The sequence below is a fragment of the Benincasa hispida genome, chromosome 4 (assembly GCF_027475165.1).
Source record: "Benincasa hispida cultivar pf3 chromosome 4, pf3_genome.v1.1, whole genome shotgun sequence".
Taxonomy (NCBI): domain Eukaryota; kingdom Viridiplantae; phylum Streptophyta; class Magnoliopsida; order Cucurbitales; family Cucurbitaceae; genus Benincasa; species Benincasa hispida.
In genome coordinates, this window is record NC_143481.1 from 24083633 (window position 1) to 24227811 (window position 144179).

The 144179-nt window shown below is 33.0% G+C and overlaps 5 protein-coding genes, 2 non-coding genes and 2 pseudogenes across 30 annotated transcripts; 5 read left to right on the forward strand and 4 right to left on the reverse strand.

The window, feature by feature from the left end:
- Positions 1–31004: 31004 nt before the first annotated feature.
- Positions 31005–34861, reverse strand: LOC120075759 (uncharacterized). 15 transcript variants are annotated; one of them, XM_090312965.1, is made up of 7 exons: positions 34722–34861; positions 34370–34493; positions 34212–34299; positions 32589–32829; positions 31886–31973; positions 31520–31586; positions 31005–31428 (listed from the first exon to the last, which is right to left on the reverse strand). In XM_090312965.1, the coding sequence occupies exons 4-7, from the start codon at positions 32779–32781 to the stop codon at positions 31375–31377; spliced, it is 402 nt and encodes a 133-aa protein (XP_090169091.1). In that variant the 5' UTR covers positions 32782–32829; positions 34212–34299; positions 34370–34493; positions 34722–34861; the 3' UTR covers positions 31005–31374. The 15 variants fall into 15 exon arrangements, with proteins under 15 accessions (XP_090169091.1, XP_090169086.1, XP_090169092.1 ...); XM_090312960.1 differs by having other exon boundaries at positions 33775–34299; XM_090312966.1 differs by having other exon boundaries at positions 34717–34857.
- On the reverse strand, positions 34823–39591 carry LOC120075758 (phospholipase D alpha 1-like). 2 transcript variants are annotated; one of them, XM_039029413.2, is made up of 4 exons: positions 39421–39591; positions 37667–37720; positions 35702–37562; positions 34823–35517 (listed from the first exon to the last, which is right to left on the reverse strand). In XM_039029413.2, exons 1-4 carry the CDS (start codon positions 39505–39507, stop codon positions 35084–35086), a joined length of 2436 nt encoding a protein of 811 aa, XP_038885341.1. In that variant the 5' UTR covers positions 39508–39591; the 3' UTR covers positions 34823–35083. The 2 variants fall into 2 exon arrangements, with proteins under 2 accessions (XP_038885341.1, XP_090169083.1); XM_090312957.1 differs by lacking the exon at positions 39421–39591 and adding an exon at positions 38118–38212.
- Positions 39592–40287: 696 nt separating this feature from the next.
- RDR6 (RNA-dependent RNA polymerase 6) lies at positions 40288–46941 on the reverse strand. Of its 4 annotated transcripts, XM_090312956.1 has the most exons (5): positions 46804–46874; positions 46480–46703; positions 45448–45547; positions 41798–44520; positions 40288–41465 (listed from the first exon to the last, which is right to left on the reverse strand). In XM_090312956.1, the coding sequence occupies exons 4-5, from the start codon at positions 44510–44512 to the stop codon at positions 40590–40592; spliced, it is 3591 nt and encodes a 1196-aa protein (XP_090169082.1). In that variant the 5' UTR covers positions 44513–44520; positions 45448–45547; positions 46480–46703; positions 46804–46874; the 3' UTR covers positions 40288–40589. The 4 variants fall into 4 exon arrangements, with proteins under 4 accessions (XP_090169082.1, XP_038885334.1, XP_038885339.1 ...); XM_039029406.2 differs by lacking the exon at positions 46480–46703 and having other exon boundaries at positions 46804–46941; XM_039029411.2 differs by lacking the exons at positions 45448–45547; positions 46480–46703 and having other exon boundaries at positions 46804–46941.
- A 2893-nt stretch (positions 46942–49834) lies between these two features.
- Positions 49835–54987, forward strand: LOC120075711 (DEAD-box ATP-dependent RNA helicase 15). 4 transcript variants are annotated; one of them, XM_039029333.2, is made up of 12 exons: positions 49835–50042; positions 50174–50292; positions 50575–50675; positions 51499–51671; positions 51788–52019; positions 52211–52329; positions 52889–52945; positions 53026–53210; positions 53591–53735; positions 53819–53902; positions 53978–54041; positions 54591–54987. In XM_039029333.2, the coding sequence occupies exons 2-12, from the start codon at positions 50180–50182 to the stop codon at positions 54599–54601; spliced, it is 1284 nt and encodes a 427-aa protein (XP_038885261.1). In that variant the 5' UTR covers positions 49835–50042; positions 50174–50179; the 3' UTR covers positions 54602–54987. The 4 variants fall into 4 exon arrangements, with proteins under 4 accessions (XP_038885261.1, XP_038885262.1, XP_090169223.1 ...); XM_039029334.2 differs by having other exon boundaries at positions 49870–50042; positions 50178–50292; XM_090313097.1 differs by having other exon boundaries at positions 49882–50042; positions 51359–51671.
- Positions 54988–58053: 3066 nt separating this feature from the next.
- LOC120076596 (uncharacterized) lies at positions 58054–59293 on the forward strand. The gene has a single exon (XM_039030471.2). The coding sequence runs from the start codon at positions 58265–58267 to the stop codon at positions 59111–59113; it is 849 nt and encodes a 282-aa protein (XP_038886399.1). The 5' UTR covers positions 58054–58264; the 3' UTR covers positions 59114–59293.
- Positions 59294–63071: 3778 nt separating this feature from the next.
- On the forward strand, positions 63072–63143 carry TRNAG-UCC (transfer RNA glycine (anticodon UCC)). Its single transcript has one exon. It is a non-coding gene; the product is annotated as a tRNA-Gly (tRNA).
- A 14228-nt stretch (positions 63144–77371) lies between these two features.
- Positions 77372–77443, forward strand: TRNAG-UCC (transfer RNA glycine (anticodon UCC)). The gene has a single exon. It is a non-coding gene; the product is annotated as a tRNA-Gly (tRNA).
- Positions 77444–85195: 7752 nt separating this feature from the next.
- LOC120074949 (putative sugar phosphate/phosphate translocator At5g25400 pseudogene) lies at positions 85196–86704 on the forward strand (annotated as a pseudogene). Its single transcript, XR_016529230.1, has one exon. The product of XR_016529230.1 is annotated as a putative sugar phosphate/phosphate translocator At5g25400 pseudogene (transcript).
- A 9386-nt stretch (positions 86705–96090) lies between these two features.
- On the reverse strand, positions 96091–98774 carry LOC120075101 (pentatricopeptide repeat-containing protein At4g21065 pseudogene; annotated as a pseudogene). Its single transcript, XR_016528996.1, has one exon. The product of XR_016528996.1 is annotated as a pentatricopeptide repeat-containing protein At4g21065 pseudogene (transcript).
- Between the last annotated feature and the right edge of the window lie 45405 nt (positions 98775–144179).

A 144179-nucleotide genomic window follows, 5' to 3' on the forward strand; every position in this document is an offset into this window, starting at 1 on the left:
CGATCCTTCACAGGTCGTTCGTATTTACAGCTGGTTAAAATTACCATTTTAACCCTGTAAATATATCTTCCTCCTTAAGTCACCACTGATCCTTTATTGAATAATTGGTCTATAGTCCAACTAATAAACTATGTCCCTCTCTATCATGAGAGGGCGGGGCTCTCTTTGTTCAAGTCTAGGAATTAGTACTTAAGAGAACAACCTATCTGCTAACCCTAAATTGGGTATGAGTGAATTCCATCTTGCAAAGTTATTGAAGGAACTCGATTTACAAGATCCATGAGCGGAAGCGGATCGTCCAAATCCCATTTCGATTGAAAATAAATATTTACAGTAAAACATATAGATTATGCATCTTAATAAAAATACAGCATGCTTATGAACAAGAAACAAAGTTAAAGTGATTATACCTTTGAAGAACTCTTCTTCACGTGAATCCCTCAAACTATCACGAACTACTCGAACAGTCACGAACTCTTCGAATAACAACAAGAATGAGCCAAAAGAGGCAGATGCGACCATTTGGTTACCTCGGTATTCACAGGGTGAGAACCTAGGAGTGGTGGGCTCTGATTATTTTTTTTTATTAGGAGGGAGTTTATGAGTTTGGAGGAGGAAGACGATTGAGGAAGAAGAAGACTATCATATAGCAAGATCACTCAATCGTGTATATCTCAAAGTCTATCGTGTAGGCTCTCAATTTATCGTATAGATTCTCCACAATTCGTGTAGCTTAGATATGGAATTATAAAATCACATTTTATTAATTCCATTTTGCCACAAAAACCAACTAACCTCCCACTAAGGTGGTTAGAGAGAAAAGGGGATTTCAATTAATCCCATATAGCGAATAGGTGGGTTTGCAACCCTCCCACTACGTCGAGGTTCTCTCAACACTTGAGGAGGATTTGACCTACTAGATGAACCTACTTCAACAACTCTTGTTGAGGTAATAGGCTCTTCAATAACTCTTGTTGAAGATTTAGTAGTTTCTTTAGAAAGCTCATTCAACACGATTTTGCTTCTAGGTCTTTGCTCCCTTATATGATCCTCCTCAAGAAAAGTAGTGTTCGTCGATACAAACACTTTGTTTTCTTCAGGATCATAAAAATAACCCCCTCGTGTCCCTTTGGGTTGCCTAAAAATAGGCATAACCTTGAACGTGGTTCCAATTTCTTAGAATTAGCCTCGAGCACATGTGCTGGGCAACTCTAGATACGAAAATGACGTAAACTAGCTTTACGACCATTCCATAACTCCAAAGGTGTTCTGGAAAAACTCTTAGGGGGAACACAGTTCAGGATATAAGCTACAGTCTCTACTGCAAAACCCTAAAATGAGTTAGGTAAGGAAGTGTAACTCAGTATCGATCGAACCATGTCCAACAGGGTTTGATTTCTCCTCTCTGATACACCATTCTACTGAGGTGTACCAGGTGCTGAGAGTTGGAAAATTATTCCATGTTTTATCATATACTTTTGGAAATCAGAATACAAAAGCTCTCCACCATGATCAAATCGATGCGTTTTAATCGTTTTACTTAATCCGTTTTCAACTTTAGCCTTGAACTCTTTGAACTTTTCAAAGGACTCAGACTTATGTTGCATTAAATAAATGTACACATACCTTGAATAATCATTAGTAAAAGTTCGAGTATTCATAGCCTCCCCTGGCTCGTACATTCATCGGACCACAGAGGTCTGAATGCACTAGCTCTAGAGGCTCTTTGACCCTATAACCTTTTACAGTAAAAGGCTTTTTAGTCATTTTGCCTTCAAGGCATGACTTGCACATAGGTAAAGAATTTTCTTCTAACTCGTTTGGAAGTCCATTCTTCACCAACCTCTCGATCCTATTGAGATTAATGTGTCCTAAACGTAGGTGCCAAAGTTGGGCATTTTCTTTAGGAGACATTTTAAGTCGTTTATTTTGAGTTACGGTAATTTTAAACATCTCTATATTGTGGAGGGAATTTTTTGCTAACAGCCTTAACACATACAAATTATTTTCCGGTTGAGTCAAACATACATTAAAACCATTTTCGAAATAAACACTTTATTTACAGAAAAATTAAGTTGATAATTACATTCAAGTAAAGACTTTACAAAATTAAGTTCCTCTTTAACTCGGGAACTACATATACATCATTCAAAATGATAAACCTATTATGTAAAGTCAACCGGAGACCTTCCACTGCCACAGCTGAGACGACGTGCCTGGTTCCAACTCGCATCGTCATCTCACCAGCACCAAGTTGTTGTTAGGAACTAATTCCCTAAAATGAAGAACAAACATGGTTAGTGGCCCTAGAGTCAATAATCCAGGTAGAATCATCATTCTCCACTAAACAAGTTTCCAAGACTAGTAAATTGCATTTACCTTGTTTGGCCTTCTTCTTTTCAGCCAAATAACATAGGCAGACCCGCTTCTAGTGCTCGTCCTAGTTGCAATGGAAATATTTTCCTTTGTCAACCCTCACTGGTTGTCTACCCCTTGGAGCAACAGGTTGTGGGTTAGCAGACGCCTTCCCTTTACCACTCATCTTCTTCTTCCACTTTCTAATGTCGAAAGTAGAAGGTGCAGACTTAGTTCCTGAGGTCGAACCTTTATGGAACTTTTTAGAAGATGAGGCAACATTTGCCTCATCAACCTTCTTCTCCTTTCTTTTCAGCAAAGATTGGAAAGTCTGCAATTCATTGAGTAGAGTTGTAAGGGTTTAATCAACCCTATTCAGAACAGCGTTGCTTACGAAGTGAAGAAAGCTCTCCGATAACGACTCCAGAATAATGCTAACTTGACTGGCTTCATCGATGCTCGACCCGTTCATCTCCACCACGTTGAAGTTATTGGGTTTTATGTCCTAAAACTCGTGGTTTGTAAACAATGGAACTTATTCTGAAAATTAAATAAGTTGTTATTGAATATATTGTTTTTTAGAAATCCAATAAACCTAAAGTCGCTTGACTAGTACATGAGTACTTGAACTTTATGTGGAGACATACAAGTGGATCAAGTTCGAGATAATAGTCAAAATGATCTATAGTATATGAATAAGGTTGGGTGCCTTATTCTGGTAACACTATTGGATGCGGCCTACTCTGTAGTTGTTACAAAGAGTTGTAAAGTGCTACAAACGAAGTGATCCTAATTCGTACATGTTATGACATGAGGAGTGGGAGCGTTCTGTGCAAATGAGTTTTGTACAAGATCGAACCACAAAACCAGTCACTCTTACTTTATAAGGCTGTTTACTGTTTAAGACTGACTATTTCAAAACGATGACCTAGGTAACTTGACCTTAATCCTGAGCTAACTATGAGCTTCTGTTTGTTCGGGATTATCCTTTGATCTGCAAAATGTGAGAGTAGACCAACGTCTTTGCTCAATAAGCATCCTATTTTAGGGATAAGACTAGATGAATAGCTGGAGACATAGGGTGCAAGACAGAATTCACTCCTACCCGATTAGGGTTAGTAGAGAGGTTGTTCCCTTTAAGTGCTGATTCTGGGTCTTGAACAAGAGGCCTTACCCTCTCATTGGCCTGAGAAGGATTCGATTTATTGATTGGATCACAAATCAATTGTTCATTAGGGAATCAGTGGAACTTAAGGAACAAGAGGTAATTTCAGGGGTAAAACAGATATTCGACCCAGCCATTATTACGAACAACCTGTGAAGGGTTAACTTACTAATCATGGTTATATCGAGTAGACATAATATATCTATAGTGAGGGGAGTTCGACTATGGGCTTTAGTGGAATCACCCATTAGTTAACGAATAGGGGTTAGTTCGGTCTAATGAGTTTAGCCGATTAATCTCGGATCGTTGGAGCCCATGTTCTATAGGTCCGCAAGGTCCCCCTATTAGCTCGTAAATGGATTAGCTCTAGAGTAGCGTGATAAGTTAATTTGAAATTTTCAAATTAGAATTAAACAGAATTAGAGAAATAATATTTAAATATGGTTTAAATATTTGAAGATGGAATTGTGTAAAAATTAATATAATATTTGATATTAAATTAATTAGAATTATTTAAATTATTTAAATAATTATTTATTAATTTTATTAAGAAAATTAATTTTATGAAATTAATAATATTTTCAATTTTATAAAATAAAATTGATTTATGAAATAAATTTTTGATAAATTGAAGAAGAGAGGAAATAACACAAAATGGAAAATTAGTTTTTTCCATTGTCTTCATCAAGTAGCTCACTAACAACCCACTTCTTAAGTCTTCATTAACTCCAAGCATGAGCTACATCTTATGCAGCTAATTTTTTTTGCATGATCGTCTGCAATATATTGAAGAGATTAGAGTGTTTTTTAAGTAATGCAACCGATCAATTTTTTCTGAAAAATTCGTGAGAAGAAAAGAGTTCTTCCGTTGGGTTGCTGTTGCGAGCTTATCTCCATATTCCCTTAATTCAAGCTTAAGTAAGGATGAACCTCAGGTCATCGATGATTACTATCGTGTTTATCGTGTTTTTCCAACTAGCGTAATTTTTGCCAGTCAGTTTGTCGGCGACAAGTAAAAACAAAGTAGCAGTAGCCATAATTTAAATTACTGAAAAAAGAACAAACTTAATAAGTCTACTTGCATTAAACCACTTTTAATGCAGTCCAATTTTTCACAAAATAGTTCTAATGTATACTAAGTGACATCTATTTTGCAATGATGCTCTAGTGAGGTAGGACAAAAGTCATCGCCCTAATGAGCGGTGACTTAATGAGCCAACCTTAGGGAAAAGCATATTAGGACAAGAGACTAAAGCAACCCTATCCATTTTTGGAGATCAAATAAAGAGTTGTGCAAACAAACATCCTTTAGGGGGAAACTTCTAGGGTGCCACGAGGTGATGCACTAAAACTTTATCCAACCTAATGAGAGAGACGGAGGGATATGTTGTCACACGTCCTGCTACCACTTACTATGAACATTCTTGCCATTCACTTTGTTATTGACCTACCCAAATGCCACTCGTAGGGGGATACTCCAGTGGTGCCTCGAGGCCGAGGATAGATTTCACGGTGTGAACTTTTTAGGGAGAAACGTGTCGAAGTAAAGTGAAGTATCATATACCTCAATTGCCTTCTACTGAATGTTCTACCTAGGGTTCATTAACTTAGAAAATCCAGCTACTGAATTTACTAAGTAATTTGTTTAATTTGCTAAAAAACACCACTTGCTTTTGATGATTAAACAAGTTTGATTCAATTCTTATTAAACACTTTAACAGACTTTCATCAAATTTGCATGCATGTAACAAATCTATCTAATCCACCTTTCTAGGTAGGTTCCCAGGTAGGGGTACGATGTTTCCATTGACTTAAGTACTCTAGCCTAGCCAGAACTAACCTTAGCCAAAAGGTCCCTTATAGATACATTTGTTACATATTTAATTTTTTATTAGTCAATTTAATCCTATTAAACTGAATTAAAAGATAAAATTTAGGTTTTTAATCTTATTAGAAATGTGATCTTAAGTCTATCTCAATCAAATTTTAAAACTCTTTTAAAACATGGTTAAAGCCTAAGGTGTGCATGCAACTGTTTATTATTGATTTTAATTCTAATTTAATTAATTATAACTCTTATAACAAATGAAACAATTAAAACCATTCACATTGCTAGCTAGACATTCACAAGATATTTATATCTTTTATAAATAAACCTAAGTGTCATGCTTCATGCAATGTTCATTCATTACTAATATATATAACTTTTATATAACCCAAATAATGAACTAAGCATACATTCCATATTAACATACAACCTCATATTATAACATTTATAATATAGATGATGCATGGATATGCTTTAATGCATGCATATATTATAACTCTTATATTATATGATGCATGTTTAAGTAATTTAATCATGCATACTAATATATTATAACACTTATAATATAAAGATGATGCATGAATAAAATGCATAACCTATGGTGGGTTTTAAAACTATATGACATACATTATGACATTTAAGATAAACATACATAACATGCACATTTAATAAAAGTTAATGTATCGGGATAATTTGTCTCAAATCCGGAAAGGAAATGCTAAACTATTACAAAAGTTGGAGTCAACCGGTTCGAACGGGTGAACCGAGTCTTGAACCGCCAGCCTTGAAGCCTCATCACTTAATCGTGTAGTAAATCCTTCTGATCGTCAAGCAACACACGTCGAGTATAAACGATCGTGTAGCAATGATCGAATGGCTTAGGACTATGTGATGAGCATGAAAGTCCACGCGATCGTACAATGCACTTCGAGTAACGCATGCCATGCGATCATGTAGCTAGTGACTATACGATGAGCATGATAGCCTAGACAATATTTTAGCGCACATGCCTTGCGTCGAGTATCAAATACCGCGATCGTTTACCCCCAAGCGTCTACGCGATCATGCAGCCAACGCAACATGATCGAGTAAACTCTTTACACGATCACGTAGCATTAGCTATGCGATCGTTTAGCAAATACTACACGATCGAGTAGAACAATTCTACACCAACACATAGCAAAATCTAAACGATCATCTAGCTTGAGCTACACCATGCGTCCAACGTTTCGTCTTCTCCAATGTAGCAAACTGCAACTCTTTGCGTCTGAAGCTTCTTCACGAATGACTAAAAAACACAAATGAATACAGACTCGATTGCAATTATGCCCAAAAATGCAGGGGCCTTACAATTAACTTATGTAAAAGTAAAACGAAATTATTAAACAGAGACAACTATCCCAAAATTATCCATCAACAACATCCACAAACATTTAACACTTAAACGCAATGCAGAAACTTAAAATCCACCAAACTGTAAATGAAATTCATTACAACAAATGAAAATTGGAAATTAGAACAGAACTTGGCTCTGATACCAATTGTAGAAACTCCGTTTACAGAGAACCTTTGAGCGGAAGCGGATCATCCAAATCCAATTGTGATTGAACACATACATTTACAGTCATACAAGAATAGATTATGCATAAATCTTAAATTACAACATGCTTTGAAAATAAAAACAAAGGATCAAGAGACTATACCTTTGAAGAACCATTCTTCAAGTAAATTCCTCGAACGAACTCGTTCACGAACACGTCGAACAACTCAAACACTCCTTGAACTAACAGCAAGTAGCAACTCGATCCTCGAACCAAACAGGACACTACCACTTGGTGACCTTGATATTCTCGGTGTGAGAATCCAAGAGTGGTGGGCTCTGGCTAATTTTGGTTAGAGGGGAAGTTTAGAGTTTTGAGGAGGAAGACGATTGAGTAGACGAACAACACTATCGCATAAACAAGTCTCTCGATCGTGTAGATATTGAGGCTATCGTATAGTCTCTCAAGCAATCGTGTAGATACTTGATTGTTAATCACGTCTGTATTCGGAATTATGAAATCAAATTTCATTTATCCATTTTTGTCACAAAACTAAATAACTATCCACTAAGGGTGATTATGGAGAAAAAGAAGTTAATTATCAAAAATTAATAAATATAATAACTAACTTATCATATTATATTTATAACCTATAGTTTTAATATTGCATCATATACAATATATAAACCATAGTTCTTTTTCTCTATTTTATGGCTTTTAATATAAATCATATTTATATTAAATTTAATAACTATGAATCTAATTCATAGAAAATATATTTGAATCATATTCAAATATTAGTTCCTCCAATCAAACAATAATGTATCAAATACATTATATCAATTATATCATATATACTTGAATTAATTTAATTATATCATATATAAACAAATTTCCTCTTATTAATTTGAACATTTCAAATTAACCCAAAAACTGATTCTCAACTTAAATCCATTTAGCTACCAAGGGGACCTTATGAACCTGTAGCTTGAAGTTCCAACGGTACATGAATAACTGATTAAACTTCTTAATCACATTATCCACCATTCATTAATTTCCGGACACTCTACTAATGACCAACAACTGCACTCTTCGCACTACAGATATATTTCTATGTCCATTGGATATAACCAATCAACAGTACGATGACCCTTCACAAATCACTTGTAAGTACAGTTGGGCCAAATTAACGTTTTGTCCCTATAGTTACATCTAACTCCTTAAGTACCACTGATCCCTCTAACGAACAATAAATCATAGTCCCACTATGAGTAAACCCTTCTCGGGCCAAGAAAGGGTGTGGCGTCACATTGTTCAAGACTCGAAATCAGCTCTTAAGGGAAGAATTTATCTACTTACCCCTACTTCGAGGAAGGAGTGAATTCCATCTTGTGTAGTTGAGTTCCCAGCTCCCCAATCAGACGAATCCTCAAAATGGTAAGCTTGTTGAGTCGGCGATCTAGCCACTCTCACCCATGCATATCAAAGGACCGCCCTCGTAGGTAAGAGTTCACAGCTCACTCAGGATTAAGGTCATGTTACCTATGGTCATCCTAGTGAAATGAAAGTCTCAATTATGAACGACGTTATATAACGAGACTAAACATTTCGTGGTCTGGTCTTATACAAACTCCTTTGTATAGAATATCCTCGCTTATATGTCTAATACATGAATGATCAAGATCAGATCATTTGTAGCACTTTACAACATTTGTAACACCTACAAAGCAGGCCATACTCGTAGTGTTACCTGGATAAGGTACCTAGCCTTATCCATATACTACAGACCATTTAGGTTATCACTTAAACACGATCCACTTGTATGTCTCCACATACATGTTTAAGTTACAATGATAACCATGGATGTTAGTTTATTGGTTTGTGGTTAATGCAACTAAAATATCATATATTTCATAGACAGAAGTGAATAAAATATTATATATTATAAATCACTGAAACGTTTGTTCATACAAATGTTTACAAACAATAAAATCCTACAAGATTTAGAGCATCAACCCCAACAGATTTGACCTACTAGATGAACCTACTTTAACAACTCTTGTTGAGGTAATAGGCTCTTCAACAACTTTTGTTGAAGATTCAGTAGTTTCTTTGGAAAGTTCATTCAACACGATTTTACTTCTAGGTCTGTGCTCCCTTATATGATCCTCCTCAAGAAAAGTAGCATTTGTCAATACAAACACTTTATTTTATTTAGGATCATAGAAATAGCCACCTCTCGTTCCCTTGAGGTAGCCTACAAATAGGATAACCTTGAACGTGGTTCCAGTTTCTTAGGATTAGCCTCAAACATATGTGCTGGACAACCTCAGATTATGAAATGACGTAAACTAGCTTTACGACCATTTCATAACTTGAAAGGTGTTCTGACAACACTCTTGGAGGGAACACAGTTCAGGATATAAGCTGCAGTCTCCACTGCATAATCCTAAAACGAGTCAGGTAAGGAAGCGTAACTCATCATAAACCGAACCATGTCCAATAGGGTTCAATTTCTCCTCTCTGGTACACCATTCTACTGAGGTGTACCAGATGTACCATTCTGTTGAGGTGTACCATCATCGTTCTATTTAATGCGTTTTCAAATCAACCTTGAATTCTTTGAACTTTTCAAAGGACTCAGACTTATGTTGCATTAAATAAACATACCCATATCTTGAATAATCATCAGTGAAAGTGATGAAATATTCATAACCTCCCCTAGCTCTTACATTCATCGGACCACAAAGGTCTGAATGCACTAGCTCTAGAGGTTCTTTGGCCCTATGGCTTTTTCCAGTAAAAGGTCTTTTAGTTATTTTGCCTTCAAGTCATGACTCACACACAGGTAAAGAATTTTCTTCTAACTCATTTAGAAGTCCATTATTCACCAACCTCTCAATCTTATTGAGATTTATGTGTCCTAATCATAGGTGCCAAAGTTGGGCATTTTCCTTAAGAGAAATTTTAAGTCGCTTATTTTGAGTTACGACAGTTTTAAACATCTCTATGTTATGGAGGAAATTTGTTTCTAACGGCCTTAGCACATACAAATTGTTTTCCAGTTGTGCAAAATAAATATCAACACCATTCTTTGTAATAAACACTTTATTATAAGAGAAAAAGAGTTGATATTTACATTCAAGCAGACACTTGACAGACATTAAGTTCCTCTTTAAATGAGAACTACAACTACATCATTCAGAATGACAAATTTGTTTTGCAAAGTTAACCGGAGACCTCCCACTGCTACAGCTGAGACAACGTGCTCGGTTCCAACTCATATTGTCATCTCACCAACACCAAGCTGCTGCCAGAAATTATTTCCTTAAAATGAAGAACAAACATGGTTAATAATCCAGGCATAATCATCATTCTCCACTAAAAAAGTTTCCAAAACAAGAAAATCATATTTACCTTTTTTCACCTTCTTCTTTTCTGCCAAACATATGGGGTAGTTCCTCTTTTAATAACCATCCTAGTTGCAATGGAAACATTTTTCCTTGTCAACCCTCAATGGTGGTCTACCCCTTGGAGCAGCAGGTTGTGGGTTAACAGAAGCCTTCCCTTTACTGAAGGAACTCTTATCAAAGAGACCCATGAGCGGAAGCGAGATCGTTCCAACCCCCATTATGAAAGAACATAAAATATTTACAATCAAACAGTAATAGTTATGCAAAAACTCTAAATTACAGCATGCCGCAAAAGGGAAATACTAAGGTTCAAGAGAACTTACCCTTGAAGAACTATTCTTCTCATTCCCTCGAATATACTGCACGATCGTTCACCAACATGAATGAATCTACACTTGAACAGTAATCTCCTCAGCAACCTCCTCGAACAAGAACAAATCTACACTCGTCCCTCGAATAGTAAGAAGACACCACCAAAAGGCTACCAGTATTCTCGGTGTGAGAATCCAGGAGTTGTGGGCTCTATAGGATTTGGTAGAGGGAATGAGGAATTTTACAGATCGTATAGACGATCAAGTAAGTGGGAGATAGTTTTAGTCTATCGTATAGACAGTGTACTCGATCGTTTAGAAAACAAGTGACTATCGTATAGAAAACTTGTTACACGATCGTTTATGCTCTCAAGCTATCATATGGCTAATGCTTTTGATCGCATGATATTTTATCGCTTAATGATTGCATTCTGTAAAAATGAAAACAATTTTTATTTTATCCATCAGTTACCATAACTGATGACAACTTCCCACTAAGTTGGTTATGGGAGAAAAAAAAACGTAACCAATTATCCTATAATTGATTTAATTACAAATATAATCAATATATTCATAACCTATAGTTTTAATATCACATCTCATGCAATATATAAACTATAGTCCTTATTCTTCCTGATAGCATTTAATAATAATTCCTCCATTTAATGTACCTAATACATTAAGTCAATTATATCTCATATAATTGATGCAATTTAATTATATCATATATAATCAAATTTTTTCTTGTTAATTTGAACAATTCAAACTAACCCAAAAACTAATTCTCAACATGAATCCATTGAGCAACCAAGGGGACCTTATGAACCTGTAGCTTGAAGCTCAAACGGTACGTGAATAACTGACTAAACTTTTTAATCACAATATTCACCATCCGTTAACTGTCGAGCATTCCACTAAAGACCGACAACTGCACTCTTCGTGCTATAGATTTATTTTGTGTCCATTGGATATAACCAATCAATATTACGATGACCCTTCACAAATCGTTTGTAAGTACAACCAGGCCAATTTACCGTTATACCCTTGTAATTACATCTAACTCGTTAAGTACCACTAATTCCTCTAATGAACAATACATCATAGTCCTACTATGAATAAATTCTTCTTGGGTCAAGAGAAGGTGTGGCTTCACATTGTTCAAGTCCCGAAATCAGCCCTTAAGGGAGCAATTTATCTACTTATCCCTGAATCGAGGAATGAGTGAATTCTTTCTTGTGTAGCTAAGTTTTCAGCTCCCCAATCAGATGAATCTCCAAAGTGGTAGGTTTGAGTCAGCGATCTGGCCACTCGCACCTATACAAATCAAAGGACCGCCCTCATAGACTCGTTTCCAACTCACTCAGAATTAAGGTCATGTTACCTATGGTCATCCTAGTGAAATGAAAGTCTCTGACATAAACGACGTTATATGGTCATCCTTTTGTATAGAGCATCCTCGCTCGCATGTCTAGTTCATGAATGGTTAGGATCAAACAATTTGTAGCACTTTACAACACTTGTAACATCTACAAAGCAGGTCACACTCGTAGTGTCAACAGGATAAGGTTTTCCTCCTTTATCCATCTATTACAGACCATTTAGGTTATCACTTAAAGCACGATCCACTTGTATGTCATCACATACATGCTTAAGTTACAACAATAACCAGGGATCTTAGTTACAATGAGACATCTCAACCATTAGACAGAAACAACTCCTTGTAACTGAATCTAATAGTCACCACTTTTCGATCCAAAATTTATTCACATCCTTAACAATTATTTGTAAGTGTAACCCCTCATTTTAGGTCCTAGAGCCCCACCCTAATAAGCCAACCTTAGAGAAAATCCTATTAGGACAAGAGACTAAAGTAACCCTATCCATTTCTGGAGATCAAATAAAGAGTTGTGCAAAACTGCCATCCTTTAGGGGTGTTGGGTTTTATGTCCTAAAAACTCGCAATTTGTAAAATAATAAACATTTCCTATTATCAATATACTTGTTATTAATCTCATAAATTGTATGAAAGTCTAAATCCAATAAACTAAGACCCATGACTATTGTATGAGTACTTGAACTTTATGTGGAGACATAAGAGTGGATCAGGTTTGAGTAAATAGTTAAAATAATCTATGGTACATGAATGAGGTTAGGTACCTTATTCTGGTAATACCATTGGATGCGGCCTACTCTGTAGTTGTTACAAAGAGTTGTAAAGTGCTACGTATGATGTGATCTTAATTCGTACATGTTATGACATGAGGAGTGGGGGCGTCCTATGCAATGAGTTTGCATAAGATCAGGACCAAGACATAAGTCACTCTTACTTTATAACGTTGTTTACTATTTAAGACTGACTATTTCTCCTAGATGACCTAGGTATCTCGATCTTAATTCTTGGTTAACTATGAACTCCTGTTTATTCAAGATTGCCCTTAGATTTGCATAGTTGAGGGTTGGCTCAACAACGCCGGCTCAATAAGACTCCCATTTCAAGGGTAAGACCGGATAGATAGCTGGGGACATAGGGTGCAAGACGGAGTTCACGCCTACCCGATTTAGGGATAGAAGAAAGGTTGTTCTCTCAAGTACTGAATCTAGATCTTGAACAAGGGGCCCCACCCTCTCACCGGGTTGAGAGAGTTTGGTTTAGTGATTAGATCACAAACCAGTTGTTCATTAGAGGATCAGTAGGGACTTGAGGAATAAGAAGTAATCTCGGGGATAAAACGGATATTTGACCCAGTCATTATTACGAACAACCTGTGAAGGGTCGACTTGCTGATTATGGTAAATCATGTGGACATAATATATTTACAGTGAGGGGAGTGCAATTATGGGCTTTAGTGGAGTGACCCATTAGTTAACGAATAGAGATTAATTTGGTCTAATGAGTTTAACCAATTAATCTCAGATCGTTGGAGCCCATGATCTGTAGGTCCGCGAGGTCCCCTTACTAGCTCGTAACGAACTAGCTCTAGAATAGTGTGATAAGTTAATTTGAAACGTTCAAATTAGAATTAAGGAAATTAGTAATTATATGAGATATAATTATATGTTTAATTTTGGAATTAAACGGAATAGGAGAATTTATATATTTAAATATGTAAAGATGGATATGTGTTAAAATTAATTTAATATCAATAAATTAATTAAGTTTTATTTTATAATTAATTTTTTCATTTTTTTTAAAATCAAAATAGATTTTATGAAATCAAATTTTTATTTTTAGATAAAATTGGAAAAGTAAAAACCAAAACACTTAAAATGGAAAATGAAGTTTTTCCATTATCCATCACCAAGTAGCTCACTCAAATGGCATTATATTTGTCTTGTCTTCTCCAAGCATGAGTTGCAACTCATGAAACTCTTTTCTTTGCATGTTTATTTGCAATATAATGAAGGGATTGGAATGAAAATCGGGCGTGCAATCTATAGAGATTTTGAGTTTGATGAAAGAGTTCTTCAGTTGATTTTCTGCAATGAGCATTTCTCCTTCTACCCTTGATTCAAGCTTGTTTTGAGTCCCCAACTCAATCTAGAGCACCAAAAGAATAGTGGGCAAGATCTTGAGGTGGTCTACAACAAGATTTGGAGAAGATAGCAGCTGGTGAAGGAGCTTTGAAGAAGTTCTACGAGAGGTATGTCTTGAAACTCACTTGTTTCTACAAAAGCATTCTTTATATTTATCCAAAATTAGTGAATTTGGGTGCTTAGATGATCCTTGTGCTTCCACTGCTGTTGATACATTCCTACAAGGGGGACAACCATGATGCCATAAGGCGATGCACAAAAACTTTATCCAGCCTAATGAGAGAGATTGAGGGATATGTTGTCACACATCCCACTCCTACTTATTATGAACATTCTCTCCATTCACCTTGGTATTGGCCTACCCAAATGCCACCCGTTGGGGAACATTCATGGTGCCTCGAGGTTAAGGATTGATATCATGGTGTGAACTTTTAGAGAGAAACGTATAGAGGTAAAAGTGAAGTATCATATACTCCATTTTCCTCCCACTAAATGTTCTACCTAGGGTTCATTAACTTAGAAAATCCATATCTAAGTGACTTGTTTAATTTTCTTAAAAACAACACTTGCTTTTGATGATTAAACAACTTTAATTCAAGTCTTATTAAACTCTTTAATAGACTTTCATCAAATTTGCATGCATGTAATAAATCTATCTAATTCACCTTTCCAGATAGGTTCCCAGGTAGGGGTGTGACGTTTCCATCTACTTAAGTACCCCAGCCTAGCCAGAATCAGCCTTAGACAAAAGGCCCCTTATAGATACATTTGTTACATATTTAATCTTTTATTAGGAATCAATTTAATCCTATTAAACCAATTAAAAGATTAAACATAGATTTCTAATCTTATTAGAAATGTGATCTTAGGTCTATCTCAATCAAATTTTAAAACACTTTTAAAAAATTATTAAAGTCCAAGGTTTGCATGCAACTTTTATTATTGATTTTAATTATAATTTCATTAATTATAATTCTTATAAGAAATGAAACAATTAAAGCAACATTGCAAGCTAGACATACATAGGTTATTTATAACAATTATAAATTAACCTAATGTAGTGTCATGCTTCGTGCAATGTTCATTCATTACTAATATATAACATTTATAATATAAATGTTGCATGGATATGCTATAATGCATGCATATATTATAACTCTTATATTATATGATGCAATATGCATGAGCATGTTTTATGTAATTTAAATCATGCATACTAATATATTATAACACTTATAATATAAAAATGATGCATGGAAAAAAATACATAACCTATGGAAGGTTTTAAAACTATATGACATACATTATGGCATATATAATAAATATACATCACATGCATATTTAAATAAAGTTGATGGACCAGGATAGTAAATCTCAAAACTGGAAAAAATAAAGGCTAAACTATTACAAAAGCTAAGTTCATCGGTTTGGAACAAGTGAACCGGGTCTTGAATCACTCGCCTTGAAGCCCTGCAGCTTGATCGTGTAGCAAACCTCCTAGTCGTCGAGCAACGAGCGTCAAGTATAAACGATCGTGTAACAACAATTGTGTAGCTTTGGACTATGCGATGAGCATGAAAATCCACGCGATCATGCATCATGCTTCGAGTAGCACATACTATATGATCGTGTAGCTAGAGACTCTGCGATGAGCATGATAGTCTACACGATCAAGTAGCATGTGTCGAGTATCGTATACTATAAAATCGTGTAGCTACTGACTATGAGATGAGCATGATGGTCTACATGATCGTTTAGCACGTATGCCATGCGTCGAGTATAAAATACCGTGCGATCATTCACCCTTTGAGTGCCTACGGGATCATGCAGCCAACGCAACATGATCAAGTAGATAACTCTACACGATCGCGTAGTATTAGCTATGCGATCATTTAGTAGATGCTACATGATCGTGCAAAAAACTCTACACAAATGTATAGTAAAATCTAAACGATCGTTTAGTTGTAGCTACACGATGCGACCATCGTTTCTTTTTCTCCATCGAAATGCACTGCAACCTTTGTGTTTGTAGCTTCACGAACAACTCAAAACTTAAACGAATACAGACTCGATTGCAAGAATTAATGCCCAAAAACATAGGGGCCCTTACAAATTAACTTTGTAAATCAAACAGAAAACCAAAACAGAGATTACTTCCCTGTAAACATCCATCAACAAACATCCACAATTTAACGATTAAACGCAATACAAAAAATAAAACCCACCAAACTGTAAAAGATTTCAATACAGAAATGAAATTTGGAATCAGAACACAACTTGACTCTGATACCAATTAAAGGATCTCAATTTACAAGATCTATGAGCGGAAGCGAATCGTCCAAATCCCATTTCGATTGAAAACAAATGTTTACAGTAAAACATACAGATTATGCATCTTAATGAAAATTACAGCATGCCTATGAACAAGAAACAGGGTTCAAGTTAAAACACCTTTGAAGAACTCTTCTTCACGTAAATCCCTCGAACTGTCACGAACTACTCGAATAGCAATAAGAACGAACCAAAAGAGGAAGACACAACCATTTGGTTACCTTGGTATTCTCAGGGTGAGAACCCAGGAGTGGTGGGCTCTGACTATTTTGGGTAGGAGGGAGTTTGTGAGTTTGAAGGAGGAAAACGATTGAGGAAGAAGAAAACTATTGTATAGCAAGATCACTCAATCGTGTAGATCTCAAAGTCTATCGTATAGGCTCTTAATCTATCGTATAAATTCTCAACAATTCGTGTAGCTTAGATATGGAATTATAAAATCATATTTTATTTATTCCATTTTCCTACAAAAACCAACTAACTTCCCACTAAGGTGGTTGGAGAGAAAATGGGGTTTAATTATCCAAACAATTAATAATATAACTAAATATGATAACCAACTTACCATATTATATTTATAACCTATAGTTTTAATATTGCATCATATACAATATAAACTATAGTTCTTTTTCTCTATTTTATGGAATTTAATATAAATGATATTTATATTAAATTTAGCAACTATGAATCTCATTCATAGAAAATTTATTTGGATCACATTCAAATATTTATTCCGCCAATTAAACTATAATGTATTAAATACATTATGTCAATTATATCATATATGATTGAATCAATTTAATTATATCATATATAGTTAAATTCACTCTTATTAATTTGAACAATTCAAATTAACCCAAAAACTGATTCTCAACTAAATCCTTTGAGCTACCAAGGGGACTTTATGGATCTGTAGCTTGAAGCTCCAATTGTACGTTAATAATTAATTAAACTCTTTAATTACATTATTCACCATTCGTTAACTGTCGAGCACTCTACTAAAGACCGACAGTTGCACTCCTCGTACTGCAGATATATTTTCGTGTCCATGAGATATAACCAATCAACAGTACGATGACCCTTAACAAATTGCTCGTAAGTACAACTGGGTCAAATTACCGTTTTTCCCCTATAATTACCTTTAACTCCTTAAGTTCTACTAATTCCTCTAATGAACAATAGATCATAGTCCTACTATGACCAAACCCTTTTTGGGCCAAGAGAAGGTGTGGCGCCACATTGTTCAAGACCCAGAATCAGCTCTTAAGGGAGCAATTTATCTACTTACCCCTGCTTCGGGGAAGGAGTGAATCACATCTTGTGTAGCTGAGTTCCTAGTTCCCCAATCAGAGGAATCCCCAAAATGGTAGGCTTGCTGAGTTAGCAATCTGGCCACTCTCACCCATATAAATCAAAAGACCGCCCTCATAGACAGGAGTTTACAACTCACTCAGGATTAAGGTCATGTTACCTATGGTCATCCTAGTGAAATGAAAGTCTCTATTATGAAAGGCGTTATATAATGAGACTAAACATTTCATGATATGGTTTTATACAAACTCCTTTGTATAGAATATCCCTACTCGCATGTCTAATACCTGAATGATCAGGATCAGATCATTTGTAGCACTTTACAATATTAACACCTACAAAGCAAGCCATACTCGTAGTGTTACCAGGATAAGGTACCCAGCCTTATCCATATACTACAAACTATTTAGGTTATCATTTAAACATGATGTCTCCATATACATGTTTAAGTTACAACGATAACCATGGATGTTAGTTTATTGGTTTGTGATTAATGCAACTAAAATGTCACATATTTCATAGACACAATGAATAAAATATCAAATATTATTAATCACATACAAGTTTGTTAGTACAGGGTTTACAAACTATAGAACTCTATGAGATTTAGGGCATCATCCCAATCAATCTCTCACTTGTTCTATAGCTAGTGGGGTGTACAAAATAATCAAATTATAAGTACATAAAACAATAAACTAGGTCATAACACGCCCAGTACAAGATCTTTCACTTGCCCTAGTCCAACCATGATCTATCCCATAGACCCATACTCTGCAGGTGACCCTCAAACGCTGTAGCCGTAAGAGCCTTCGTAAACGGATCTGCAACATTGTGCTCCAAAGCAATCTTTGTGACAATCACGTCCCCTCAATGCATAATCTCTCGAATGAGATGATACTTACACTCTATGGCTTGTCACGTTTATGACTCCTAGGCTCACGGGAATTAGCCACAGCACCACTATTATCACAATAAAGTGTGATGGGCTTTGACATGTCTGGAACAACTTCCAGATCAGTCAAGAATTTCCTAAGCCAAACGGCCTCCATAGAAGCTTCACGAGCCGCTACATACTTAGACTCTATAGTGGAGTCCGCGATGCACCCCTGCTTGGTGTTTCGCCATACTACAGCCCCTCCATTAAGAGTGAACACTGATCCTGAAATAGATTTCCGAGAATCCCTATCAGTCTAAAAATTAGAGTTCATGTACCCTGTAAGGATCAAATCCTTAGGATCATACACAAGCATGTAGTCCCTTGTTCTCCGTAGATACTTGAGAATATTCTTACCGATTATCCAGTGATCATATCCTAGATTAGACTGATATCTACTAACCATACCCACTGCATAGCAGATGTCAGGTCTAGTACATAACGTCACATACATCAAACTTCCCATGAAAAATGCATAGGGGACCCGTCTCATTTCCTCATCATCTGGAGGTGTCTTAGGACACCATTCTTTAAACAATGTAACTCCTTATCTGAAAGGAAAAAAGCCCCTCTTGGAGTTCTGTATCGAATATTATCAACATCTTGTCAATATACGGTGCTTGAGACAGTGCTAACATTTTGTTCTTTCAATCCCGAAAGATCTGAATACCAAGAACAAAGTGAGCCTCTCCCAAATCTTTTATTTGGAATTGGGCCGCTAGCCAGTTCTTAACTGTAGTCAGTAAACCTACATCATTCCCAATGAGTAGGATATCATCTACATACAACACTAGGAAAACTATTGAACTGTTGATGATCTTCTTGTAGACACAAGGCTCATCAACGTTCTGATTGAAGCCATAAGATTTGATCGCAGTATCAAACCTTATATTCCAAGATCGAGATGTCTGTTTCAGTCCATTAATGGACCGATGAAGCTTTCAAACCTTTTGCTCTTGACCTTGGACTATGAATCCCTCGGGCTACACCATATAAATGGTCTCCTCAAGATTGTCATTCAGAAAAGCAGTCTTGACATCCATTTGTGATGTCTCATAGTCATAATATGAGGCAATGGATGGGAGGATTCGGATAGACTTTAGCATGGCAACAGCCAAGAAAGTTTCCTCATAGTCGACTCCCTCTACCTGGGTATAACCCTTTGCCACCAGTCTAGCCTTGAAGGTTTGCACTTTCCCATCAACACCTCGTTTCCTCTTGTAGATCCATTTACAACCTATAAGTTTAACCCCATCAGGTTGATCTACAAGATCCCAAACTGAATTGAAGTACATAGACTCCATTTCAAGATCCATGACTTTGATCCATTCATCTCTGTCAACATCCTCCATTGTCTTCTTGTAAGATATTAGATTCTCAACCTCGTCATCAGCTACCATAGCTAGGATTTCAATTAATCCCATATAACGAATAGATGGGTTCGCAACCCTCCCACTATGTCGAGGTTCCCACAACAATTGAGGTGGATTTGACCTACTTGATGGACCTACTTCAACAACTCTTGTTGAGGTAATAGGTTCTTCAATAACTCTTGTTGAAGATTCGGTAGTTTCGTTAGAAAGCTCATTCAACACGATTTTACTTCTAGGTCTGTGCTACTTATATGATCCTCCTCAAGAAAAGTAGCATTTTTCTATACAAACACTTTGTTTTCTTTAGGATCATAGAAATAACCACCTCTCGTTCCCTTAGGGTAGCCTACAAATAGGCATAACCTTGAACATGGTTCCAGTTTCTTAGGATTAGCCTCAAGCACATGTATTGGGCAACCTCAGATTATGAAATGATGTAAACTAGCTTTACGATCATTCCATAACTCCAAAAGGTGTTTTGGCAATACTCTTGGAGGGAACACAGTTCAAGATATAAGTTGCAGTCTTCACTGCATAACCCCAAAACGAGTTAGGTAAGGAAGTGTAACTCATCATAGACCCATGTTCAACAAGGTTTGATTTCTCCTCTTTGATACATCATTCTGCTGAGGTGTACCAGGTGCTGAAAGTTGGGAAACTATTCCATGTTCTATCATATAGTTCTGAAATGATGAATCCAATAACTTTCCACCTCGATCAGATCGAAGTGTTTTAATCATTCTATAATGCGTTTTCAACTTCAGCCTTGAATTCTTTGAACTTTTCAAAAGACTCAAACTTATGTTGCATTAAATAAACGTACTCATACCTTAAAAAATCATCAGGGAAAGTGATAAAATATTCATAACTCCCCTGGCTCTTACATTCATCGGACCACAAAGGTCTAAATACACTAGCTCTAGAGGTTCTTTGTATTGGGTTTTATGTCCTAAAACTCGTGGTTTATAAACATTAGAACTTATTCTGAGAATTCAATAAAGTTGTTGTTGAATATATTGCTTCTTAAAAATCTAATAAACCTAAGTCCCTTGACTATTATATGAGTACTTGAACTTTATGTAGAGACATACAAGTGGATCAAGTTCGAGTAAATAGTCAAAATAATCTATAGTATATGAATAAGGTTGAGTACCTTATTCTGGTAACACTATTGGATGTGGCCTACTCTGTAGTTGTTACAAAGTGTTGTAAAGTGCTACATACGAAGTGATCCTAATTCGTGCATGTTGAGACATGAGGAGTGGGGTGTCCTGTGCAAATGAGTTTTGTGCAAGATCGGACCATGAAACCTGTCACTCTTACTTTATAACGTTGTTTACTGTTTAAGACTGACGATTTCAAAGTGATGACCTAGGTAACTTAACCTTAGTCCTGAGCTAACTATGAACTCCTGTTTGTTCGGGATTATCCTTTGATCTGCAAACGGTGAGAGTAGACCAATTGTCTCTGCTCAATAAGCTTACCATTTTGGGGATAAGACCGGATGAATAGTTGGGAACATAGAATGCAAAAGGGAATTCACTCCTAACCGATTAGGGTTAGTAGAGAGGTTGCTCCCTTCAAGTGTTGATTCTGGGTCTTGAACAAGAGGCCTCACCCTCTCATTGGCCTGAGAGGGATTCGATTTGTTGATTGGATCACAAATCAATTGTTCATTAGGGGATTAGTGGAACTTAAGGAACAAGAGGTAATTTCAGGGGTAAAACAGATATTCGACCCAGCCGTTATTACCAGCAACCTGTGAAGGGTTAACTTACTAATCATGGTTATATCGAGTGGACATAATATATCTACAGTGAGGGAAGTTCAGCTATGGACTTTAGTGGAATCACCCATTAGTTAACAAATAGGGGTTAGATTGGTCTAATGAGTTTAGCTGATTAATCTCGAATCATTGGAGCCCATGATCAGTAGGTCCGCGAGGTCCCCTTATTAGCTCGTAAATGGGTACGCTTTAGGGTAGCTTAAGAAATTAATTTGAGACGTTCAAATTAAATGGAACAAGAGAATAAATATTTAAATATGATTTAAATATATAAAGATGATTATTGTGTAAAAATTAATTTAATATTTGATATTAAATTAATTAATTTATGAAATTAATTTAAGAAAATCCATTTTTAAATTAAAATGATTTAAAAGTCATTTTTTTGTTTTAAAAAAGAAAATGGAAAAATCGTTTTGCATGGTACAAAATGAAAAAAGTTTTTTTTCATTATCATCATCTTTATGCTCGCACACAAACCATGATCTTCTCTACCTTGATTCTCCAAGCATAAGCTGCAAGCCATGCACTCCATCTCTTTACATGTTCATCTTGATATATAAAGAAGATTGGAGTTGTTGGAGAAGTAGAAAAATACAGAATTTTGAGAGAAAATTCGTGGTGAAGAAGAAGTTGTCTTCTTCAACTTGCTGGTATGAGCTTCCCTTGTTTCTCCACATCTACAAGCTGTTCTTGAGTTCCATAACTCTTCCTAAAGCTCCAAGAGCATAGTATGGAAGGCTTTGAGGTGGTTCACGTTGATATCAAGTGAAGACAGCAGCTGAACAGACGATTTTCTTGAAGAGTTCTTCAAATGTATGTTCTGAAAACCCATTTTTATGAACAACATGCTTTAGTTTTTGCCAAAATTAGTAAATTAGAATGCTTATGGATCCTTGATTCTTCCGCTGCATGTTTTTTAGCTCTAACAATTTGTATCAGAGTATCTTTTAAGCTATCAATTCAGTTTAATTTTAGCAAGGTGGGTGTTTTTTCATGAGATATATGAAATTGTTGTACTGCTATGGTTTTCTCTGTTTTGGCATTTTAATTCTCTTTAATTTCTCAATTAAATTTGTAATTGGCTCTTGTTTGATGAGCATTTATGTGTTAGCAAGAGTCTGTAATTTATTTAGAGTCATTAGAGTTGAAATTAAGATGTAATTGAAGAAACAAGCGAAAGAGGTCGAGCTGCTGTTCCAGAGTTTTCAGCTTTTGCTTCAATCTGTTGCTGAGGTCCAGATGCTAAACGATCGTTTAGCTCCAGATGCTACACGATGAAAAGAAAAGCTATACGATCGTTTAGTAATATGCGCTGGTCGTTGTGATGTTGAACGTTAAACGATCATGTACTTACGGGAGCTAAGCGATGCGTTCATTTGCTATACGATAGCATTATGCGATCGTTTAGTTTTATTCGTGGGAACTAGATGATATGTTGTTTTTGCTAAACGATGGCACTATACGATCGTTTAGCAACGATGCATGCTAAACGATGCGATGAAATGCTACACGATAGCACTGAGCGATCGTTTGGTCGCGGAGCTAAGCGATCGTGTAGATAAATGCTATGCGATGCGATGATGTTTTATACAATGGAGCTATGCGATCGTTTAGCGAAGGCGGATACTAAACGATGACTTGAATACACTGGGCGATGGTGTTATGCGATTGTTTAGTACTACACTGCGATGGAACAAAACGATCATCTAGTCCTATGCGATAGAGCTAAACGATCGTCTAGCTTCCAGCAAACACTATGCGATCATGTACTTCCTCTCAACCGAAGGTGACGACGCTAGACGATTACCTCCAGGTGCTACACGATCGGCCTTAGCAGCATATTGAGGTTGGACCGAGAGCAACCGATTCGACCAGTTTACTCAAGGTTCAATACGGTTCAGCCTCAAATGGTTGTGGTTGGTCCGGTTCAGATTCGTCCAGCCCGGTTCAAGTTGTTTTGGGTTCGGTTTGGAGCGATTCGAGTGGTTAAAAGACAGTTATGAAGCTGTTTGTAATAGTTAGCTATCTGTTTGCTTGTTTATGCCAAAACAAAAACCATAACAGTTAGTATTTAATTGTTTATGCATGAGATGTATGTGATAATTAAATTCATGTATATGCATACAGTATGCCATGTACATTTAAAACCCCACCGTAGGAAGTATGATACATGCATTGACAGTATGTTATAATTGTTATGATATATAGTATGCATGTTAGGGTTATGTTTAATATAATAGTTATATTAGATACCTTTGTTGTTTATCGTGGATGTTTAGGATGTCTAAATTTTGTAAGTTGTTATAAAATTGGTTAGATGTTTAAAATCCATAACAAAGAACAGTTGCATGCTCACTTAGGTTAACCGCTTGTTTTGATAGTTAAAATAGGTTGTTAAACTTGTAAAACTAGGGTTACAAACTCAATCGATATATAACCCTATCGAAGGCTGGGGGTATTTAAGTTGACGGTCTATGGAACACCTCCTACCTGGGGATTATAGTCGAATAATTGAGCGTTGGTAACCAGTTTTATGAGCATTCTTGAGCGATGTGAGGTAATAAAATGGTTTATCACCTAGACATTGTAGGTTAAATCCAATTATAAGAGTTATATTTGGATAAACTACTTAGACTTAGGTTGTATGAAATTAGCCGTCTAACCTAAGTATAAATATACCCAAACATTTAGAACACTTCAGTGGGAGAATAAAAGTTATTAGCTCTTACATCCTCAAAAGTTCACACTGTGAGATCCATGCTCGGCTTCTTGTCAATTTTACCTCGACTGCTCCATACGGAAAGTGTTTACATGGGTCAATAACAAGGTGAATGGGGAAGTCGTTTATAGTTAGTGTGTGAAGGAAATGTGTCAACATTGTCCTACGGTCTCCTCCATTAGTTTGAACCGTGAGATTCTTATGTTGCACCTGCTGTCGTTTTTCATGTGACACTAGCTAGTCGTTAACCGCGGCGATCCCTACAGAGGGTTATAACACAGGATTCGGAACAACCCAGACTTCAGTAAAATGAATAGGGTCTTATAGTTTCGTCTTGGGTATTGTCTTCTATTTCGGAGGCATACTTATACCATTCTGTAAGATCTAAAAATGGCGGGTCTACACTTACAAGACTTACTAAGTGTTAGTAATGATTTTGACTGAAAACGATAACTAAATGACTATCAGAATATGCGTTATTCTGGAGATAGTATTTGGTCAAGAATTGTCTTGCTTTTGTGAAGGAATTCTTGACTGCTCCACGGTAGCATTTGTTCTAAATCACTTAAGTATCGTTGCAAAAATAATGATTATGGGTACATTATCACTTTGTTAAAACTTGATTGGATTTAAAAACAATTCACTTATAAATTTTGTTTATAATTTCAGAATGACGAGTTCTATTATACAATTGCTGGTTTCAGACAAACTGATTGGGGACAATTATGTAAACTGGAAATCAAATTTGAATACACTACTCATGATAGACGCTTTGAGATTTGTCTTAACGGAGGAATTTCCTCCCATTCCTAGCTCAAATACCAACCGAACTGTTCAGTAAGTGTTTGATAAATGGATCAGGGCTAATGATAAAGCTCTTGCTTATATTCTCACCAGCCTATCTGATGTTTTGGCGAAAAAACACGAGGGTATGAACACTGCCAAAGAGATTATGGAATCTCTAAGAGGGATGTTTGGACAGTCGTCCTTCACCCTAAGGCATGATGCTATCAAATACGTTTACAACAGTCGAATGAAAGAGGGGACCAATGTTCGTGAACATGTCCTGGACATGATGGTCCACTTTAATGTGGCTGAAGTGAACGGTGCTATGATAGATGAGAGAAGTCAAATTGGCTTTATTCTAGAATCTCTTCCGAAGAGTTTTCTGCAATTTTGTATCGATGCCTTGATGAATAAAATCAAATACAACTTGACAACTCCGCTTAATGAGCTGCAGGCATTTCTGACCATGTTGAGAACTAAAGGTCTGGAACCAGTACAAAAAGTAAATGTTGCTTATACTGAAAAGAGAGGAATGTCCTCTAATCCTGAAGTAGCCTCGTCTTCGCAGACTAAGAGTATTCTAGCGAAGAAAGACAAAGGGAAAGGGGAAAAGCCTGCTGGTAAGAAGAGCAAGAAAACCGCTGCAGAGAAAGGAAAATGTTTCCGTTGCAACGAGCTGAGGTACTGGAAGAGAAATTTCCCTAAATATTTTGCAAAGAAGAGAGCAGAGAAAGGCAAACAGGCTGTTTAGATCCTAGAGACCATTTGCTCAGCTCATCCAGTAGGAGAAGTTGATGATGAAGATGTAAATTACCTGCTTTTGTTAAATCTTGTAATGAACCTTTTGTCCATATTTTTTTTTGTCATGAATGAAATGTTCATTTTAAAAAATTATGTTTGTTCTAGCAACTTCTATTAAGAATCAAATTGTTAATAGCCATCAGCAAATATTCAGATATTTAAATGGCTAAGATCGAAGTATAATGATTTCTAGCTCTGACTATTAACAAATAGTTGTTAAGGTAGGTCAGATCATCTTAATCAAAGAGTTGAGAGTACCTCAATATAGTGGGAGGAAAATATGTTTCCTAGCCATTATTGAGAAAAAGATGAATTTCCCATTAGAAATATATTTGTATACTAATATGTTTACAATAATTCTCTCAGCTAAAGTGTTTACTAATCATGGTTATATCGAGTGGACATAATATATCTACAGTGAGGGGAGTTCAGCTATGGGCTTTAGTAGAATCACCCATTAGTTAACGAATGGGGGTTAGATCGGTCTAATGAGTTTAGCCGATTAATCTCGGATCGTTAGAGCCCATGTTCTGTAGGTTCGCGAGATCCCCCTACTAGCTCGTAAATGGGTATGCTTTAGGGTAACTTGAGAAATTAATTTGAAACGTTCAAATTAAATGGAACAAGAGAATAAATATTTAAATATGATTTAAATATATAAAGATGATTATTGTGAAAAAATTAATTTAATATTTGATATTAAATTAATTTAAGAAAATCCATTTTTAAATTAAAATGATTTAAAAGCCATTTTTTTGTTTTAAAAAGGAAAATGGAAAAATCGTTTTGCATGGCACAAAGTGGAAAAAGTTTGTTTTTCATTATCATCATCTTTATGCTCACACACAAACCATGATCTTCTCTACCTTGATTCTCCAAGCATGAGCTGCAAGTCATGCACTCCATCTCTTTGCATGTTCATCTTGATATATAAAGAAGAATGGAGTTGTTGGAGAAGTAGAAAAGTACAGAATTTTGAGAGAAAAATCGTGGTGAAGAAGAAGTTATCTTCTTCAACTTGTTGGTGTGAGCTTCCCTTGTTTCTCCACATCTACAAGCTGTTCTTGAGTCCCACAACTCTACCAGAAGCTCCAAGAGCATAGTAGGGAAGGCTTTGAGGTGGTTCACGTTGATATCAAGTGAAGACAGTAGCTAAACAGACGATTTTCTTGAAGAGTTCTTCAAAGGTATGTTCTGAAAACCCATTTTTATGAACAACATGCTTTAGTTTTTGCCAAAATTAATAAATTATAATGCTTATGAATTCTTGATTCTTCCGTTGTGTGTTGTTTAACTCTAACACTTTGGCCCTATGACCTTTTCCAGTGAAAGGCCTTTTAGTCATTTTGCCTTCAAGGCATGACTCAAACACAGGTAAAGAACTTTCTTCTAACTCAAGTCCATTCTTCACCAACCTCTCAATTCTATTGAGATTAATATGTCTTGATCTTAGGTGCCAAAGTTGGGCAAGGAGAAATTTTAAGTCGCTTATTTTGAGTTACGAAAGTTTTAAACATCTCTACGTATGGAGGGCATTTGTTGCTAACGACCTTAGCACATACAAATTATTTTCTAGTTGTGCAAAACAAATATCAACACCATTCTTTGTAATAAACACTTTGTTATAAGAGATAAAGAGTTGATATTTACATTCAAGCAGACACTTTACAGACACGAAGTTCCTCTTTAAATCGGGAATTACAAATACATCATTTAGAATGACAAATTTGTTCTGTAAAGTTAACCAGAGACCTCCCACTACCACAGCTGAGATGACATGTGTGGTTCCAACTCGCATCGTCATCTCACCAGCACCAAGCTGCCACCAGGAACTAATTCCTTGCAATGACGAACATACATGGTTAGTGGCCCCAGAGTCAATAATCTAAGCAGAATCATCATTCTCCACTAAACAAGTTTCTAAAACAAACAAATCATATTTACCTTGTTTGGCCTTCTTCTTTTCTGTCAAATATCTGGGGCAGTTTCTTTTCCAGTGCCCGTTCTGGTTGCAATGGAAATATTTTCCCTTGCCAACCCTCACTGGTGGTCTACCCCTTAGATTAGCAGGTTGTGGGTTCGCAGACGCCTTCCCCTTATCGCTCTTCTTCTTCTTCCACTTTCTTGTGCCCGAGGAAGAAGGTGCAGACTTAGTTCCAGAGGTTTAACCTTTGTGGAACTTTTTAGATGATGAAGTAACATTTGCTTCACCCTTCTTCTCCTTACTTTTCAGCAAAGATTGGAAAGTCTGCAACTCGTTGAGTAGAGTTATAAGGTTGTAGTCAAGCCTGTTCAGAACAGTGTTACTAACAAAATGAAGGAAGCTTTCTGGTAAGGATTCCAAAATAATGTTAACCTGGATGGCCTCATCGATACTAGACCCGTTCATCTCAGCCACGTTGAAGTAGTCATCATATTGAGAACATGTTCCTGAATAGTTGACCCTTCTTTCATCCGTGAGTTGAAGATGTACTTAAGAGCGTTGTGCGTGAGTTGCGCGGACGGTTATTCAAACATCCCCTGCAGGGACTCCATGATCTCGCATGCAGTGACCATGGACTCATGCTTCTTGGCCAAAACTTCGTTAAGGCTGCCCAAGATGTACGCTCGGGTCTTCTTGTTCACCCATGTCCATCGCTCATATGTTTCTCGAACGTTTCGAGCAACAGTAGGAGGTGGAATAGGAGGACATTCCTTCGTGAGGACGAAACGAAGATCATCGATGATCAAAATCGTATTTATGGTATTTTTCCAACTAGCGTAATTTTTGCCAGTTAGTTTATCGACAACAAGCAAACTTAAGGTAGCCATAGCCATAATTAAATTGCTAGAAAAAATGAACAAACTTAATTAAGTTTACTTGAATTAAATCACTTTTAGAAAATTAATCAAGTTTTAGCAAAATAGTCTAGTGTACCCTAAGTGATATTTATTTTACAATGATGCTTCAGTAGGCAAGACAAAATTCACCATGGGGTGATTAAGTTCCCCTTCATTGAAATGAGACATTCTCAACCATTAGACAGAAACAACTCCTTGTAACTGAATCTAATAGTCGTCATTTTTCGGTCCATAATTTATTAGCATTTTTAACAATTCTGTGTATAAGTGTAACCTCTCATTTTAGGTCCTAGAGTCCCGTCCTAATGAGCCAACCTTAGGAAAAAGTCGATTAGGACAAGAGACTAAAGCAACCCTATCCATTTTTGGAGATTAAATAAAGAGTTGTGCAAAACTGCCATCATTTAAGGGGACACTCACGATGCCACAAGGTGATGCATAAAAACTTTATCCAACCTAATGAGAGATCGAGGGATATGTTGTCACACGTCCCGCTCCCACCTGCTATGAACATTCTCTTCATTCACCTTGCGATGGAGCAAGAGTGCGAAAGAGAGTGAGAGCGAGATAGTTTTCTACATACACGTGAATATATTTTTGTAATTTCACCTGAATGTGACATTAGCAAATGGTCATTTATTTTTTTTTTTAGGGAGGGAGGGAGAGAGTGAGAGAGAGAGTATCATCAAACATGCATGTTAAAGGATTTATTAAAGAAGAGGGTAGCAATGGAGATATAATGAGTGTTGAATTGAAAGGACAAGTGGGGGTGGGAGGTTGGGTTTGAAGGTGGTAAATGAAGGGTGCCCCCATCTCATCTAAATCTCACATCATCATATCCTAAAAATAAAAAGACCCACACACCCACTTTCTTTGTCTCACCAAAACCCCAACACATATTTGCTGTCAAACCCTAAAATCATTTTATTGCACTGTCTCTTCACACCCACCTTTCTCTACTTTTTCACTAAACCCCATCAAACTTCAACATTTCTCCACTCCAATCATCTTTTGCCATCTGGATTTATATATTATTTTTTGCTCTATTCTTTCTTTTCCCCAACATCACCTTTAAATATTCTTATTTTATGATTTCTTTCTCGATGCTTTTTTTTTTCCTTATAATTATTACTGTATTTAGATGGTTCCATGTTGAGTTTTTTAAGGTTATGTTTGACCATTTTTTGTACGGTCAAAACTATGTTTTTCATTTCCAAAATCTCATGTCTGAAAGTAACATTGAGAATTCTGAGAAAAAGTTCTTAAATACTTTCATTTTAGAGCATATTGAATTCAAATGAATGACTGAGAAATACCCAAAAATACTATGTTGAATCAATCATCAAAACAATTTGTAATTAACTTTTCTTCTACTAATTTTTCAAACTTTAGGGTGAAGTAAACTTTAAAACTAAAATTGACCCTACTAATTAAGTAACATGAAAAAAGAAAAAAAAAAACAAACAAACATACGTTTCTATAAATAATACGTTCAAAATGATTAATGTGGACAATTATAAAAAACCGTGTCATTGTTTTAGGTATTCATCACAGGTCTCCTCCCTTCGAGAATATTTGTAGGGAGGTCAGATAGAATTCTAATTATCCTAATTGGGTGTCCTCCACTCTTAATGAGAATCTTAGTTGTGGTTAGTGCTCCTTAACAATGTTATATTTTAATTATAGTAATATGAGCAAAATGATTAATGTGTCCAATTATCCACACCTATACATTATAATAAAAAAAAATCCATGTAAAAAAAATTCAAATCTAAGAAATATATTTTTGTTTTTAATTCAACCAAACTGATGAAAGTGAAAATTCAAAATTCTAATATTTGGATGGAGTATTAAATTGACACCCTTAATCACGAACTTGGGGTCATAATGGCACATCAATTAAATTATTAAGCAAAATATTTAAAATAATAATAATAACTAAACAAAAAATGCCCCACCAATTACGCAGTTGTAGCATTAAAATGGTATTTATTACACTTTATACCCTGGGAATCTTTAATACGATCGTGGCCACAACTTATCTTTATGGGCTTAAGAATTCTTAGAGCCCAAACTGTGTTCATTACGCCAAAGCCAGTAAAGATGCGAACCCCAAACTGCTCAAAGCTAGCAGAAGTTCAACATAAAAGCCTATATTTTCAAAATGATCCCATTCTTGAAAAATATCCAAAATGGGTAGCTTGAATTCAACATATAAACACTAGTATTTGTATACTATAAGCATTGAACGATTTCCCGTAATCGAAGATATAAATTCAGCAGCGAAAAAAATTCGAGCTGCATAAGTTTAAACAATATGAAGACTCCCTTGAACTGCAGGCTCAGTCATATAGACCATCCTGCTCCCAGACATCAACAAGAAAATCTATCATCTCCTGCAATTTCATATGCAAAATGAACAGCCATTGTCGGGTTGGACAAGAATAATACAGTAGATAAAAGTGAAAGCTGCTGACAACTACTTACAGTAAGAGGTACAGGCTCGGGGAACGGCTTGTTTGTTATTAATAAGCTGTCATAAGTAGCATCCCAGCTGCAGAAGGCATACAAATTAGTAGTGTTTCCGTGAAAGTAACAAAGACAGCTAGATGTATGAAAAAAAAGATCTAAAGTTTTGTTATTGTTGTTTCATGAGCAAGATCCAATAATAAGATTTTAAGTCCAACGGTTTGATTTCCAGGTCGTCGAATAGAGCTAAGGGATTTATCTGGTTGAAGAGAACCGTTCTTGCATTCCATTACAATATGAATCAGTTAAAAACGAACAAATGTTTGTTTGTTTGTATGTTCTTCAAAAGAGAAAATAATATTATCTTAAACGTTATTCATTCACCTTATTTTGGGTTCTTGAACTTGCTTTTGCCTCTCGGACATTTTATTTCCAACCCATTGCTTCCTGGTTTCATTCCAAAGAAGTAGTCCTGAACAACAGAGCAGTTGAGGCACAACAATCAGAATCATAATGCACGTGTGATGCAGAGGAGGATAAAATCATTAAATTTGGAATCAGAGAGTGGAAGCAAAAGATATTAATGAATTAGAATAATTAAGTGTAAGCGCTAATCAATCCAAAAGCTTAAGTTGATAGATTACAATAAATTTAAGTAAATCAAATACTTTAACACTCTCTCACTTGTAGGCTTAGAAACTTGTTAGAAGGCTCGACAAGTAGAAATCGATATTAACGGAGAACGAATGATATTAAAGGGTTTGAACACGAGAGCTCTTACTCTAATATCATGTTAAAATCATCACTAACTATACCAATATGATCATAGAACCAGGAAGAATGACAGACACACATCCTTATTTAATGACGACATAGAAACCCAACGAAAAAAGATACGTTAGAATTGCCACTGAAGGAGCCAAGATTAAATGATTGCCCATCAAACACTAACCCAACTAAAATTAACTCTATCAACAGTCACAAACCAAAAGAAAAGAATGAAAGAAAATCCAATGGAACAATTGAGCTTTCCAATAAACAGATCACAGGAAAACATCAGACAGATTGAAGACAGGCTTGCAGTTACCAGAATTTACAAAGTCTGTACTGCTCCCAATATTGCTGTGAGAATCATGTGAGTGAGCTGATGCCATGCTTCTCTGGGACCAAACTGTACTGTTGTCCATTTCACATGTGCTAGAGCTCGGGATATTTTCTGGTAAGCATTGTTTCTTTGCTTCTTGGTCTTTAACTCTCAGACCTTTAGACGGCCCATCCATTGCATTACTTAGTGCAGATGCAGTGCAGCATCCATGGCAGCTTCTTCTCTGTTACAAGCCATGTTTAAATCACAAAGTAAAAGATTCCAATCTCTCTAAGGATTTCTATAGCTATGCTTCTTTTTATATAAGCTAACTGGATAATTTAATAAAATACTTGAAAGAAATTCTGGAACCACTAAAACTGCAGCCTCAGTACACTAATTACTTTAGTTTGGATCGATACTAGAGTATTACATCGATCCACAAGTATAATTGTGGGCAGAAATCTGACTTTCAAATGCTAAGGCCCACTTAAAATTTTCTTTTTTCTGTAAAGTCAATCGTGTTTACTAAATTTTTTTGTATTTCTAGTTTACTCTAAAAAGCATTTTGTAAATCTTACCAATTTTTTATTAAGTTGACAAAGTAGTTTTTAGAAAGAAGAGAAAAAAAAAAAGAGTCAGAACAAAGAATGCATAGAATGAGTAGCTTCCATACGCTTAATCTTTAAAAACAGAAAACCAAAAACAATATCATTATCAAAAAAAATCCAAACAATCAGTTTCGTCGTTGTAGCTCCATCTAGGTGGCATGCTGGCACTGGCAGATTAAAAAAGACACAAGCAAGATGGTTCATGAGGAAAAAAGTGGAATTGCATTCATCTACTGGATTAGTTGGCTGGACTTTCCCTTTCCTCTAAAAAGAATTCCATAAGGTTTCTTTTTGTTGTTACCCAATTGGTGAGTCTTTTCTAATCTCCCTGGCCTTCTTTCAAGATGGTCACCTAATCCTCCAAAAAAGTGTAAAAGAAGAAGAAGAAGAAAAAGAAGCCAAGTCCCTAAGAAACTTACGAGTATATATATATATGTATATGGAAAGAGAGTAATCAGAATACAAAGACTTGGTACCAATATCAGAAGGAATGAATTCCCTTTAGGACCAACTTAACTATTCATAAATTTTCTCTATCTGATTCATATCTCATTCGAGCTTTAAACTAGGATCCTTACATGGAAAAGAAGCTTGATATTATCCACCATCAAAAGAATAAGTGCGCGCAGATATTCTCCAGAAAACTGTAAGAATGAACAACATGGTTTCTTGCTAGAGCAACCCTCTAAGCGGCCGAGGAGACAACACCTAGAATACATAGTTTCCCCTGCGTAAACAACTTCCTAGAACTTGAAGAAAGGAATGAAGGGTAAAAAGCCTGAACAAGTTCCTGTTCACTAACTCTCAAGCTTGCTTGATGAAGAAGCAAAAAGAAATATTAAAGATTCCAATCCAAAGTAAAATACTCTTAAACTACACATGAAAAGCTAATGCTTCTATTTCTATTGTTTACCCTGCAAGCTAAGGGAAGAACCATAAAATGACCAATAAATCCTCCTTTTAATGTGATCTACAAGACCCAGAACCAGAAAAGGAAGGGAAAAAACACCATCACCAGAAAGACAGAGAAGAGAAGATTGAAAATTAATGCTTGTCCATCGTTGCTACTCCGAGTGATCGCTTGTCGTCTCTTGAATTTGTCACTGACCAAAAACGATTTTTATAAATGATCATTAAGAAAGGAAGAGACAAGCAAACACACGAGAAACTCACCTCAGTCGTGTTGTAATCTGTTAGAGCACAAGCCAAATGTTCCCTGGATAATGCATTTACGCGTTTCCAAGCAAAATTATCCGAAGAAGAGCACTAAATCCTGGTGGGGAGAGGCCTGAAGTTCCTGCAAAGTGAATCATACGAAGAAAAACCAGTAAGCAATAAAGGAAAAGCAACGTTGAAAACCCAATAGCTAATTGCTATGGCTTACGACGTTGAAAAACATGTAAAACTCCCCCGACCGCGAAAGAGAGAAGCCTTCGAATAATGTCCAGACGGTCCAGAGTCGAATATCGGGCAGATTTTAGAAGGGTCGAAATAAATAAACCATTGAATAATGATGGTACCTTACCAAGTGGAAAACAGAGTCAATTCATCCTCCATTTTTTAATCTCGTATGTTCTGCTGCAATGGTAAGAGAGAAAAAGCAAAAGACAGGGTAAAGTAAAGGAGTAAAGCCCAGGTCAAATTTGAGAATATATTCCAATATTTTAAGTCTATAAAAACTATTCTTTTCTCTTCTAGTCTTCTGTATTGTTCCAATTTCTAACTTTCCCTTTTTGTTCTGAGAATAATGAAACAATTCAACATCAATCAAGTCATCTAAAGATCAAATCTTTACCGACACAACATATTTACATCTTTTGACCAACCAATCCTAGGTACGAGGAGATGATCAAATCACGCAAATAATCCTCCTCACACGACATGTCGTCAAGTGGTAAGGATTGGAGGTAGATACTCGGCTAGTTGCCCAAGAACACGAGCCTTCGTGTCAGGGAAAAATTCAAACTTTGGCAGCGCCGAAACCGATCCGTTTGAGCCTACTTGGATGGGATAGGAAAGCAGATGGCCAGGAAGATCGCCATCAAAGGTATCGTCTGAGTAAAATTGCCAGTTCTCTAGAGCGAGCTTGTTTACGAATTGGATGCATTCTTCACTCTCTGGGTTATGGAAGGCTTTGTCAAACAGACCAAGATGCTCGTACCATAGAGCCACTCTGAAGCCATAGATTTGACCTCTTGCAGGCTCACCAGATGCCAAATAATGAGGTTGAAAAGCCCCCATTGCAATCTCGGAGTCTCTTCCTCCGTCCATTGACCTCTGGTTGATGTTGGCAGACCCAATAATTATGTATTCATCGTCAACTAAAATTCAGAGAACACAATGAAACAGAGAAATAATCACATAACTTTATTGAAATATCAAAATCAGAATGCTTGGTAACTGGAAGGTGTAAATGCAACGCAACCCAGGTTTTTCTATCATATTTTATGTAGGAAGTCAATTCAATGACTTATGATGCAGAGAAGGCAATCTCTTAAGTCTTACCTATCATCATTTTTGAATGAACATAGATCATAAAACGTCGGTGCTCTTGAGCCCGAGCATAATCTGAATTGGGCTCTGGTTTCTCTGGTGGTACATATTCTCCACTTCTCGTCTTCTCTCGATTGCCAAGGCAGAAGAATGTCAAGTAATCTCTAGGATTTGCATCGAGACCCTTCTTCCGAAGGGCTTGAGCTATATCTGTGTACATCATGTCTAAGGTTCTCCTTTGCCAATCTAATATTGCTTGAACTGAAGCACTCTCAGGAATGCCTTCTGGCCACATTGGAATGACAATATATGCTGTAAATCTCTCTCCAGCTTCAATCTTGCTCACAATCTTCAACGAGATCTCCTTTGGAATAAGATGCAAAGCATTGATTTCTTCTACCCTTATACCATTTGATTTCCAACCATAAGAGCTTCCAAGGAAATATTGATTCTCAATATATATGAAATTTTTCGCTCTGCGAATAGCATTAATATAAGCATCTTGAATACTCCTATCTATAACATTATCCTTCCCACTTACAAGGCCTACTCTGGATGCATCTTCAGGTGTATCTGGAAAGCCATCTACAGCACCACCATCAATAGACCGAAATATTTGAACATTCCAGGAGTCGGGGTCGTCTGCTGGTAGAACCATTACTGGGCGGGTAATGGTTTCTTCAAGCTTTTGCATTGGAATTAACAAGTTGTTTCCAACTTGCTTTCGCCATCTTTGTTCAAAATTGTACAGAATATCCCAAGCAACAGGCCCTTCTAGGCGGCAATGGATGTCATGCCATGGTTCCCGAGGACCACCTTTCCTAATTGAAGAGCCTGAAATGCTAGGCTGGTGAAAATCGCTATAGTGGATTGAATCTAGAGTTGAAAACAAAGGGTGCTTTGGTGTATCATATCTCCCATCACACAGATCAATGCCACCAACAAAACTTATGATCCTTCTTTTCTCTGTTCCTCCACCAGCTATTTCACTATCAAGCACAACTGTCTTTTGGTGATGAGTAAACATGGTAGCCGTCTCAAAACCCTGAATTATACTTCTACCAACATCAGGATTCCGTGGACACAGAGCGCAATGTACCTTCGAGTTCCTGAAGTATTCTGCAGTTTCTTGATCATGGGTTGCCATCAAACCATCTCTTTTGAACTCTTCAACGGAAGTTCTGTCATCCCAAACAAGAAGCAAAACAGTCACACCTTCTTCGGCCTTCTTCTTTAGCAGTTGTCCCAGAGTAATATCCTCTCCTGTCTGTCTTCTTTCCCGGTCTCTTATCAAAGTTATTCCGGTATGCACAGACCAACCAGTTATGTAAATCAAGTGTCTTGCATTGCTAATTGCATCAAAAATGTCCTCCCAACACCTGTGTACTTCATGAAAATTCCCTCCTGACAAACCAACTCGAGGGAGGAAGTTGTTTAAAACATGAGCATCCTGGTAAAGAGAAACTTTGCAACCCCATCTTTGGTTGAAGAATGTGAAAGGTATCCCACTGAACTTTGGATCTGGGATTCCTCGGGACCAGTTCCTGTCTTCATTAACACTTGAAAATTGCAACTTTACATGGATTCTAGAACGACCATACAAAGGCTTACCGTCTTCATCTAATATTTCAACCCATTTCTCATATACAAATCCCTTAATGATATCCTCAACAGGCACATAAGCTCTTCCAATTAATGTTGCACCAATTACATCTCCATCTTTAACTGTGAATATAATGTGTGACACTGTATGAGCACAATATATACGAAAATGATCGTTCCACTGAGGACTGTATGGCTGATCCACTATTCTCGTCCTGCCAACTCTGGCCTTATCAAGATCGACTGTTGCATACATTTGAGATCCAACAATCTCCATATTGAGTGAATATACAAAAGAAATAACAAACAAAAAATTAGACCCCCGTTTAAGGATAGGACATTAGATAATGCTACATCCACCAAAAATTTACATACCTCGGGACGGCAAAGGATGCGTCTCTTCACTCCGGCAAGAAACTTTTTGGTCGACTTTTTACATGAGAAGAAGATGAACATGCGAGGGTAAGTAAAAGTTATCAAGAGAGGATATTAAGTTCCAATTATGAGGAGGTCCTAAAAGAATAACTAGCTTGCATAGGAAGTTTGCAGCAATGAAGGCCAGTAAAGATGCTTTGATTATTGGTTATTCGTCTCAAAATTCGCCAGTTTATTTCATACATGTGGTTTTTGAACATAAGAGTTTTAGTTCCAATTTCTGAACGCTCATCCAGAAAGGATAGTTTTTCTGGATTCAAAGTTTATCTAAATAAGAAACTCAAGGAACCCACAGGCTAAAGAAATCATATCATGGAAGTTACACCTGATGAATGCATTAACAAATTGTTACAATGAACAAATACAAAACTTCAAATATCATGAATGGAACCTGAGTACGTGATGAAACCTGACTCCTATGCCATATCGGGACAGCATTTTTTTTTCCCTTTTTGCACTCAAAACAATTCTAGTTTTGTGCCATAGCAGGGCCATGTGAGGCCCCTAGTTAGAGAAATAATAGGAATATTAGGAGAATATTAGTATGGTTATTAGAAGGGGCATATTAGTAATTAGATGGTAAGTTGATTAGGGCTTTTAGTTATAGGGAGTAGGTTGAGAGAAAGAGGATGTGCAAAATCTGGGATGAGCATAGGCTTTTCGAAGAGGATTTCTCAGCCCGCTAGAATTTACTGTTATCTTTCTTTATGATAACATATTTTCATATATTTAAAGAGAATGTTATCTTTCTTTAAATATATGGAAGGAAATATAGCATATTTACAAATATTTCTATATTTTTGTGTTCTTCAATTTGGTGTGTTCTTGAGTTTATTCCTTGTTAGGAGGTATCCTAATAGGGCATAACTGGGAAAGAGGTAATTTATGGATCTAGTTATTAACCTTTCATAGTATATCAAACCACTCATTTAGAGATAAAAACTACACAGACCAATGCTAAGTCGATCAATTAACCAATTGTCCGTCGTGCTCATAAGATAAAATTCAAGTGTTAGGAGAATGAGAACAAACAGAATTCTTGGATATCCATGAGGGAAAATATGGTAAATGAAACTAAAATTAACTTGAGCATTGATGGAAAAATATGAAAAACCGGACTTTTCCAAGTAATCGCACAATGAAAGACACTTACCCTTTTGTCCTGCAATGACAAATTCACCTCAGTTAGAATTAAGATTATTGATGGACTTTGATGCACAAAAATGCAGATAAAAGAAGTCTTATCAAATCCTTTAAACTAAATTTTACGACAAAATCACATCGTTAAGGGATGTCTTCGTAATAAGTTCTACAAACTCAATATGACAAACTTAGAGCACACTATGAAGCCATCACTCTTTTGATATATAGGTTCAAACTCTTCTATTTGCAGTAGAATTGAAAAGGAATTCAATTCATTTTGAAACCAGAAACTGAGAAATTAAATTGATTTTGTTTCTTACAATCCAAGTCTTTCTATTCACTCAAAACTCTCTTCTCTTCCAAAACATTACGAAGGTGTTTCTTACTAAACGAGAATACTCATATCATCTAAAACAATTTCATTATCAATTGAGTATCCTATTTCTTAAGTCTGATTCTATTCTACAAAATTGAATTTCATTACCAAACGAGAATACTCATATCATCTAAAACAATTGAACTTGTTGATAGATTAAGTTTGAAAACCACACCTTCCCACAGAAAATAGGAAATCCAGTTTGAAGTCTGTCGATTCTATATATATCAGCATGAAGCGTCCCATGAAGCAAGCGCGGCATTTGTATCTTGCAACAGAGTTGAAAGAGAAAAGGATCCTTGCTTTTCCCCGAAAATGCGTCGAACAAACAGGAAAACTCAGATATTCCTCCATCGGGAACAACGTAAATTCATATATATATATATATATATATATATATGAAAAGGGAAAATGAAATGGGAAGAAGAGTATCTTTATAAATTTTTGTTTGAAGAAAGAGATGAGTCTTGATGGAATAAATTTTTGTTCGCGGCAATGGTATTCTTAGAAGAATGTGAAGATGGGGGAAACCCAGATGAGAAGATTACCTGTTTTGGAGTTTTTCTTCTTCCTTGCATAGCTTTTGCCGCCATTGCTACTCCAAGTCTATTTCCCTCCATTTCTGCAAGTTTCAAATATCTCTTTTTTTTCCTTTTCTTAACAGAAAACTTTTGTTGTCAGATTCAAATTACAATTTTGTCTAAATTATATATATTAGAGGAAGAAAAAGAACACTTTGACGTTTGTTACAAACTTCAAAATTATAATGAAATTTGTTAGGATGTTAGATGAAAATTGTGACCTTTAATGGTGTGGAGATGGCAAGAAAGAAAATTGAAATATGAACATCTATTCTAGACCACTGCCTCACTTATTTCAAAATCTAATAAACATTTGCTTCTTGACACACATTCATGCGGTAGAATGGTTTGTCATACTCCTATATAAAATACTCTATTTGTAGCTTGTAGATAAAGAGTAATATTTCAGTGCATCATCATGGGAGCACCTATCTTTGTGTAACTCACTCCAGCCACTCATATAGTCGGAGAAGATTCAGAATATATATATATATATATATAGCTTACACCTTTTCTTTTTACACACATTTTGAGATTTCAGAAACATCAATGGCAATATTGTTTCAAGTAACAAAACTTCCAAATTTATAGTACAGATACAACTTATAAGATATTTTGAAGCGTCCATTCTCACTCAATGGTGCTACTGCGACATTATACGCTACAACAAGTTTACATAACAACTGTGTTCTATATTGGCAGAGTGGTCTTGCAGCCAAATTATCTGAATCAGCTACAAAAGCGCGAGAGCCCTTCACGATGTTCACATTCGATTGGAAAGATAACTCGCCAAAGAGTTAATCGGCTTTGTTGGGTCAAAACTTTTTGTCCGTTGGCATTTGATCTTGATCCGTGCAAGATAATCAGCAGCAATCCAAGGAAAGCTTAACATCGGGACAGTCTCAAGAACGTCTGGTTCTCGCAGCTCCATTGATTTCTTCAACCAAGTTGGATGGTATGCCACCTGATACCAGGCCGATGCCTTTCTTTCATACAATGCATTCCGTTCATCATCAGTGAGTTGCTCAATCTCTGGACCAATATTCTCAAAAACTTGCCTGAACTCTTTCTTAAGAGTGCTATAAGAATGCTTAAGCTTCTCCTTCAGCTCTCCTTGCTTCCTACTACTGTACTTTGGCATGGACCAAATATGTCCAGTGACGATCTCTTCTTCCCTGTTAACTTTATATTGTCCCAGTAAACCGCTCAGCTGACCGTCATACGAGCACTTTTGATTCCATGCTTCTGCAATGAAATCTTCTGCTCCTGCAACTTCGAGATCTACATCGTAATGGACATCCCCAGGAGTAAAATTTAGCTCGCATGATGTGATCATATCATCATCATATGCATCTCTAATTCGGCGGTACATTCTTCCCAGAATTTTGGTGGACTTGTATGATTGAGTATCTTCTTTCCCCATAAAATCTGGATATAGTTTTGGTTTCAAATGGGGAGGCATGGTCACAATCTTCCCTGTTTTGGGAAAATCAACTGCTGTGGCAGCTAATTCAGATAACTGAATGCAGTTCTCATCCAAAGCTCCATACTCGCTGCGGTCAGCATGAACAACATGCGCATTGCATATTGTCCCCAGACTCTCGTTGATCATATTCTTCGCGAAGAACTCCATTATATCCTATAGAATGACAAGATCAAAACCATAATAACAAAATATATTGGAAGAAATTTAGCCGTGCTGGCTTAATTGTCTAGATATGTCACTCACCGCAGCAAAATTACATTCTTTCCATACAGTCGAACTAAAAAAATAATTAATAAAATGAATACTAAATAAATAAATTTAAATATTAAAAAATATATTATTATTATTATTTTTAAAATAAAAAAAACCACCCAACAGCGTAGGCATTCAAGTTCATGTAAAGAGGTTATGTTTAGAGTCCAGGAAGAATTAAAGTATATGAAGAACAAACCATTGGTAAAAAAGATTGAGTTGGAGGACAATACCCATCGAGTAACTTGACGTGTAAGAGTCTTTACTTCCGCTGGAGCATACTCCATAGGTGGCCAACTTCTTTTACTAGGTGGAATGAGATTTTCATCCCAAGTAATAAAGTAGAGATCCCCATCCAAATCACTTCCAGAAGCTTCATTTGTATGGGGTCGTTCACCATTTTGAGGAAACACGAGGCAATCGTACATATGATGCAACTCGGGAGCATCAACTGCTTCAAGAATTCTCACATCACCCGGATGAAGGCACGGATTTTTGGCTATGACTACAGTCCCTCTTACCACAGTAAGATTGTTCTTTATCTCAGCAAAGAGAGACCCATGCTTGGAGAAACACTGCGCAAGCAATGGAGTGGATACTTGGATGAAGCATTGGCCTTCTTGTAACACACCACTCTCGTCGAAACACCCCATACACCACCTCCCCTCAGTAACAAAGATCCTAGCTTTTTCCCTAAGGCCCCAGAGCTGCGCTGCTCTTATACACATTAGCATGCCCCTTAGATGAGGTTCGGTTCGAGGTTCAAAACCAGCACTCAACATAATTGCTGCTGCATTTCCTTGTTCGGCACAGGATGCAGTGAGAACATCAAACGCGACATCTGTATCAGTGATCATTCTGTCCAGCTTCGAAACCATGGTCTCCTGCATACTCCAGAAAATTTCATCGGGAACACTTAGTGTAGAAAGTAGGGTTATAATCTGCCTATTAAGAAAACCTGGCTGAAATCTAGTCCATGAACAGATCTCCAAGATTCTATGATCCGATTGAAATTTATTCATGCTTGGCCTTAAAGCAAGTCTGATCCCATCACCCTTGGATGGCCAAGTGGCAACAACACCTTTGCAACCTGCATATCTAATTTGGTAAGCGCAGGGTGGGGTCCCATCCAGTTTTAATTTGTCTGCAACTTCCTGCGCAAGATCGGGAGTAATGGTACCTATCCCATCAGAGAAAACATATCCGTTCCTCTCGACATCAGGAAGATCGTGATTGACCATGTTTCTTGGAACTTCAATTGTTGCATAAGTAGATGAAAAGCACTGACCAATTCTAGCAGCACACTTTGCAACATTTTTATGGGTAAATCTCCCCATCCAACGTAAAATACTATCAACTGTTACATTTTTGCATTCAGAAAAAAACCAAGCTGATTGGTCCCTCAGTTGGTTGGATGAGTATGCCAAAAAGGAGTATTTTCTACCACACAAGTAAAACCCATGTTTCAGAATATGTTTCATCCTTCCAAATATTTTAGTCTTCTGGGGAAAGGAGCTTGAAGTAATTTCCTTTACTATAGGGGCAACATAATAGGTATAAACATGCGAATTGATTTTCTTCATGCCTTCATCCATGAAGGTCACCCTGAGGAACCTATCAGCAACATCCTTGAATCTTCTCAAAACCCTATTGGAGAGTTCGACTTCAGGTGGAAAGCAATACGCTTTTGATGGAGTTATTACTAATCTCCTGATTTCAATGATATCTACCTGCCCTTTAGATCTTTTCCAAAGTCTTGGGTTTTTCAACAACCATTCTTGTACAAGGTTTAGCCTCTTACAGGCATCCGGTACAGGACGTCTATAAGCATAAATATGAGTTAACGCAGCCAAATTAACTTCATTTGGCTGGTTTCTTAGCAAATCAAAGAATCTATCAGACATTTGGTGCTGGTTGATTATCCCTTTGTGCATTACGGCATTTATTAAAAATAATATCTCAAAGGACATGTCTTCTTTATAATGGATGCAAAAGAAGTGATCAGTCATTTGCACTCCATAATCTGGTTCATTCAGGATCTTGGGAGGGCGGTTGAGGGAGGCCTGGTGCACTCTTTGTTCTTTTAAATAATTCATGGCATTATTCAGCTTGATACCATAGCGGGGTGGGACTGAAACTCTGTAAGTATTACAACGACCAATAGCTCCACTAGTCGTGAAATCAGTTGTCCGGATCCATGGATCGTCATCATCCAACAAATCATACGGAACTGATTTGGCAATATCGTCATCTGCAGTTCTATACCAAATGCAGGGTGAAGAAGTAAGTTGCAAGAGAATAACATAACATGACATATCCGTATATCTTTTGATCTGATTAATGTCCCTCACCAAGAACTCCACTTTGTAATCACACTTCAACACTGTATGCTTGTTGTTATCTTTAAAAGAGAATGCAGTATCCTTCGTGAAACAAAATTTACAGGTTCCATCAAAGGGATCCACTAGAAAATTCATTCCACTGGAAGGCCCTCTCCAAGCAACCGAAAATCCATCATGACAAGTTAAGTTCCCTATATCAACTTGCACATCAGATAACTTAAAGGGAACCTTAGTCCTCCGCCTCTGATTTATATGGTAAGGACTCTCAGGCCCCAAACTCACCTTCAACAATTTATCGTTCAAAAATAGCTCACTACGACCTGCAGCATGTAGAGCCCCAGCAGCAGAGTCAGGTGAGGCAAAATGCACAAATGCATGAGGCACCACCTTCTTGTAATCATCAGATTTTAAAACATCAGCGACATTACTGATATCAAAATCTGGGTACGATTCTGGAGGAGTCCAAGAAGTTTTCAATCTACATCTGTCCACAAGCCCAATCTCGGATTCGAGATAACTCATAAGATCTCTTGCTTTAACATCACTGTCAAATCCACCAATGCTTACTTGAGTTACCACTATCTTTTCACTTTCTTCCGATCCCATTTATTTCTCTGATTGAGAAAAACAGAATGCAATTTCAATTTCTCGTTATACTTGACAATTAGTTGGGAGGTTTTCTTTTATAAACAAAATCTTAAGATGATGAGCACAGTATACATAAAACAATTCTAAAGTAAGCAAACCCACATAATAGATTATCAGTTCCAATGAATCGAAAAAATAAGACCATTCCATCAATCCAGGAAATCGAGGGTTGAAGAATTCACCCTCAAGTTGTTAGTAATAAATGCCCAATAACTGATTTCTCGTATTCTTTTGAACTTATCTGATTCTTGTAAAGTCATATATATATATGGGTCCAGTGGACATGTAGGCTAAAATAGGGTCAAACGTCAATTTTTATCTACCAACTCTTAAAAGCAAGAGAATAGCTTCCATGCAGAAAACATAAATAGTTTTTCTGGAAGTGGTTCTGAATTTTGACCACGACAATGCTTGATGAGTTTTCCAAAATAATTTTATATACACTGTTTTTTTATTTCATCTATAAATCTAGAAGTTTCCTGAGAAAAACTATTTCCCATAGAACATATGAACTGGTACGCTAGGGATCAATTCAGATGCACGACAGCAACATGTTCATGTATGAGGAAATTTATAAGTTTTCATAGTCTCATGCTCTATCAAAATAAACCTTCAATGGCCCTGAATGATCATAAAACATTTCAGGAATTCTCCCCCCACCACCACACACACAAAAAAAAGGGTTCCCTCTAGTCACATGATCTCATAGTCCACTCTTCCAGTTCCAAGGTACCAGAAATTCCACCAAAAATGAATGTGTCAGTATATATGTGTGACACTTATAATACTACAAGTGGGCAAGAATTAACCAACATTATAACAAAAAGAAACCAACTTCATATATAAGAAAAGTTGAACTGCACTAAAAGAATATTATGGTAAAGCATTGCTACCTGTGATCACCTCTCACAAGCTAATAGGGGCAGGAAGGACTGTGATCTTTGTTTGCACGGTAGGGAAACTCCTTAGTTTGTAAAAGCTTTGTCATGGATCCTTTTCAGAATGAGTGAAATTCAAATTGAATTGTTTATTGGGAACATGTTAGCACAAAAAATGATGGTCGAGTCCACTGCACTACATTTAACAAGATTGAATTTAACACTAAAAATACATTCCACTCCTATGACAGCCTGCTTAAACATATCATAATTTTAACACTAAAAATACATTCCACTCCTATGACAGCCTGCTTAAACATATCATAATTCTACAACATATGATAACTCTTTTTTTTTTTTTTTTTTTTTTTTGCATCTGTGAGTGTCTAAGCTAGCTTACATGCACTTCAACTAATCTCACGGGATAACCCGCCTAACTAATCTCACAGGACAACCAGCCTAATTATAACTCTCTCAGTATTCATCTCTAAGAGTTGGCTATAAGGAAGGAGAAAGAGGTTTGCTGAGACTAAAAGTACACCGTCAAAAAGGTATCTTAACAAGAATTAAACACGTATTTACAATTTTCAAGAAATTAACTGCCAAAAAGTACAACATTCTCCTATTGGAAGATAGTGACACTAACTATAAAGCATAGATACGAATATGGATACAATAGGATATGGAAATACGTCAACATCATTTTTTATATATTTTTTATATATATAAACTTAACATAAAGATACTAATGTAATCCACCAAAGCATAGAAGACCAAATTAATAACATAAAGGTGCTTGATTTAATCCACCAAATACATATTACATTCATCCAACAAAACATTCATAATTCAACAAATCAAAACAAAGTAACTAGAAAAAATTAAAATTAAAGGAGGAGCTTGAGTTTATGAAGGGATTTGATGATTGACCTTGGCTTGAGGATGAAAATGCCATATTATCTAACTACTTACTTGATAATTTAAGTTAAAATTGAAGGAGGTTTCAAAAGAGAGTGAAAAAAAGAATCGGAGAGCTTCGAAACTGACCAGCGGGGGGGAACGGTGTAGGGCGTCGCTTAGTCGAAGAATATGAAGAAGATGGGGGGGGGGGCGTGACTCGTGCGTTGAAGACGAAGACCGAAGAGGACTGGATCGAGAGGAAATCTGATGGGAGATTGTCAGAAACAAACTTATTTCTAAACATTCCTAGCCCACCAAACAACCCATCATAGGATAAACATCAAACGGTTTCACCCATCCTTTCCACCACACTTTATTGGCATTCAAACAAAGTTTCAGACAATATAAAAAAAACTCCAGTTTCTTAAAGAGAAAATGAAGAGGCATTGTGAATCAACTGAAAGAACTAACCTTAAAAGGCAATAACCTGCGAAATGGGTTCCTCTAGTTGGGATTGGCAAGAATCAAGAAGGCTTGCAGATTGCAGAAGAGTGGGAGCATTAAGATTGTAAATATATAAGCTGAGGAGTACAGTTGGGTAGCTTCTGGAGTAAGGTTTAGGAGTGAAGTAATTTGTGGTGGAATATTGACTGAGAGTGAAGCTGGAATCGAGTCTTTCATAATTCTTTTCTTCGTATTGGTCTTCGTATCTACGCTATTGTCTCTATTCTTCGTATTGGTTTTGTTTGTTTCTTCTTTGTGCTTTTTGGTTTGGTTATTGTCTCTGTACCTGTTTTTTTTTTTTTTTTTGAGTTGTTCTACTTTCGATTAAACGTAAAATTGTACAAGATACTTCTTTTTTCGAATCAGCTAACATATTTGAATATACCTATGTGAATTTGTTTTGTTTAATATATATATAGTATGTTTTTTAGGCAAAGATTATCCTAAAATTAGGATAATTAGTTCTTTAATATTTTACATTCATCGTTTTTTTATTCTATAGTAACTGACTCCTTGTTTTAAACGGCCTCACAATAGTTGTTTTAAATGGCAAAACGACTTAAAATATATTCAAATATAACGGAATGACACTTTCTATCACTATGAAGATAGACGGTAACATTTTGTTATATTTATAAATAAATTATCTAGTGTAATTAAATGTTTGTATAAACTCCAAATTTTATTAGAATGAATGAGTTTATTGGATATGTTTTGCACTTTTTTTCTTCGAACTAGTTGGTGAATTAGTCAAATTTAATAGATAAGATAGGGCTATGTTTCAAAATCAATTGACTTTAAAATATATTGTTCATCTTTCTTATAAACATAGTGAGTTTCTTTATTTTTCCAACTTGGGATCATCAACAAAAATGATGGTAAAAAATGCGATATTTGTTTTAGTTTGTAATCCAATTTGATGAAATTGGAAGTTTTGGTTCAAAAGGGATATAATCTTACTTTTCACGAGTCAAAGTTACTATGTTCTCCTTTGTTTTCTTAACCATCAAAAATTTAATGACGTAAACAATTTTCATGATATATTTTGAGAAAAAGTACATGGTAGTGACAAATTTTGTATTATATATTGTTCGACGAGATTTTCATAGAAATTTGATTTGTTGAATTTGAATTTGTATTAATTTCAATATGGCGAGTAAAATCTCTAATATTTGACCATTTGATACTCCACCTCGAAAGGCAATATTTGATCATTGAGATTGTTGATCTTATTGGATGATTGGCTTTTGGCTTGTTAATCGGGTTCGATTGACCCCTAGCTTGTTAATCGGGTTGGATAGGTCTTCGACTTTTTGGGTTTGAAAGTTTCCCAATCTTCAAAGATTCATGAGAGTTATATTATTAAGGGCTACTTCAATCTATTGGTTCTAAGATCTTCAAATTTTTAATGTTCAAATACTCGAGGCTTTATGAGAATCATATTACAAGCTTCAATTTTTGGAATTTTAAATGTCAACGTCTGGAGTTATATTTTTTGTAGATTATCAGAGCTTGACAGGAGTTATATTTTTTGTAGATCATCAGAGCTTGACAGGAGTTATATTTTGCAGGTCTTCAAATCTTGATATAAGTTATATTGATAAGATATTTGGAACTTTAAAGCTTTACGAACTCGATAGTTTTGGTTTTGAAAACTTTAGAGATCGAGAGCTTCGATTTTCACTTCAAAGCTTGAGAGCTTTAGTTCTTCAGTCTTCAATTCTTTCGAACTTCATCTTGGGTTTAGTGCCTCGGTGCTTTTGCATTGAGAACTTGATGCCTCTATGTATAGAGGTTTTCTATTGACCTTTTATGGGTTTGGGCCCAAACTTTTTATTTGGCCCAACTTTCACAACGACCTTTTTAATTATGTTGGATTTTGGATCCAATGGACTTCAATTATTCGACTCGATTCAATCTATAATTTCCACAATAGACTTGGCTGCGAGGACGTGACAACATGTGATTAGTTGAAATTTATAGTTCAACATATACAATTCGACACATAAACCAATGCGTCGAAATTTGTCATTCGTCGTAATACGATTTTTTTAACTTCATAGTTCAATAATATTTATCTGGAACAAATTTTAAAGTTCACCAGTAAGAACAATACTTTTCAAATAACATGAGTGTGTTTGAAGTCTGTCCAAGGTTCATCGATATCTTGTATAACTTAATTTTTCTAACCTATGTTTTAATTAGATAGATATATTTGTTTTTCTCAACCACTTTCAATGTCTTATGATACCTCATAGGATCAAATACATGGGCATAGTTCATGGTTATGAACAATCATGTCCCACAACATTTTGTTCATTCACACATGATAGTAGCGATTCAACATTTTTATAAAAAAATATTTAAACTATTTTCATCTTTAATAAAAAAAAAAATGTATACAAGTGGTATACAACTACGGACTCTAATTTTAATGACATGTCATATTTGTCAATCGCATCAACATCGTTGCTTACAAAATCATACAAAATGCCCATATTGCCTAGTTCGAAGCATTCTTTATTAATTATTTGAACCACACAAAAATATACAACACTTCAAATTTTTATATTTAAAAACAATAATACGTCAAAACAAGATTATTTCAATTAATATAAACTAAAAACTCTCACCAAAGATATTAGAGATTCAAATTTCATATATTGTGGAAAATCCAACCACCATCCTCTAATTAGTAATTAAAAAATATATATATCACCTAAAAAAACGGAAAACAAAGATAATATATATATATATATATAATGAAATGAAAATATGATAACCTCTAATTAGTAATTTAAAAAAATATCACCTAAAAAAACGAAAAACAAAGATAGTATATATAATGAAATGAAAATATGATAATAGTTCAGTGGGGACTATCACATTTATCTAATAAATAATTAATTTTTGCCCACTAGCTGTCATATTAAAAGGCGAAGTTATCGTTAAAGACATGGTAAATAGAGGTAGGCGGCAAGGGTACTTTGGGTAATTCATATAAGTATTCCGCCCTTATAATGGGGCTTTTTATTTTTCGGAACCCTAATAATCCCCTTCCGCTCTTCCGCTCTTCCGCTCTTCCGCTCTACGATCTTTCGAAAGCCAGGTCTTAACAATTTCTCTCCGGCTAACTTAGTTTTCCTTTGCAGACTTTTTGTAATCGCTTCCCTAACTCTGAAGTTCAGTTCTTAGCAGGCTAGCAGGTAATCTCAATCACTCTGTTAGAACCCATAATTTCTTTTTCCTTTCTGTTCTAAACCCTAGTTTTGATACTGGGTCGGATTTACTTTCTGTGAACTCGAAATTCAATTTGTTTTCTGGGTTTTATGTGTAGGAAGAAATGGGAGAAACAAGGGACAACGAATACGAGGAAGAGCTCCTCGACTACGAAGAAGAGGAAGAGAAGGCCCCCGATTCCGTTGGAGCTAAAGTCAACGGTGAAGCTGGAAAGAAGTGAGTGGTCTTCTTTTGCACCATCTTTTGCTTTGTTATTTATAGATTTGTTTATGGGTAACTCATGGTTCGATGTTTCACCAAGGTTTCTTGGACGCCTGTTATGAAATAATTTGAGATTTGGTAGTAATTTTATCCATTTGGTTTAGTTTGGAGTTAAGGAGGTTGGAACAAGTAGTTGTTTGAGCTTGGAGTGAACTTAAATGAGATGATTTCTTCTTCATACTACATGTTTCTTGCAAAATTTAGATTTTGACCTTCTTTCATTGGCTTCGCTCTCAGGGGTTATGTTGGAATTCATAGTTCGGGATTCAGAGACTTCCTATTGAAGCCAGAGCTTCTCCGTGCTATTGTTGACTCTGGATTTGAGCACCCATCTGAAGGCAAATTTCTAATATTTATTCGCAATTGTTGGATCTTAAACCAAAGTGACCATTTAAATTAAACTGGCACAATTACTCTTAAGTTTTTTATTAGTAGGATTTTAAAGAAACATCGTTAAGTTTGTACAGACAGATGCAGTAGCAAACTAACCTGCAGTAAACGTCTGTGGAGTCTGGTTTCATTTTGGAGTTCCGGGGTTTTGTATAGGAATTATCAACTTATCATGCCTTAAATTGGACAGAGTTAATTTAATTGAGTGTTGCTTTGGTATATTTTACGAAGGGTTTTTAGTTCATTAAGGGGTTTTTAATTTAATCGAGTGTTGCTTTCATATATTTTACGAAGGGGTTTTTAGTTCATCAAGGAAACCTACCATGTTTATCAGTTCTTACTATGCACAGTTTTTGATGTGTTCATAACATTAATTTAATGTTTCCTTGAGAACACATGATGCTATAAATCCATAACTGTGCTTCAAATAGAGAGAAAATCATAGGTTTCATGAGCAATATAATTTGCACAGATTGACGCACACTAATACTTCAACTTGGAATGCTGGTCTTTCTTGGTTATGATATTTCTATATGTTCTCATTGCTCATATGTCCTCAATGCTTTATTATTACTTGCTCTTCATAATGGCCCGTCTTAGATGTTTATATCAGTTGTTTAATGGTTTGCAGGTAATAAATTAATATCATAATCTTGATTTCGGAGCAATATATATGGTTTGATAAACCTTTCACATAAAAGGATCGGAGACGTTATAATTTACTTACCAACGGTTCATTTGGTTCGATCCTTTTCTTTGGTTCTTCATCAGTTCAACATGAATGTATTCCCCAAGCTATCCTCGGCATGGATGTTATTTGTCAAGCTAAATCTGGTATGGGTAAAACTGCTGTTTTTGTTCTGTCAACACTGCAGCAGATTGACCCTGTTGCTGGTCAAGTTTCTGCCCTAGTTCTGTGCCATACTAGGGAGCTTGCATACCAGGTGCGTAGATGTGATGCATGTCTTTTTAAATCTGGATGCTCTTGAAGCATATATAGTATTTAATTCCTTGCAATATATGTATATCTAGCCCTGACACTTTTCTTATACCCTTTTAGATCTGTCATGAGTTCGAAAGGTTCAGCACTTATCTTCCGGATCTGAAGGTTGCTGTCTTCTATGGTGGAGTGAATATTAAAATTCACAAAGATCTTCTGAAAAATGAATGTCCTCATATTGTTGTTGGAACACCCGGAAGGATACTGGCATTGTCAAGAGATAAAGACCTATCCCTGAAGAACGTCCGGCATTTTATCTTGGATGAGTGTGATAAGATGCTTGAGTCACTTGGTATATTTTCTTTTAACAATCGTTTGCTCTTCAAAGTTTTGTTGGATTCTCAACTTTATAATAAGTTATTTCAAGTTCCATACTTTCTTCCCTTCATCCTGGTCCTTTAATTTCTCATGGGCTACTTTTAAATACATGTATATTTTGGTATTAGCATATTTTCTTATTGTGCCCCTACATGTGGTCTGCAGATATGCGGAGGGATGTACAGGAGATTTTCAAGATGACTCCTCACGACAAACAAGTTATGATGTTTTCTGCAACACTCAGCAAAGAAATCCGCCCAGTTTGCAAGAAGTTTATGCAAGATGTAATGTCCCACAGCTAGTAAACCTTGAATTTAGAAGTTTTTTTCCCTTTAAATTGCACTTTCTCCTAGAGTTTTGCAAATTGTGGTTCATACGGTCGGGTTTCCTACTTTCTTGTCATTGAAGGGGGGTCTGTTTTAGTACTATCTTTATCCGCTGTCACGTACAGCTTGTTTAGGAATTAACTAGTGAAGTGGAGGGAGTCATAGTTGGTTATACTGTTTAGTGGTTCTGAAGTAGTTGGTGATTGAAACTCACTTCTTTCTTCTACTCTCCATTGTGTGTCACTTGTTATTTTTTATTGGGTTATGGTTGTTGGATTCTGGTTTCAACTTCCAACTGTGGGGTCAGGAGTGTCCAAGTTAGGGGACAAGAAAGAAAGTTTCCTTTCAGATTTTTGTGTATTAGTGTAATTGTCTGCATCTGCGGCATTTCTTGGTGTATCTGCAAGGGGAGGCAGAACAGTTGGACCACAATGTTGATTCATGGGATGAACGTGCTCTTTCATTTCCTTCATCTTGAGGAAGTATTATGATTTACCGTGACGTTTATTCCTTTCAGCCAATGGAAATATATGTAGACGACGAGGCAAAACTGACATTGCATGGTCTTGTCCAGGTACATGGTTGTTGACACTGTATTAGCTGTGAATATATTGTCTTTTTCCCTTACCTTAAAAGTTGTTTTTGGAATGTCAGCACTACATCAAATTGAGCGAGATGGAGAAGAATCGAAAGTTGAATGACCTCCTTGATGCATTGGACTTCAATCAAGTGGTTATTTTTGTTAAAAGTGTTAATAGGGCAGCTGAGCTGGATAAGTTGTTGGTGGAGTGTAATTTTCCCTCGATATGCATCCACTCTGGCATGTCTCAGGAAGAGAGGTAGGTCTGACATTGTTTCTTCAGTTTCAAAATTTTCATATTCGTTTCTGCCTTGGTATATTGATTTTCCCTTATTAATGTTCAACTAATGGGTATGTTTAGATGTTGATCTTCAATTTTTTGAGGATAGCTATGGACCAATGGTATAGTTACTGAAGTGGTGTTGTTTATGTTTGACATTTGATTGCTGCTTCATGTTCTTATCCTTGTTTATTTATCTTTAAATTTGAATTCTCTAGATGTGGAACTATAGTCCCTGCAAACTGTTATACTTTATTAACGTTCTTTGGTAGGAAGCTGTGAAATTGCCCATTTCATTTGTTATTTAGTGGTTGATCTTTCATGAGATCAATGACTAATATGGAAAGATGATGTGCCAGGTTGACTCGATACAAGGGTTTTAAGGAAGGACATAAGCGGATTCTTGTGGCTACAGATTTGGTTGGTCGTGGAATTGACATTGAACGTGTGAACATTGTTATCAATTATGATATGCCAGATTCTGCTGATACTTATCTGCACAGGGTAAAGTGGATCATGCCTACTTTGATTTTCATTATATATAAATTGTGCTTCCCGGCTGTATAATTAGTTTGAATATCTTACAGGTTGGCAGAGCTGGTAGATTTGGCACCAAAGGGCTTGCTATTACTTTCGTATCATCTGCAGCTGATTCTGATGTCCTCAATAATGTATGTAATTTCTGCTTGTTATTTAGTGTGGCCGTTATATGGGTGTTTTCTTAGTTTTTTTTTGGTTATTGCCAGGTTCAAGAAAGGTTTGAAGTCGATATTAAGGAGCTTCCAGAGCAGATTGATACATCCACATACAGTACGTTTCTTTTTTTTTCCCCCTTTTATGAGATTATTTTCCTTTATGAACCCCAGTTTCTCGAAGCTGTGAAATTTCCTTTGTTTAATACTATTTATCATCATTCATTTTACTTTTTCCCCTGTTCAAAATGAATTGGATTAACTTTTTGCTCATTTAGATGTGGTTTTTTAATGGGCAAACCTGGGTATCTTTTTATTATGTAGTTGTCATTTGTCAGTCAGTTGCAGTTGATTTTTAATGGTAAAATTCAAAGTAACGGCTGGTTTACAGAAACATGTTGATGATTATATTTTCTGTCAATGCATTCTTTTCTCTGTTGGTCCGGTCTGTTGTCCACTCAGTTGCATTAGTTCTATATCCAAGTTTTTAGGATTTTGGAGGACTATTTTATCATCTGGCGGCATCTTGTAATTCTGAAAGCTCCACGTGCTTTTAGATACAGAATGTGTCCAACTATTATTAGACCATGGGGGCAATAGGGTCTTCCATCTGTTTATACGTTATTCGTACTGGTTAAAGCCAATATCTTGCTCTTTTTGGTTGCAGTGCCATCATAGATGTAGAGATCTTCAGCATAGAATATCAGCTACCCAAGTTGGTGAGGGTGGTTCACATGTCATTGTGGTTTGATTTTGATTCGAACTAAAAATGGATGAAAGCCACTGCGCACTAGCTTTGATGTGAGTGAGGGCAAATGGTGTATGCTCTAAATGTGGTGGTGTACGCTGCCATTTGAGTTTATTGTATTCTAATTGCTGGGGCTGTCTTGCATGGGAAGTCTTTTTATTATGCACATTTTATTCTGAATCACGAATGATAGAAATGATGTAATACTTTAGATATCCCTTCTCTGCAAGACTAACAATTACGGTAGACTGTTGGGTAGTATTTGCAGTGATTTTTATTAGATTCGTTATGTGAACTCATTTCACTTAGTTCCATAGCCTACCTGTGTTCTCTTGTCTCACTGCCCTATTGCAGATGTTTTGATGTGGATTTTTCTGAAGCGTTATATTATGCGGAAATAAAAAAAAGATCAAGTTTTGGGAATGAGATGCTTATAAATCAGATAACTGAAATTGAGATGCGGTTTGTGTTAGGTTTACCCATGCATGCGATCCTAGAATCTCTCTTAGTATTTTTCAGTTTTCAATTGACTTTTATTAAGCTCCCATTTGATAATGTTTCCCATTTCCGTTTCTTGGTTTTTAATAACCAGAAACAAGAATATGTCGACTATTTCTGTTTTTGGCGCATGTATGTTATATAACATCCATTGATAAGTTGGTAGGTTAGTTTGAGCTGATAAAATGGATGAATGTTTGTTCCATCTTAAATATGGTGTGACATTGAGTGATTGAGGATCTCTGTCAAGATGAATGAATTGTTTTTCTTATTTGTCGGTTTTAAAATAGAATTTTATGTTCTCTAATATTTTATATCTTAGAGTGCATGGTTATTGAGATTTAATCTAAAAATGGTAAATTTAATACTGCATAAATAGGCTGTATAAAATAAATCCAGACAAGGTCATTAACTACCAAGGTTTGTAAAATAAAGTATCTTGTATTTAAAATGGTTTAAATTATCTCTAGATTAAGGTAGATGAGCAATCCTTTGCGAAGAAATTCTTGAACGAATAAAGTCCATGAATCATTCTTATAAAAAAACTTGTCTGGTCTACTACCAGGTTGAAGAAGCATCATCGGTATCTCGATGCTACACATAATAAATAATTTGACCAGCAATCTCCCTCCATGGATTTTTAGGGCGTCTATACAAGTCTTCTAGTTTCTCTTTCCAACAGACTAAGAGACCCCTCATCTCCGACCTCTTTTCATGTGCCTCCTCAAATGATGTCGTTTTACAAACATTTAATTTTGTTTTTCATTTAATATTCAAGATTTATAGTCAAAATCACATTTAGTTTTATTGTTTTCACATTTGACATCAAAAGTTGTGCCCAATATATCCCAAGACTTTTTATTTGGACTCTTATAAGTCTCTTAAATATGTTCCATATCTACTCTATCTCAGAAATTAAAAAAACAAGTTTAAAAATTTAGACCAAAAAAAAAAAAAAAAACTCTAATTGTACCTTATTATTATTATTGTTATTAATTAATTTGTTGTTAATAGATACATTAATCTTAAAAGTGTACTTATTAGATATGAAGTTAAATTTGATGTCTAATATAACATTTAATTTTTAACATTTTCAAATATGTTAAGAATCTATTACATACAAAAATTGAAAAATTCAAGAACATGCGAGACTTTTATTTAATTTTCTTTTTTGAGTTCAAAGATCATTTACAAACACAAACTTAAAAGCTCATATACTATATTTTTATTTTTATATAAATTTGTGTCCCATGATATGAAATCTTAGATCTACCACTATTTACGATGTCTCAACTCATTCCATTCACAACTTTCCAAACAAATAACTCCTAAAGTCTATAGGTTAACCTTGTAATTAATCAATTTTCAGAACGAAAGGTATCTAATTTTTCATAATGTTTATTATTGTTTTTATTAGTACACGAAAAGGGTTGAAAAAAATTCGAACCTCCGACGTCAAATGACGTTCATACCAATCTCGGTCGAGGGGTTCTTTTTTGAGCATAGATAAACATTATAGGGAAATTAAACACCGTTCATCGGTAAACTTTTTTGGCTTAATTTTTAACTTCAACATAGGAAGTTTTTCACTCATAAATGTGAAATGCTTAAACGGAAGCTAAACGTGGAGTTTCTATGTATGGTCTTGATCGACTAAATATCACACGTAAATATGAAAGAATAAAAGGAAGCTGAACTGTGCTTTTATTTTATTTCATTTTTTTATCAATTTTTTTAATACAAAACAAATGTTCAATTATACACCTTTATTCCCTCTAATATCTATTTGATTCTTCCACATTTTGAAAGTGTTTACTAAATTTTGAATTTTAAATCGAATGTTTAATTAGTATTTTAATTTTAAAATGACATTCAATTTTGTATTTAATAAATGTTTTATATATTAATTTTTCAAGAGATTAATTGATAATTTAATTATAAATTTAAATCTTATGATCACTAAGGTTCTTTTCGGTAACTATTTGGATTTTAGCTTTTAGTTTTTAAAAAATTAAACCTATAGATACATTTTTCGCCTCTAAATTTTTTGTTTTTTTTCCTTTTATCTACTTTTTACTATTATTTAGAAAAGAATCAAGTCAAGTTTTGAAAATTAAGAAAAGTAGTTTTTACTTGTTCGTTATTTGTAGAATTTAACTATGAATTCAACTTTTTTATTTAAGAAAGTTACAAACCATTATAAGAAATTGAGAAGAAATATGCTAAATCTAAAAATAAAAAATAAAAAAGTTCAAACGGTGCCTAACTTTTAATTTTTTTTTTTTAATAGTCCTGTAATTCTTATTTTTATTTTTTGAATATGTCAAAAACCTATTAGACAAAATTAAAAGTTTAGAGATATATAAATATTTTAAAAAATTTAATTAACACAAAATTGAAAATTCAAAAACAAAATAAATACAAACATAGAAAATTTAAACTACAAACAAATTTTAATAGTAAAACCCGTTTAAAGAAACATTTATCGTAAAACACAAAGTTAAAATATTTTTGTGAATTTATTTGGTGGAAACTCCAAACCCAAAATTGCATGTAGGTATATAATCCAAAACTCTCTTTTTTGTATTTTCCAAATAAACTATACATCAATATTGAAGAATCTAGTCAAAATTTGAAAAGAAATGAGTTCATAATTTTTTTTTTTGACAGACTTCATAATAAAACATTTATTTATTCATTTTTTTCCTTTCCTTTTTATATCAAATCAACTTCATAATCCACACAAAACCCAACAACGCAACACACTGATAATCAAACTTTTGAAAAGGCTTAAAAAATAAAGTTCATTAAATAGAAAAAAAAGCTCAAGTTAGTAATGTTGTGTTCTTTAAAAAAAACCCCCCAACAAAACCAAAGATGGAAAAGAAGCACCTTTCTGCTTCTTCATCAAAAATGGCAGTAAAAAAACCCAGTCTCTTTTTCATCTACATTTCCTCAGTTGGCTCATTGCTCTAATTGGTTAATTTACACTTCTCCCATTAAATCCTTTCAACTGCCAAATACCCCCCAAAAAAAAAACTCAAAAAATCCTCTGTTTTCTTCTCTGTTTCTTCTACTCAAAAACCGCCATTGAAATGACCTCCATAAGCTTACAAGAGCTCCATCTTTACCACTCCATTGACAGAGAAATCTTCTCCCGTTTGCTCATCAAGCTCTCTCGAGACCCCGCTCAGTCCCTCCTAATCATCTCTCTTTGGCTATGGCTCGAAGAACAGGGCTTCACCAATTTCATTTTCAGAATCATGCCTCTCTCCGACCCTTTATTGAATTTTCTAGCCAATGAAGCTGTTTTCTGTCTCAGCTGCTTAGATTCCAACAATCACGCCACCGGGCCCCACCCCACCGTACTTCCTGCCACCTCGACGGCGGCCGGAAGAGAAATTCCGGTTGAGATGTTCATCCAAAACCGTTTCAGGGCAATCAGTGGGGTGAAGTACTTTCTCACTCATGTTTGTGCTCGGATTTTCACAGACATTTTGGAGATTGTTTTGGGTAGAACTAATTCTCAATCGAATGAGGCTTTAGTGATTCATGGGTTCCCACATCCGATCTTTGGTTCGATCACAATTATCCCCAAATCCTTGGACCAAAATTTTCCGACCGGCGGGCTGTGGGGGTGGCCGTCCGCAGACGGCGGAATGTCGGAAGACGATCGGACTCTGTTTCTTACATTTTCACGAGGTTTTCCGGTGACGGCGGAGGAAGTGAAGGGGCTTTTTGCAGAGGCATTTGGAGACTGTGTTGAGAGTATTCAAATGGAGGAAGTTCCGGCCGGCGAGCAGCCGCTGTATGCTCGAATGATGATGAATTCGGTGGTCGCCGTCGATCAGATTCTCGACGGGAAACGAATTGCTAAGTTTCGTATTAATGGGAAACACATTTGGGCTCGAAAGTATGAGCGGAGATCGGAGTTATTGATATGAAACAGAACAACCCATTTCGGAAAAAATGAACATCTTTGTGGGTTTTGAACAAAAATGCCAACTTTGTAGTTTAACTTAAACAATTTTCACAAATTTCTTCTTGTGCGTGTGTGTGTTTTTGGTCTCCTTATGTTTCATGCTGGCTTTGATTTACTACAAAACTACACATGTTTTTCTATAGCTTGACTTTTACATTCTCTAATAATTTAACATTCTCAACTTTACCTACAGATCATTCGTTAATTTAGAGATGATAATTGGTGACTTATTTACTAAGTCACGTTCGTACATTACGAACTTTTTGTTTTATTTGTGATATTCTCTTGATTGTGTTGGGTATATAAAGCTTGAATTCAATGGAGGAAAGAAGGGATTTATAGTACCTATTTAATGACTAATATTTGGAATAAGAATCTCTCTGAACATTTTTTTTAGTACAAGAAGAAGAGAAAAAGGAGACATTTTTGCTTTCTTCGTAAAAAGAAAAAAGTTGTCAGATTTATAGTAGTGGTCGAAGATTTGAACGGTTTAGAAGGCAGGTAAGACATTACAAATCTTGCTACAATGTTTTTTTTTTCCCTTTCAACCATAATGTTCTTACAAAGGTCATTGAACAATACAACAATTTCCTTGCTGCTTCCAAAATGGTTTTGTATAATAACCTTTTGGGTTTACATTGCGCAAAAGCTTAGGAACCTTGTACATGCCACTTCCCTATAAAGTGATCAACTTTTTTTAAAGTTCTCGAAATAATGAATGGTCAATCTATTTTACCATTCGATCGCAAATCACTTTCATTTCTTCATCTCTTCACCGTATAGTATTTTGATTTGAGTTCTCACTATTGTTAACTTCCATCTCGAGATGGTTTTAATAAAAACCGAATCACGACTCACAATGTCACCTAACAATTTTGAACTATTACATATATGACATTTATAGACATCTGTATCCACTAATTATAATTAGGGACATGACACATTTTTAAATTTAAACTACTCATCTCTAAGCGTTAATTTATTTATTTTTAGTTTCAATTTACTTTTTCATATTTTAATTACTTTTTCTAATCATATATTTTTACATTGGTTAATTTTGGTTAAATGACCACTTCAGAGGATACTGGAGAGAGAACAAAGTTAGATCTAAACCAAATAAAAAAGAAAATGCACTAAATTCAGCATTTACTCTCCCTTTTTTTTTTTTCTTTTTTCTTTTTAAAAAAATTAAATATGGTGAAAGGGAGAAAGTTAAACTTGGAAGGCAATTGAATAAAAGGCTAAGTTATAGAAAACGCTCTTATTAAACTTTCAAAGCTTTCAATAAAATTCTTATACTTACAAAGAAAAAAAAAAAAAAAAAAACATTTACAGCAAGTTTTTGAATGGAAATCGTTTCAAAAATACCAATAAACTTTAAAAATTTCATAATACCTTAAATTTTGGGTGTAACTATTCTCTTGCGTGTACCACATGGCACTTTTATTTTATTTTATTTTTTGTTTTTTTTATAATGATTTTTTATTTTTTTTATTGGGTGTAAAGGGTAGGATGTTGCACTTAATCATTTTTCTTTTAAAAATGAAAAATTGGGGACAACTGAAAGCACCCTCATTTGTGCATCCCAAACTGTACCTAATAAAATATTGTTACGTGGTAATTTGATTTTTTCAATATTATTTTTATGATTTTTTTTTTTTGTGTGTAAAGAAGAGGGGAGCATAGTAATTGGGTGTATGCCTAATCATTGCTTCTAAAAATATTCTTAAAGTTTCAAATATTGCATTAATACTTTTAATCTTTAATAAAGTTTAAAAAAGTTGGTATTCTCATTTTATGAGGAAAATTTGTCAAAAACTTCAAATAAATATACTTTTCATTTACTTTTAAACGTTTCAAAACTTTCATTAAAGTTATCTTGAGTTAAAAAATAACAAATTAAAAAAAATTCATACAATTTTTCTCATTTAGAAATAACTAAATATGATGATTCACTACTTCAAGTTAAAATATAAAATTCCATAAATTTCTAAAATCAAGATCTCCTCTTAAAACTGTCAAATGATGAAAGAATATCATATCTTCAATCTATCATGGAGAACATTTAAAACTGAGCATAGTAAATAAACAAATTGAACATTAAAAAAATTTAAAAGTATTATTAAAATTTTTGAAAGTTAAAAATATATATTTTTTAAAATAAATTAACAAGTTAAAGGATATTTTCTATAATTTAACTTTTAAAAAAATCCGTTTTTCCATAGCAAAAGAGAAAGATAACTACATGTAGTAAAGAAAAATCTAAAATGAAGAACGAAACAAGTGAAGTAAACATACATACAATATAATACATTAATAAAGAAGAAAACAACATTCTAAATATGTTATTCACTATTTTTCAGATTCTAAATTCGAATGCTGAGAAATAATATTTGAATAATACAACCAAAATATGTTTAAGAATTAAATCGAGAGAGAGAGGGTACTGCGAAATTGAATCTTCCAATTTTGCTCTGTTAAACTTGAAGAAAAATTAGGAGAATGGGAGTGGAAAAAGAAGTTGGAAGAAACTCAAAATCATTTTCTAGATAAGTAGGGCAAGCTTCTAATCGTAGTGGTACAAATGATCCTAAATTTTATCCTTTTTTTTAAAAAAAAAAACCGTTTTCAAATATTTATAAATATATCAAAATTTCACAGTTTACCTGCGACAGGCCGCGAGATCGTGATAGATTGTCTATCCATGTCATGATAGACACATATAGTCTATCGTAGTCTATTGCAATCTATTAATTTGTAAATATTTTCAGCAGTTTTGTCATTTAAAATAATTTTCCTTAAAAAATATATATATCTTTTATTATTATTTTTTCAAAAATTGTAATATTAACTTTATCTTTTATAAATGTTTCAAAACTACTATAGTTGTAGAAAATTGTTCGAATGTTGATTTTTCAAAAAGTACAACTGCTAATAATTATTTTATAAGGTACATCAGTCTCAAACGGAGCCTAAGTCGGGTTGGTTGGAGGTCGTTTTTCTTTTTCTTTTTGAATAAGTATATAAATAATACATATATGCTAAAATCATGTTTATTATATAAAAATAAGTTATTCACAGCCACATCTTTTTCTCTCAACAAAAGCTTTTTAAATATTTCCAAATGTTTTCTCTTTTCCTTTTTTTTTTCTTTTTCTTTTGTTTTTCATTTTGTATACAATTTATTTAGAATATAATTAATTAATTGATTAATTAACTAATTATATTAATTTAACAAAATCAATATAATTACTTATTTTAATAAATTAATAACAATCTACAAAAGTGTTTCCTTAATTTATTTTTACAAATAAAAAACTAATTTTAATCTTAGTTATTTTAACTTAGTATAAGTATTATTTTTTAATACTACTTTTAAGTAATTGTACAATTAAAATTATTTTATTATTAATTAATCTATTAAAACTATATGGGACTATCAAGGCTAATTTCATAGGATAAATACAAACATAATTTGTTATTTGCAAATCCTAACAACATTCCATGCACAATCAAATATAACAATTTTTTCTAGCAATTTTATATGAAGACATGTTATTTTCATACTTTTTTATCAGACATCTATAGAAATTTAAACCAAACGTCCCTATGAATCAAGTTGTTAATTGGTAGTTATTTAACGTTTAACCATGGAAAAGATACAACCATTTTTATCGTGGTTAATTGGCAATAAAATATACTTTTTAAACTTTTGTATATGACTTACTATTTTATAAAATAGTTTATTAATTATTTTAGCAATAAACTTTATCCTTTTTAATTATACTGTTTTTTTTTTAATTTTATAAAAGATTTTAATTATGCCAAATTGTTAACGCTATTATTACAGATCACAAATGAGAAAAGAGTTATTGGGTATAGAGTTGCAGAAAATTAGTATTTGTTTGTAAACAACAGCAGCGTTTGTAGTCCAACGGTTAGGATAATTGCCTTCCAAGCAATAGACCCGGGTTCGACTCCCGGCAAACGCATTATTTTTTTCTATTTTTTTAAATTTAAATTTAGTATTTATATACCATTTTGAGTGTTTTTAAAATTTGGTTCATTTTAATACTTATATTTTCAAAGTATTCATTTTAATCCTTATACTTTTAAGAAGCAATCATATTGATTTCTATTTATAAAATTTCTCACCATAAATTTTAAGGAAAAAAATTTAATTTACATCCCTAAATTTTAGATTTTAGAGTTATATCAATTTAAATTCTGAATTTTTGTATGTATCAATTAACACTCTCGTTCAGATTTATATAATTTGAAAAGTATAGTGTGAAATATATAATTATTTCAGTTATACTACTAAATAGTTAAATTTAGAGTCTTTCTTAGAATTTCACTTGAAAATCGCTATGTATTCATTTCTTACACGTGTTAGACTTATTGAAATGTTGGATCAAGAAAATAAATTATTATAATTGATTTATGGGCGGTTTTGAAGAAAATCTTAATTGAGATTCTAAATTGATTCACTTTTGAAAGTTTTGGAGTTTAATTGATAAAATTATTAGTTTCTCACTACATTTATCCAATGGAAAGTAACGAAAAGAGTAAATTGATGCACTTTTGAAAGTTTAGAGTTTAAATTGATACAATTATTAGTTTATAGTTTAAATTAATGCAGCCTCCAAAGTTTAGGAGTGCAAAATTATATTTTTCATAAACTTTATAGGTGTTAAAGAAAATCATGGTTTATGGTTTTTCCTAGTTAGTATTTGCCTTTTCTATTATTCTCCTTTCAGGTAGCATCCTATTGTATTCTTGGAGTCTATTTATTCTTTATTTCATTTTATTCTGGTTTAGGACATACAACCCAACAAACTCCGACTTGGACTAAAACTCCAATGGATAAATGTTAAGTTTAATGAGAGAAAACAAAAAGAATAAATACAATAAACTAGGGCATCAGATACCCATTATTTCTCCCACTTGCCAAAGTTTAGGAGTGCAAAATTATATTTTTCATAAACTTTATAGGTGTTAAAGAAAATCATGGTTTATGGTTTTTCCTAGTTAGTATTTGCCTTTTCTATTATTCTCCTTTCAGGTAGCATCCTATTGTATTCTTGGAGTCTATTTATTCTTTATTTCATTTTATTCTGGTTTAGGACATACAACCCAACAAACTCCGACTTGGACTAAAACTCCAATGGATAAATGTTAAGTTTAATGAGAGAAAACAAAAAGAATAAATACAATAAACTAGGGCATCAGATACCCATTATTTCTCCCACTTGCCTTAGTTTTAAGTATCTCGTAGTCTTAGTCTCACTAGGTGACTCTCGAACACTTTAGCCGAGAGGGCCTTTGTAAATGTATCTGTGTGACAATCACGTCTCCTCGGTGTACGTACTTAGCTTCTATGGTGGATTCAGCAATACAACTTTGCTTGATACTCCTCCATATTATAGCTCCTCTGTTCAGAGTGAATACTGACCCTAAAGTAGATTTCCTAAAATCTAAATAGCTCTGAAAGTCAGAATCAGTGTATCTAGTAAGGATCAAATCCTTAGCACCATACACGAGCATATAGTCCCTCGTTCTCCAAAGATATTTTAGGATGTTTTTAACAGTAGTCCAATGATCATATCCAGGATTGGACTGATATCTGGTGACAATTCCAACTGCAAAACATTTGTCGGGACGAGTACATAGTATGACATACATTAAGCTCCCTATTGCTGATGTATGTGGAATTCGTTTGATATCCTCAACTTCTTTAGGTGTTTTAGAACTTTGTTCCTTTAGACAGATGAATTCCACGTTTGAAAGGCAATATTCCTTTCTTGGAACTTTGCATTTTATATCTAGACAATATCTTGTCTATTTAAGATGCCTAAAATAATGCTAAAGTTCTGTTCTTTCGATTCTGAACTATTTGGATCCCAAGAACATACTGCGCTTCACCCAAATCTTTCATTTGAAATTGCATAGCAAGCCATCTCTTGACATTAGCTAGAAATTCTACTTCAGTTCCTATGAGTAGAATATAAGTAGAATTTCATCAACACATAGAACTAGAAAAGCAACATTTTTGTTAATGATTTTCTTGTAAACACAAGGTTCATCAAAATTTTGTTCAAAGGCATAAGATTTGATCATAGTGTCAAATCTTATATTCCAGGATCGAGACGCTTGTTTCAATCCATAAATGGATTGATTAATCTTGCAAAACTTTTGGTCTTGACCTCGTTCAATAAACCCTTATGGTTGAGACATATAAATACTCTTCTCAAGATAGCCATTTAAGAAGGCTGTCTTGACATCTATTTTCCAGATTTCATAATCATAAAATATAGCTATGGACAAAAGTATTCTAATAGACTTCATTATGACAACCGGAGAGAAGGTTTCTTCATATTCCACTCCCTCTCTTTGGGTAAACCCTTTTGCTATAAGCCTAACTTTGTAGGTTTGTACCTTTCTAGCTTGGTCTCATTTTCTCTTCTAGATCCACTTGAAACCGATGGGTTTTACCCTTTCAGGTTGATCTACAAGGTCCCAGACGGAATTGAAGTACATCAACTCTATTTCAAAGTCCATAGCTTTAATCCTCTGGTCCTTATCCAGATCTTCCATTGCTTGTTTAAAAGTTAATGGATCCTCTTAGCCATCATCTGGTATGATGACTTGAGTTTCATTAAACCCCATATACCAGTCAGGTTATTGTATAATCCTCCCACCATGTTGAGGCACTCTCAACTCTTGAGAAGGATGTGAAGTACCAGTTTCATCAATAACTCTTGTTGATGGACCTACTCGATAAACAACTCTTGTCGATGCATCTGTGATTTCTCTGGTCATTTCATCTATTACTAGCCTACTGCAATGTTGGTGATTCTTGATGTGGTCTTCCTTTAGGAATGTTATATTTGTCGATATAAATACCTTATCTTCCTGAGGATTATAAAAGGAACCACCTTTTGTCTCTTTAGGGTAACCTATAAATAGGTATACCTTTGAACGACGTTCCAACTTCTTAGGATTTTGCACCAACACATGTGCTGGGTATCCCTAGATTCTGAAGTGACGTAAACTACCTTTTTTAGAGAACCATGTTCAATATATATACTGTAGTCTAAACTGCATAACTCCAGAAAGAATTTGATAGATGAGTATAATTCATCATCGAACGAACCATGTCTAACAAGATTCTATTTCTCCTTTCTGCCACACCATTTTGTTGAGGTGTGCCAAGTGCTGTGAGTTGCGACTGGATTTCGTGTTCTATAAATTAGTCATGGAATATCAAGTCCATATACTCACCACCTCGATCTGATCGAAATATTTTGAGTTTTTTACCTAATTGGTTCTCAACTTCTACCTTGTATTCCTTGAACTTTTCAAGTATATCAGACTTATGATGCATTAGATAAATATAGCCATACCTTGAATAATCATCGAGGAAGCTGATGAAATATTCATACCCTCCTCTAGCTTTAACATTCATTGGACCACAAAGGTCTGAATGTATCAACTCCAAGGGTTCTTTGGCTTTAAGACCTTTTCCAGAGAAAGATCTTTTAGTCATTTTACCCTCAAGACAAGATTCACATGGCGGTAATGAATTATCTTCAAACTGATTTAGGCGACCATTCTTAACCAATCTTTCAATCCTAGTGAGATTGATGTGACCAAGTCTCAAGTGCCAAAGATAATTTTCCTTTTCTTATTTTGAGTCTCAACTATTTTAAACATCTATATGTTCAAAATGACTTTTATCTCAGTGAATTTTAACATGTACAAGTTATTTTCTAATTTTGTGAAACAAATATTAATATCTTTCGAAGCAATGAACACTTCATTATTTTCAAAAGAAATTTTTTAATTTAGTTCCAGCAAACATGAGACGGATATTAAATTCCTTTAAGTAAAATGTAACTATTTCCTATAATAACTTCATATCTCCCATTGTTTTAGCTAAAATAACTTCCCCGGTCCCTACCTTAAAGGTCGCTTTGCCTTCTGTAAGTTGTCTCAAGGAACTTGTTTCCTGAGAGAAAATACAGATATGATCAGTGGCACCTGAATCTATTATCTAGGTCTTTTTATCGTTTTCCACTAAGCATGTTTCAATGACTAGTAAATCGCTTTTACTCCGTCGTTCGTATTTTTCATTCTTATTTTTATTGTTTAAAACTTTAGATGAGTTGGGAGATAGAAGACAATCCTCTGTTAAAACTTATTTTGAATCATCATTTGTTAGTAATTTGCATGTTTAATTGTTATTACCGTTAACTAAAGCAGAAGCGAGTTTTTTAGAAGAATTCGACATGCTGAAATTTTAAACATATTCTTATTAGTAAATTGCAACTAAATCCAAATCAAGTTTTATCAAAAAGTAATAATGTACTTGTAATCATTATTTATTTGCAATGATACTATAGTGAGCCAGAATAAGTGCTACTGAGGGACAATCAAATACTCCTTCACTAAAGCAAGACATTCTTGACTAAATACTATCTCCAGAATAATTCATATTTCGATAGTCATTTAGTTACCATTTTCAGTAAAAAACTTACTAACGATTAATAACTTTTGTAAGTGTGACCCGCCATTTTATGATCTTATAGAAAAATATGAACATGCCTCGAATTGGAAGACAATGTTCAAGATAGAACTATCAGACTCTATTCATCTGAAGCTTGGGTTGTTCCAAATCCTATGTTACAACCCTCCGTAGGGATCGTTGCAGTTAACAGCTAGCTAGTGTCGCCTAAAACTATAGCAAGCGCAACATAGGAATCTCACAATTCAAACTAATGGAGGAGACCGTAGTGAAGGAACTCGATTTATAGAGAACCTATGAGCGGAAGTGGATCGCCTAAATCCCATTTCGATTGAAACAAATTTTTACAGTAAATCGGTACATATTATGCATCATAACATAAATTATAGCATGCTTTTGAATAAGAAACAAGGTTCAAGAGATTATATATTTGAAGAACTCTTTTTCACATAAATTCCTCAAACTAACTCGAACTCCTCGAACAATCACGAACCCTTCGAATAGTAGCCAAACTCGAACCACAACGGAGAAGGACACTACCACTTGATGACCTTGGTATTCTCGGTGTGAGAACCCAAGAGTGGTGGGCTCTGGCTATTTTGGTTAGGAGGGAGTTTTTTATTTGGAGGAGGAAGACGAATGAGGAAGGACAAGCTATTGCATAGCAAAATGATTCAATCGTGTAGACTAAGAGTTTATCGCATAGGCTCTTTATTTCGTGTAGAAGACTTAGGAAGAAGAAGAAAACTGTTTTTCTTTTTATTACATTTTCCATAAAAAAAACCACTAACCTCCCACCAAGGTGGTTAGAGAGAAAAATGGATAATTATAAAATAATTAATAATTATAAATAAATATCTTAACCAACTTATCATATTATATTTATAACCTATAGTTTTAATATTTCATCATATACAATATAAACTATAGTTATTTTCTCTATTTTATGGCATTTAATATAGATCATATTTATATTAAATTTAAGAACTATGAATCTCATTCATAGAAAATATATTTGAATCACATTCAAATATTTATTCCTCCAATTAGAAAATAATGTATCAAATACATTATATCAATTATATCATATATAATTAAATTCTCTCTTATTAATTTGAACATTTCAAATTAGCCCAAAACCTGATTCTCAACTAAATCCTTTTGAGCTACCAAGGGGATCTTATAGACCTGTAGCTTGAAGCTTCAACTGTACGTGAATAATTAATTAAACTCTTTAATTACATTATCCACCATCCGTTAATTGTCGGACACTTCATTAAAGACTGGCAGCTACACTCTTCGTACTACAGATATATTTATGTGTCCATTGGATATAATCAATCAACAACACGATGACCCTTCAAAAATTTCTTGTAAGTACAGCTGGGCCAAATTACCGTTTTGCCTTTTTAGTTACATCTAACTCCTTAAGTACCACTGATCCCTCTAATGAACAATAGATCATAGTCCCACTATGACTAAACTCCTCTCAGGCCAAGAAAGGGTGTGGCGCCACATTGTTCAAAACCCAGAATCAGTCCTTAAAGGAGCAATTTATCTACTTACCCTTGCTTCGGGGAAGGAGTGAATTCCTTCTTGTGTAGCTGAGTTTCCAACTCCCCAATCGGACGAATCCTCAGAATGGTAGGCTTGCTGAGTCGGCGATCTGACCATTCTCACCCATATAAATCAAAGGACCGCCTTCATAGGCAGGATTTTACAATTCACTCAGGATTAAGGTCATGTTACCAATGGTCATCCTAGTGAAATGAAAGTCTCTATTATGAACGATGTTATATAATGAGACTAAACATTTTGTGGTCCGGTCTTATACAAACTCCTTTGTATAGAATATCCCCGCTCGCGTGTCTAATATATGAATGATCAGGATCAGAACATTTGTTGCACTTTACAACATTTGTAACATCTATAAAGCATGCCATACTCGTAGTGTCACCAGGATAAAGTGTCCAGCCTTATCCATATACTACAGACCATTTAGGTTATCACTTAAACATGATCCACCTGTATGTCTCCACATACATGTTTAAGTTATAATAATAATCGTGGATGTTAGTTTATTGGTTTGTAGTAAATGCAACTAAAATATCATATATTTCATAGACAAAGTGAATAAAATATCAAATATTATTAACCACAGAAATATTTGTTCATACAAGGTTTAATAACTATAAGACCCTACGAGATTTAGGGCATCAACCCCAACATGTAGGATATGTTGACACTTTTTTTTTCACCCACTTACTATGAAATACTTCCCTCATTCACCTTGTTATTGACCCATGCAAACACTTTTCAAATGAAGCAGTCACGCTAAAAGCGACCTGAAGCCAAGCATGCATCTCACGATGTGGACTCTTGACTACGTGAGAGCTAAAAACGATATATCGAATATATCGTTAATCTCCCACTTAAGTGTTCTAAATATTTGGGTATACTTTTACTAAAGTTTGTTCCAATTAATAAAACAACCTAAGTCTAGGTGTTTATCCAAGTATAATGTTTATATTTGGATTTAACCTACAATGTCTAGGTGATAAACCGATTTTAAAGCCTCATATCGCTCACGTATTGCTCATAAAACTAGTTAACAATGCTTAATTATTCGACCATAATCTCTAGATAAGAGGTGTTCCGTAGACCGTCAACTTAAATACCTCCAGCCTTAGACAGGATTATATACCGGTTGAGTTTGTTACCCAAGTTTTATAAGAAAACGACCTATTTTAACTATTAAAACAAGTGGTTAACCTATGTGAGCATGCAACTTATCTTTGTTATGAATTTTAATGTCTAAACTATAACTTATAAAACTCTAGACGTGCTTTTGCATCCATAACATACATAAAAAATCTCATGATTTAATATAATATTTATATTAAAATAATTGAAACCCTAAACATGCATACTATATATTATAACATCTTATAACATACTTTCAATACATGTAACATGCTTCCTATGGTGGGATTTTAAATATACATGACATACTATATGCATATACAAGATTCATTTAATTATAACATGCATCATATGTATAAAAATTAAACACAAATTGATATAGTTTAGTTTTGGCATTCTCAAGCAAACAAAGGTCTAATTATTACAATAATAAAAAAAACTGGCCCTAAAACACTTTTGGACCGCTCAAACCGTCCTGAACTGGACTCGAACCTCTCGAACCGGACCTCTAATTCTCAATATTGGGCTGAATCGGGAAAAAATCGTCGAGTACCATCAAGCATCGAGTATGGCATCGAGCATCGAGTACCATCGTGCATCAAGTATTTATCAAAATACCATCGAGTAAATGCCATTGAGTACCATCAAGTATTTACCAAAATACCATCGGGTATGGCATCGTTAATCGAGTATTTACAAAAATACCATCAAGTATGAAGAACAGTGGCTAAAAGACCAGTTTCTGCTACTCAACCTTCTACACTTCTTTCTTCAATTACAACCTAATTTCAACTCCAATGACTCTAATTGAATTATATAAACTTAATCACACATTAAGTCCCATCAATCTAGAGCCAATTACAAGAATTACAACATAACTAAAGAGAATTTAATGCCAAAACTCAGAAAAACCGTATCAGTTCATCATTTTCCATACAACTTACGAAAAAACACCCACCAAGCAAAAATTAACTCGAATTGAATCTTATATGATACTCTGATACCCATTGTTGGAATACAGAAATAAGCAGCTGAAGAAAAAAAGATCATTAAGCATTCTAATTCTTTAATTTTAACATCAAAATAAGAATGTTCACAGGGTATTAAGAAGGTTTCAACATATACCTTTGAAGATTTTCTTCAAACACAAATTTGAGCTGCAATCTTCTCCAATTGAAGTCGTGGACTACCAAGAGATATTCTCTACTATTCTCAGTCTTGAATTTGATGGTGGAACGCACAATTGAGCTAAATTTGTGAAGGTTTTGGTGTGAGTTTTAAGAGAGGGGGAAAAAACAATTTCTGCAGAAACTAGTTTTCAACGGTCTCCATTACTTTTAATTAGCCAAAATTGAGGAGTTTTATCCTTTTTCTTCATGCAACCACTATGGAGACTGATGATGCCATTTCAAATGGACAAGATGAAGTGGGTAAGGTGTGTAAATTAGGAAGAATCCACCTCCTACTTAGAGAAGATTGGATGTTTCCACTAAGAACTCAATTTCCAATTTTAATTAATTCAAAAATAACTAAAATCTTATTTAATTAATTTAAAATTTCAAAAACCAATTTCTCAAATTGAATTAAAATTGAAAATTAATTTGATTTTAATTAAACAAATTTAATTAATTAAATAATAATTTAATAAAAAATATTAAATTAATCACACGCCTAATTTTAAATATGAATCATATTCATGTAATTAATATCTAAATCAATATTTAAATATTATAAACTCTCCAATTTCGTTTAATTTCGATAAATTAAACCTTAATTAATTATATCAAATATAATTATACAAACCCTAATTTGAATTTGAACTATTCAAATTCAAACTATAAATTCAATTTGAACATTTCTAATTGAAATTCAATTTGAATACTTCAAATTGATATCATCCCAAATTCATTCAATTTAATAATTCAAGGTGTTTATGTTTTACGAGCTAGTAGAGGGACCTTATGGACCTGCAGATCATGAGCTCCAACGATTCGAGATTAACTGGCTAGAACTCTTTAGACCGAATTAATCAATATTCGTTAACTATCGAGTCACACCACTATAGCTCGAGAGTTGCACTCTCCTCACTGTAGATATATTTGTATCCACTTGATTTAACCATAATTAGTAAGTCGACCCTTCACAGGTTGTTCGTAATAACAGTTGGGTCAAATGTTGTTTTACCCCTGAAATTACGTCTTACTCCTTAAAGTTCCACTGATCCTCTAATGAACAATTCGTTTGTGATCCAATCACTAAACAAGATCCCTCTTGGGTGAATGAGAGGGTGGAGCCCCTTGTTCAAGACCTGAATTCAGCACTTAAGAGAACAACTTTCCTTCTATTCCTAAATCGGGTAGGTGTGAATTTCTTTTTGCACCCTATGTCACCAACTATCTACCCGGGGTTATCCCCAAGCTGGGAGGCTTATTGAGCAGTGTTGTTGGACTACTCTCACCTATGCAAATCAAAGGATAATCCCGAATAAATAGGAGTTCGTAGTTAGCTCATAATTAAGATCGAGTTACCTAGGTCATCTAAGCGAAATAGTCAGTCTTAAACACTAAACAACATTATAAAGTAAGAGTGACTTATTTCTTGATACGATCTTATGCAAACTCATTGCATAGGATACCCCCACTCTTCATGTCAATATATAAAAGAATCAGGATCACTTTGTTTGTAGCAACAGATTGTAACAACTACATAATAGACCGCATCCGATAATGTTACCAGAATAAGGCACCCAACCTTATTCGTATACTATAGACGATTTTGGTTATTTACTCGAACTTGATCCATCTTTATGTCTCCGCATAAAGTTCAAGTATTCATATAAAAACCATGGATCTTAGTTTATTGGATTTAGTCTTTACAAGTACAATTTACAAATTAAAAAACAACTTTATTGAAAAAATGTTGAATAACATCTCTATTGATAATAGAAAATGTTTAACTCTACAAACTAAGAGTTTTAGGACATACAACCCAACACTCTGCTCCTTAGATCAGCACCAAGGGCTCTCTTCTCCTTAGATCAACCACACATTCTCAGACCAAATTGTTCATGATAATCGTGTGAAATCAACGCGAAATTAGCATGATTTAGGGATTTTGTTACACATATTTGGTCCAGCCAAACCGGTTAAGCTCATTTAGATTGGTTCAGTTCAGTCATATCAGTTTGATTTGGTTTGGTTCATCTACTTAATTGATTCTATTGCTTAGTCCTCTACTTTTCGTTCAAGGACTTCAGCTCTATTTTTCACGTCTCTATTTAGTTTTCAGATCTTCCAAGGTCTCTATTCCATTTTCAAATTGGTTATTCGTGGGTTCTATTTTCAGATCTTTATGTAGGTCTCTATTTTCAGCTTAGAAGTTCATGGGTTATGTTTTTAGATCTTTATGTAGATCTTGATGGGATGAAAACCCTAATGCATTGGAAGAATACACAAAGGACCATTACTCGTTATTAATTTTAGGTATTCTAAAATACCAATACACTGGAAAATTCCATAATAATTAGAGAGACCAAAAGCAAAATTCAGCCTATTGTAAAATTAGATCTTCGGTTAAGCATGCTTTAAATTGAAACTACAGAAAAGGGTAACAATTCTTACTTTCTTTAATGACTCAAACGAAATGGCCAACTCTCCCTTTGATTGAAATCAACACCAACACAAGAGTTACCTTCCTATCCTCTGGGAACTCTTAAGGTGAAATTGGTTTGTGGGAACCAATTGAATTTGGAATAAGTTTATAGAAGGAAGTATTTTCAAATAAGGTTCGGAACTATGAGTAATCTTAGTTGTAAGTTGAATCTGGATTCTAGGGGTGAAAAAGGGACCCGAGGAGCTACTAGAGTGAAAAGTTCCTAAGAGTTTGAGATGAGTGGCTAAAATGTTTTTGGAACTAAAACGTTTTTAAACTGTTTTGATTACAACATTTACCGAAAGCATGTTTGCGAAAATAATTCTCATGCCTACTAGTTTTATAAAGTGGTTTCCAAGCAAGTTTGAATTGTGATTTGAATGCATGCATATTGTTGAAAAACTATTTACATATGTTGATTTTATCCAGCATGCGTTATCATCTTTAAAGCCATGTTGTATATGTGTTATACTGTACATGCTTTAAAGAGAAAAGTTGTTTATAAATAATGTTGGTAAAATGTGTTGCCGAAGTACAAGGAGAAGGCATCCACCCAACTAGTTACTAAAGTACAAAGAGAAAGTATCTATTGGTACTGAAGTACGTTTGAGAAAGTACCAAGCCAAAGGGATACTGAAGTACGTTGGAGAAGGTATCCTAGTAACTCGATATTGAAGTACAAGGAGAAGGTATCTGAGCAGTAGTACCTAATGTGGCCACAGGTGATTAAAGTCAGAGATTGAGCAAAAGGGTTCTCTCTGGACTAGTAGTTGGTGTTGGGATTATTTTACCAGTTATACAGTATTTTGATTTGAGAAATGATTTTACTGTTTTATGTTTAAAGCAGTTTTATATAATTTACGCTTGGAAAATATTTATGCTGCAAAAGTTTATATTTCAGATAAAACTATTTTCTGAAATTATGCATGAGAATTTACTATGTTTTCTCGGTCACTCACTGGGCGTAAGCTCACCCCGTTTTCAAATGTTTTTGTTTTTCCTCCCCACATGTAGCGGTCAAATCCTCTGAAAACAGCTCAGTATCTGCTCTGCCACTAAAGGACCAAAAGACCTGTAACCGTTTGCTAGGTGGTTACAGTTAATATTGTACACATGTTGCTATTGTTCATATAGGGACTAGGGTTTGTGGGTTTTGAGACTTGTAAATCTAGTGTTGTAATGACTCCAAACATATTATGTTTCTAAGTTAATAAATTGTGGGCCTAAAGACATCCCGTTGTATATGAATTGTATTTGGTATCAGAGTTATTCCGCAAGAGTTTTTAGGAAGTAAGTGTCAGCCTAAGGGTTGATAACTACTGTAGTCACGCCCTTCTCTAGGTTAAGAGGGTGGTCTGGGGCGGGGTGTGACAATAGGTAATATGACCGGAATCCTGAGTGAGTTGTGAACTCTTGTCTATGAGGGCGGTCCTTTGATTTGTATGCTAAAATCATGTTTGATAAGTATATAAACATATATGCTAAAATCATGTTTGTTATATAAAAATAAGTTATTCCCAACAACATCTTTTTCTCTCGACAAAAGCTTTTCAAACATTTCCAAAGGGTAGGTTTTCTCTTTTCCCTTTTTCTTTTGTTTTTTTTTTTTCATTTTGTAACAATTTATTTAGAATATAATTAATTGATTTATTAATTAACTAATTAATATTAATTTTAAAAAAATTAATATAATTACTTATTTTAATAAATAAATAAAAATCTACTAAACTATTTATCTAATTTATTTTTACAAATAAAAAACTAATTTTAATATTAGTTATTTTTAACTTAGTATAAGTATTGTTTTTTAATACTACTTTTAAGTAATTGTCCAATTAAAATTAATTTATTATTAATTAATCTATTAAAACTATACGGACTATCAAAGTTAATTTCATATGATAAAAACAAACATAATTTGTTATTTACAAATCCTAACAACATTCCATGCACAATCAAATATAACAATTTTTTCTAGTAATTTTATATAGAGACATGTTATTTTCATATATTTTTCTATCAAACATCTATAAAACTTTAAACCAAACGTCCTTATGAGTCAAGTTGTTAATTGGTAATTATTTAGCGTTTAACCATGGAAAAGGCACAACCATTTTTGCCGTGGTTAATTGGCAATAAATATGATATACTTTAAGTAGAGCATAAATTAGGATATAACTTATGATTTGAAAGTTCAACGATTGTAATTTTGTATATGACTTACTATTTTATAAAATAGTTTATTAATTATTTGAGCAATAAACTTTATCCTAACAACTTCAACATAGTTTAATTGATTAGTAGCATCATGAGTGATCATTAAAGATAGATACTTAGGTCTCTTCTCATCTATTGGATTTTTTTTTTTTTTTAATTTGTACCTTATTTTCCCTAACTTTTCTTTTCCTATTAGTTCTTTTTGTATATAACATGTATTCAAATTTCATATATTGTTAATTATAAATCTAGAAAGTGATCTCCGATCCCCTTACCTTTAATAAAAGATTTATAATGGCGGTTACATTGGTATATCAAATAAAAGTGAAGCAGGAGACATCTCACAATCTAGATTCCTCACAATGGACCCGTGCTTAGAGATTGTTATAATAAAGAAATGTAAAACTGATATTTATCATTAATTTTGAATCTATTTGCACTATGTAATTATTATTCAAATTTGTGAAACACCGAGTTTCTATATTTTGGGATATCACAAATTGTTTAACTTTCAAATTGGGGTGATATTGATCTACATCTCTATTGGTTACCAATTAATACCTAATATGTGGATTTTTATTATGTTAATCACATGACATATCATTTTGAAATTCACTCTAAAACAAACATAAGTTTCAAACTATATACTAAGAGTACTTAACAAATTCTACATACATAGAACTGGATTCACTATACACGTACAAATCCACATCCCAATTATTATTTTATGTTGTGTGTATTTAAATACAACTTAAAGTTTACTAGTGAATTTGGTCAAAGTTAAGTGAGTAACATGCCATCATTTTTAAATTTATTGCCAAATAAATTCATAGTTGTGGGCATTTTGAATCTTTATACTGAAAATTCAAATATAATTTTTGGTTTACCATATAAATTTTGAAACTTTAATCTTTAGGTTTGTGTTTGGTTTCTACAGCTTAATCTTTAGGGAAGTTTTAAATTTCATTATTTAATATTCCTTTTTAATTATGCTGTTTTTTAATTTTATAAAAGATTTTAATTATGCCAAATTGTTAACGCTATTATTACAGATCACAAATGAGAAAAGAGTTATTGGGTATAGAGTTGCAGAAAATTAGTATTTGTTTGTAAACAACAGCAGCGTTTGTAGTCCAACGGTTAGGATAATTGCCTTCCAAGCAATAGACCCGGGTTCGACTCCCGGCAAACGCATTATTTTTTTCTATTTTTTTAAATTTAAATTTAGTATTTATATACCATTTTGAGTGTTTTTAAAATTTGGTTCATTTTAATACTTATATTTTTAAAGTATTCATTTTAATCCTTATACTTTTAAGAAGCAATCATATTGATTTCTATTTATAAAATTTCTCACCATAAATTTTAGGGAAAAAAATTTAATTTACATCCCTAAATTTTAGATTTTAGAGTTATATCAATTTAAATTCTGAATTTTTGTATGTATCAATTAACACTCTCGTTCAGATTTATATAATTTGAAAAGTATAGTGTGAAATATATAATTATTTCAGTTATACTACTAAATAGTTAAATTTAGAGTCTTTCTTAGAATTTCACTTGAAAATTGCTATGTATTCATTTCTTACACGTGTTAGACTTATTGAAATGTTGGATCAAGAAAATAAATTATTATAATTGATTTTTGGACGGTTTTGAAGAAAATATTAATTGAGATTCTAAATTGATTCACTTTTGAAAGTTTTGGAGTTTCTCACTACATTTATCCAATGGAAAGTGACGGAAAGAGTAAATTGATGCACTTTTGAAAGTTTAGAGTAAATTTATCCAATGGAAAGTAACTAAAATATCATATATTTCATAGAAAAAGTGAATAAAATATCAAATATAATTAATTACATAAATATTTGTTCATACAAGGTTTACAAACTATAGGACCCTATGAGGTTTATGGCATCAACTTCAACACGTAGGATATGTTGACACATTTCCTTCACCCACTTACTATAAACTACTTCCCCCATTCACCTTGTTATTGACCCATGCAAACACTTTCCAAATAGAGCAGTCGTGGTAAAAGCGACACAAACCCAAGCATGGATCTCACGATGTGAACTCTTGAGGACGTGGGAGCTAAAAAGGATATATCGAATATATCGTTAATCTCCCACTGAAGTGTTCTAAATGTTTGGGTATACTTTTACTCAAGTTTGTTCCGGCTAATTAAACAACCTAGGTCTAAATGTTTATCCAAGTATAACATTTATATTTGGATTTAACCTACGATGTCTAGGTGATAAACCAATTTTAAAACCTCATATCGTTCACATATTGCTCATAAAAATAGTGAACAACGCTTAATTATTCAACCATAATCTCCAGGTAGGAGGTGTTCCGTAGACCGTCAACTTAAATACCTCCAGCCTTAGACTTATTTACCGGTTGAGTTTGTTACCCAAGTTTTATAAGAAAACGATCTAATTTCACTATTAAAACAAGTGGTTAACCTACGTGAGCATGTAACTTAGCTTTGTTATGAATTTTAATATCTAACCTATAACTTATAAAACTCTAGACATGCTTTTGCATCCATAACATACATAAGATATCTCATGATTTAATATAACATTTATATTAAAACAACTGAAACCCTAAACATGCATACTATATATTATAACATCTTATAACATACTTTCAATGCATGTAACATGCTTCCTATGGTGGGATTTGAAATCTACATGGCATACTATATGCACAAGATTTATTTAATTATAACATACATCATGAAACACAAATTGATATGGTTTAGTTTTGGCATTCTCAAGCAAACAAAGGTATAATTATTACAATAATAACAAAAACTGGCTCCAAAACACAAATTAAACATAAATTGATGTGGTTTAGTTTTGAAATCTACTGGACTGCTCGAACCGTCTTGAATCGGACCCGAACCTCTCGAACCGGATCTCTAATGCTCAAAAGTGGGCTGAACTGGGCATAAAACCATCAAATACCATCAAACATCGAGTATGGCATCGAGCATCGAGTACGCCATCGAGTATCTGTTGGGGCTGATGAACTAAACTCTCGTGTTCTATGAACATTGGATATATTATTTGCTTTACTACAAACCAATAAACTAAAATCCCTGGTTGTTGTTTGTAACTTAAGCATGTATCTGGAGACATACAAGTGGATCATTTCTTAAGTGATAACCAAAATGGTCTGTAGTATATGGATATAGGAGGGAAACCTTATTTTCGTAACGCTACGGATGCGACCCACTTTGTAGAATATTTACAAGTGTTGTGACTTGCTACAGATGGTCAGATCTTGATCATTCATATGGGGACATGTGAGTAGGGACGTTCTATACAAAGAGTTTGTATAAGACCTGACCATGAAGTATTAACGTCTCGTAATATAACTCCATTCATGACAGAGACTTCACTTCACTAGGATGACCATAGGTAACATGACCTCAATCCTGAGTGAGTTGGGAACTCCTGCCTTTGAAGGCGATCCTTTGATTTGCATGGATGCGAGTGGCCAGATCGACTCCTTTCTCGAAGCAGGGGTAAGTAGATAGATTGCTCCCTTAGCTGATTTCGGGGCTTGAACGATATGGCGCCACACACCTTCTGATGGCCCGAGAGGTGTCCACACATAGTAGGACTATGTTGTATTGTTCATTAGAGGGATCAGTGGTACTTAAGGAGTTAGATGTAACTACAGGGGCAAAACGGTAAATTGGCCAAGCTGTACTTATGAGCATCTGTGAAGGGTTATCATACTGTTGATTGGTTATATCCGATGGACATAGAAATATATCTGTGGTTAGAAGAGTTCAACTGTCGGTCTTTAGTAGAGTACCTGACAGTTAACGGATGGTGGATCTCGTGGCTAAAGAGTTTAGTTAGCTATTCATGTACCGTTGGAGCTTCAAGCCATAGGTACCCCTTGGTAGCTCAATGGATTCAAGTTGACAATCAGTTTTTTGGTCAATTCGAAATGTTCAAATTGACAAGAGGGAGTTCGATTATATATGATATGATTGAACTTGTTATTTATATATGATATGATTGACTTTATGTATGAGATACATTATTTGGAGAAAAATGATATAAATATGATTTATTTCTAGTGGTGGAGAAAACACTATGGTTTATATGTAATATTAAACAATAGGTTATGGATATAATATGATTATATTTATTATTTTTTAATTGAACAATTATAGGATAATTGTGTCGGCGTTTTCTCTGTAACCGTGTGATAGTGGGAGGTTCCATTCAGTTTTTGTAACTTAAGAATAAAATGAAAATTGTTTTAATTTTTCAAGAACATCACGTAATTCGCTCACGGAGTGTATACAGGCTATCGCATAGCAAACAGAGAGACTACACGACAACTCAAAGTTTCTACACGATTGTATACATGCGCACTTCTTTCTAAACGATCGCATAGGAATTGCTAAACGATCGTCTGGCTCTTTGTTAATACTATTATTACATATCACAAATGAGAAAAGGGTTATTGGGTATAGAGTTGCAGAAAATTAGTATTTGTTTGTAAACAACAGTAGGGTTAGGATAATTGCTTTCCGAGCAGGTAGACCTGGGTTCGACTCCTGAAAAACGCACTTTTTTCTATTTTTTTAAATTTAAATTTAGTATTTATATACCATTTTGAATATTTTTTAAATTTGGTTATTTTAATACTTATATTTTCAAATTATATAGCCATTTTGAAAACTTAGGAGGCTAACAATTTCTCATAATGGATTATATAGCCATTTTGAAATTGATTCCCGGTCAATCACTTGACATAAATCACCTATCAACAAATTCCTCCTAAATCAATTTGAAATGATTTTTTATTTTTTTAAAATCAATTTTAGCTCATGCGAAACACTATCATTCTAAGGAAAAATGATTTTGTCTATCTCAAAATCACTCCCTAACACACCCTTAAAACATATTTTATAGTGATTTGAAAATGACAAAAGTGATTTTAATATATCTTATTATTTAACTTAATATTACAATATATATTTTTGTTTTAAAAAAAATGGTGTGCTTCTTCTTTATTAATGCTTTTGTAAGACACCGACAAATTTGAAGAGGCAATCACGATCTTAAATGTTTATTTATTTTGCGTGCGTAGCATGAACATGATGAAGTTCTTTTTCTTTTCTTTTCTTTTCTTTTTTTATATTAAAAAAAATGTCCCAGTTCGTATTGAAGTTTAAATTAACAAAATTTCATGAACTTACTAAAACATCTCTTTCTTTCTCCCTCGCTTCGCTACGGGGAAAAGATCCCTCAAATTTAAAACTAATTTAATTACACTTAACAAGTGCAATTATCGAAATGTGCTTGTCATAGATATTTATTTAAATAAATAATTAATATTTGTTCCGGAATCTTTTTCCTTAGTAGGTTGACTTTTATATGGGAGAAAAATAAGGAGAAATATTTCAAAAATAAAAAAATAAGAGAAATTATTTATACAAAATAATAAATTTTAATTTTTTTTTTATAGAAATCGATAGAAACTTATCAATATCTATTAGTGATAGAAACTGTGAGAAATTTATCATTGATAGACGTTGATATAAGTTTATTAATATCTATTAGTGTTTTTTTAATAATTTTTATATGTGAAAATTTTTCAAATAAAAAATCCATTATCTCATAAAATGATTTTCTTTAATTAAAATTTTTGGATGCAAACATAATTAAACATTATTAGTCTAAAAGAAAAGATAAAATTCATCGTACACATGTAAAAATAAGATTTTATTTTTAAAATAAATAAAAGTATCTTTTTAATGACGAATTTTAATGGATATGACTCCCAAAATTTTAAGGGTATTATTTTTTTTTATCCTTTTTCTTAAATTTTGTAGAATGTTAAAATTAGTTGATGGTAACAAATTGGTGAAAACGTAAAAGGAGGGAAAAAGTTATCTCCTAATTTCACCTCTAGATTTCTAAGGTAGAAATTTTGAGTTTTCTTCTCTATCATATTAGATTATTTTTTTCCTTTAAAATTTTTCCACTTCACTAAATATTTATTAGAAATTATTTTAAATAAAAAATTTGCTAAAATAGACACAGATAGTAATTTATTGTAGTCTATCGCAAATAGACAATGAAATCTTGCTATATTTATAAATATTTTGGATCATTTTTTTATATACGAAGATAACCTATTTATTATAGATCAATTTTAACGAACACAAAAATATTAAATTAAAAATTTTAAAATAGTAGACTAAATTGAAAAAGATACTCCATCCCCAACACTAAAAATTAAAACATTTATTTAGCTCATTCATGAATAGTCAATTCTTCAAAAAGTGAAAATAAAAGGGAAAAAAATTAGGACAACTGGCAATGGCATGTTGCAACTTCTGAAAGAGTGGGTGAAGATTGAATAAACTTACTTTTGTTATAAAATTGGCTTCTTCTTCTTCTACTACTTTGTATTTTTTAAAAAAATTATTTATTTTTTTTGGCAAAGGGAACATCTTTTCTTTTATATTAAGAGATGGAGAATTAATGGGAAACAATGCTATACTTCTGTTCTTTTTAGCATAAAATAGAGCCAACTTTTTTGGCCCTTTTCAATCAAGTTTATTGTTATTAAATAAACTTGATGGTTGACTAATTAACAACTAATACAGACTTATTCTTTAGCTTGTTGCTTAGACTATTGACCCTAATCAAATATGCATTATTGAGTTTAAGTATATTTCTAGTTTTTATGTTTGACATCATTACTACAATTTAATTTTTGTTGTCTTTAAGATTCAGTCAATATTGTCATTTGTCTATAAATATCACTTACATAAGTTGAACGATATCATATAATTCTATGTACATATCTAATTACCTAGCAATATTATGTTCATGCATGGAGCAATCTAAACTGTTTTTTAATAGTTAAATATATATAATAAATAAAACATAAATCATATACTTATAATTTTATTAAAAGATTGGGGTAAATATGTAAACTTGTATGTGCAACACATTTTTTACTTTAATTTCTAATCAGATAGAGTATAGCATATGCTAATTTGATCATACTTCGATTAAGAGGTAATAAAGTAGTGTACAACATGATTAACCCATTATAATTATTTGCTTAATTTATCCCTCAATATATGGAGACAATATTATTTTCCTAATTTGTCTTTATGTATATATATTGATACAAATATAAGAAAATAAATATCAGACTAATTTGGGCCGCCATCGTTATGATTGAATGCCCCAGCCCCGAATCGTTTTCCTTCCCTCCTTACTCCTTTCTCTATTATTGGCTTTAAATTAAATTACCAATTTGGCCACATGTAAAATCCTCAAACAGAGCCTCTGTAATTTATGTTTAATTTTCAAGTTCGTTCTTAAGATGTTATAAGTTTTAATTTGATTTTTGTAATTGTATTGAAATTTACAAATTTTAATTATAATTTCTATTGGAAAAATTATGAAAAGTAAAAATGCTAATACGCATGTGCAACCTTTTTTTTAAAAAAATAAATTATATTTAGAAATCAATCAGCGTATAACCTAACCATTAATAATTATTTGCATAATCCATTCCTTAATAGAGGGAGAAAATAGTATTTTTATTTAAAAATTTGTCTTTGTGTAATATAAAAAATATAAGATAAATATTAAAATAATTTGGGCCGCCTATGTATGATTTGGAAGCCCGAATCCTTTTGCTTCCCTAACCCCACGCAAAAAATAAAGTCCTCACGCTTCGTCTGTCTGTATTACCCAAACACCACGCAAAAGCCTTCACCTTTTAAGTTAAATTACCAATTTAGTCCTATGCTACTAGTTTGTGGATTTGATTGGATTGGATTGAAAGACTTTATAGACCTAATCCAATAATTCTATTTATAAATTTCTTCAACCTAAATAATACTAATTCAAAAATGAACCAAATCCAACACAATCACGGATTAAGTTGGTTCGGGTTTCATTTATTTAAAGTTTTATTATAGAAAGAAGTAAATTGTTAATACGTAAAAATTTAATTTAATTATTTTTATATATCTAATTAAGATTAATATCTCAATTTTAATTTATATAATGAAAAATTTTGCTAAAAAACTATTTTTAGGAGTTTTTTTTAAATAAATTATTCAAAAATTAGTTATATACAATTGTTTTATATGTAATATATATATATATATATATATATATAAATATAAATTTAAAGTAATAATAAATTTGGGTTGGTTTGGATTGGTTTGGTTATTTGAGGTGACTCGTAACCAACCCAATCCTTAAAATTTTCTTTTATTCGAACCCAATTCAATCCACTGAATTGATAACCATCAACTTTTTTAGGTTATTGGATTTTTTTTAACATATTTAGCTACCATATTCCTCTCAATTTAAACTTTCAATTTAATCCTCATATTTTAAATAATTTGGTATTTATATAATTTTGTTAAACTTCATATGCCATCTTTAAACTATTTTTTATTTGGCCAAACTCCACATATAACCTCTACTAGCCAGTATTTGTTTTTTTTTTTCCTTCCATTTTTCTAGTACACGCTATATGGAAATTTCAACTTAGTTCTATATTTTTTTTCATTTACTTAGTAATAATGAATTGTTTTTAATTTGGTTCATCATAATAAAAAAAAAATTATAAGGATTTAGGTTGAGTTAAAAATAAGAATGAAACCGCAAGTTTTTTGTTTTATTATTTTTATTTTTAATTAAAATAAAAGAGATTAAGAGTTATTTGTCTCTAAGAATAAATAGAAATGAATGGAAATGTAACTCTTTGCATGAAGTCTAAGGAGTTCTTAAACTCGCTATGGATCTATAATTTAAATACATATTTTATTTCATTACTTATTAACTTTTTATATTATGAACTTCAAAACTACTTAACTTTAATCCTGGTTCAAAATGACTTACTACCTCAAATTAGTGTTTTATTTTTTTCTCTTTTTTAAATAAAACTAGTGTTACTAATTTAATCAAATAAAGAAACATTAGTAACCAAATTAAAACTTTTTAACCAAACTGAGTCAAATCCAGACCACCAAATAGGTAATTCAAGCTTACTTTTCCCCTATATTATTTTATTTTCTTATATATATTGAAAAATAGTCTCCACCCAATTTACCAAATCCCCCTTCCTCTCTAACCCTTTCCTCTTCCCCTGTTCTCCCCTGTCTCAGTCTCCGCCGCCAACTCCGCCACCGCCAACTCCCCTCCTTCCATCTCCGGCAACAATGGGGAAAGGCGGTGCTCTCAGCGAAAGCGTCGTAAAAAAAATCCTCCTCTCCTACGCCTACGTAGGAATATGGATCTTCCTAAGCTTCACAGTCATCGTCTACAACAAATTCATCCTCGACAAAAAGATGTACAATTGGCCATTCCCAATCTCCCTCACCATGATCCACATGGGTTTTTGTTCTTCTTTGGCCTTCATAATCATCCGCATCTTCAAGCTCGTTGAGCCAGTTTCCATGTCCAAAGAACTCTACATCTCCTCTGTTCTCCCCATCGGCGCTCTCTACGCCTTCTCCCTTTGGCTCTCCAATTCCGCCTATATTTTCCTCTCCGTTTCCTTCATCCAAATGCTTAAAGCCCTTATGCCCGTCGCCGTCTACTCCATCGGTGTTCTCTTCAAAAAAGAGCCTTTCAAATCCGATACTCTGTTTAACATGCTCTCGATTTCATTTGGGGTCGCCGTCGCCGCCTACGGCGAGGCTCAATTCAATGCTTGGGGGGTTTTTCTTCAATTGGGTGCTGTTGCTTTTGAAGCTACAAGACTTGTTATGATTCAAATTTTGCTTACCTCTAAAGGGATTTCTCTGAATCCCATTACTTCTCTGTATTACGTTGCCCCCTGTTGTTTTGTTTTTCTTTTGGTGCCGTGGGTGTTCGTGGAATACCCAATTTTGCAGGAGACTTCTAGTTTTCGGTTCGATTTTTTGGTTTTTGGGACTAATTCTTTCTGTGCTTTTGCGTTGAATTTGGCTGTGTTCTTGCTTGTCGGGAAGACTTCGGCGTTGACGATGAATGTTGCCGGAGTTGTTAAGGATTGGTTGTTGATTGCTTTTTCGTGGTCGGTGATTAAGGATACGGTGACTCCGATCAATTTGTTTGGATATGGGCTTGCGTTTTTGGGAGTTGCGTATTATAATCACTCGAAATTACAAGCGTTGAAAGCCAAGGAAGCGCAGAAGAAACCGGCAGCGGCCGATGAGGAGGCCGGAAGATTGTTGGAAGAGAAAAACGCCGGCGATGGAACGGCGAAGTGAAGTGAATCACAGAATTAAGTAAAAAGAAAAAAGAAAAAGTTAGAGATGGATTCAATTTCTCGGTTGGTATGTATTATTCTATGTTGATTTTTAGATTAATGTTTACTATGATGTGATTTTAAAGTTGCAAGAAAAGGAAAAATAAATGACGTGAAAATGAAATTCATCCTTCGTACTAATGTGGTTGTTCATATTGGTGAATTTTGATGGATTTTTCTTTAGAAATTGTTGAGAATGGATATCCAAACATCCAAACTTTCAATTTAGAGTGTATACTTTATGCTAGTTTAAGTAAACTTATATTATGGTTTATGAGTTTGGAAAAGTTGATTTGGTTTTAAAGTATTATTGGGGCTAATTGATTATTATGATTATGGGAAATAAATAAATAAATAAAAGAGAGAGATTTGGCATTTGTTTGACCTTAGAAGTGTTGAAGATAAGAAATCTAAAGAATTTTGTGGTGAAAAAGCAGAGTTGTTTCTTGCAAAGGACATAAAGTGTATACTAAAGAAAGGAAAATTTATGTGTTGCATGTAACCTTGAAATTAAGAAAATTATATGGTTAATAAAGTGAGTCTAGTTCAGTCGTATTGACATGTACACTAATTTAAGAGGTGACTAATAGAGGATGATAAAAGTTAGAAATTGATAGAAGTCTATCATTATATTACGTGATAGAGTTGGTAGAAATAGAACATTTCTCTTTTTAAATTTAATTTATTTTGTCTCTCTAATACGAAAAAGTATTAAAAATAAATTTAATTATATTTTCTTAAATTCTTTTAAACAGTTAATATAAAAATTGACATAAACAATTAAATTAAAAAATTATGATCAGATGAAAACCAAACTCAAAACTAAAAGTAAGGATTCAAACATTTTAAAATTTAAAGACAACAAAATCTAAACTCAAAATTTATGAGTAAAAATTTAAGCTTTAAAAAATTGTGAAACAAAGGAAACATATTAAAAATTCGACACCAATAATATAGTTGGTGTGAATTCTACTAATGCAAGTGCTTTTATTTTTATATTTTGAGAAAGCAAGTTCTCATTTATTTTTTAAAAAAAGGAAGATACGGTTGTTTACAAACAAAGTCATTATTTATTCAGAAATAGATTAATTTTATATAATTTAAAAATACAGCAATTTTATTAATATCTACGAACTTCAAGGGTGGGAGGGCAAAGATTTAGGATCTCTGTCCCCGACAATAAAGATAGTGAAACGGCATCGTTTGAAGGAGTTAAGTTAAAAAATTCCTCCAACGCTGAAATTTGTAGGTCAATGGTAATTGTTTACTTGGTAAGACTTATTATTAATTAAACATAAATTGATTAATTGAATTCATTGAAAACGAATAAATAGAGTTTTAATTAAAAATCAATGGCTAAAGCCTATAAACGTAATTAGCATTAAATGCAAAGGAGGAGTTTTGATAAAATCACCGAGACAAAGCATGGCAGCTGGCAGAATTTGACTTTCTTCTACTCAAATAAAAGTCAAAGTTGGTGATGGTGGGTCCCATACAAACCTAAGAGAAATGATATGAAACGACAGAAAAATTAGGCTGTTACTTGAGGATTCTTAATCACGAATGACTTTAAACATAAAAGGAGCTTAGGAATTTTCTTCATAATCTTCCACATCATTCGATTGGTTAATATATTATAAGAAAAAATATATTTTCGATCCTTGGATCTTGAATTTAGTTTCTAAACATTTAGTCTAAATTTTGAATTTAATTTTAATTTAGTATTTATATTTTAAAATGTTAGAATTTTATCCTTGAGAGTTGAGTTTTGTTTCAATTTGATTTTCAAGTTTCAAGATTTACACATTTAAGTTTTAAAATTTGATTTTTCTTTAAATATTCACTTTCGATAATTAGTGTTAATGTCTATTAATTGATTTAGAATATCTATGAAGTGAAGTTTTAAATTTAATTTTAATAGCGATATAAAATATTGAACTTAATTAATTATATTTTTCTAAATTAATCTATAGACATTAACAATAAAGACGATGGAAAGTGAATATCTAATGAAAAATAAGATTAAGAGTTTAAATATTGAAATCTAAAGACCAAATTGAAACAAAACACAAATCTTAAAGAAAACTCGAGACTCAAGAACTAAGATCATGTTTGGTAACCATTTTTTATTTTTTATTTTTGTTTTTGAAAATTAAGCCCGTGGATACTAATTTCATCTCCAAATTTCTTGTTTTATTATCTATTTTTTACCAATTGTTTAAAAAACCAAGCTAAAATTTGAGAACTAAAAAAAGTAGCTTTCAAAATGTTGTTTTTGTTTTTGGAATTTAACTAAGAATTCAACTATTGTAATTAATAAAAGATGCAAACCAGTATAAGAAATGTATATGAAATATGCTTAATCTTCAAAAACAAAAACAAAAATCAAATGGTTAATAAACAGGGCCTAAATGTGTAACATTTTGAATCCTAGAGATCAAATGGAAACTAAACTCAAAACCTAAGGAATAAAAAAATATTTTTTCCTATATTATAATATTCACAAATATATCGTACTAAAATAAATTTATGTAATTTTAAAACATTTATTTTGGTTCATGTATATTTGAAAGGCGGTAATTTAGTTTGTTCACTTATTGATTTCCTCACTAAATATTATACTCGATGTATTTATTGATATAACTTTCCGAAAGTTTATTTGGATCTTATATTATATAATCTTATCTTACTATATTAAAAAGTAGTTAAAAGAAGACTTATTTTTGGACTACTTTGCCTCCATGTCAAATTTTAAATTTAAAAAGTTTGCTATTAAGCGTTATTAGGGTCTTATCTTATCTTACTAAAGAACATGAAAAGTTTATATTTTAAATTAGAGAATACTGTACTTAAATTGAAAAATGGATTGATAGAAAAAAGAACTAAATTGTATTGATAGGTTTTATTTTTTTATTTTTTATTTTTAAATTTATTATATTTTTTAGAATCGTTTTATCTCTTACTATTGTTATTAAATATTTAATTTTATTTTTAGAATTAAATTAACATTAATTGTTTTCACTTTTTACATTCTCACAATGTCATCCATGTATTATAACCTATACAGATATTTATATTTGTATTTATTAATTACCTACAAGTTTATTTCCATAATTTAATTTTAAATTTATGAGTTTATCTTTAACTATATTTAATCGTAAAATTTAAAAGTTTTTGTAACTTTTATCACCTACAATTATATGTAAGGGTCTCCTCAATATTTTTTTCTTGTTCAAGTTTATTTTTATTCAGACATAAAATGTATATTCTCGACTAAGAGATTAGAACTTCGAATTTTCCACCTCACAACATTGAATTAAAAAGATAAAAGGTTTTGTTTTTCTTCTTTTATTCATTTTATTGCTTTGCCTTATAAGTTTGGTTTGATTACTTAATCTAACCTTCGTCTAAGATATGGAAAAAAAAAAATAATAATAATAAAAAAAAAACTTGAAGATAATATACTGCCATTGAAGCTTCCTCAGCCTGGTTTACGAGCCTGCGTCAAACCTTTTAATTTATTATTATTTTTGGAATAATACTTTTTAGTTCTTAGATTTGTTTGCTTTTCTATTTGATTCTTAGGTTTTAAAATGTTACACATTTAGTCCTTAAGTTCTGAGTTTGATTTTAATTTAGTTCTTAAATTTCAAAATGCTACAATTTTATCCTTGACATTTGAATTTTATTTCAATTTGGTCCATGGATTTCAAGATTTTACATATTTAACCTCAATTTTTCACTAAATACTTACTTTCAATCATTGACGTCAATTTCTATTAATAATTTGGTGCCTATGTCTCGAAGTTTATACTTTTAATCTCAATTTTTCACTAAATATTTACTTTTCGTCTTTTGAAACAAAATTCAAATGTCAATGAAAAAATTGTAGCATTTTAAAATCTAGTGACTAAATTAAAACTAAACTTAAAATTTAAAGACTAAATGTGTAACACTTTGAAATCTAGAGACTAAATAGAAACTATAACCAAAACTCAGAGAAAAAGAGTATTTTTCCCTTATGTTTTTTTTACTAGTAACTAATATTTGTAGTACTTTTGGTGGCTTTTTTGGTTCTAATTTGCTTTTTATATAGTTTTTTCTATAACAAATTTCATAACAAACATTATCATCGATAAAGTTCTTAAAATATAACTATAATTTTAAATTTAAGGGTTTTGATTGTGTTTAGAATTTGTGTATTAATTTTGTAAATAGAGATCAAGATGACTCATTTTTCAAAGTATAAAACGAAAGTTAAAGAGTAAATATTCTCAAATGAACCAATGAAGTACATGCACTAAAATAAGATTGAAACCCATAAAATATCTCCACATTTTACTTTTATTCTATTTTAATTTCTTAACTTTCCAACTTATTTTATTTTAACCTCAAAATCAACTTTTATGTTTTAAATATTTAAATTTACTTAAAATTTTAGTAATGTTTTAGTCATTAATTTTGTGAACAATTTAATAAAGCAAAGCACGTGCATGACTTTTCACTACCTATTTGATGTAGGTAAAAAAAAAAAAAAAAAAAAAAGTCCGTTTAATAACGTTTTCGTTTTCTGTTTTTTTTTTTTTTTTTTTTTTTTTTTCTATTTCTCGTTTCATGTTTCTTTTTTTTTTAGAACAACAATTTGATAGCTATTTTTGTTTCTTGTTTCTTGGAAGAAAGAAATAAGAATAGAAAATTGTTTGATAATTATTTCTTATTTCTGGTTTCTTGTATTTTTTTTCCTTACTTTTTCCTTCCATATTGTATAGTTTAAATATAATCTAATTATATAAAATAAAAAGATATATAGCATGCATTAAAGTATAAAAAATAGTTATCAAATATTTAAATTATCGAATGCACATAAGTCCCAATGTAATATTAGTACCGATAATACAATTTTTTCTATCATTCATATGTTGTTAAAAATTGATTTGCAATATTATTTCTCACTCAAGTCATTTGTTTTAAATTTTAAATGATGTAGTCTCAAATCTAACTCAATTATATTATTATGTAAATGTTGTGGTTGTGAAAATATTAAAAGAAACCTAAATAAATATTTTAGTAAACAAAATTTATATTATTATAAAATTATAATTGGTTTCGTATGTTTGAAAAATTAAAAAAATATGAATTTGAAAAATATATAAAATGCATTTTGCAAAATTTAACATTTAAAATTGAAAAAAATATTTATATATACATAATAAAAAGGAAAATTATTTTAAATGATAAAACTGTTAAAAGTATTTACAAATAATAGCAAAATATCACAGTCTATTTGCGATAGACCGTGATAGGCAGTGAAATTTTGCTGTATTTGTAAATATTTTGGTTTATTTTCCTATATTTGTAAACAATCCTATTGAAAATTTGAAAATTGAAAATCAAAATAATATATAAATCTAAATATTTGAAAATTTAATATTCAAAATTAAATTTGCTATATTTGTAAATATCTTGGTTCATTTTCCTATATTTGAAAACAACTTTATTGAAAATTTGAAATTTGAAAATAAAAATAATATATAAATCTAAATATTTGAAAATTCAAAAATTCAAAATTGCTATATTTATATATATTTTGGTTCATTTTCTTATATTTGAAAATAACCCTAGTGAAATTTTGAAATTTGAAAATCAAAATAATATATAAACCTAAATATTTGAAAATTCAAAATTGAAAATTAGATTAAAATATAGATATTAAAAAATAATAAAGAAAATAAATATAAATAAAAGAAATAAATAATTATAAACAAAATATAGAAAAAGAAAATATAAAAAAAAATAAATAGAAATAAAAGGAGTATAAAAAATATATAGAGAAAAAGAAAATATAAAAGAAATAAAGAAGAAAATAAATAAATATAAAAAAATATAGAGAAAAAAGAAATATATAAAAAAAAGAAAGAAAGTAAATATAAATAAGAAAGTAAATATAAATAAAGAAATATAAAAAAATAGAGAAAAAGAAAATATAAAAAGAAAGAAAAAGAAAATACAAAAAAAAATTCCATGTAAGTTTTGATCCGAAGACCATAGGGTTGAAGAATGAATTGGACATAATTACACACGAATGAGCTATGTCCCCATTATCATATACTATAAGGACAATTTTAAATAAAATAAAAACGAAACAGGACAAACTACTTATTGTAGTTCCTTAATTTTGGCCCCATTTTTAGGAACATTTCTCAAATTTTGGAAACAAAAAATATGAATGGTTATCAAATAAGTTAGTTTCTTAAAAAATTAGAAACAGTAAATAGGAATATTATCAAACAGACCCTAAGTGTCTAGACTCTTTAGTTTGATTATGTTGATAGAAAAGATTATTTTGATGTTTATTAAATGATTAAAAAAAAAAATTAATGATGATTTTTTAAATGTAAAGTTTAAATATTAAATTGAAAGAATTGAAATCTAAAGGACTAAAATAGAGTATTTAAAGTTGGTAGCATGGACCATGAACAAAAATGTCTATAAAAATTATAAAATTTATTGATAAAAGACATTGAATGGAACTATCCTCAATGGGTCTCTTTCATTGTTAAGTTTTCTAATAGTCCGTTTCATTCATGGGAATAAAAGATAGGAATGAGAATGATATTTTATCATATTGTTTGGTACAAGTTTTCAACGTTGAAAATGAGAATATCTTATTCCAAGGTATTTCATATTCTCATTCATAGAGGTTTTTCATAATCACCAAAATAAGTGAGTTTTCTCAATTTCCAATGGTTTTTCCCTCTCTCTTACTTTTTATTCTTCCATTTTATTTGTCTTTCTTATTTGTGGATATTGGTTAATTTATTTAAATTTTATAAATATGTTTAAATTAAATTTATAATTGACCCATATAATTAATTTAATTAATAATAATTTATTCTTTTATTATGAATTAATATTGAAAAACCACAATCTTTCTAAAAAACTATGAATAACCATAATTATATTTGTTTAAATTTGTTTTTATTGATTATATATATTAAAATCATAAATTATATATTAACTTCTTTTGTATATATATTAACATCATAAACTATGAATATTGTTTGATGTAAAATCAATTAGTTTATATCAACTTTATATATATAAGACTTATAATTGACATTAAACAATTAACTAGTTAACTCTTCAATCAATAAAATTAAAGAAAAAAAAGAGAAAGAAAATAGATATTTAAATTAATTATCAATATTTTTTTAATAAAATATGATAATACAAAATGTGTAGTATAAAAAATTTAATTGCTAACAAATATATTAAACTGGAAGGTGAGTGAGAAAATTTAATTAAATTTTAATGACATAAAATTATTTAATAACTTAATGCAATAAAAATAAATTAACAAACAAAAATTAATTATTGAAATTAATTTTGATTAATTTTATATTTTATAATTTCATAAAAAGTATAACACATTCTCGATATTTTATTTTTTCAAATATAACCAAAGACAGTTATCTTTGATTCTCATAAATTAATCAAATAGTCCTTAAGGACTTTTCTCATTATTAAGAAAAGAAAATAAGACTTATATGGAGTTACCATGACCGACATTTCATAAAAACGTTGAAATTTTGGTAGAACACTTATTTAAAAAAAAAGAAATTATATTTCATCCAAATACTCATTAGATCGATGAGAACAAATAAATTGGTGTTAAAAAAAAAACACATATTATCAACAAAACTTTCAAATATAAAAGATCGAATACCAAACCAAAATACTTTTTGTCCTTAGAAACCTTTTAATAATTGGATGGTTAAAGGCACCTAATTTGGTTTGTAAAGTTGGCGAAGTCAAATAAAGTGTGGAAACTCATTGGAAATGGATAGCCATTCATATAGAGATTAAAGGCACCGCATTTACTTTTGGGTGGCCGATGGGTAACTCACCAAACGCACAAATTTTGCTTTTAATTTTTCTTCATCTAACCCTAAATTACTTAAGAGAATTGTTTGACTCTAATTAATCATTAATAATTAGTCTTATGAAAAAATCAATTTTGCCGTTTCCATATTGGCACTTTTGTTTTTACCAAACAATGAGTCAATGTTCTTCGATATGCATGACATGAACAATCAACAAGTAAATAATCGATATGAAGATTTACATAACTTATTAATGGTGTGTTAGCTATGTCCATGACAAGGAGATGAGCTCTTTAATTATCTTGAGGAATAATGGAGTACAAAATACGTAGATAGATGTAGGTAAGGGTTAGAGGATTTATATATAACACCCTCTTAAATCCTAATTAGAAGATGCACAAAATAAGCCCCAAAAACAAACACGACAACAATTTCCATACAAGCAAGATCTCATGCTTGCTCATTTGGAGCACTAAACAATATATTGAAGGCATTTCAACACGATTAATTGTGGTAATCGAGTAAAAAAAACAGTTGGACTAAAATAGGAGTACTTTTTAGGTGAGTAAAAGACAACATGGTAGTGATTTAAAAAGAACCAAACTATATAAATTATGGACAAAATTGAAACAAAGTCCAAATTATAAAGCATAAAGTAAACCAAATGGAAAGCATGCTAGAACGAAAAACCGAACTGACCGACTGGTCCGAAAGCGATCAGTTGGAAAAGAAAAGGAGTCGATTAGTGTTGATTAGAGAAAAATCCAAATTAAATCTTTTCAAAAAAATAGTTTAAAGAATTAAACGACTGACCAACTTTTACACATTGATGATCAAGATTGATTTGAACATTTACTAAATCGACCAAAGTTGGTCCCGTGACAATTTAATTGAAAAACCAACTCCGACCGATTGCTACACACCCAATTTGGAATCTTTGGATAAGGATAATTCTATTTTTTTCCTAGTGTTTTGTTCGCAACTTGGCGTACATGAAAAAGGAGGTTTAGGCAATCATCCGGAGACATTTGACTAAGAAATTTCCAAAATACTATATACTTATATTTATAACATTTCAGTTCTGAATTTGCAAAAAAATAATAATAAATAATAAAATAATAAAAACTACCATATAACCCATATACTTACAAATGGACATAATATTTACACAAATTAAAAAAAAAAAAAAGATTGAAAACTAAATTGCAAGGCTCCAAAAATTAAAGTAAAAGAATAGAACTGTTTATGGGTGAAATGAACATGTGGGTTCCGCTGTGACATATACAAAAATAGAATTTTGCATTTAATCTAGACTTATTTTGAGTATATTCTATTAAAATGTCCCATATTTATTTAAATATCTATGCATGAGCCACCAGACACCTGTTGATAATGGATTTTATACATAACCACCCTAAAATAATGCAAAAAAGATTCCACTAATCAATGTAAAATGCCAAAAAAAGGTCTACATCCATCAATTACCTCGGAAATGTATTTAATAATTTAGGGGATGATTGGCTAATTAAGTACTTAAGTAAAAGCTACCTTTATAAATTTTCTATAAACATAGTGTAAAAAAGGAAGATCCATTCCCTTTTAACTCCAGACTTTATAGTAAATCAATTTCCCAAGACTAACATGTTTAAAAATCATATCGCCATAACATTATTTAGTCAATTCAAACAAAACTTAATAGACAAAAACTAAACTACCATCTCAAAAGTCGATGATTCAATCTCCATCACACAACTTAAAAGTCATGACATCACCGGGCTAAGCCCACCCCTCTTTGCATCCTATGCTTGTTGGGAGTTCCTTAATGATTGAGAATAAGAGTAAAACTTCACATGCCTGTAATTCAGATTGGATTGAAAAGTCCATGACTTGGAAGAATCAAAATATATAATCTTTAAGCATAAACTATGATGACTTAAAAGATCTTGTCGGATGGAGTTGAAGATATGTTGAGCTTTACCACGTTGCTAGTTCGATCGCCTTCAAGATCAAGCTGTTCGCCAAGGAAGCTAGCTTCCCATTTTACTTGCAGCATAGATAAGTGAACACTTTCAAGCAAAAGCAGCTGATTTTCTTTTTCGGTTGAATTTGAAGTTCTCAAGCATATTGGCGCCAAATGGGGCTGAGCTTTGTCTCAAGCGTAGGGAATACGAAACATTACCAATTGCATCTTTGAAATATTCTTCCAAGTTTTAATAAGTAATGCCCTCAGCTGCATAATGGATGCAGAGCATTGATGAATCTGAACCACTACCAATTGCCTGTTTCGTACTCATTTGGTGCTATTATAACTTCACCAGAAATCTCCACATGAGCACAGCCCAGACTTGAAGTGGTGAAACCGGTTGCGGTCTCTCATTATGATTTCACGATTATAAATGTTAGAGATGTACTTTGACGCGGAGTGGCAATCGCTGCAAACTCGCAAATTCTTTACGATTCGAATCGGAGTTCCTGGTGGAGTACTAAGAAGACCAAATGCAATAGCTAGTTTTTCACTATGCCTATTCAAAGTATCTTCTTTGTCCTCTTCGTTGATATCGAGTAAAACCTCCGATGTCGAAGGACGATATCCAGATTTCTTCATTTCTCTCCCCATCTCATCCACCATTTCATAGATTTCTTTATACTGTTTATGAGACTTATCTCCAGCAACAAATTCATAGATTTCATTATCAATCTCAATCATGGTGCTCCCTGGAATCTTTTTCATGCCTTTCACTTCCATCACCTCTCTAATTTTGGTCTTCTTCTCCCAACTAAGCATTTTTGCATAAATGTTAGAGAGCAAGACATAGTTTGATTCATGCAAAGGCTCATGTCTCATTAGCAGTTTGGTGATTTTTTCTCCAAGCTTGAATTCACCATGACCACGGCAGGCACTGACTAGTGTTCGTAAGATTACGGGATTTGGCTCGACCGGCATGTTATGTACGAACTGGAGAGCCTCCTTCACTAGTCCAGTCCTGCAATACATATCCACCATGCATCCGTAGTGTTCTATCTTAGGAGCAAGCTTGTATTTCTTCATCATAGAACTGAAATATTCTCTACCTCTTTCTACTAGTCCCGAATGGCTACAAGCAGAAAGCAAGCCGATAAAGGAGACATCGTCTGGAGCAACACCAGAAACTATCATCTCCTCAAACAAACAAATGGCCTCTTGACCACGGCCATGCATTGCCATGCCAACAATAACAGAAGTCCAGGAAACTATTGTTTTCTCATTCAAAGCTCTAAACAACTTCAATGCTTTGTTAATATCACCACACTTTGCAAACATGTCAATAAGTGCATTACTAACCTCTACTGGTTTATGAATTCCTTGTCTCTCTATATAAGCTTCAATCCATTTCCCAAGTTCAAGGGCACCCAAATCAGTACAAGCAGAGAGAATGGAAACCATAGTGATCTCATCTGGGCAAACCTCGGCCATTTGCATCTCCCTAAATAAGGCCACGGCTTCAGTAGAGCGCCCTACTCGAGCATACCCACCAATCATCGCACTCCAAGTCACAGAATCTGACTTGGGCATCTCATCAAACACCTTCCGGGCAGAATTGATCCCACCGGCGCAACAGGAGTACATATGAATCATAGTGTTCTGAACATGAATATCACGATCAAACCCGAACTTCACCACCGACCCATGAACCGATTGACCCAAATTCAAAACCTCAAGACCAGCACAAGCCTTCAAGACAAATGGGTAAGTGAACTTATTAGGCAAAATCCCATCGTGAAGCATTATACTATACAAAGACAAGGCTTTATCCTTCGAGTGACCAGTTTGGGCATAGGCTCTGATGAGGGTATTGAAAAGAAACGCATCGTAAAGCCGAGTATCAGCTTCAGCAGAGAACAAGAAAGAGGCAGCATAATCAGTAGCATGAATAAGAGAAGAAATGGAGGCGAATTTGGTGAGAACGAGCGGGTTGTTGTGGAGGCCCAATTTGAGAATGTGGGTATGGATTTGGGTGAGCTTCGGCAACGCGTTACAGGCCTGAAGCAGGGCTAAACAGTTCTGCTCCGCTGCACGAGGGTTAGTTGTAGAAGCTACAACATTGTTGATTGCACGTAATAGCTTGGTTTTTGTGAATTGGGATTGCATTTAGTCAAGTAAGCAAATCCGAATTCTTCTGCAAAGCTTCATTCAGTAGATTCGAACCAATTCCTCTGTTTCGGTGTTACATAGTTTCGGCTGTTCTCAAGGGAACAACGCGAACTTTCAAAAGTCGCCAACATGGTTCATCATATTATCAACCAAAAGTTGTGGATTTTGACTCAATTTTTTTTCCAATTAAAAATAACCCCAATTTTAAAATCTACTTTTGAACCTCTTTTCCATCTTTTAAGAAAAGAGACACACCATATGAAAATACCATTTTGCTCCTCAATAAATAATCATTCAATTGCCATAAAATATGAAATCACCCAAGTTACCTAACTCACATGTCTTACATTAGAAACTTCAATTTTCAATTTCACATTTTATTTCCAAGATAGAAATATTTTACAGGGTCCTAATTTCAGAGGAATAATATTTTCTAGAGGGTCCTAGTGGAATAATTCCTTTCATTTTTTATAGTTCCAAAAGAGGTTGGTATGTTGAAAAGTAGTCTTTTATTTTTTTATGTTGAAAAATAGTCGTTTGTCTTGTAAAATTGAGATCGTAAATAGGTCTTTTATCTCGTGAAGTAACTTTCTAAGACAAACTTACAACATTACAAGACAAACGAGATAGTTTGTTGTTTATTCGTAAAGTTATAAGTTACTTCACAAGACAAAAGATAGAAATGAACTCAACTTTACGAGACAAAAGATTGACTTTTGTCTCTTGTAAAGTTGAGTTCATTTATGTATTTTGTCTCGTGAAGTACATCTCGTGAAGTAATTTCATGAGACAAACTTACAATATTATAAGACAAACGACAAAGAGCTTTCAAGCTAATTTACAAACTTCTCACTGTTGTGTCTTGTGAAGTTACTTCAGGAGACAAATGATAAAAATGAACTCAACTTTACGAGATACACAAGTCAATCTTTTGTCTTGTAAAGTTGAGTTCATTTCTATCTTTTGTGTCATGAAGTAATTTCACAAGACAAACTTATAATTTTACGAGACAAACAACAGACTATCTCATTTATCTCGTAATGTTGTAAGTTTGTCTTGTGAAGTTACTTCAAGAGACAAAAGGCTTACTTATGAACTCAACTTTACAAGACAAACAACTACTTTTCAACATAAAAAAAAAATAAATAATAAAAGACTACTTTTTAACATACCTGCCTCTTTTGGAACTCTAGAAAAGGAAAAAAATTGTTCTTCTGAACTTGGGATCCTCTAAACTTGGGGCCCTCTGAAAATGATTTTTCTTCTGAAGTTGGGACCCTCACATAAAACATTTCTATCTTAAAAACAAAATGTGAAATTGAAGATTGAAGTTTCTAATTTAAGATATGTGAGTTAGGTTAGTTGTGTGATTTCATATTCAAGACAATTGAACGACCCTTATGGAGGGGCAAAATGGTATTTTCACATGGTGGGTCCTTCCACTTAAAGACCGAAAATATGGAAAAGAGGTTAAAAAAAAGTAGATTTTAAAAATGAGGTTACTTTTAAATTGGAAAAAACTTTTTGGATCAAAATCGGCAATTTCTCCATAAAGTTTAAAGTTTAGACCTCCATCGGCTTGTTTGTATTGACTCGAGAAAAAAATGTTTATTAAAATAACTTATTTTTGTTTAAATATCTTTAATAAAAAATTGATTAAAATACATTGAAGTTGTTATAAAATAGAGAGAAAAAAATAGCGAACATAAGAGCCCAAGAGAAAGATAATGGATGAAGAAAGAAAGAGAGAACATACGTATTATGTCTATTATGTGGTATCTATACAATGATCTCTACAACCTCTATTTATAGGGTTGTGAGAATAATGGTTACAAGATCAAATATAAAGAGGGGACACGAAAGTTATGAAGATTAATGGGGAGGTTTGTGGATGAATATGTAACCTATGGATGTTATGGACATTTAATATCAATAATATTCAAATATAAGTTAGAATATTCATAATACTCCCCCTTTAGATGTCCATTGTATATAGAATATATGCCTTGTTAAAACCTTAGAAAAACCCAATGAGAAAAAGTCCTAATGAAGGAAAAAGAGTATATTATTCATATACTTTAACCGCTGCCTCATTAAAAACTTTCCTAAAAAAACCCAGTGGGATAAAAACTATAGTCGAGGAAAAATAGTGAAACATATTTACTCTCCCTCATGAAAGCATCACTTAATAAGTCTTGGTTGTCACATGCAAATGTTGTGCATTAACTTCTCAAATGTTGTCGTAGGGTAGCACCTTCATTAATAAGTTTTTCAAGTCATCTTTTGAAGAAATGTATTGAATAGTGATGTTGTCATTTGATGCTTTATTGTCTTCATATAAGAACATTATTTGCTAGACTCATGAATCATCAAGATTTTAGCATGAATTAAAGTAGAAGTTATTATAATCTGCTTTATAGACCGCCATAATATAAAAATTCTTCTTCATGTATTAAGCAACATATTTAAGATCTAGTTCTTCTGGGTTAGATAAGTATCCTGCATCTTCACAAACAACTAGATCAATTAGAATTATGATAATAAAATAAATCTATGTAAACTAATTCTCAAATAAAAGAATAGTATATGTTTAACTTTACTCTAATATCTTTCTTTGGAGAAATATTACATTTATGTAACAAAATTACTAAAAATACTACAACAAGGAGTGTATAAATTAATAAAGATATAAATACACTTATTTCTCAAAATTATGGTTCTTCAGGATCTAAAGTACTTTATTATCTTTCTGATATCAGATGATATAATTTTTTTTCACACTAAGTGACTGAACCACCATGGTAATGTAACTGGTTCATATAAGATCTTTTATGTATAAATTGATACAATTTCATTTGCTTTATGCTTTATTCGCAAGCTAAAGCAAAAGTTACCATCTCAATTTATTTCTTAAGAAACCATATTACTTTTGAAATTCCTTCAAGAATTTTTGCTCAAAACATCAATATATGTATAGTAAATCTCATGTTATGATTTTTTTTTAATAAAAACATATGGATAAACAGGATTATTTTTATACCCTCATATCATCAAATATTTAATAAGATGATTATTTTATATTCATCTAGAATGTTTTATAAAAATATTTATGATATATATATATAGTTGTCTAATATTTTATCTATATGATTTTGGTACCTCTAATCCTTCGGGGATATATTATTAAGTGATACATATAAATGCACAATAACTACATCTATAAGATGTACGTTAAGGTTTTCATGCATAGTTAGATAAATTAAATATCTCATGGTATTGTATCCACCATAGGATAATATGTCTCATCATAATCAATACCAGTCTTTGCGAGAATTATTGCAGAACTTGTCTCGCTTTATATGTTGCGATCCCATTCTATTTTTTTCTTTTTTAAAATACTCACTTGTATCCCACATATTTGACATTCTCTAAAACATTCGCGAGATTTTTCAATATATTTGAGTATATAACACTCATTTTCATAAATAATATCGTGAGCAATATTTTATGCAAAAATGTTATTAACTTATTTTAGTATGATTCCATTTTTTTTCTTGTCATGACATATAATTTATCGAGATCTCTTTATTATCCTCATTTACTTCAAGATTCTTATGAGTGCTCATATTTAGGATTTCTTCGAGAATATCCATATTCTCAACTGAGTCATTGATTAACTACTTTTTTTTTCGAGGATCTTCATCTTTGGAACCCATCTGTCTATCACGCTTCAGGCATGTTGCAAACTCATTAGTACTGACAACTTGTTGCATTGAGATATAACTTGGTCACTTTCTTGCAACTGTAAATGTTCTGTAAATGCATCTAGCATTGATTTGCAATATTTTACAAACAAATTATTTTTAAACTTATGGTTCAAAGTGGTATGATGATCAAAATGAGACAATACTAATGTATTTTATCCAATTTATTTTTCTAACTTTTCCTTAATTTCTCCTCCTAATGTTGAAAATTTTGGCTCATTAATAATAATTAAATTGTGTAGTAAATAACCCACCTGTTAGGTATTCAAAGTAATTAATTGATGTAAAATCAATTTCAACATATTTTAATTGCCCCATCATCTTAATTACTATTATGGAACAATTTAAACTACTGCATATCTTGATGAAATATATTTGGCTTCTGACCATAAACTCATTAGTCATTGGTCGAGCATACACAATAACATGATCTCATACAGATTTAGAAGTTTTGCTATTTGAACATAAGCTACAAAATATTCAACACTTATCCTAATCAATTATTAAATATTTGGGATGCAAACTCACTAACATTATCAAAACAAAATAATAATTATATATGCGACCATCAACTGGATATGCCAACAAAAATCATAAAACCATGAATCTATTTCAAAAGTAGGAAATGTTAAATTTCAATTTTAGCTAGTTAGAGTTTGATAATTAATCTCTTGAGAACACGATACTATGATAATTTATTAGATGGAAGAATCTTCTAGTTCTTCAATGGATGTTAATGTATATTTTCAATAGTTATTTTCACTATTGACCCAAAATGACTCATCATGTCAAAGGAAAATACATTTGGATCAATGAACTTTAGGTTCATTGTTGCATATATTTAAACTACACAAATATGTGTGAATACAATTTAGAAGGAAAAACATTACTTTTATATATGCACTTCCCATAGAAGACAATATATATAGTATATAAATACCATATATTATTCTTATTATCAATCTTTCTAGATGATATCTATTATAATGTATACCTTCAAAATTTGCTAAACTTCTCTTTGATTTACCAGAGAATAAAATATATTAATTATCAATTTTGCTTATTTGACAAAATATTGTTTTAATTTCTTTTTCAAAATCTTTAATCAAGTCTATACGACTTAATAACATATTTGATTTTTCGCTTCAAGCATTTGAATTTTTTAAAACGTATTGTCTACTTTTAATTATAATATGCATAGATGTACTATATGCAAAATATAAATATTATTTATTCTTAAGATTTAAAAGAAATCCAAATATCTCATATACAAGTTTTCAAAAACAATAATAATCTCTACAGGAGATTCTAAGAAACTTGTAACATAATATTATAATTAGGGGTGTTATGATCTCTTCAAGAGATTCAAATAAATTCTCAAAGTTTACTTCCACACATCGCTTCTTTTTCAGTAATAAAGATTTTATTTCTTATTGTATGGCAGGTACATGATTATTGTCATTTTGCATCACATTTGAAAAATGAAATTTTCATTCAAAACATTATATATGGGTGGTTTTAATAGGATAATTACTTCTTCTTTTATTAATATAATTCTGACCTCAATGATTAAATATTAAAACATTCAGGAATAATATTATATTATTTGGTCATTATTTTTAATAGAAATATCTGCTCATATGTTTTATTCAATCTCAAAGGATATTAGATAAATATTCATCGTAATATTTTAAACTTTCTTTTTCAACAAGAGCATAACATGTTTGATATATGCTTATTAGTTTATAAGCATTTATTAATTTAAAATATATGCAACTATAGGTACATGACAAAAACAATGAACACTAATTGATTTATGCAACTTCAGGTGTATTAAACTAAAATTAACTTTTAAAAAAATAATTAGCTATTGTGAATAACTTTCAAACTTCACCATAAAGAACTTCAATCAAACACACATATATATATTATAAAATCAATATATATAAATTTCGAAAGCTCCATACGAGAATAATTTAAATATTCAAAAATCAAATATATTTCAATTCTAGCATAATAAATAAAAATTGACTAATTCAACTCCCAGGTGAGTTCCCAAGTAGAAGTGTTTTCTTACGGTAACTTAAATAGCTTACCCTAACAAAAACAATCCTCATTGACTTAGTCAATTTTTATTTCTAGTTCATTGATTTTTTAATTAAGAGTTAATTAATAGATTAATGAATCTAAGTGCATTGTTAATCTTATTAAAAAGAATTCACTTTAAGAAATAATCTTTAATATCTTAAATTTTTGTAAATAAAATTAAAGATAATTTTGAATATTTGTTCTCATATTTGAAAGAAAAAAAATAATGTTATTAGAAGAGAATTTTAAAGAATAAAAGATAATGTTATTATGAGAGAGTTTTACCTTTATTTAAAAGAAACTCAAATCTTATAAGTGTGCAATCCAATTAAGAAAACAAATATCCTAATTAAAATTTCCACATATAATAATTATATTCAAAGATATAGGAATATGAATTGATTTGGAAAGCATCTCAATCAAATCTTTCAAAAATAAGAATTATATTTAAAAATAAGATGTTGATTTGCGGTCTATGATAAATTTTAATCTAAATGACATATTTTATACAACAATTTTAAACATACACAAAACTATATAGCATATTTGACATATCTTAATAAAATTTAACTAAAAATTTAAAGTAAAAAAATATTTGATTTTCAATATCTTCTATTTTGGATCACTCAAAATAAGTTTATTTGAGTTTCTCAAATCTAAATTTTATTACTCAACAATTTATCTTTTACCAATAATTCATGAAATACTCATCATCGGTGCAAAAAGATTGTGATGAAGACCCATGCAACAAAGTGTGAATTTTCGGAGAGTGGAGTTTGGAGTCCAACAAATATATGTCTAAACAAATTCAATATGTTTGAGAAACTTGAAGACAAAAAAACCACCTAGTTCACTTAAATACAAATAATTAATAGTTGTAGAAGATTTCCTTTTAATTTTATAATAAGACAATAAAGAATACAAAGTCCCAAATTAGCCAACAAAGGATGTAAACCCAAATTACAAATAATGCTTAAAAAAAATAATAATAAATGCTTAAACTAATAAATGATTCAAACCACTATGGAAGATTTTAGTTTTAATACTCACATAAAATTTTGTGTGAGTTTTACAATTTGATTAGATCCGATGTAAAATCTAGGGACAGTTGCAAACATAGACATGGACCCTAAAGTATTAACAACATAATGTAAAAAAATTACAAATATGACCAAATTTAAATAATCTATTAGTGATAGATCATATTATTGGTAGGAGTCTATACGTGATAGACCATATCACTGGTAAGAGTCCATCAACGATAGAAGTCTATCGTTAATAGACTTAGCTATATTTGCAATTGTTTTTTTTTAAATGATGTTATACACTTGGTTATTATTCCTAAAAATACTACCAATTGCATTACCCTAAAATCTAATATTAAATAAATCAATTTTCAAACACATCACATATATGATTAAAATAGAGTATTCACCTTCTTTGAACTTTAGTTTTAAATACTATAAAATATGTAGATAATTCAAGTAGATCTTTAACGTTCTTGGTGTTCTAGTGAACCAACTCTAATCTCTACAAACATTTTAGTGGTAGAAACTTGGGCTGATAACATGTTATACAATAGAGAGAAAATAAGAACGAATATATGAACACAAGAGAAAGATAATTGAGGAAAAAAGAAAGAGAGAATATATGTATTATGTCCATTGTGGTATTATACAATGATCTCTTCAATCTCTATTTATAGGGTTGTGAGAATAATGGTTACAAGATCAAATATAAAGAGGGGACAAGAAAGTTATGAAGATTAATGAGGAGGTTTGGATGAATATGTAACTAAAAGATGTTATGGATATCTAATATTAATGATATTCAAATATAATTTAGAATATTCATAACAAAAAAGTTATTTTGAGTGGTTGCCAAACATTTCAATTTCTTTCAAAATAACTTATTTTTTTAAATTAAACACTTGAAAATGTATTCCAAATATATTCTATATGTGTTCTACTAAAATAGTCCTACGCAGTTTTGAAACATATATTTTGGTTTATGCATGTTTAAAAGGCATAGTTTTAGTTTGTTCATTTAGGGGATGTTTGGGGGAAAGACTATCCAAAAACTATAATAACTACTAAAAACTATTTCAAAACCCTCAATTAACTAAAGTCAACACTATTTCAAATCCGTCATTTACTACAGTATTTAATTACTATTTGCTATAGTTTTTACTATTTTACATTCATTTTTTTTTATTCTTTGCTAAAATGTTCACTATTTTCTTCTCAAACTAAAATAGTTTACATCTAAAACACATACTATTATAACCTAAACTAAAATAATACTAAAATAATCTATATCCCAAACACAAACTATTATAATCCAACTATAGTAACATAGGACTATAATAACCAACTTCTTGTCCAAATGCCCCTTATTTTTTTTCTTACCAAATAATAAATAATTTTATTAAATTATAACTATATAATTTTTGAGAAGCTTATTTTAGTATTATATTATGGTTAATGGGAAGAGTTATTTTTATACTGCTTTTATCTCCACGTCAAAATTTTGAATTTACAAAGCTTGCTAGCTAAGCTTTGTTTTGGTCTTACCTTATCTTACTAGAGAATATGAAAAGTTTGTTTCTAGATTTTGATTATTTAAACACTTCTCATATTTTGACATTGTCATCTATGTTTACCTATACCAATATTGTCACATCTCCTTCTAGATTAATTACATTTAGCATCTTATTAACTAACTTAACTTGTGCTTAAATCTGAACAGTTACACAATAATCCTTTAGTACATTTAATTTCTATTCAACATATTCCATATTACGATATCCACAAACAAGTTTCACAAACTTTCCGTCTCCTGTTATATACAAACCATGAACAAAGTTTAGACACAACAGAAACACTTTTAAACATTACACAACCAAACAACTCCTTTGAGGTTACTCTGGACTCCCCGGTATACTTTGGCCACATCTGACCCTGGTGGTAGCCTCCTGATAGCCTGGGTAGAGCTACAGGTGCAGGTTCCTCTGGACTTCCCGGTATACTTTGGCCACATTTGACCCCAATAGCCCCCTGATCATCTAAGCGATGCTATTGAAACACATTCAAGTAGCACGAAAAAAAACCATCTCTCGGGTACAAGAATTAGTAGTTTGAAACCACTTTCACAAACATTCAACATTTTTAAATTCAACATCAAGAGGTTTTCATATAAAACCATACAAGTCACAATTGTGTAAACTCTAGTTCCAAACTACATTGTCATAAATCAGGCTCATATAAATCAATGACAGTTCAGAAATCCTGATTTAAACATTTTTGAAATATTAGTCAAGTAAAACTGATTATGCCATCACACTTCATAAATCATAGCATATTATCATATATAATTACTTTCTATATCAAAACATTAAAAAATAAACCACTCCCTATCACTGGCATGACATGAGCTCCTTGGGTTGTAAGCCTTTCCAATCTTAATTTGGCCTGAAATAAAGTCCCAATGTTACTAGACACTCATAAGAGGTCAAATCAACCCTAAACAACCCGTAGTGATTCAATGTGACCACTTGAACTCATTTTAACACCTAAACATTCACATTTTGCTCCTTAAGTCCATTTTTCTCACATTACCCAAAATGCCCCAAAAATAAGTTTTTAATCCAAAAGTATTCATTTTAGGGTCAAAATATCAAGAAAATCTTAATTGAGATTAAAAAATGCTCACCAACTCCAAAATGCTAAAAAAACAAGCAATTGGGCACTAGAAATGGGCATGGGTACGGGTTGTGGGCGTGGGTGGGTGAGGCTGGTCGTGGGTGGGCCATTCTTGTCCAGAGTAACCCGCCGTTGTAAATGAGTATTTGGGTGCAAAGTTGGTGTGGTTTTTTTGATAACAACTGAATGCTTTATAATGTGCTTATGAGAGTTGATCATGCCACTTTTTTACTAGCACGTGTTTGAGATGTTGTTAAATCTTTTATACTTTGTTCAATGGTTTACTGAATGATTTGATAAACTTTATTGATGATTTAGAAAGCGATAGCTTATGTTTATATTAAACTACCACTCACTAGGCTTTAGCTCATGCTTTCCATGTTTTATGTTTTTCCCTACCCTCAGGTAGCGACACGTTCCTGGTGCCTGCTGAGCCGTCAAACGCCACTAGTGTTATTAAACATCTGTTATATTGTTTGTGCATATATTTGAGAGTATTCCAGAAATAGCTAAAACTTGTGAGTTACATGTCATGGGAGGTTTTGTTCAAAATAATCCTTATTGCTGGTATGTAAATCTCTTTAAACAATATTGTGATTTAAACTAAATCAAATTCCTAAATCTGCCAATTAACATAGATTATTTTTGAAAATGGGTTTGGAAGTCTGGGTTTGATCTTAAGTACATGATATGTTAAGAGTTGGAACGTTAGATGTCATAGAGAGAAGTGATGTTTAATGTCTTCACGCTTCGTTCTAGGTTATAAGGGAAATCTGGAACGGGGTGTGACAAATATAGACTTTTTTTTTTATTCAATACTTAATGTAGATGGTTAGAATATGATTTTTTTAATCTTCTTATTTCTATAATTTAAATTTAAAATTTAGGGGTTTTTTAAATTTTATTAATTTAATGGTGAAATTTAATAGGTTTGGTAACTTTTATCACCTATATATAGGGCCCTCTCTTCAAAAAATTTTTTAGAAGCATTTTAATTTTCCAAATTTAGGTTTGCTTTTCTTCACCAACATAAACATAACTAAACCCACATAAAATATATACTCTTGACTAAGAGTTCAATATAGTATTAAACTAAAAAACAAATGGCTTGCTTTTCTTCTATCTATACATTTTCTTGCTTTGCCTTATAAGTTTTGTTTAATTACTTAATCTAGCCTTCATTTTGCTTTTCTTTTGTTACATTGTCAATCCTTTTGAATTTAAGAAAAGGCTTCAAGATATGAAAAAAAAGAAAAAAGAAAAAAGAAAAAAAAAGAAAAAAGAAAAAAAAAAGAAAAAAAAGAAGAGAAGCATGAAGATGATAAACTGCCAATTGAAGCTTAGCATTTTCTCTTTAAAAAAAGAAAAGAAAAAAAAGAAAAAAAAGGAAGCTAAGTGCAATTATGTTTTCTTAAATTTCATTTGAAGTACATATACATAAATATTATACTAAACAATGTTCTTGAAATGTAACTATAAAATTAAAGAGGTTTCATTGTGTTTGTAAATAGAGATCAAAATTGTCCATTTTTAAAAGTAATAGCTTTAAAATTGAAACCAAAAAGTGTGAATAAACAAAATCAAAAGAGTAAAAGAAATCATAATAAACAAATGCGGAAACTATATAAACTAAAATAAATTTAAACCCATAAAATACTATAAGATTTTTTAATTGTACCAATAGTTTTTTCTGTCAACGCAATAAAACGTCGATTGATATAATTTTTGTCGATACATTTTTTATGTGTGGGCATAACGTCATTTCTGCCGACAAAAATATATGCATGGAGAAAAAGTTATGTGGTCTTAATAAAACCTACGAAGTTGGGTTTCTGCTAAAGCGAATTTTAATTTCTACTTACGCAAGTTGCATAGACAGATATTTACAATATCTGACAAAAGATATGTGGGTAGACCTTTTAAATCCCACATTTTCCTTTTTCCCCTTTCCCTTTCATTTTCCTCCTCTCTCCCCCGATTTTCTTTTTCCTCTCATACCTGTGACTTTCACTCTCACGCAATACCCACGACCCATGACTGGCGCATGACCCACGTCCGTTCACTTGCCACTATTGTTATATGTGTTTCGCATGCCATCATCTTCTCGCCGTCAACACGTTTGCCAGTAGTGCTTTTGCTGCTTTTTTCGTTGAGGCAAGTTCTTTCTTTTTTTTTTCTTCTATTAGTACTATAAATTTGGTCTTTGTTGACGTATAATTTTTTTTTTTGTTTTGTTGACATTTGTGACATAAGACCATCAACAAAACCTTAATTTAGAGCTTAAAAAACATTATTAATTTTAAAATACATATATTGATGGTCATAAAACGTCAATATTTGTTTATACGTTGATGGTCGTATACGTTTCTTGACGGAGAATGCTTGTCAAGAAAAGCGATTAACTCGACTGTCTTCGACCGTTAGGAAAATGTATAAAACGATGGTGTTTTTGTTTTTCTTATAAATGACATCGTTTGAGCCATTTTCGTATCAATTTGGCTTTAGGACTTCTTCCTCAAGCCCTCCCTCCATTCCTTGAGAAATTGTGAACCCTAACCTCCTTGCCGTGAGCCTTGCCGCTGTGAAGCTCGCCTGCTGCCACTGCTGTGAAGAAAAGTGATTCCGATGCCATGAAGCTCGCCTCCTGCCGCTTCCGTGAAGCCATAGTAAATGCCTTTTATTATTAATTAATTCTTTCTCTATTCTTATTTATCTTTTGGTCTTGTTGGTGCTTTCTTTTCTTTTTCCATTATAGTGTTTTTTAGCTATTTTAAAATTAAGCCAAATACATGTTTTGCACCTATAATTTGGCTTGTTTTGACCTTCATCATTATTTGTTTGATTGAAACAAAAAATTAAAATATAGTACATGAAAGATGAAATTCAAATCTTTCAACACTACAAGAATTTTAGACTTTAATGTCGGTTGGAAAAAATGAAATCGGATGTATAATGTCAGTTTTAAAAAAAAAGTATCTTTAATGTCGGTTTTAAACAGAATTGAAGATGAGCTTTAATGTCGGTTTTAAACCGATATTAAAGGTCTAATTATTTATTTATTTTTCTTACTTTATTAAAAAACCCCTTTCATATATTTTGACACTCGCGCGCACCGGCCCCCTTCCATTTCTCTCTTACCAAAACCCTAACTCTCCTTGGCTGTGCGAATCGTCCGTCCGTCCGTGGTTGTTCGTCGGTCTTCGTCAATCTCCATCACGTTTGCCGTCTGTCCGTCAGTCTCCAATCGTCAGTTTCCATCGATCGTGGGTCGTCTCTCCATCACGTTTGCCGTTTGTCCGTGGTTGTTCAGATCTATAGCCGTGGGTTGTCTTTGCCAGTGGGTCGTCGGTCGTCTCTGCCGTGGGTTGTCTCTGCCGCGTTGCTCGTCTCTACCACAAATCAAATACTCTATTGATATTATAAGATTTACACGGGTCCTTAGTCTTCTAAGAGGTATTCATTTAAACATGAACTGGTTTTAACTTACAACAGAGTATTTGATTTGTGTTTTATGAACTCCGAAAGATTAATGTAGGTCTTTCTTCCTTGATGGATATTCGCATAACATATCTAGATATCGTGAGACCATTTGCTGAATTTGTGAATTATTGACAAATCCATCATGATATATAAATCTGTGAAAAAATTAAGGTTCTGGATTCTTATATGCAGGTTCATGACAGCAAATTATCCTCAAGCCCTCCATTATTGGGCAAACGTTACATGATAGTATAAATTTTTAGACTTTATTTTTAGTATTGTTGATTCATTGTTTGCATATGTTAAATTGAGATAAGAATTAAACTATTTCAGAGTAAGGTTCTTTTAGAAAGTAGTTGAATTAGAATCTTTGAGTCAAGTCATTTGAGCAATAATGAAATGATTTTGAGTGAAGTTTTTCATTTGTTAGGTTCAAGTTTGACATGTAAGGCTAAATTTTGATTCTTGGAGATTTGGAAGGAAGATAGGAAGATTGCATTGACATGTTTTAAGAAGGTTGACAAATGGAGAAGGTGCATCCAACACAAAAAGGACTTCATAACAACATTAATAACAAGTACAAGGTAATATTTATAAGATGCTTATCTTAAAAGTTTATTTGTTCTATTTGTTCTAAATTTGTTGATGTTACATATTTTACAATCATAATTTTATGCTTTTAAATTTTTCCTTGTTATTATTATTTTTTTTTTGTAGATTAAGTTGCATATTTTACAATCGTGGATAAGTCATGGATGAAAATGAATAGAATATCAGCTGAGTATGGTTCAGGGGTCGAGATGTTTATTAAAAATGGTCTACAACATTCAAATATACTGAATGTCATGAGTTGTCCATGTTTGAAGTGTGTGAATGCAAAGACTCTAAATGTGAACAAAATAAAAGATTACTTATTTTTTAATGGTATAGATCAAAGTTATCAGACATGGATTTTTCACGGTGAATCATTACCGATTAAGAGAAACAATGAAAATTTTAATCATATTGTACATGCTTAACCATGCATGACATAAGTTCTTTTAAAGTTGTTAAGGGGACACCATGCCACTTGGCTATAGGAAATGTAGATAATGTTGTTGCAGTAGTCACAACATTTGATGATGATGTGTCATGCTTAACTGTTAAAGTTCTGATTGACATTGTTATTGGAGAAGATTTGCCTATACCAATTCCTGTGAAGGGTAAAATAGAGTTCTTAAATCAAGCAATGGGAAAATTCGTAAAATGACCTTGTGAACTTGTAGTTATGGTTGACGAGAAAAAAAATATGTCTCTTTTTCAGAACATGAGTTTGGTTATTTATTATTTTTCCTACTTTAAATTTTTGTAACTTTGGTTATGGTAGGACCATTCAACAATTAAGAGCTTCAGCTAGTCGTCCAAATATACTAACGCCAATGGTACCATCAAACTATTGAACGGACATGCCATGCATAACATGAACGATGTAGACATGATCTGTATCACTTTGAACGAGCATATATTTGGAAGAGACAAATTTATTTATTTAGGCCGTGATGATCTAATCCGATATTGCAATATGGTTGAAATAGGCTACATGTGTATTTTGACATACATTGAGTAAGTATTACTCATCTAGATTCACTCATGTATACTTTATTTCATGTTTAAATAATAACTTTCACTTTGTTTAGGTATCTTTGGGATGAATGTGGTCATGATATTACGAAGAAGTTTTTTATAATTGATCAAGCAAGAATATCGCCACACGTAAGTCTCAAGATATCGAATCCAGAAATTTAGCCAATCAACTAGAATTGGCTAATTTAGACCAATTAGTCCTCATTCCATATAACATAGAGTAAGTAGATACAAGTTCTTAAGTTATTTTTAATTTGCATTATACACGTACTAATATTTCAAATTTGTTGCTTATTATAGTTATCATTGGATATTGATTGTAATCAATCTACAAGAAAATTGTATTTATGTTTTGGACTCTCTTCGTAGTAAGGTTCAAGAGGATTTTCATGGAGTTATAAATATGTAAGTGTAATTGAATTTTATTAGCTCTTAATTGAAGTATTTATGTTTAACTAATGTTTTCAAACTATTTAGTAGATTGAAAACATGACAAACCAAGCACGATCTCCAACACCATTGGTCTTCTCCAAAATGAAAACCTATAAAGGTAAATTTGCATTAATTTTTTAACAATTTATGTTCATTCGAACATAAGAATAATTATTTTCAATTGCTTTATATGCAGTGCCCTTGTCAATTAGATTTTGTAGGATGCGGGTACTATGTGCAAAAGTATATACACGAAATAGTACATAATCCTACTACTCCCATTACTAGCCTTGTACGTACATTATTTATTTTTTTATATAGTACTAGCTTTAATTTAATAAATGGACATAAACTTATATTGAATTAATCCTTTTCTTCCTCTTTGTAGTTCAATACAAAAGATGCATATACCCAAGGAGAGAGTGACGTAATTCGAACCCAATGGGCAAGTTTTGTTGGCCGATTTGTGTAAGGATGTAATTCTTATTTTTTGTCTCAATAGAATGTAAATGCTAGCTTAGAATGAATGTAAATTTATCTAACCATGATCTTTGTGAATGGAATTAGTACTAATTGATATTTGTGAATGAGAGAAATGATGGCTTGGTGTGAATATTCTATGAATGTCTAGTATTGTTATGCAAATGTTGGTGATTAATGTGTTTATTTCATATTTTGATGAGTATATGTAATGGATTGGAAATATTGATTCTTGTTTATGGACAAATTCATAGGTAGAAGACATGATCTGTTTATTATTGGAAGATTTATGTATAATATATTTTTTATGTTCATGGGGTATTTGGTGTTAAGTATTCATGGAATTAGTACTAATTGATATTTGTGAATGAGAGAAATGATGGCTTGGTGTAAGTATTCTATGAAAGTATGGTATTGTTATGTAAATGTTGGTGATTAGTGTGTTTATTTCATATTTTGATGAGTATATGTAATGGATTAGAAATATTGATTCTTGTTTGTGGATAAATCCATAGGTGGAAGACAAATATTGATGGGCTTGCCATGCAAAATTTTTTATACTTTTTAATATAAAACAATGACGGACATTTTCTGACCTAACACGAGACATATAATGTTGTTTTTAATACTTAACAAAAAAATAGATTCGGCAACAGAATTTAAAAAAAAAGGATATATTCGGGACTTCAATGTCCGTTAAGAATTTTTAAAAAATAACACAGGCTTTAATGTTGGTTGCAATCGACATTGAAGCCCTTTAATGTCGGTTGGAAATTTCACTGAAGACCTTTAATGTCGGTTACAACCGACATTGAAGGCTGTGTTATTAAAGCCCTTTAATGTCGGTTTAAAACCGACACTAAAGGCAACCGACATTAAAGGACTTTAATAATACTATCTTTAATGTCGATTGTCAACCGACATTAAAGCCCTTTAATGTTGGTTTAAAACTGACATTAAAGCCCGAAATTCTTCTAATGGAAAGAATAGAAGATGAACAAAAATACTTTCGATCTCTAAGATTTAGTCTTAGTATATATGTTAAAATTGTGCTATTGGTTATATATATTTGTTTATGTGAAAAATAAATGGGTCTTCTTTAATAGGATTTGAAGAAAATGAGCATGATGAAATGAAGAGAGAAGAAAAAGATCAACAAAAGGATTATAGTGGTTTGGTCTAATAGACCTACATCCACTGTCAAAGGTATGCGTTTCTTCTTTTATTCAAGAGATTTTTTAAGGTGTTTTAAATCTTTACAGATTTCTTATGTCATCTATATTTTTTCTTCCAGATCTGTTTTATATACATAGATATGTTTGTAAGGAGGTTACAAAACAAGTAAGCTAAAAAACAATTTTTTTACAGATTATTTATTATTTCAACAAATAGTAACAACTTTTCATTTTCTTGATAAGTATAGATGAATTGTAACTTCAACTTTGAAGTTTAAAAGTAATTGTTTAGCTCAATTTCTTTTACAACTCTCCACCTTGAGCTAAAAATTACTCATACCTTGACTTTGTTTTGTAGCTTCACCCTTCAGCTAGATGTCCCATATACCTGCTTACTAAGCTGGAACAATGAGCTAAATAAGGTCTTTGCACACCATCAAGTACATTAGGCTACCTGTGGCACTTAAATAGGGAATTCTCTCAATTGCTTTCTTCTATTCTTTAGTAGATGGAGAGTCTTTGGCAGATAGTTTAAAGTGTTGAGTTAAGGGGGTGTAAACAGCCTTGGCATTTGCCATGTTGAACCTCTTTAATACTTTAGTTGCATAGTCTGACTGACATAGGAACAAATCTCCTTATTTATGTTTCTGTAGATCTCCATCCCTAGAATTTTTCTTGCACCCTCTAGGTCTTTCATATCAAATTCCTTGCTCATTTGAGCTTTAATTTCATTTAATTCACTCATATTACTTCCTGCCAATAACATATCATCTACATATAGTAGAAGATAGACTTCTTCCTTAATCTCACACTTTCTTATGTAGACACAAAAATCATAGCTATTTCTTTTGAACTGTAGGCTCGATATAAACTCATCAAAACGCTTATACCAATACCTTGGAGACTGTTTAAGCCCATATGGGAACTTCTTCAGCAAACAACTAGATCTTCTGACCTCTTTTTCTTGTAACCTTCAGGCTGAGACATATAGATAGTTTCTTTTAACTTTCCATGTAGGAAAGCCGTGGTCACATCTAGCAGTTCTAGCTCTAAGTTTCTGCAAGCTACAATAGCTAGGAGCATTCTTATAGAAGTATGCTTTACCATAGGGGAGAAGATGTCATTGTAGTCTAGTCCTTCTCCTTAAGTGTACTCTCTAGCTACTAGTCTAGCCTTGTATCTCGCTCCACCTTCATCTACCTTCCCCAACTTTTTCTTAAATAACCACTTGTAGAACATAACTTTATGTTTAGGAGGTAGAGTAGTCAAAATCCATTTCTCATTTTATACAAGGAGCTCATTTCACTGTTCATTTCCTTCACCCACTATTTTCTTTCCTTGTTGTTAACTACTTCTTCGTAGCTTTTAGGTCCATCATCATTTAGATCATCGCAAAGGTTAACAAAAGCAATATAATCATCCTCTCCGTACCATTATGATGACCTTCTTTCCTTCTAGTTCTATCTCTTGTTAGAGTGTAGTCTGTTAAGTTTTGAGGTTGAGGTTCTTGGGTTTCTGCCTCTGTCCTTGTCTGTTCTTCTTCAAGGTGAGCAGGGTGATCAGTTTGAATAGGATTGAAAGAAGTTTGAGGAACATTAGAGAATTCCATCTCAGAGTGGTCTTGAGTTACTGTTCCATTACAAATTTCAGTTGATTTAGAATCTTTAGAGTCCATATAGAGTACTTCTTCTCTGAATACAACATCTCTACTGATTATGCTTCGATTAGATATGAAATTTCACAACTTGAACCCTTTAGTTCCTTCTGGATAGCTAATGAACGTATACTTTATAGCTCTAGGCTGAACCTTCTCTTATTTGACATGAATGTATCTCACACAGATAAAAGGCTTTAAGAAGGAGAGGTTAAGAAGATGCCTTGACCAAACTTCCTCAGGTGTTTTAAAATCAATAGTTTCAAAATCAATAGCTGTGCAAGGACTCCTATTGATAGTAAAACAAGTTGTAGCTATTGCCTCTGCTAAAAAAGATTCTTCCACTTTAGCTTTTGAAATCATGCATCTTACTCTCTCTAGGATAGTTCTATTCATCCTCTCAACTACTCCATTTTTTTTTGTAGTGTAGGCTACTGTTCTATGCATTGTAATTCCATTCTCAGCACATAAACTATTAAATTCATTACCTAGAAATTCTAAACCATTGCCTGTCTTTAAGTATTTTACTTTCTTATTATATTGGTTCTCAACAATAGATTTTCAATTTTTTAAATTTGTCAAATTTTTGGTCTTTGGATTTTAGCAAAAACACCTAAACTTTCCTTGAGTAATCATCTATTAGAGAAAGAAAATACCTTGAAACACTCTATAAAGGAATCTTTGTAGGTTCCACAGGTCAACATGTATGTATCTTAGAATTTAGTTGTTGAGCGAGTCCCCTTCATAAACTTCTGTCTCTTAGACTTCTCATAGATACAATATTCATAGAAATTCAGCCTCTTAGTACCCTTTGAATTGATCAGCCCATGTTTTTGTAGCTCTTGAATTCCTCTTTCACTTATATGCGAGAGTCTTTTATGCCACAAATCAATCTAATCCTTTTCAAGCTTTTGTGCTACAAGTGTTTGAGTTGGTAATGAAACATTTCTCATAAAGTACAACACATTAGACTTCACTCCATTAAAGATAGGTCTTCTATCCTTTGAAATCTCTAGGCTTCCATTCTTCCCAACAAATACACAACCTTGGTCATCAAGCATTCCCATAGAAATCAGATTCCGTATAAGCTGTGGAACACGCCTTACTGGTTACAAATTATTTATTGTTTCAACAACTAGTAACAACTTCTGTTTTTTTTTAATAAGTATAGATGAATTGTAACTTCAACTTTGATGTTTAAAAGTAATTGCTTAACTCAGTTTCTTTTATAGTTTAAGACTTTTTGCACTTGTTCATTGAGTTGTTTAGGAGTTGCCTCTGTGGGTATTTATCTTAGTGGTTGTTCTTCAAGATGCAAACTTTGTAGAATATTTATTTCCTTATTTAAATTATTATTTAGAATATTTTCTCTTGGATGTTTTCTTTTTTGGTGAATTGATGATTATATGTGGGGATATTTTCTATCTTTTCGTTGTGCTATTTAAGCACAAGACGTTCTTATGCTAGGGTTGCTACATGTTGTTGAGGTTTGTGCCCTAAAGCTCATAGTTTTTTTTTTTTTAAAATAAATTATTATCAATTAATAAAATAAATTGTTATTTTATGTTAATTATCATTTGCATAACATTATCTAATAAACCGAAAAATCCAAGGTTATTGTATGAAATCTTGAACATATATCTAGTTAACATACAAGAGGATCATGTTCAAGAAATAATCTAAAGGTCTATAGTACATAAGTAAGATTGAGTGCCTTATCTTGGTGACACTATGGGTACTGTCCACTTTGTAATAGTTACAAATGGTTTGATCCAAACCGTTCATGTGGAGACATGCAAGTGGTGTACCCTATACAAAGAGATTGTATAAGACTGGACTGCGAAATATTTAATCTCTCTTTGTAAATCCGTTAATTGATGAAATTAATATTTCATAGGATGATCATGTGTGACTCGATCATAATATTGAGTGATTTATGAACTCCTATCTGTGAGGCTAGTCCTTTAATTTGCAAGGTCAGAGTGGCTTGAGTTGCCAACTCAATAAGCCTACCATCATAGGGACTTGACTAAATAGGGAGCTGGGAGCATAACTTCACAAAATAGAATTCACTCATTCCCATATAGGGTAAGTAGATGAGCAGTTCCCTGAAATGTTGATTTTGGATCTTGAACAAAGGGATTTCGTCCTCTCATTGGCCTGAGAGGAACTTAGTTTATAGTTGAACCATAAACAAATTGTTTATTAGAGGAATCAGTGAGACTTAAGGAAAAGATGTAATTACAGAGGTGAAACGGACATTTTGATCTAGTTGTAATTATGAACAACTTGTGAAGGATTGACTTGCTTATATTAATTATATCTATGGATACAACTTGTCCTACAGTGCATTAGAGTTCAATTATGGGTCTATAGTGATTTGCCTTGTAGCAATGAATGAAGGTTAATTTAATTAAAGAGTTTCATTAATTAATCTTGGATCATTGGAGCTTATAATCTGTAGGTTTAGAAGGTTTCCTTGCTAGCTTGCCACGAATTAACAAGGATCAAATTTGTTGAAAGAAAATTTGAAATGTTCAAATTCATGAGAGAAAATATTAATTGTATTAGATACAATTAGTTACATGATTTACTATAAAGTTTATTTGAATAAAATTCAAATTATAACTTTATAATATGGAGAATTAATTTGTTTGAATATGATTCAAATAATTAATTACTTATTTGGACAGGATCCATATAAATAAATAAATTATTTAATTTGAATAAGATTCAAATTAAATAGATATTGGGAGGATTAATTTAGTTGAATATGATTCAAATAATAATTATTTAATTTTAAGTGATTCAAATTAAAGAGATAATGCAGAGAATAAATATTTAAATTCATTTAATATGAGATATTAAATGAATAATTATATTTTAATATTTGATATTAGAAGATAATTAAATTTTGCAGAGAATAAATATTTATGATTTAAATATTTTAAACCATTTAATATGAGATATTATTTGAATAGATATTTACTAATATTGAATATTATTAAATATTTAATTAAAAATCTTTGCAGAAGGATTATCCCAATAAGATTAGGAGTAACCCATAAAGTTCTATAAATAAGGTCCTTGGGAGCCCTCATAGAACATACTCTCTACAAAAATACTCTCTACGATTACTCTGAAACTCTCCCTTTAGAAATTCTCTTAATTTTCTTAGAAAATTCTTCTTCCCTGTTCCCTCTATTCTTTCAAGAAGCGGTTCTCACAAGTCGAATCCTTTCCAGAATCATAGCAAGGATGACCTGTGGAATTTGAAGAACTTAAAAATGAGACTACCAGTTTCAAGAGAAAATTTTATTGCAATCACAAGTCAGCAACGGTATGGTCCTTAACCTTTTTCTTGTTTATTTTTTTAATTGTTTCAAAAAATCAAAGAAAGCGATCACATGTTTCTGTTGGAATTCAATTCCCTTCAATGAGATCAGAGCCAATCTTTGATTCTTGATTCAAATTAATAATCAAGAATGGTGGGCAACTTTTAAATCAATGCATGAGATGTATGTTTTTTTTTTAATTGCAATTTGTGGGGTGGTTATTTAATCTTTTGGATAGATTTACAGTTTTATCGATTAGATTAGTGTAAAACCCAATGTCTATGGGTAGTTTTTTTTGCTGCAAATCGAGTCTGTAAGTCTGTGTCGTTCGTAGCAAAGAGTTGTTGTGGAGAGAACTCAAAAAAAAAACAAAGGTGAAATTGAAAATTGAAAGGTAAAACAGTTGTCATGGCACTCTAACGTGAGATGGAGAACATGAGAAGAACAGCGCCACGGTGTTGCCCAATGACGCCCTGATGATTCCAGCAGGTAGAAGTTTTTTTTTCTTGTTCTTTTAGGATTTTCCCCCTAAAATTTTTGGGTTTTTAGATTTTATTTGATTTTCTAGGGATGCCAAAAGCTGGCCAACTTTTCTATTTTTAATTTAAAATGCATGAGATGTATAATTTAAATAAAAACTTGAATGTTGCATATAGTATGCCATTTAATTTAAAATTCCACTATAGGTGAAGAACATCATGCATATTTTAAATATAAGTGTTATATTTAATTAAAGGCATGATGAAATTTACATGTTTTAAATATAAGTGTTATATATTTAATAGATGCATGTAGAGATCCCTCTTTAATTAAAATATATTTGATATATTGCATGATTTATTAAAGAGCTTAGTAAGATTGCATGTTTAGATAAATATAGAATTAATTAATTGTAGTTTATATTTACTTTTTTTTTTAATGAGATTAGAAAAATGCATGCTTGCCTAATAGGATAAGGATTTTGCAAAAGATAAAATTAGTTTTAATTTATCTTTGTAATTTTTTAATGAGTATAATTTTCTAATCAGATTAGAAAATATTGCATGCTTGTCTAATGAGATTAGATTAATTTACATATTTTAATTTAGTTTTAAATAGTTTAAAATGAGCAAATTAAAAGATTTAAATAACAAAAGCTTGCCTATATCAGAGAACTCTGTCTAAGGAAGGTTCTGTCTAGGATTGAGTATTTAAGCTGACGGTAACAAAGAACCTCTACCTAGGAACTGACCTGAGAGTTGAATTAGTCAAACTTTTATTATAACATAATGTGATTAGTTTATTAAAGAGTTTAATAAACTTGGATATTTTACATTATGTCAACTATCCATATGTTTAGAGAAACAAAATTAAGACTTAGACAAATGATTTAGCCTAAATTTGTCTAAGTAATGGAACTTCTATTTCAAAATATTTAATGGGAGAATAGGTGAATATGATATGTCATCTCTTCTATGTTTTCTGGTAAGATTCACACTATGAGACTCATGCTTGGGCTCGTTGCGGCTTTGCTTCCATCCCCCTTCGAGAAGGTGTTTGCATGGATCAAGATCAAAGTGAATTAGAGAAAACATTTATTGTAAGTGGGACAAGGACATGTGTCAATATGTCCTACGGTCTCCATCATTGGTTTACATCATGATACTCATGCTTGGCCTTGTGGCGACTTTGCTTCAATTCTGCTTCTATCCCCATTCGGAAGATGTTTGCATGAGTTAATATCAAAATAAATTCTAGCAATGGATAAGACCATAGTTTTCTGTTTTTAATATTGACTTCCCTTCAGTCGGCTTGTTGGGGGAGAACTATAAGGTCTAAAATGATGGGTTACACTTATAAAAACACGTTAAAGTTGTTAATGGTGTTCTGATCAAATAATGGTAACTAAATGTTATAGGAATAAGAGTTATTTGGTATAACGTTTGATTGAGAATGTCTCATTCCAGTGAAGGAGCACTTGACTTACCTTTCGACGACACTTGTTGTAAATCACTAGAATATTATTGAATTAGACATGATTTATAAGATTCATAAAAATTAATGATAAATTTAATTGGATTAAAGTTATGCAAATAGTTGATTGGATAAATTTTTTTTCCAGCAGTAATGTCTACCTCTATGATCTCTGTTCTCGCTACTGATAAATTAAATGGTGTTAATTATACAACATGGAAAAACAATATTAACACAACAGTGATATTAGACGATGTAAAATTTGTCCTAATTGAGGAATATCCTCACGAACTGACTCTAAATGCTACACGAAATGTTCCTAAACATATGACAAATTGATAAGGGAAAACGAAAAGGTCCAAGTCTATATCTTAGCTAGCATTACTGATATTTTGACCAAGAAACTTGAAAGCTTGTAGACTACACATGATATGACAAAGTTATTACATGATATGTTTGGGCAACCGTCTGAACAAATCAAGCATGATGCTTTCAAGTACATTTATAATGCATATTAGAAGAAGGGAACATCTGTTTGGGAACATGTTCTTAACATGACTGTGAGGTCCATAGTGAAAGCGAGGATCGTTCACAATTTTCAAATTTCACAGTAATTATAATACACAGAGACTTATTATGCATATCGTACATATTTTACAACATATTTTTGAATTAAAAAGGAAGATTAGGGTTAGAATTTTACTAACCTTTGAAGAACCAAGATCTTCACGAATTTCCTCCCAATTGGTCAGAACTCTTGCACAGAAACAAACTTCAACGTAGACACCACCACAATAGAACCTTTTGTATTCTCCTTAGGGGTTGAGAACTATAGAGAGCGTTGTGGGCTTCTCTTATTTTTGGAAGAGGGGGAGAGGAGAGTTTTCTATGTTTTTTTACAGGGAGATCAAGCCAGAGAGAGCAACCACCACATGGACATCCTGTGATCCTCTACTGTGAAGAAGATGAAGCAATCGTAAAATCACTCCCTACACACCACGATTTTCTGAGAGAAAATTAAAGGGAGGGAAGTTGTAACTCCCTCCCTTTAATTTTAAAATTAAAATAAATTTAATAATATATATATATATTATAAATATAACTAACTTATTATATATATATGTATAATTATATGTTATATCAAATATAATACATAACCTATAGGTTTTATTTGTATCAAATACAATATACATATAGTTTTTATTTCTCTCAATAATGCGTGGTACTTAATATAAATTCAATTCATATTAAATTTAATTATATGAATCTCATCCATACAATTAGTATTTGAATCATATTCAAATATTTAATTCCTTTCAAAATAAGCCTTATATTATAATGTATAAAATAAAATATATTAATTATATGACATATAATTAATTTAAATTAATTATATCATATATAGTCATTTTCCTAAATTAATTTGAACAATTTAAATTAATCCAAAAATAATTTTCAATAATCCATGTCGAGCTACAATGGGGATCTTATGGATCTGTAGATTGAAGCTTCAATGGTATTTGAATAATTAATTGAACTTCTTTAATTAAATTACTCAACATTTATTAACTGTCGGTGGCTCCACTAAAGACCAACAGCTGTACTCTTTACACTACAGATATATTTATGTGTTCATTAGATAAAACCAGTCAACAGTGCGATGACCCTTCACAAATTGCTCGTAAGTATAGTTGTGTCAAAATTACCGTTTTGCCCTTGATCCCTCTAATGAACCATAAATCATAGTCCAACTATGACCAAACCCCTCTCGGGCCAAGAGAGGGTGTGGCGCCATATTGCTCAAGCCCCGAAATTAGCCATTAAGGGAGCAATTTATCTACTTACCCCGATATTAGGGAATAAGTGAATTCCATCTTGTATAGTTGTGTTTCTAATTCTCCAATCAAATAAATTCCTAAAATGGTAGACATATTGAGTCAACGAACTAGCTATTCTCACCCATGCAAATCAAAGGATTGCCTTCATAGGCAGGAGTTCACAACTCATTCAGGATTTAGGTCATGTCACCTATGATCATCCTGGTGAAATGTAAGTCTATAATTAACGACGTTATATAATGAGACTAATCATTTTGTGGTTCAGTATTATACAAATCCCTTTGTATTAAAAACCCTGCTCACATGTCTCTACATGAATGATCAGGATCAGATCATTTATAGCATTTTACAACAATTGTAACATTTACAAAATAGGTCGTATTCGTAATTTCATCAGAATAAGGTACCCAACCTTTGTTAGATTAAGGAAGCAAGTAGCGAAAAACAAATAGGATCATAAGCATTCTAATTAATTAATTTTGGCTCCAAAAGTAGCATGCTCATAAACTAAAAAGAGGGTTTCAACATTAGCCTTTGAAGATACCCTTGAATCACGAATTCCAGCTGCAATTTTCCCTTCCTATGAATGTGAACCACCACAAGGTCTTCCCCACTATCCTCTTGGTGCCTTAGTTTGAGTTGTGGGACTCAAAATAAGCTTGAATTAGGGAACAAAGAAGGGAGATTCTGGTTTTTCAACTCAAAACCCAGTTTTCAACTTTTGAAACTTTCAGTTGAAACACCTCTAATGCATGCCATATTTCCACTCCAATTTGGTTTATTTATAGCATGACTTTCATGCAAATGGATTTCCTACATGAATTACAACCCATGTTTGAGAAATTGGGTTGGAAGAATTTATGGAATGTGACTAACCTGCTTTTAAAGAATTTATGGATTTTCCACTTTCTCTTTTCTTTTTTCTTTTTTCAATTTTTATTTTATTTAAATTTTGATTTCCAAAATCAAATTTCATTTGAATTAGAAAATTAAAATTTTATTAATTTTATAAAATTAATTCAATAATTAATTTTCTAAAAAAATTAATAAATTAATTAAACAATTTAATTAATTTTAGGGTAATTACAATTGGTAGCATTTTTAGGAATAATAACCAAGTGTATAACATCATTTAAAAAAATTGCAAATATAGACAAGTCTATTAGCGATAGAATTCTATTGTTGATAGACTTTTACCAGTGATATGGTCTATCACTGATAGACTCCTACCAATAATATGGTCTATCAATGACAGACTATTTAAATTTGGCCATATTTGCAATTTTTTTACATTATGTTATATTTGCTAATACTTTGTGTCTAATGTCTAGCAACTGTCCCTTAATTTTATTAATTTAATATCAAATATTAAATTAATTCATCACCAATTCCATTACCATGAATCTTTATTCATGAATTTAATATTTAAATCGAATTTAAATATTAATTGATTCTCCAATTTTGTTTAATTGAAAAATTAATTATATCACATATAATTCTAAATTTCCTTAATTCTAATTTGAACGTTTGAAATCAACTTATTATGCTACTCTAAGGCTAATCTGTTTATGAGCTAGTAGGGGGACCTAGTGGACCTACAGATCATGGGCTCTGACGATCTGAGATTAATTGGCTAAACTCTTTACACCGAATTAACCCCCATTTGTTAACTACTGGGTCACTCCACTAAAACCCCGAGTTACACTCCCCTCACTGTATATATATTATGTCTACTCGATGTAATCATGATTAGTAAGTTAACCATTCACAGGTTGTTCGTAATAACGACTGGGTCAAAAGGCTATTTTACCACCGAGATTACCTCTTGTTCCTTAAGTCCCACTAATCCTCTAATGAACATTTGATTTGTGATTTGATCATCAAACTGAGTCCCTCTCGAGCCAATGAGAGAGTGGGGCCCCTTTTCAAGACTCGGAGTCAGCACTTAAGGGAACAATCTCTCTACTATCCTGAAAAACGGGTAGGAGTGGATTTTTTCTTACACCCTATGTCCCCAACTATCTACCTGGTCTTACCCCTGAAATGGGAGGCTTATTGAGCCGGGCTGTTTAGCCAACCCTCACCTATGCAAATCTAAAGATAATCCCGAATAAACAGGAGTTCATAGTTAGCTCAAGATTAAAGTCAAGTTACTTAAATCATTGTTGTGAAATAGTCAGTCTTTAGCATCGTTGTGAAAGGTCAAGTTACCCTATGTCCCCAGCTCAAGATTAAGGTCAACTTCTAGGATAAAAAGATAAAAGGTTTCCCATACAAATGATACCTATCTTTGGCATCTAAGGTCGGGTCATATAAATCTCAACAAGATTAAGAAGTTGGTAAATAGTGTTCTTCTAAATATGTTGGAAGTGAAAACCGTACCAATATGTGAATCTTGTCTCGAAGACAAGATGGCCAAGAGATCTTTTACTGGAAAAGGTCATAGAACCAAAGACCCTTTAGAACTTATAGATTCAGACTTTCGAGGTTCGATGAATGTTAAAGCAAGAGGAGGTTATTAATACCTCATCTCCTTCATAGATGATTATTCAAGATATGGGTATCTTTACCTAATGCAATATAAGTCTGAAGCTCTTGAAAAGTTCAAGGAGTATAAAGGTGAGGTTGAGAATCTATTATGTAAAAAGACTAAAACACTTTGATCAAATCGAGATGGAAAATATATGTACTTGAGATTCCAAGACTACATGATAGAGAATGGAATCACATCCCAACTCTCAGCTTTTAGTACACCTCAACAAAATGGTGTATCAGAAAGGAGAAACCAAACCTTGTTAGACATGGTTCAGTTAATGATAAGTTATGCTCATTTACCAGATTCCTTTTAGGGGCATGCAATATTGACTGCAGTGTATATTTTGAATAATGTTTCATCAAATAGTGTCTCAAAGACACCATTTAAACTTTTGAGATGTCGAAAGAGTACTTTGCGATATTTTATAATTTTGGGATGTCTGGCATATGTGCTGAATGAAAACCTAAAGAAGTTGGAACCATGCTCAAAATTATGCCTTTTTGTAGACTACTCAAAGGAAACTAGAGATGGTTATTTTTATGATCCTAAAGAAAATAAGGTGTGTGTGTCTGCAAATACCACTTTCTTAAAGGAAGATCTTATGAGGGATCATAAACCTCGTAGTAAAATTGTGTTGGACGAAAGAACTTCTGTTGACGCTATCTGAACATTAACAAAAGTTGTTGATACTACACCAACAAGAACAAGAGTTGTTAATGAAAAATTTGCCAGTCAGGTTTGTCCTTCCCAAGAGTTGGGAGTGCTTCGACGTAGTGAGAAGGTTATAACACAACCAAATCACTACATGGTTTTAACTGAAGTCCTAGATGTCATACCAAATGATGACACTGAGGATCCATTGACTTTCAAACAAGCAATGGATGATGTTGACAAAGATGAATGGTTTAAAGGCATGAACCTTGAAATGGAGTCTATGTCCTCCAATTCAGTCTAGGATCTTGTAGAGCAACTTGAAGGGGTAAAGCCCATAGGATGAAAGTAGATCTACAAGAGGAAAAAAAGGTATAGATGGGAAGGTACAAACCTCAAGGTGAGACTTGTGGCAAAGGGGTATACCCAAAAGAAGGGGGTGGACTATGAGAAACCTTCTCCTCGGTTGCCATGTGATTGTCGATTCACATTATTTTAGTCATTGTCACATTTTATGATTATGAGATATGACAAATGGATGTAAAGACTGCCTATTTCTGAATGATAATACTGAAGAGAACATCTATATGAGCCAACCAAGAAGGTTCATAGACCTAGATCAAAAGAATAAGGTTTGCAGGCTTAATAGGTCACTTATGGACTTAAACAAGCAGCAAGGTTTTGGAATATTAGATTTTAAAATGTTGTCAAATCATATGACTTCGAGCAAAATGTTGATAAACCTTGTGTCTATAAGAAGATCATAAAAGAAAAAGTAGCTTTTCTAGTGTTGTACGTGCATGATATCCTACTTATTGAGAATGGTGTAGGTTTTCTCACTGACATTAAAAATTGGCTATGTATGAAATTTCAAATGAAAGATTTAGGAGAGACACAATTTGTTCTAGGGATTCAAATTATAAGGAATCATAAGGAAGAAACCCTAGCCTTGTCTCAAGCATCATAGATTGACAAGATACTTGTCAAATATTTGATACAGAATTCCAAGAAAGGTAATTTACCTTTGAGGCATGAAATTATTTTGTGTAAGGAATAATGTCCTAAGACACTTTAAGAAATTGAGGAAATGAGACAAATCCCTTTGTCTTTGCTATAGGTAGTCTCATGTATGCAATGCACGAGGCCTGATATCTGTTATGTAGTAGGGATTATCAGTAGATATCAGTCTAGTCCAGGATATGATCATTGAATTGTGGTCAAAACGATCCTCAAGTATCTTAGGAGAACGTTGGACTATATGCTTGTGTATGGAGATAAGGGATTTGATTCTTACAGGATACGTGGACTCTAATTTTTAGACTGATAAGGATTTTAGGAAATCCACTTTCAGAATAGTATTCACTCTATGAGGAAGAGCTATAGTGTGGTGTAGCATCAAGCAAGGATGCATTGCAGACTCAACATTGGAAGATAATACTACTAAGTTTTATGCCCCAAAACTTGTAGATAGTAAATGTAATTAATTGACTGTCATCAATAAAGAATTATAAATGTTATTTCTGTAAGAGATATGAACATGATAGCAGAAGCTAATTGGACCAAAAAACACTCTAATTACATTAATTTCATGGAAAAACATGCAAGAATAAATTAGGGCATAACCTTTGAAGAATCCCTAAAATGCTCCAATCCTTTGCAAATTGCTTCAAGTATCCTTGATGTAGACAACCACAAGAGCTTCTCAACTACACTCCTAGCCTTAGAATGGGTGGTGGAACCCAAATTGAGAGTAAATTGGAGGAGGGTTTGAATTTGGAGAGATCAATTGAGAGAAAACAAAACTTTTATTCACAATTTCAAAAATTTGCATGAAGTTCAAAAATAAATTAAAAGTAACTATTTATACAATGAGATCATGCAAATAAAATTAACCACAAATTGATACCTTGCCAAATAGTGGAATTATAGGTGTTTTAATATAATAATTAAAAAATTGAAAGTGGGAAAATCATTTTCCCACTTTCTCTTATTTTTAATTATTTAAAAAATTATTTATAAACAATTTTTAATTTAAAATAAAATTAATATTAATTAATTTTATTTAAATAATTAATTAAACAAATTTAATTAATTTTACTTCAATATCTAATATTAAATTTATGAAACACCTATTCCATAAAATGAATCCTTGGTCATATAATATTTAAATCAAATTTAAATATTTATAAATCTCCAAATTTGTTTAATTCAATAATTGAATGTCAATTATATCAAATATAATAATCCAAACCCTAATCTAAATTTGAATATTTCAAATTCTCTCAACACTTTATTATAAGGGTTAATCCATTTACGAGCTATTAGAGGGACTTAATGGACCTATAGATCATGAGCTCCAATGATCCGAGATTAATCGGCTAAACTCTTTTAACCAAATTAACCAACATTCGTTAATTACCGAGACACTCTACTAAAGCCCAGTAGTTGCACTTTTCCCACTATAAATATATTTTTGTCCATTTGGTTTAACCATAATTAGTAAGTTGATCCTTCACAGGTTGTTCGTATTTACAGCCAGGTCAAAAATACCGTTCTACCCCTGTAATACATTTTACTCCTTAAGTCTCCATTGATCGACTAATTAACAATTGGTTTATGGTCCCTCCAATAAATCGAGTTTCTACTAGTCATTAAGAGGGCGAGGTCCCTTATTCAAGACTAGAAAATAGTATTTAAGGGAACAACCTATCTGCTAACCCTGAAAGCAGGTAGAAGTGAGTTCCATCTTGCAGGACTATGTCCTCAGCTATCTACTCCGTCTTACCCCTAAAATGGAAGGCTTATTAAGTGGCGATGATGAGCCATTCTCACCTATGTAGATTAAAGGATCATCCTGAATAAATAGAAATTCATAGTTGGCTCAGGATTGAGATTGAGTTACCTTAGGTCACCAGATTGAAATAGTTAGTTTTAACAGTAAATGACATTATAAAGAAAAGTGACTATTTCGTAATCCTGTTTTATGCAAACATCTTTTGAATAGGATGACTCCACTTACATGTCTCTACATGAGTGATTTAGGATCACATCGTTTGTATCATATACAAAGTGGACCACATCCATAGTGTTTCCAGGTTAAGGTACTCAACTCTAACCTTATACTTATAGACTGTTTTGGCTATATACTCAAACTTGATACATTTTTATGTCTCTATATAAAGTTCAAGTATTCACGTTATAGCTAAGGATTCGTTTAGTTTATTGGATTTAGACTATATTCAAGTGCAATTTACATGTTCAATAACAATTTTATTGAATAAACCTCAACAACAACTTTATTGTAGAATAGAATAAGTTTAAAGATTACAAACTGCGAGTTTTAGGACATACAACCCAACAATTTCAATGAATTTTATTGATTATATTGTATTCTATTTTGTCTTAATAACCCTAAATCTAATAAACTAACATCCTAGGCTGTCTTATGAGTCTTGAACTATATGTAGAAACATACAAAGATCAATGTTCAAGATACAACCTAAAGGGTCTATAGTATAGGAATAAGGTTGGGCACCTTATCCTAGTGACACTATGGACACAACTCACTTCGTATTTGATACAAACACAATGATCCAACGCGTTCGTGTAGGTGAAATGCATGAAGGTGTCCTATGCAATGAGTTTGCATAAGACTGGACACCGAAATAGTAACCACTAGATGTAACATCATTGACTAGTTAGGTTTCTATTTCAATATGATGACTTAGACAACTTAGTCTTAATCCTAAGTGTATTATGAACTCCTGTTCATGAGGGATTGTCCTTTGATTTGTATGGGTAAGAGTGGCCAGCTTTCCGACTAAAAAAGCCTACCATTTTGGGACAAGACTGAGTGGGGAGCTGGGAACATAATAATACAAGATGAAGTTCACTCCTTCTCAACTTTAGGGTAAGTAGATGAGTGTTCCCTTAAGTGGTGTCTCTGGGACTTGAACAGAGGACCCTATCCTCTCGTTAGCTAGAGAGGGGTTTCTGTTTAATGGTTGGACCATAAACATGTTGTCATTAGAGGAGCACTAGTTCTTAAGGATACAGAGGTAACTTAAGGTTAAAACGGTAATTTGACTCAGTTGATGTTAAGAATACTCATGGACTAACTTATTGTTATTAGTCTACTATATCGATGGACACAAAAATATATCTACAATGAGAAGAGTGTAGTTATGAGTTTTTAGTATAGTGTACCCATAGTTAACGAATATTGATTAATTTGGTTAACGAGTTTAACCAATTAATCTCATATCATTAGAGCTTTTGATCTGTAGATCCACCAGGTCCCCTTGTTAGCTTACTAAAGGATATTAACGAGGAGTGATTTGAAATGCTCAAATCAATTGAGGAAATTGTATATTAATGTGATCAATATATAATTAATTATAGATGTGATCTATAATTCAAATTATTTTAGAGAAAAATATTTGAATGAGCTTCAAATGTTTAATTCATGTGAATTAGATTCATTAAGAATTAAAATTAAAATGTTAGAGAGGTGGAAGCATATAAACATGTGATGTTTATATATTATTTAATTAATTAAATATATATTAAATTAGATTTAATATGTGGTTATTTAATTAATGTGCTAATTAATTAAATAAGGCGTTATTTAATTAATTGGCATCAAGGGTGAAAAAGGAAATACCTGGAGAAGGGGTAAACCCTTATCTATATACATTCATCCTATTAGCCCATTTAGGGCAAGTAATCATTTGTACAAAAATATACCTTAGCCTCCAAGATAATTCCTCTATACACACTCTCTACAATCTCTCTATCTTTTCCTCTTCCAAGTATTGGAGACCACTTTGAAGGAACTCAAATAGAAGAGTACCTATGAGCAGAAGTCAATCTTTCCAATTCATTGTGATAAAATTTATACATATACATTCAAACATACAAATATGCATTGCAAACACTAATTACTGGCATGTTTTAAAAGATAAAATACAAGAGATCGAGGACTTACCAGTTGAAGACTTTCTTCAGAAATCTTGGTCTCACCGTGACCAAACTCCTCACGCTCTTTTTTGTCCAACAAGCAATCGCCCAACAATACTACGGACGTCTACACGAACAGCAGCGCACGAACACAAGGCAATGGGGATGACACCGCCACTTGAAATCCTCAGTATTCTTGGAGTGAGAATCCAAAGGGTGGGCTTTGATGAAATTGGTAGAGAGAAGAAGGAAAGGCTATCGTGTACTACGAACAAGTAAGTGGGAGAAAGGGAAGACTATCGTATAGTCAGGTGCTTGATCCTCTAGGTCGTGGTACATGATCATGTAGTAAAAGGTAAGCGATCGTCTATGAAAAGGTAAGAGATCGTCTAGTAAAGGTAAATGATCATTTAAGAAATCTCGGACGATCGTGTAGGAAACGCGGGTGTGCGATCATTTAGTAGGTGGGCACTATCGTGTAGGCTCTCAACTCTAAACGATACAAGACTTTCACACCTTGAGTAATTTTTGCGTGTCTTTTGCCAAATGAAAACTATTTTCATTTTATTCTTTAGGTACTAAAACTGAATTGAACCTCCCACTATCGCACGAGTTCGGAGAAAACTTCGGCCAATTATCTCATAACTGCCCAATTATTAAATTAATAAATATAATCACATTGTATTCATAAACTATTGTTTGATATCATATATCAACTATAATGTTTTCTTTTCTACTTGATATAAATCATATTTATATCAAATTTCCTCTAAAATAATGTATCTCATACATTTAGTCAATCATATCATATATAATTAACCAGTTCAATTATATCATATATAATCGAACTCCCTTTTGTCAATTTAAACATTTCAAACTGACCCAAAAAATAATTCTCAACTTTTATCCAGGCTACCAAGGGGACCTTATGGATCTATGGCTCGAAGCTCCAATGGTACGTGAATGGTTGACTAAACTCTTTAGCCACGAGATCCACCATCCGTTAATTGTCAGACATTCTACTAAAGACAGACAACTGAACTCTTCTAACCACAGATATATTTCTGTGTCCATCGGATATAACCAATCAGGAGTACGATAACCCTTCACAGATGCTCGTAAATACAGCTGGGCCAATTTATCGTTTTGCCCCTGTAGTTACATCTCACTCCTTAAGTACCAGATCCCTCTAATGAACAATACAATATAGTCCAACTATGTATGAACACTTTTCGGGCCATGAGAAGGTGTGTCGCACCACATCGTTCAAGCCTTGGAATCAGCCCTTAAGGGAGTTATCTATCTACTTGCACCTGCTCCGAGGAAGGAGTGAATTCCATATTGTGTAGCTAAGTTCCTAGCTCCCAAATCAGATGAATCCCCAAAGTGATAGGTTTGAGTCAGTGGCCTGGCCACTCGCACCCATGCAAATCAAAGGACCACTCTCAATGGCAGGAGTTCCCAACTCACTCGGGATTGAGATCATCTTACCTATGGTCATCCTAGTGAAGTGAAGTTTTTGTCATGAACAATGTTATATAACTAGACGTTAACACTTCGTGGTCAGGTTTTATACAAACTCTTTGTATAAGATGCCACTGCTTGCATGTCCCCTACACGAATGATCAGGATCAGACCATCTGTGACAAGTCACAACACTTATAACTATTCCACAAAGCGGGTCGCATCCGTAGCATTACTAGGATAAGGTTTCCATCCTATATCCATATACTACAGACCATTTTGGTTATCACTAAGACATGATCCACTTGTATGTCACCATATACAAGTTACATAAAGACAAACAAGGATTTTAGTTTATTGGTTTGTGGTAAAGCAAATAAAACATCCAGATGAGCAAAATCAAGAAGTGAAGTAAATATCATATATTATACATCACAAGTGTTCGTACAAACTGTTTACAAACTACAGGACACAAGACTTTAGGGCATCAACCCCAACACACTCATCCAACTCTTGGAATCTTAAAGAATAACAAGGTTGTTCTTGTAGTGGTGTCGGTTATCGTTGAGAGGAAGTTCGTGTGAAAAGAAAGAGGAATTTCCAGAAGTTTGGGAATCTACGAAAGTAAGAATCGTTCATCCCTTTTGTTTCCCTTTTATAATGCATGCTTATTATGATGTTTATCCTCTTCTATTCTATTTTAGTTTGGTGCATTTTTTTTCTTTTAAATGAAAAAACTGAATGCAAGGCGATCTCACGCTTCCGCTCGAGATTCGATCCCTACAATTGGTATCAGAGCCAATGCTTACATTTCTGTCTTTCACATTTTGGAAACAAAAATCAGTGTAGAAAGGTGGGTTTTAATCTGCATTTTGAATGTGAGGTTTGCAATATTGGATGTTTACATTTTTTGGTACTTAGTTTTACATTTTAATTCGATTAAAATTTTTAGGCCTGGTTTTTTTTGGGCATTTAAGTTTTTCTATTGAGTCTATACGTCCGTGTTGTTTGAGAAGCAAGAGTCGCTGAAGAGATCGGTGAAAAATGGAAGTTTTTGATCCAAGTTCGAAGCAAAACGTAGAAAAAGGGAGGTTTCTAGACTGCAACGTCGTGATGCTGCTATCGAAGTGTTTCGACATTAGGAGGCCAGGTGAGAGGGACAATATTGGTAGTGTGTGAGGAGTCCAGTATTGGTAGTTTCTACCCCCCAACATTAGGAGGCCAGGTGAGAGGGACAATATTGGTAGTTTCTACCCCCCAACTTTTCAACGCTCTGAACTTCACAAGCATGTGTGAGGAATCCAGTAGTCATGAGTTCGAGCCTTTTCTCTGGTGTTTGCAGTAGATTTTCTTATTTTGTGTATTTTTATTAATTAAGTTAATATAAATTAGTTATATTAATTTAATTAATTTTTAGGGTGCCAAAATCTAGTCCAATATTTACTATTTAATTTATTATGCATTTGATGTATGTATAAATTAATGGATGAATTTATATTACATAATGTATGTCATATAGATTTAAAATCCCACTTTAGGAGAAACATGTTCATGCATCAGATTTAATATAAGTGTTATATTATTTATAATTACATGATTTTATTAGCATGCCCATGCATCATAATATAAGTGTTATATTATTTTGATGTATGACTAATTAAGCATGTTCATGCATCATACATTGTTATAAATGTTAACATATGGAAGAATGATGAATATGTATGTTTAATTTTCATGGATGAAAAATATAAATGTTATATTTTTCAAATGAAAATGAACATTGCATTGAGCATGAGACTACGTAGATAAATATAATTGTTATATTTGATAAATGTCATTTGAAGCAAATTATAGGTTTTAATATGGCATTAAAATATAAGTGTTATTTGTTCAATGGAATAGATTAAAATCTATAATTAAGAGTTGCATGCAAACAGAGGTTTAAATAAATTTTAAATGGTTCAACATTAATTTACCTAGACATATGTTGGAAGTATTTCTAATGAGATTAGTCTTAGGTTGATCTTTTAATTTTTTTTAATAGGATTAAAATGAATTCCATTAAAAGATTAAATTTACAAAATAATTGCCCATAAGGGACCCTTGTCTTGGGAATGTTCTGTCTAGGCATGAGTATTTAAGTTGACGGAAATGGAGCATCTTCATCTGGGACCGACTTGGAAGGTGAATTAGAAAATGTTTTATAAGCATGTAATAGATGATTGACTTTTTTAAAGAGTTTAATAAATGAAATCAAGTATCATTAAAACATTCAATATAAATGTTACATTGAGCAAATTAAGAAAGATTTAGATAGATTCATTAGTCGAAATTTAACTAAGTATGATAAAGCCCTGAAATAGTAGAATACTTTAGTGGGAGAAAATTGATATATGGGATATATCAATTTTTGGCTCTCACATCCCTAAGAGTTCACATCATGAGATCCATGCTCGATTTCGTGTTGCCCTGGACGTGGTCTCTCTTCGAGAAGTGTTTGCATGGATCAGTACCAAGGTGAATAAGGAAATTGTTCATAGTAAATGGGAGAAGGACGCGTGTCAACGTATCCTACGGTCTCTTTCATTAGGTTGCACCATGAGATTCCTATGGTCTGCCTGCATATCGTCCTGAAGCTACCATCCCTCTGGAGGGCCTGATCATAAGATTCAGAATAACGCAAACTCTAGTAATGGTAGGGTTTCTTAGGTTAATCTTCAATAGTTGTCTTTCTTTATGGTAACTTGTTGAAGTATACCTCTGGATCCGAAAATGGTAGAATCACATTTATGGGATGAATTAACCTAGTTAGTGAATCCTTGACCAAAAAACGATAGCTAAGAACTATAACAATAAAAGTTATTTTAGTATTAGTAATTAGCTGAGATTTTCTTAATTCAGAGGAGGGGTAGCTGATCACCCTTCGGTGACTGTTGCTCTAAACCTCAGAGCATCCTTGCAGAAACTAAATCAATAGTTTAATTAGGGTTCTTTGATTACTTTTTGTTGCTGAATTGATTGGATACTTGTTTTTTTCTTTGTAATGGGTTAAGACAAATGTAACTAATACAGTCAATTATTCATTTTAGCATGTCTTTCACATACAATTTCTTTGCTTAAGAATGAAAAAATAATCGAAGAAATTTATGCAACATGGAAATCTAACTTAAATACGATTCTAGTTATAGATGATCTACGATTTGTCTTGATAGAAGAATGTCCTCCAATCCTCACTCGTAATGCATCCCAAGAATTAAAGGATGCTTATGACCGCTGGACGAAGGCCAATGACAAAGCCTGAGTCTATATCTTGGCAAGTCTGTCTAATGTTCTTACTAAGAAACACAGGCTCATGATCACTACACGTTAGATCATAGAGTTCTTCCAGGAGATGTTTGGACAACCATCCTTTCAGATCCAACACGAGGCCCTCAAGTAAGTTTATAATGTGCACATGAAGAAAGGCCAATCAGTGAGAGAAGATGTTCTCGACCTGATGGTCCTATTCAATGTCACTGAGATGAATGACGTGATCATCGATGAGTAAAGTTAGGTGTTCTTTATTATGGCATCTCTTCCAAAGAGTATCCTTCAATTCTGTAGTAATGTGTTTATGAATAAAATAGAGTACACCATGACTACCCTCTTGAATGAGTTACAGACTTATCAGTCTCTTATGAAAAAAGTAAGGGACCGGTAGAAGAAGAGACAAATGTTGCCCATTCCAAGAAGTTCCAGAAGGGTTCATCCTCGGAAACTAAGTCTGCTTCCTCATCTTCTATAACTAAGAAGATTTAGAATAAGATAGGAGGGAAGGGGAAGGCTCCCACTCCAGGGAAAGGCAACAACAAGGGCAAGGTGGCCGACAAGGACAAATACTTCCACTGCAATGTAGATGGTCACTGGAAATGCAATTGTACCAAGTACCTCACTGAGAAGAAGAAAGAGAAGGAAGGTAAATATGATTTGTTGGTTCTAGAAACTTGTTTAGTGGAAAGTGACCATAATGCCTGAATACTTGATTCGGGAGCTACTAATCACATTTGTTCTTCTTTATAGGGAATTAGTTTCTTTCAGTAGCTCGAAGAGGGTGAAATGACATTCAACGTTGGAATGGGAGACACAATTTCAACTCATGCAGTGGGAGTTGCTAACTTGTTATTTAGAAATAGATACTTAATTTTGGAAAATTTTTATATAGTTCCCGAAATTAAGAGGAACCTTGTATCTATTTTTTGTTGAATTAAACAATCATATTCTATTTCTTTTTCAGTCAATGAAGTGTTCATTATAAAAAATGGTGTCATAATTTGTTCAGGTAAACTAGAAGACAACTTATATGTGTTAAGACCGACTGAATCAAAAGCAATTTTAAATCATGAAATGTTTAAAACTACGAATAATAAAACAAAAAGACAAAGAATTTCTCCCCGTAACAATAATATGTATCTTTGGCATTTGAGATTAGATCACATAAATCTCGATAGGATCGGGAGACTGGTAAATAATGGACTTCTAAGCGAGTTAGAAAATGAGAAAATGATTCATTACCTCCATGTGAATCCTGTCTTGAATAAAAAAAATGACTAAAAGACCTTTTAGTGGAAAAGGTTATAAGGCCAAAAAGCCCTTAAAGCTCATATATTCAGATCTTTATGGTCCCATGAATGTAAAAACTCGAGGAGGGTACAAATACTTCATCTCTTTAATAGATGATTATTCGAGGTATGGTTACTTATACCAAATGGAATGTAAGTCTAAAGCCCTTGAAAAGTTCAAGAAGTATAAGATTGAAGTTGAAAACTTGTGAGGTTAAAATGTTTAGAACACTTAGATCAAATTGAGGTGGAGAGTACATGGATTTAGAATTCTAGGACTATAGATAGAACATGGAATTCAATCCCAACTTTCAGCACCTCGTATACCTCAACAGAATGGTGTATCGAAAAGGAGAAATAGAACCTTGTTAGACATGGTTCGTTCTATGATGAGCTATGCTCAAGTGCCTAGCTCGTTTTGGGGCTATGTAGTAGAGACTACAGTTCACATCTTGAATAATGTTCCCATGAAGAGTGTTTTTGAAACACCTTTCGAGTTATGGAGGGGGCATAAACTGAGTTTACATTACTTCAAAATCTAGGGTTGTTCTTCACATGTGTTAGTGACAAATCCTAAGAAGTTGGAATCTCATTCAAGTTTAAGCCAATGTATTGATTATCCTAAGGAAACGAGAGGTAGTCTATTCTATGATCCTCAAGAAAATAAGGTGTTTATATCGACAAATGCTACATTCTTAGAGGAAGACCCATGAGAGATCATAAACTACGTAGCAAATTAATATTAAATGAAGCTACTGAAGAATCAACAAGGGTTGTTGATATAGTTGGTCCTTCATCAAGAATTAATGAAGAAGCCAACACTTCAGGCCAGTCTCATCCTTCTCAATCATTAAGAGTGCCTCGATGCAGTAGAAGGATTATATCACAACCTGATCGTTACTTGGGTTTAACTGAAACTCAGGTTTTCATTACAGATGATGGCATTGAAGATCCATTTTCCTATAAATTGGCAATGAATGACATAGACAAGGACCAATGGGTCAAGGCCATGAACCTTGAAATAGAGTCTATGCACTTCAATTTAGTATGAGAGCTTGTAGATCTACCTGAAGGGATTAAACCCATAGGGTGTAAATGGATCTATAAAAGAATAAGAGATGTAACTAGGAAGGTACAGACTTTCAAAGCTAGACTTGTAGCAAAGGGTTATACCTAGAGGGAAGGGGCTGCTTTGAGGAAACTCTTCCCCCTGTTGCTATGCTTAAGTCTATAAGAATTCTCTTGTCCGTGGCCATATGTTATGGCTATGAGATATGACAAATGGATGCCAAGACTGGCTATTTGAATGATAATCTTAAAGAGAACATCTTTATGTCTCAACCCGATGGGTTTGTAGCCCAAGGTCGTGAGCAAAAATTTTGCAAGTATAATCGATCCATTTATGGGTTGAAGCAAGCATCTAGATCTTGGAAAATTAGATTTGATATTGCGATCAAATCTTTTGGTTTTGATCAAAACGTTGATGGATCTTGTGTCCACAAGAAAATCATCAACAGTAAATTAGTTTTCTTAGTACTTTATATGGACGATATCCTACTCATTAGAAATGATGTAGGGTACCTTATTGATATTAAGAAACGGTTGGAAACCTAAATCGAAATGAAAGATTTGGGAGAGGTGCAATATATACTTGGGATCCAAATTATTAGAGATCGCAAGAACAAAACGCTAGCTATGTCTCAAACAACTTATATCGACAAAATGTTGACTTGATATTCGATGAAAAACTTGCACGAGGTTCACTTGTCTAAGGAACAGCGTCCAAAATATACCTCAAGAAGTTGAGGATATGAGACGTATTCGTTATGTCTCAATTATGGACAACTTAATGTATGCTATGTTGTACACTAGGCCATACATTTGTTATGTAGTGGGAGTAGTTAGTAGATACCTGTCCAATCCAGGGTTAAACCACTGGACCGCATTAAGATAAGTATCTTAGAAGAACAAGGACTAAAAGCTTGTGTATGAGTCTAAGTATTTGATCCTTACGGGATATACCGACTTTGATTTTTAAATTGTCAAGAATTATAGGAAATCTACGTCAGGATCAATGTTTACCTTTAACGGGGGAGGTGTAGTATGACGTAGCATCAAGAAAGGATGCATTGCAGACTTCACTATGGAGGCTGAATATGTAACTACTTGTGAAGCAACAAAAGAAGTAGTTTGGCTTAAGAAGTTCATAAGTGATTTGCAAGTGGTTCCAAACAAGGACTTGTCTATCACCTTATACTGTGACAACAATGGGACAATAACCAACTTTAAAGAACCTCACAACTACAAATGAGGAAAACATATTGAGAAGAAGTATCACATGATATAGAAGATTGTGCAATGAGGAGATATGATCGTCACAAAAATCGCTTCGGAGCATAACATTCCCGATCCATTTATGAGCGTTCTCTCGGGTAAAGTGTTTGCGAGTCATCTAGAGAATCTAGGTCTACGAGACATGTACATTGTATAATCTAGGGCAAGTGGGAGATGTGTAATGGGTATATGGATGCCCTATTTTATTGTATTTATTTACCATATTTCCGCTATTTTGGATTTTGATATTATGTACAACTCAATGACTAGAGTTTTAGTTCAAGTGGGATTTTTTGGGGTTTTATGCCTTAAAACTAGAAGATAGTAAATGTAATCGACCTTTATCAATAAAGAGTTATTAATGTTATTTCAATAAATGTTATTGATTGTATTGTAATCTATTTTGTCTTAATAATCCTAAATCCAATAAACTAACATCCTAGACTGTCTTATAAGTCTTGAAATGTATGCGAAGACATACAGGGATCAATGTTGAAGATATAGCCTAAAGGGTCTATAGTCTAGGGATAAGGTTGGGTACTTTATCCTGGTGACAGTATGGATATAACCCAATTTATATTTGATACAAACACAATGATCCAATGCATTCGTGTAGGTGACATGCGAGTAAAAGTATCCTATGTAATGAGTTGGCATAAGTAATAACGAGTTGAAATGCACGTTATTATAGCGCAAAGATATAAAACAATGCAGGATTGCGACAGTAAAAATATATAATATTGCGTCCAAAAGCATTAAGTTTGCAACATTGCAATTGCATGCGTCCATCACATTAAAATAGCTAACTTATGTATTTTATGTAGGAAAATGCGTTAACACAAAGCGAAAATGCGATACAAGGAAATTAGTGTTCGAGCACATAAGAGATTGCAACCGTAAGGCTATGCGATCGTTTGCGTTCATGAAAATCTACTCAAGAAGGTGGCCGCATAGAGCCGGCGCATCAAGGTGGGCGCATATGGGTGAAAGCTTAATAAATCACGATGGGACAGAAAGCTGATGACAGTCAATTCTAAATTAAGTTGACAAGCTGTTAACGACATACTGTAGCAAGTACACTCAATTTTTGGGTGACAAATATTCGGCGTATCAGACAGAGAATTAATGACATCCCATCAGTGCAATCATTCGAGAGAAAAAGTTCTTTACCTTGAAGATGTATAAATATCGAAGGCCACCTTCGTTTAAAGAGTTCGGATAGTTCGGTTCTGCTCCTCAAACTTAGAATTCTTCTTCACCTTATACTTAGATTTTACATACTTATAAGACGGAAGCGAGTGGAGGGAGATTATGCCGAGATATCATCATGGTGAACTTAAAAGAGTGCCGGGAAGCGTAGAAAACAGAGAGAGGGCCAACTCTTGCGGAAGCAAGAACATCTTTTGGGCAGAATAGAGATAGCGCAGTGCAAAAGCCTTGGGAAGCGAGATATTGCTACCAGGCTCTCTACTCTTATTTTTCATTGTCATTTTGTACGCTGAACGTATTTATAAAATGGAAATTGCATCTTTATATCTGTCCACTCTCTTTACATTATGCATGAGTAGCTAAATCTGTCGAATGGGTTGAGAAGCACTTAGCTAGCATAGCCTGGGAACTTCACTTTATGCGATCATCTTGTATTATGTATGCGTCATTCGTCCATTAGAGATATTTGGGAGGGTAGTTTAAGGATAGAATCTAGGCTCGGGAGAGTCAGATTAGAACCGTATAATCAAGAGATAAAAGCTTAGGAATAAGTTCTGTTTGCTATTAACGCATCGCATGCACCCTAGAGTTAGGATATGATTGTATGCGGTTATTTTATCCATGTGTGCATCTTTCATAATCGCATAGGCAAGAAGTAGAGACTTAGGAATAAGCTCTATAGACATCATTGCATACATTGCATGCGTTCTAAAACTAAGAACTATCGCATTTGCATTGGAAAATGAATTGCTGTCGCATGAGTGTAGCATGATCGCATAGCTTGAACGCATTCTCAGGAAATGCTATCTAAAGACCTTCTTAACCCATTCCTCCGCATACTCATTGTATCTATTGCATACTTACTCTTTTCTCAAATCCGCCGCATACACTTTATACCTTAAACAACAAACCAACCAACACTTTGATTTATTCGTTACCACAAAGTAATCGAAATTTACCACCGCATACTGTGTTCTTAATCCCTTTGTTCGACCCTGGGCTTACCAGACAACTCAGTAGGATTTATACTTGGGTCTTGCTGAGAAAACTTGCTTGCACAACACATATTCCACCATCGCATTCTACACCATTATTTCATCGGGGACTTCGACAATACATTGTGCTAATGGTATTTTTTTTATATTTTCTTTGCAGCTTTCAATCTCTGGCGAATATGACCTGGAGATTTAAAGAACGTTCCGACAAAGATTGAGAAACAACCACTAGCAACAACAAGACAAAACTCCAAGAATGGCGGAACAACCGGAAGAGAGAGCCACAAACACAAATAATATAATGGCCAACCCCATCCTCCTGGCGAATGATCGCAATAGACCCATTCGAAACTATGCATCACCCAACCTATATGATTTCTCCCCAGGAATCATGAGGCCAGCGCTGGACGGATCGAGGTTTAAAATGAAACCGGTTATGTTGCAGATGATTCAAACGGCCAGACAGTTTGATGGAAGGCGTGGCGAGGATCCGCACGCCCATCTCCGGAGTTTTATTGAAATCTACAACACTTTTGTGTTCCCAAATATCTCCGCTGAGGAGGTTCGACTAACATTGTTCCCATTTTCCCTATGAGATCAAGCAAGGAAATGGGCTTATTCTCTCAAACCAGGGGAGATAACATCGTGGGAGCAAGTAGTGGAAAAGTTCATGAAGAAATACTTCCTTTCAACGGAGAACGCAAGGAGGAGGAAGTTAATTACGAATTCTGAATAGGAAATTAACGAATCGCTCAGTGAGGACTGGGCGAGGTTTAAGAGGCTGGTAAGAGATTACTCGCATAACGACTTACCAGATTGCTTACAGATGGAGATTTTCTACCACGTAATGTACCCTGCATCGTAGACGGTTGCCAACGCGGCAACAGCTGGTGGTCTGCTTGATAAGACATATGAGGAGGCAAAAAATATACTTGATTGCATTTCAAAAAATCACGAGGACTTTTAAGAAAGCGATCAAAGATTAAGAATTAAAGACAGTGACGCGAACAATGGGGCCATCGCATCCCTACAAACCCAAATGAATGCGATGATGAGTTTGATATAAGGCATCGCAATCAATAACACGGGAACGAAAAAAGGGCAGGTCAATGCAATTGCTCAAATGACCACGAGTTGTGTCATCGGTGGAGAAGCACACCCGATTGAAGAATGCCCAGGGACTCCGCAGTTAGTATGATTCATAAAGAATAACCCTTTCTCTAATACGTATAACCTTGGGTGGAGAAACCACCCTAACTTCGCGTGGAAAAATCAACAACACACTTTTCAACCAGTGGCGCAAAAGGAAGGGCCACCAGGATTTTTCTCGCG

What these genes read in the sequence shown, in the direction of transcription:
- LOC120075758 (XM_039029413.2), bottom strand. Translation starts at nt 39,507, where the DNA reads ATGCCGCGCTTGCTTCATGGGACGCTTCATGCTGATATATATAGAATC. An exon ending in TTCCTATTTTCTGTGGGAAG is followed by an intron (nt 37,721 to 39,420) that starts GTGTGGTTTTCA and finishes TCATGTAAAAAG; the next exon opens with TCGACCAAAAAGTTTCTTGC. An exon ending in TCATTCAAAAATGATGATAG is followed by an intron (nt 35,518 to 35,701) that starts GTAAGACTTAAG and finishes TCTGAATTTTAG; the next exon opens with TTGACGATGAATACATAATT.
- LOC120075759 (XM_090312960.1), bottom strand. Translation starts at nt 33,915, where the DNA reads ATGTATTCTAGGTGTTGTCTCCTCGGCCGCTTAGAGGGTTGCTCTAGC. An exon ending in ATATCAAGCTTCTTTTCCAT is followed by an intron (nt 32,830 to 33,774) that starts GTAAGGATCCTA and finishes GGCTTGTAACAG; the next exon opens with AGAAGAAGCTGCCATGGATG. An exon ending in CCGAGCCTGTACCTCTTACT is followed by an intron (nt 31,429 to 31,519) that starts GTAAGTAGTTGT and finishes ATGAAATTGCAG; the next exon opens with GAGATGATAGATTTTCTTGT.
- RDR6 (XM_039029411.2), bottom strand. Translation starts at nt 44,512, where the DNA reads ATGGGATCGGAAGAAAGTGAAAAGATAGTGGTAACTCAAGTAAGCATT. An exon ending in CACGTCAAGTTACTCGATGG is followed by an intron (nt 41,466 to 41,797) that starts GTATTGTCCTCC and finishes GTCATTCTATAG; the next exon opens with GATATAATGGAGTTCTTCGC.
- LOC120075711 (XM_039029333.2), top strand. Translation starts at nt 50,180, where the DNA reads ATGGGAGAAACAAGGGACAACGAATACGAGGAAGAGCTCCTCGACTAC. An exon ending in TAAGATGCTTGAGTCACTTG is followed by an intron (nt 52,020 to 52,210) that starts GTATATTTTCTT and finishes TGTGGTCTGCAG; the next exon opens with ATATGCGGAGGGATGTACAG. An exon ending in CTGATACTTATCTGCACAGG is followed by an intron (nt 53,736 to 53,818) that starts GTAAAGTGGATC and finishes AATATCTTACAG; the next exon opens with GTTGGCAGAGCTGGTAGATT.
- LOC120076596 (XM_039030471.2), top strand. Translation starts at nt 58,265, where the DNA reads ATGACCTCCATAAGCTTACAAGAGCTCCATCTTTACCACTCCATTGAC.